We start from the raw sequence: 141,927 nt of genomic DNA, 5'->3' as shown, positions 1-141,927 counted from the left end.
TGTTTTTACAAACCCAAAAAATTCTTCTGAGTTCCAGAGCGCCGAATTAAAGGATTCACCTTAAACAGGTCAGATACATCCCCCTCAGTTCCCTGATCCTAAAAATTTTTTTCCTTAATTTAGCTTTGTCCTCTGTTCTGCCAATACCTTAACCAGGTATAAGAGACACCAGACATTTCCATGCCACAAACACCAGACAGGAGCAAAGAGACCAGCTATGCCAGGATGTGGCCAGTACGCAGCCTTCTCAGGTTTCCCCCAAAGACAATGCCCACAAATAAGCAGTAAGAAGTCTTAAGAATCCTCCGCCCGAATTCCTCTGACCTGTGGTGCCTAACTGCCCACTTTTTTATTATAAAAAAGAGATGGGAATGTAATGGTTGTTCTGTCTCTTTAAGAGACAAGCCATGCCCACTCCCTCCCCCATCCGCTGAGGCAGGCTGATCTTCAGCTTCCGGCCTGAGTTCACTCTCTTTTCCATCTTCCTCTTGGAGAGGCAGCTTTGTTTCTGCCTCTTTCGCCACTTCTCCACTTCCCCCCTTCTCTGTCTCTTTCTCCTCTTCTCTCTCTCTCTCTCTCTCTCTCTCTCTCTCTCTGCCCCCCTCTCCCTTCCCCCTCCATAATCCCCAGAATAAATATTCAACCTCACTCTGCATGTCCTGTCTATCCATGTCTCTGTCTCCTGCCCATCTGCCATGTGTCTCCCTGCCTGGGAACAGCCACAACTCTGGGACTGGCAGCCGTCTCTGCCTGGGACTGGCTACTCCCAGGGCCCACTGTCTGCCACCACATGGCCCATTTGGGACCTACAGCATTTCTGCTGCCTACTGCCACCGGGGATCTTGCAGCATTTTTAAAAAAAATTTTAAAACTCCTAAATCCATTTTAACCAGAAGACAAGAATATTTTTGTAATGGATAAGATTCCAAATGCAATGCTGCTTTCAGGCATCTGTCCCAGTCTCTGAACTTCAGAAAAAAACCCTTAGGCTACCCTCCTTTTATCTGAAGAGGGCTTTTAGTTCATTTTTTCCCTGAGGGGAAAACTGAAATCTCAGTTCTCGGGCTCTCTTAACATTTCAACTGCAGACTGAATACCTCATTGGCTATCTGAGTTCTGTGTTTCTAGTCTGGCTCCAAAGTGAACAGGATTCAGACTGTAGCAAGTTGGAATTATCGTGGCTGTTGCAGCAGGGTCTCAGTGGCTATGTGGATCCCAAGTGTCTGGAAGCACCCGTGTCTTGCAGTGCAGAATGGCATCTGCTGTGTAGAATGGGGGCAGCAGGTCCCGTCACTCTGGCAATCCTCTCTGTGGGGTCAGAAAATCAGGATCACGAGCTTTCATTCTGACTCTTCCATGGGGCTTTAGCAGCTGTGATGTCTTTGGGTCTGGTGGTCTTCTGCTGCACATATCGGACCAGGTGTGCTGGGAGCCATCTCGCTTGATCCTCATCCTACGAAAAAACACAGGCATATCCTCGACCCCAAATTAATACAGGGTTGGGTCCTTTCTGTCTTCCAGTGCAAGGGTCTCTTCACCTTGCTTTAGCAAAGGTTGCTTTTGTGCCATTAAGTCATAATCTGTCTGCCACTGATCTTTCATTGACATCCATAATCAAGAAGTTTAGGGTAAACAGTGCATGGTTTAAGGCATTATGTGGCATTTGAGGATATAAGTCTCCTGTTTTTATCTTTTAAAGTTGTGTTTTCAAGGAGCTTTGAGCACACTCCACAATACCTTGCCCTTGAGGATTATAAGGAATACCAGTCTTATGTTCAATATTCCATTGAGCACAAAATTGTTGAAATGCTTTATTAACATATCTAGATATATTATCTGTCTTTATTATTTTTGGGGTACCCATACATGAGAAGCACTTTAAGCAATGAGTTACTACATGCTTGGCAGCTTCCCCAGTTTGTGCAGAGGCCATCAAGAATCCTGAATACGAATCAACTGTCACATGCACATATCTCAGTTTTCCAAACACTGAGACATGAGGTACATCCATCTGCCATATGTGATTAGGAAGCAGTCCTCGGAGATTTACCCCCAAATGAGGCACAGGTAAATATTGTGGGCACATCTCACATTGCTTAACAATTTGGGGAGAAGCTTTACTAAAAGCAAACCTTTGGCAACCTTGTGGTGCCAAAGGGATAGTATAAAAACAATCTTTTAAGTCTAGAATAATTTTATGGGTGCCTTTGGGTATAGTTGTAGAAGAAGTCAGCCCTGGTTGGAATGCTCCCATTGACTGTTCCTCTATTTCCCTGATTTCTTTTTAATCCAAACTGTAAGTCTGCCTAGTTGACAGGCTTAATTTGCTTATTTACATTTTCACAGACCCCTGTCTGGGTCTGGAACTGCAGTTCCCTGAGACTGCTTTTTTTGCGGCTTGGCTGTCTGCCTTGAATCCTGGTATCTGTACTTGGAGCCGGGTCATGCGGTGGGGCACAAGCCATGCTCCCCTCTACCACTTGTTCATCCTGCCTGGGTACTTTGGACCAGATGGTCAGTCCCTCATTTCTTGCTTCTGCCTCGGCCGGTTGCAAGCAACGTTCGGTGGTCCCATTGTAGACCATGACTGATTGGCACATTTAGCTCAGGTTTTTAGGTTTCCACCATAATCACAAAATTAGGAGAATTCCTAAATCCTCTTCTCTGTTAAAGCCATTTAGGCTCAGTGGCTCATAGGTCAATTAGACTCTATGTATTTCCATTTACCAACTCTGGACGCTGACTATGGGAGGTGCAGATAACCCTTTAAACTTTGTCTCCTGCTTTTCCTGGCTCTACTGCTCAGCTGGCCACAGTGCATGTGTGATAACCTAAGTCATTGTGAAAGACCTCTAGAGCAGGGAGACTCTCACTCAAGTCTTGGGATAACACGGCCCCCTAGGAACTCACGAGAAACCATCCTTGCTGCAATCGCACAAGGTTTATTGACAGGACAGGGGCCAGTGCACTGGGGCCGAAACTCATTTCCCACGCAGGGGTAGAGAGCTCAACCCCGAGTAGCTGGGAGAAGGGGTATTTAAGGAAAAAACCCTAAAATTCCAAAAATACCTGTGATCATTGAAAAATTATGAAAATACCAGTGATAACCACAAGGGGTAACTCCCTATTTCTCAAAATTATTCTCAAGATTATAATCTAACTTTATCTTCAGCTAGTTCTTGAAACAGTCACTGAACTGGCTAATCTAGATTTTTTTTATTCTCTCCCTGCTTAGATTTTTTGCTGTATTTTTTTCTGCTAGAGGGTTCTGGATTTATCCAGGTCTTTCATCTCCCCACTTCTTCTAGTACCTAGTTCTAATTGTAGAACTAGATTTCAGTATTTTCTTGACCTTGTAAAGTGCTATATTGGTGGCGTAACATCAAAATCTGAACAGCATTTATTCTTTCTCTAATGAAGGTAATTAGTTTTAATTCATTAAAGTACTGAGGGGCCTGTATTAGGGCAGCGGTACCTGTCCCAACACTGGCAGCTACCCCAGCGCCCAGTATTACTGATAGTGTCAGAGAAATAGGTTCTTATCGAAAGTGAGTTGGGTGCTTGTGAAACTCATCTTCAAGCGTGTTAGCTAGATGATAAAAGACACTAGCTAGATGATAAAAGACCAGTTGTACAAGTACACAGTAATGTTTGGTATCATTAAAAGCCGATGTTGACATGCAAGCCCACCATTTATCTAAACCAGGAACCAAGTACCTGGTGTCAGGAGTCTTAGGGCTCTTAAGAGTCTCATTATATAACCTCAGTAAGAGTCAACCTAAGATTAGTCCCCCAAACACAAGCCTCCTGACTGGTGGTGGTGTTAAAAGTCCCAGATACTGCAATTTGGGTAGTTCAGGAGCTATCTTCACGTAGGAGATGTGGATCCAGGCAGAGATGCATACTTCTTTCAGTTGTTTCCAGATCTGACATCTCACCACTTCAAGGGCCTTTTGGCAGGCAAATAAAGGTCTAGAAAGAATAGCATCAGGATCATACATTCCACCCGACCCAGTGAGCAGTGGTGGTACCCCACATAGGATCTCATAAGAGGTGAGTTTAAATCACCCTGGGGTGTTCTGAACCTGGAACAGGGCAAAGGGAAGGAGGACTGTCCAGTAATTCCCACCAGTCTCTAGGGCCAATTTTGTCAGAGTCCCTTTTAAAGTTCTATTCATCCTTTCTACCTGATCTGAGCTCTGGAGTCAGTAAGCACAATGTAATTTCCAATTGATTCCCAGTTGGGTGGTCAGTCCCTGACTTACTAGGGCAACAAAGGCTGGTCCATTATCAGACCCGATTACCTTGGGTATCCCAAACCTGGGGAAGATTTCTTTTATGATCTTCTTAGCCACCACATTGGCTGTCTCAGTCCTGGTAGGAAAAGCTTCTACCCAGCCTGAAAAAGTATTTATAAAAACTAATAAGTACTTGTTACCATATCTGGCTGGCATAATTTCTGTAAAATCTACCTCCCAGTAGGCCCCAAGCCAGTCACCCCTGAGCCTCTTCCCAGGAGTATATATGGAGTGTCCTGCATTAGTTATAGCACAGGCCTTGCAACTTTTGACTACTTCTTCTGCCAAGTCAGAGAGTCCCATAACATAATAGTCGGAGAACCTAACCACATCTTTTAGTTTCTTGGCCCCTAAGTGGGTCAGGTGATGTAAGTTGGTAACATATTTGTGTCCTTCTTTTAGTGGGAAGACTAGTTTTCCTCCTTCTGTCTCTACTGCCCCATATGTTTTGTTTTGTTTTGTTTTGTTTTGTTTTGTTTTGTTTTACCAGTCCTAATTTGTCCATAACTTGATAGCCCTCGGGGGTGTATCTAAAGTTGGTTTCACTGTCATCATGATAATCCTTAGGCTCTTTGACCGCCAGGATCATTGCTTCTTGGTCAGCCTGTTTAGCAGTTAGGTCTGCCATCTGATTTCCTTTAGCCACAGCATCTCAAGTTTTTTGGTGTCCTAAACAGTGTGTAATGGTTACCTTCCTTGGCAAATGTATGGCCTCGAGGAGACTCAAAATTTCTTCTTTACTTTCTATGTCTTTTCCTGCAGATGTCAACAGTCCTCTTTGTCTGTATATTGCTCCGTGAATATGGGTAGTGGCAAAAGCATACCTGCTGTCAGTGTAGATGTTGATAGACTTTCCCTCTGCCATCTATAGAGCTTGTATCAAAGCCACAAGTTCTGCTTTCTGGGCCAACGTCCCTTAAGGGAGGCTATGCCCAGATTACTTGTTTCCCGTCCACCACTGCTGCCCCTGCCTTCCGCTTACCTTCAACCATGAAACTACTGCAGTCCATATACCAGCTCAGACTCCCAGGCCAAGGCTGATCCTTCAGATCATTTCAGGTACCAGCTTCTTCTGCCAGAATGTCAGCGCAGTGATGGGTAGGTGAGGAGTCATTAGTTGGGCAGTAGGGTAGTGGGATTGAGGACAGCAGGGGGAGTGAAGGTCACTGGTTCAGCCAACAAAAGGTTTTGATCACCTCCGGCCCTGTTCAAGTAGACCTGATCTGGGCCTTCACTATGTTAACAAGTCTCTTTCTAATAAAGGCATAGGACACTCAGGGATAACCAGGAAGGAATGAGTCACTTGTCCTCTCCCCAAATCTACAGTTCGTAAGGTGGTTCACAGATATTGTTTCTGTACAGTTGTTCCAATTACTATAGTCTTTTTATTCTTTAGCTTCCCCAAAGGTTGTTTCAGCACAGAGTGCTCAACCCCTGTGTCCACTAGAAAATCCACAGGGGTCTCTTCCACAGTCAGGGTTACCCTAGGCACGGGGGAGGGGGTCCAAGCCCTGTCTCCTCTAATCATCTTCTTCTCGGGCCAGTACCTTAGAGGCCCTTCCTTTCTTCTTTGGGCATTCTCTTGCCCAATGTCCTTTTTCTTTGCAATAAGCACATTGGTCTTTGTCCAAAGGGTGCCTCTGTACGTTTTCACTCATCTTTGGTATTCTGTTGCTTAGATTTTATCTGTCTAGGTCCTGTCTTTCCCTTCTCTCCTACCACTGCGGCCAAAATTCTAGTCAAATTTCTCTCTTGTCTATGATTCCTCTGGTCCTCTCTTTCTTCTGCCTCCCGCTTCCCCTCTCTTTCTCCCTCTCACTTCTCTTCCTCAGTCTCGAGTTTGTGAAACACTTTCTCTGCCTCCTTAACCAAATCCTGCAAGGTATAATCCTGCAACCCTTTTAACCGCTGTAACTTTTCTTAATATCTGATATTGACTGTCCTATGAGGGCCATAGCTACCGCTGCTTGCTGACCCTCAGAGGTTGGATCAAAGGGAGTATAACGCCTTTAAGCCTCTTTTAAATGTTCAAGAAACACAGATGGTAGTTCAACCAGCCCTTGGAGAACCTCTCTTACCTTGGCCAAATTAGTGGGGCATCTTGTGACCCCTCGGAGACCTGCCATGAGAACCCTGCAGTGATAGACTGTCAGCCATTCCCTACCTGCTTTAAGTTTGACCTTGAAAACATACATAGGGAACTAGATAAGGCCCATTTCTGTTTACACATTTTTTTTTACAAAAATCTCTCTTGCTTTTTAGACAACATACTAAAAATTTCTCTTGCTTTTTAGACAACATACCAAAAATTTCTCTTGCTTTTTAGACAACCTACCAAAAATTTCTCTTGATTTTTAGACAACATGCCAAAAATCTCTCTTGCTTTTTAGACAACATAAAAAACCCTTACCAAAGTCTTTTTTGTAGTTTTTCTCAGTGGGGATATATGGCTACATTTTAAACAAGAACAGCACATAAAATCCTGTACCAGTGTGAAACATTTGAGACTAACAATAGGTTTTTATTTTTAACATTAACCAACAATAATTTGTAACCATCCCCTATAAATGATGACAGATACTTATAACCCATGGGATCTGAAAGAGTTCTTCACCTGCAGAGCCAACCTTGGTCAGCTTTGACCAGAGGTTTAAGGCGTGCAGCTCCCAGGGCAGACGGAGGGAACTCATCCATCAGCATAGGGGTGGGGACAGGGTGGTATGTTGCACTGGGAAAAAAAGATTGTTAACCTCTTTAGGCCATAGTGGATACCCTCAGATTTTTTGTTTAGTGTTTGAAATCCTATTGGGGTACATCTGCCTTCTACAACTGTGTCTGGCAGCCTCAATACCTTGTAACAACCATCCATACAGACATGCGGCCCTGCAGCCATGTGCTTGGGACCGAGGCTGACTCTTTTTTTTTTATGAAATATACCCCTTATGGCCCTATTTCTAAAGACTTGTAAGTGGTTACAATATCAAAGTCAAAAAAGTCATGATTTGAGTATGTCAGCATCAGTCTAAGTCAGGACAAAAGCACAACACACATTACATAGACATACAGTGAGACCACTATCCACACAAGTCTCTACAGAGGACTGACCACACTACTCACGTGTCACACCACAGAATTGAGAAATGCCACCTGCGTATCTCACAAGAGAACTGAACATGCTACCTATGTGTAAGACAAAATAGAGACCAAAAATACACAGACAAAGGCTAACAAAACTTAGAAAGACAAAAGCACTGATCCAGAGTCAATGTCACAATCTGTCCCAACCATCAAAGTCACAAGTAAGACAAAACAAAAGACTGAAAACACACAAGACACGCAACAAATGTCCGTCTCCACCGAGACAGACAAAACCATTCCAGAAATACAGACAGCCAAGAGGGCGTATAGTTCCTCCAATCCAGGAGAACTTCCGTATCCTCACCAGCACCCAGACAGGAATCTCCCAGGCATCCCTGGGTCCTTTTTCACCTCCCGGAATATCTCCCAGGGTGGTAGTCGGTGATCTTCTAGCACGTCTTGTTAAGTGTGATGCAGTGCTAGGCAACTTCACTTCAGTCTCACAGTTACAACTATCATGGAGGTATTTCTAATCAGTTAAGAGAAAGGGCAACTAATTAATTAATTTGTTCTGATTATGTAAATCATTTGCAACGGAGGGGCTATATTCAACTCATTTAGTTATTATACCAAGTGATTAATTGATTGACTCAATCTTTAGTGATATTTTTGTTTTTGCATTGAAGCATGCAACAGTAGCACTCTGGAGGACGTTTCAAGTGCACACGAGAGCTGCACTGCTTCTGCATGGTATCTACTTGCTGTATTTGTTGCGAGCTAAACTTCATGTAATGAATTAGCTGTTTTATCTTACTTGGAATTCTGTTACCTATGAATTTCCTTTTCCTGTGAAACTAAGGCAGTGTGATTTTGTTGTTGTCAGAACACTAAGCTAACCCACAGGTGAGTCCAAGAGAAAGTACTCAGAGCAAAGGGTCTTTAGCTTAGTTACATTAACTTAGCTTTGGACCATGCTGTACTCTCTTGCAGGGTTAAATTCTGTAATGCTTAGCAAGCCAGATGGTTCAGAGCACTCATATCCAGAGGACACAAGTTTAGTTCCCAGGATCCCCATCATGTGGCTCATAACTGCCTATAGCTCTAGGTCCTAGGAGACCCAATGCCTCAGGCCTCTAGCCACCTAGGCATTCGAAAATACATGCACACACACAAAGACTGACACACACACATACACATAATTAAGAAATAATAAAAGGGGGCTGGAGAAATGGCTCAGAGGTTAAGAGCACTGACTGCTCTTCCAGAGGACCCGGGTTCAATTCCCAGCACCCACATGGCAGCTCACAACTGTCTGAAAATCCAGTTCCAGGGGATCTGACACCTTCACACCAATGCACATAAAAAAAATAAAAAGATAAATAAATCATAAAAAAAATTAAAAAAAAGAAATAATAAAAGTATATAATTAAATTCTGAAATGCAGAGGCTGGAGTGATGGGCTCAGTAATTAAGAGTGCTTATTGCTCTTGCAGAGGACTGAGAGAGACTGAGCTAGTGTGGGATTTCTTTTAAGTGTTCATTCACTGCTTCATTTGGCGGGTTCCCACAACACTCGTGGCGGGTTCTCCGTGACACTTGGTGCCCACGTGGGTTTAAACTCCACGCCCACAGGGTGGATGGCTTGGTCCTTCCATGGTGCAGACAGGCTTGATTTTGTCTAAGCAGTATCAAACATGGATACTTTAGAAAGACTGTTTGAAGAAGTAAAGAAAGTTTTACCAAAATGGGAATTGCAAATTGCTCCTGAAAAAATACAGAGAAGAGATTCTGTCAATTACATAGGTTATAAAATAGGTTTTCAGAAAATTAGGACACAAAAGGCACAAATTAGGAGAGACAGGTTATGGACTCATAATGACTTTCAAAGATTGTTAGAAGACATTTCCAGTATACAACTGGTTGTTGAGATAACACCTGATCTAATAATTCATTTAAACAAAACCTTAGATGGTGGTAAAGATTTGATTAGTCCCAGAGAATTGACAGCTGAAGCAGAAAGGGAATTGACAATGGTTGAGGAAAAATTACAGGAGGCAAATGTGGATAGGGTGAATCCAAACCTTAGTTGTATTCTAGTCATATTGCCTTCCAGAATTTCTCCTATGGAATTTTAGTGCAGAGGGATGATATTATTTTAGAGTGGATCTTTTTACCACATAGACCAAGTAAAAAAATTAAAAACTTATGTGGAAAAAGTCTCTGAATTAATATAAGGTAAATGTTTGTCAACTAGCAGGTATAGACCTAGCAGAGATTATAGTGCCTTTCACTACTGATGAAATAAAAAAGTTATGGGAAGACGATGAACCATGGCAAAGAGCTTGTGCTAATTTTGAGGGAGAAATTAATAGCAACTATTCCCAAAGAGATAGACTTAACCTGATAAAGAGAACTTCTTGGATTCTTCCTAGAATTGTACGTGATGCTCCAATAACTGGAGCCCATACATTTTATACTGATGCAAATAAATAAGGGAAGGCAGACAAATTAAGTAAGGTGGAACAAGACCTTATAATTCTGTCCAGAAGGCAGAATTATATGGTATTCTCATGGTGCTAAGGGGTTTTAAAGAACCTCTTAATATAGTTTCTGATTCACAATATGCAGAAAGAGTTATCTTGCATATTGAAACTGCTGAATTTATACAAGATGACACAGAGTTGACTTCATTGTTTATCCAGGTACAGGACATAATTAGTAATAGGCTTTGTTCTATGTACATAACACACATCCAATTCTGTATGGATCTGCCAGATCCTCTAGCACAAGGTAATGCAGAAATTGATCAATTATTGATTGGTAGCATGTTACAGGCCTCAGAATTTCATAAAAAACATCACGTCAATAGCAAAAGCTTGAAGAAAGAGTTTTCTATTACGCGACAACAAGCTAAAGAGATTATAAAGAAATGCCCTACTTGCTCTTTGTATAACCAAGCACCACTACCTGCAGAGACTAACCCAAAGGGTACCCAAAGAAATGAAATCTGGCAGATGGATGTGTTCCACTTTGCAGAATTTGGAAAATTAAAATATGTACACCACACCATTGAGACTTATTCAGACTTTCAGTGGGCAACTGCTTTAAGCTCAGAAAAGGCTTACTCAGTAATCACACATCTATTAGAAGTTATGGCCATCATGGGTATACCTGCACAAATAAAAGCAGATAATGGTCCAGCATATGTCTCTAGGAAAATGAAACGGTTGTTTTGCTTATTATAATATTAAGCATGTTACAGGTATACCACACAATCCTACAGGTCAAGCAGTTATAGAAAGATCAAATCGAACTATAAAGGATATGTTAAATAAACAAAAAGTGGTGGGAAATTCCCCCAAAATAGATTACATAATGCTTTATTAACCTTGAATTTTCTTAATGCTAATGAAAAGGGAAAGACAGCAGCAGAAAGACATTGGATAATGGAAAAGTCTGCTGAATTAAATCAACCAGTTTATTTCAAGGATGTGCTGATCTCTCAATGGAAGCCAGGAGATGTGCTGCGTTGGGGAAGGGGTTTTGCTCTTGTTTCCACAGGAGAAAAAAAAATTATGGATACCATCAAAATTAATAAAGATTCAGTTTGAAGAGGAGAAACCTCTTGGAAAGGAGAAATGACAGCTCATCTACAATGGTGATAACCATACAGGTGGTGAGGAAAGCATACAGGATGGGGGCAGGAAAACACTCATACTCAAAAATTCAAGAGATCCTGGCTGTTTGAATGATGACAGATGGAAAAGTAACTACTCAATAAGGATCATCAAGAAGATCAAATATGGTTCATAAGTACAAATGATAGAGTGTATACATTTATATATATATACATACATATGTTTGTATGTATGTGTGTATGCATGTATGTGTATATATGTATGAATATATAGAGCTGGTTTTGGAGTTGGACAATGGCTCTGTCCTTTAAATCCAAGCATGTTTTTAAAAGAAAAATCTGGAGTTTCTATCTCATGTCAGGAACCATGATATGGGACAGAAAGAAAAAAGAATTTAGAAAAAATTTTACTTTTCTTCATATCTATTTTTGTCTTTATCTTACCTTTCGTTGAATATATATGTCTGTCTATGTCTATATAAATAATGCTTAAGTTTTCTGCAATGAACTATGAATTTTCCTGCAGTAATCTTTGAAGTTTCCAGGAAGAAGATGGGGCCCCACAACAACAACTCTACCTGGTTGATATGACGTCATGATGTTGATACAAGATGGTTCCAACTTGGTTAAGTGAAATGGTGCACATTTTTACAACATTCTGGCCAGACCTCTTCAAAATACTCAGAGAGTATTTGCAATCATACCAGACATTAATTTTGAAACTTAACCATCATTTTACTTTCAAAGGATCCCATAGAAAGAACATCGCCCCCATGACAGCTGGAAGTAATTCTAGAAGACTACGCCCCACCCAACAAAGTTTGTCCTCAGGGTTAGGGACATCATTTAGGGTTTGATTATAATTGGTGTAGGGTTGGGGGCTTGGGGGAAAATTTTATAAGCTCATGGATCTCTCAAAAAAAGGAATATTGGATGGGATAATTGATTGGTATGAGCTTACTCATACTAATAATAATAGTGAGTAATAGAGTGAATACTAGTGAGTTATTATTTATAGACAATTATGCAGGTATAGATTCTAGTATATTGATACAAAGTTAAATTACATTGAATATTGTATCATGCATGCTTCTACCTCTGTTTAAAACACACACACACACACACACACACACACATATATATATATATATATGTTTATATGTACTATTACAAGCTTATGGAGGCCAGGGAGTGGAATGTGGTAGTTTGAATGTAATTGGTCCCCATAAAGTCATAGGGAGTGGTGCTATTAGGAAGTGTGGCTCTGTTGGAATGGGTATGGCCTGGTTGGAGGAAGTATGTCACTGTGGGGGCGGGCTTTGAGGTTTCCTGTGCACAGGATGCCTCTGAGAGTGACAGTTGACTCTCTGTTGCCTGTAAGAAGTAGGATTTCTAGCTATTTCTCCAGTACCAAGTCTGCCTACCTGCCACCATACTCCTAGCCATGACAATAATGGGTTGAACCTCTGAAACTACAAGCTACCAACCCAAGTAAATATTTTTCTTACAAAAGTTACTGTGGTCACTGGGCGGTGGTGGTGCACACGCCTTTAATCCCATCACTCAGGAGGCAGAGGCAGGCAGATCTCTGTGAGTTCGAGGTCAGCTGGGCTACAAGAGGTAGTTCCAGGACAGGTTCCAAAGCTTTACCCAAACTAAAAGCTAAACAAATACAAGCACCCAGAAAGTTGCTGGCTTGCATTGCTTTCAATTTTACTCTACAGATTTCTCTTTTGTGACGATAGAGGTTGTTTAAAACAAAAACGAGAGGTTTATATAACCCTGGATAGCCTAGTATTCACTATTGTAATCCGGGCTGGTCTTAAACTTTCAAACATGCGACAACCATCCCATCTCTGCCTTCTGGGTGTTGGAATTTGCCAATTTTCACTCTTCACTTCAGAATCACCTACAGCAGACAAGCACTTAATAACTATCCTTATCTCTTCTTGGTATGTCCTTTTTATTAGAGAGGAAGAAAGATTACAATTTTAGAACCTTGCAGGCTACAGTTCTCTTACACTCTGGACGTGACAGCTTCTCAAATGAGATAATAAAGTAGAAACCCTCCTTTCCCCTCTCTTTCCCTTTTTCTGGGTTTCAGCTTTAAAAACGGGCAAAGAAACCAGGCGTGGTGGCTCACACCTATAATCCCAATCCGCAGGAGCCAGACAGGAGGACCACCAACAGTTCAAGGACAGCCTGGACTACCTAGTGAATTCCAGGTCAGACTGAACTATAGTGTGAAACCCTATTCCAAAAAAATCAAAAGGCAAACAAGAAAAATCATTAATAAGCTAGAAGGTGGTCACAGGAGCTTTGTGTAGCAGGAGCTTTGTAGAGCAGCCCTTGGCACTTGTTCTTCAGCCAAGAGGCGAGGCAGACGGTGACAGCTGTGGATGGCTTGGAAGCTGACGGCAGTAGAGGCAAGTCTCTGCTCATGGTGGCTCCCTGACAGAAGCAGGGGTAGATGACCAAGGCTGACAACTGTTGTGCAGCCCAATGCAGCAAATGGCCTCCTGAAATAGAACGTGCGGCAGCTTCTCTGGTGTCCTGATCCTACAGCACAGCTCTCAAGTACACTTTTGAATACTCAGCCTGGAATCTGTGTCTTTGGTTCCCCAAGCTACCATAGCTTTTCTGCTCAAGCCAGTTTGAATCGATTCATTTTCTCTGGATGGAAATATCATTGTGAAGTTAAAGACAGAATTCCAAGACCGCAAACATTCTTTCTAGTGCTCCCAGCAATAGGAGAGTTGGGAGTCCCATTTCTGGGAGAAGAAATGAACTAACTAGATGCAGACCTAGGTAAGGGTCCCAAGACTTCTTTCCCAGTAGGCCTAGAACTTGAACTCAGCCCAAGTGAATACAAATCTGGTAAACTATGCCAACTTGGTCTCCCAGACCTCAGGCTGGCTATGGAGGTAGTACCACACTGCTTAAAACACATAACGGATTTTAATCCTTAGGTGGAAGTCATAAACCCCACTGAGAATCTGATAAGACTACAGATCTTTTTTTTTAAGATTTATTTATTAGTGATATTAGTGATGTATACAGTGTCCTGTCTGCATGTATCCCTGCCCGCAAGAAGAGGGCACCAGATCTCATTACAGATGGTTGTGAGCCATCATGTGGTTGCTGGGAATTGAACTCAGAACCTCTGGAAGAGCAGCCAGTGCTCTTAACCTCTGAGCCATCTCTCCAGCCCAAGACTACAGATCTTTTCCCCAGAAAAAGTTGACACTCTTGCCAGACTCAGTGGTACACACCTATAAACCACACACTCAGGCCACTGAGGCAAGGGCTAGTGAATTCCAAGCCAGCCTCGGGTACACAGTGAACTTGGAATAGTCTAAGCTAGACCATAAAGTAAAGCTCTGTATCTAAAAGCCAATCAAATAGAAAAGAAAAATTCCACCCTCTGTTTTAGAAAATTGATGTAATCAAGTTAAGAGCATATTTGGTGAAACACAGGCTGGAGATCAGGGGTACCTCACTGCGTGTCCGAGACCCTCAGTTCAGTCCCAAGAAGACAGGGACATATTTAAAAAGCACTATTATTCTTCATGTCACTGAATCCTAAGGCTCTAGAGGTCTGCATGATCAAAAAGTAACTATCAAGGTTTTGTTTTTCCAAAGAATGGAGTCCCATGACTACCCTAATGGACTTTTCTTCTCAGAGCCCCTTTTTCCTGAGTACTCCAGCTCCCAAGGTGTCAAGAAACACTTTTTTCTCTGTGCCAGTCTCCCTTTCAAGACCCTCAGCCTCGTGCTTTTTTTTTAAAAAAAAAAATGGGGAAATTACCTTCCCTGTCTAGTTCATAAATATACATTAATCCAGAGGGCCATATAGTAGTGAATGCGGGTGTTAATTATAGACACAGCAAAATGCATAGTATTAGGGCCACATTAGCCTAGAAGCTAAAGACCATCAAGGCAGGTATAACCTAAAAAGAATGACCTAAAAGGTTTCATTCTCATTCCTTATATGGGAAATACAACCATTCCCTCAATTCCAATAATATTGACTATCTTTGGTCAGAGACTCCAACATATCCATACAGCAAATTTCTATTTGCTTAACAGCAGTTATACCTAGTACTAGAGCTTTGGAAGTCAGTGCAAGAGACAGCCTGAAACCCTTTCTGGTTTTTCTCTGTAAGATGCCCTGTCCACTCCCCACTCTAACAACATCCAAGGGGGAAAGCATGCCTCTGGATACAAGTAAACATACTGACAAACAAGGGTGGTAGAGTAACCTCTACATTCCAAGAGCTCCTAAGCACCATCAGGACACAATCCACAAGTCTTCACTATTGCCACCGGCAAAAAGGCACTGTGCAGGAGACAGAAAAAGGAAGACACAGAATCTCGGTACAGAATTTCAACACCACGTCTTCATTTTGCTAAACTGTGCTGCAGAGTAAACAGTCGGCTGTTTTTCAGAGATATTATTAATGAGACCAACTGCGTGGTGAAAAGCCTGATGCGGTGTGCAGGCACGGACTGTTGAAATTGGCTGCGACACAGGAAACGCAGAGATTAGGTGTCTTGGTTTAGGTGTGTTTGAAAAGCAGCCCCTAGGGAACAGCGTGAGCCGGTAGGTAGCAGGAGAGGCAAAGGCGTTGCCAGGAAACCAAAGCAAGGAGGTGGGTGAAGTAGGAAGCAGGGAAGAGAAGTTCAGAAACGACGACGTGCTGGTGAGGGAAGGACTGCTGGGAGGGAAGATGGCTGCGGCTCAGTCCTGCTGGGAGCCATCTGATAAGCAACTAGAACCCGCTTCGGAATATCCCACTGGGAGACTGGGAGGCTAGGGTGTCCAGCTGCCTGTTTGTGATCGTGGGTTGATAAGTGGCTCCGGACTTTAAGCCCCTGTGAAAGCACTGAAGCCGGAGGCAAGGGTGGTCATTGTACCTGGTAACCAGCCACAAAGTAGCAGGTGACTAAGAAGGGGAGGCTGTTTTGTGGGAGAGAGACCCCCGGGGGAGGTTAAGCAATACTGGTTCTAGGACACCACTGCCAGGCTCAAAATATTCGTTCATATCTGCCATGTATCAGCTCCTTACATCTTTGGAAGACATCAGCAAAACAATGTGAGAAAAGTGCCTGGACGGAGAACGGAGGAGCCAGGAGTCAAGGGGTCACAAGACACTGACGCCTCATGGCTGACTCTGCAGACTCTCCTTATCTCACAGAGGTTACCTTTGTGTAGCTGCAGCCCCTTCTCCTCCTCAGTGTGGCCAGGAAGCCAGCAGAAAGAAGGAGCTAAATAACACATACATCATGTGTCCCCCAGCATCTCGCCCACACTCATCAGATAATTTCCGTCTCACGGCCTTCAGCCTGTGAGCTACAACTCGGAAGAACTGCTTTAAAATGGCTCCTCTTCAGCACACAGACACTTGTGTGTCTTTATATATTGCTGCTCTGTTTGCAACAAGAAGGAATCAGTCGAGACATCCATCAATAGACAAATAGATAATAAAGACGTGGTACATATGCACAATGCAATTTTATTCAGCCATAAAGAAAAATGAAACTATGAAATATACAAGAAAATGTATGGAGTTGGAAAATGTTAATTAAGTGGGGTAACACTGGCTCAGAAAGATAAATGCCACACGTCCTTTCTCATATGAGAATCTTAGCTTCTAATTATTATATATGTGCATTTATGTGGGAGGAAGAGTGGGTAAAGGTCAGAAAGCTAACATGGGCCCCAGGAGAGGGGGAAAGGCTTTAATTGAGCGGGGGAGGGGGCAATAGCATAAAGGCAATATGAACATAGAAAGGGGACTATGGGGGCAGAAAGGAACAAGGGGCAGGGAAACGGGAAACAGACCCAAACTAAATATTATAAAAATAGTATTATAAAAAAATGCCAATAGGGGGATGCCGAAGAGATGGCTCAGCAGTGAAGAGCATTTGCTGCTCTTGCAAAGACCTGGATTCAACTCCCAGCTCCCACACAATGGCTCACAGCCACTGCTAACTCCAGTTCCAGGGCAGCTGATGCTTTCTTCTGACCTCTGTCACCAGGCAAGCATACTTTTAACAAGCAGGCAAAACATCCATATATAGAAAACAAAATAGCCAAAAGGAATCGTATTGTTCTGCTTGTCAATTTTAAGAGTGATTGGTAAACATATTTTAATAGAACCAGGCCACCACGGTGGTGCATACCTTTAGTCCTAGCACTTGGGAGGCGGAGGCAGGAAGATCTCTGTGAGTTTGAGATCAGTTTGGTCTACAGATCTAGTTCCTAGACAGCCAGGGCTACACACAATAAAGAAATAATAGGAATGGGGATGTAGTTCAATTAATTGGTAGAGTGCTTGGCTAGCATTCACAAAGCCCTGAGTTTATCCCTACGCTGAATTCCCTGCAGTGAATAAATCAGGCAGGAAGGTATACTCCTATAATCTCCGCCAGCACATAAAGCATATACAGGAAGATCTGAAGCTCAGGGCCATCTCTGGCTACAAAGTAAACTTGAGGCCAGCCTAAGTAACATGAGCCATGTAGGACTCAGCCATGACAAACTGAGTCTAAGAAGTTTACCCCAACGCAATACCTGGTTCCAAGAAAGACCACAAACTGAGCCCACCCATGCTCCACCTAGGAACAGACCACCCAAAGTAAATTCCTGACATTCCATCCATTGTCGATAGGATCCCCTGCCAGCACACAGCCACAGCTTTCCACCAGGACACCTAGACAAATGTCAGCCAATCAGGGATCCTGAACCTTAGAAATCCCTCACTCCCACCTTTGCTACTATAAAAATCCAACCCTAATTGAACTCAGGGCTCTCCGACCACTCCCATACCTTGGACACACAAAGACTCTGAGTTAAGAATAAAGACTCTTTGCTTTTACATTCAGTAGTTGGTCTCCTATTTGGTTTTGGGGGTACTCCATGATCTGGGCATAACAAGACTCTGTCTAAAATATATGTTTACAAAATAATAAAAATAATGAAATTCGGAAGAAAAAAATAATTTATTTCCCACAGGTCCAACTACGTGTCACACACCAGCCTTCCAGATAACACTCAACAATCTTGAATCCCAGCTTGGACCAAACTCAGACCATCAGGCAAGGATTCCTGCTAGAACCTAGTGGAAGGATGGGCAGTTAATTTTTGTCTCAGTGAGATATACCACAACCTCAGCAGCACAGGGGCCAGAAAGCTTCTGATTTTTTCCATCCCCAGGAATGTAGCTATAAGACAAAGCTGGTTCTAAGAAGCATTAGCCAGTTTAGGCCCTGGACGAATTAATTACATTCCTGCACAGTAGGATTCCTCGAGGGAGCACGGAGAGCTGCTGAGGGAAGCTGGGGTGCCAAACACTCCAAGTTTCAGCCAGAGAAAAAAGTTCCAGATGCTGCCTGAAGATGGGGAAGGAGTTCTTAAATTTGATGAGAGCTCCCAGGCATGACTTGGGTCAAAGCTGCCAGCCAGCCAGCCAGTCTCCGCCACTGCAGCCCGAGTGTTCAGAAGTTCCGCCCTGCAAGCACTTACCTGGCTCCCTTCCCGCTCTGACTGGAGGGCTCGCTGTGACTGCAGAGGAAGAAGAAGGTGTTATCATGATGCCAAAGGGATCTGTTTGTAACTTGTTCCTGAGAAAATGGAAGTGAAAACTGCAGAAACCAATGGAGAACCCAACATTTGTCCTTGCTCCTGCCCCACAAATCTGTGGGTCACAGCGGGAGTCACTCTGGGCCGTGAGCTTTACTTTGTGACGGGAAAGGAGATGCTCCCACTAATATCTTTCTGAGTGAAGGCTACTTGAAGAATCTACTATTTTCTTCCTGTATTAAAGTGATCCCTAAATCAGATAGGCTAAACTCTGTTGCAGAAAGAGAGACTATGGTGTATTTCAATGAAGTTTGAATTTTCTTTTAAAGAGAGGGGTGGGGTAGAGGCATCTCTTTTCCCTCTCTATAGGATTGCTTTCCATTAAAAAACAAAAGTCTAAGTTTTCTCAACCCTTCCACTTACTTCTAAATTTTTATTTACTTAATAATTTTGTGGGTATATGGGTTTGTGTAGGGGTACACACATGCCACAGAGTGGGTATAGAGGGCGACTTGTGGGAGTTCGTTCTCTCTTTCTGTGATGTGGGTCCTGGGGACTGAACCCAGGGTGTCAGCCTTGGCAGCAGGCATCTTTACCCACTAAGCCGTCTTGCCTGGACTGCCCTCCAGTTACTATTAGGATTACTCTTCAGCCTTTGAAAGTTCTTATTGTTCTCCTAGTGTCCTCCATCCCCTTTGGCTAAGCAAGGTGCATTTGGGCTCACAGAGACAGAAGTCGCAATTACAGGGCCTACATGGGTCTTGTAATATTGAGTTGGAAGTATCACTTTCAGCCTGCCCAGCATTTGGACTCCAACTCCTAGCCTGCCCAGCGCTGACCCCACAGGGTATTTAAGCTCAGGCCAGAAAGAGGAATGTGTGGTTTGGGTTTGTGTGTGTGCTCCCTCTGTCTTCCCCTCCCCATGCTCTCCTGGCCTCCAGGGAGTGTGCCACCTTTTAAACAGGGGCATTTAATCTGGTTTGATCTGGTCTGATTGAAGTTCTTTTGTGTTGGCAGAGTGGCTTGTTTTAAGATTTTTCCTAACAGATGGGGATGGAGGTTTCCACCGAAAGGGTCTGTGTGTCGTCCTGTGTGTGTGTGTGTGTGTGTGTGTGTGTGTGTGTGTGTGTGTGTGTCCTGCCCCCTGCCCCTTGCAGGCCCTGGACCCAGGGTATTGCTAGAAAATGCTCTGGGTGAGTTTCTCTTTTAAAGTGCATGCCTGGTAGGGTTTGGGGTGACCCATTCACTTTTCAGGTTCTCTGATGAAGCGGTGGGCCTGTGCTGGGAACCTGACCTACACGGTGAAAATCAGACACTTTTGCTGAGGTGAATTTTGATTAATCCAGGATGCCGGACATTCAATTTTCACAGCCTTGTCTTCAGTCAAGAATTGTCTCAGCGGATGCACTGTGACACACTTGAGTCACTCAGGCATGTGCTACAATGGGTTTCTTAGGATTCCAAGCCGATTTCAAATTGCCCTTAGGCACCCTTTTACAAAAAGTGCTTTTAAATTGGGGCTATCTAACTTAAAGCAAACAGCATGCCAAAAGCCCACGGTTTTTAGATGGGTGCTCCCACCATGCTCCCCTTCCCCATCCCCTGCATTTCTAAGCTGTCTGCTGTGTTTTTCTGGCCTTTGTCCCTACCTCCTCTTAGAGTGTTTGCTCTAAAAGTGCTTTATTCGTCTGTCTGTTAAAATGATGTGGCCACAATATATAGGTGTGAGTATGTGGATTTATGTTTCTGTGTACATGTGTGCTTCCAGATTGAAGCAGCTCTGGAAAAATGCAGATACCTTGGTAACTGCCATTTTGACTTTATTGCCATCTTTGGGGAGGGCAACCACGTGCGCTAACTGCCATTTTAACCTCACCGCCATCTTTAGCGAGGGCAACCACATATTCTAGTCACCATTTTGACCTCACCGCCATCTTTAGTGAGGGCAATCACTAAATCACGTGTGCTAGCTGCCATTTTGGTAAGGGTAACCATTTGTGCTAGTATTCTACTAGCATTGGTAAACTGTAACTAATTAAATAAAATATACATCTAAATTTAGCTTATAGGCCCAGTTTAAAATAATAGGTAGTGGTACCTGGTTCTCAAGTGCCTTGACAGATCTGAGATTATGGCATTTTTAACACAGACATGAAGCTTCCGCAGCACCCTTCGGCTCTTGCAAGAAAACAGAAGACCTTCCTTTTGCTTCCACGCCTTGCCTCTGGGTTTGGCAAAACAACCCACAAAACAAAAAAAAAATGGCTTTTCACCTCTTCAGCTTCCTGGATGCCACCTGGGGAATTGATCTTTTCATCCTGCCAAGACTGGTAGACTAAAATCTTCCCCCACAGGAAAAATCTTTGGGCCTCTTGTACTCAACAGCTAATGGCAAGCATTGCTTCTAAGACTGGTGTTCTCCAAGGACTAGGAGAGGATTTGGGATTGCCCGCATGGCTAAAAAGCTGTCTCATTTTTGCTCATTTATCCCTCCCAGATCTGTCTAATGGCGTTTGACAAATTAAAGTGCAGGCTCCTGGAAAGGTTCTACTGCTGTAATACAGACGGGTTGCCTATCCTAAAAATACAGGGTTCCCGGGGCTGGAGAGATGGCTCAGCGGTTAAGAGCATTGCCTGCTCTTCCAAAGGTCCTGAGTTCAATTCCCCAGCAACCACATGGTGGCTCAGAACCATCTGTGGTGATGCCTGGTGCCCTCTTCAGGCATGCACGTAGACAGAATGTTGTATACATAATGAATAAATAAATATTTTTAAAAAAGATTGCAAGCTCTTTCTAAAATATATATACAGGATTCCCAATCCCAGCACTTAGGAGGCAGAGGCAGGCAGATCTCTGTGAGTTGAGGCCAGCCTGGTCTACAAGAACTAGTTCCGGGACCACTAGGACTGTTAAACAGAGAAACTCTGTCTCAAAAACAAACAAACAAACAAACAAACAAAAAGCCTAAAAGGGGGAGAGAGAGAGAGAGAGAGAGAGAGAGAGAGAGAGAGAGAGCCTTTTAGACATAAAGCAAAGAAAACCATCCTACAATTCACAATTCCCAGAGAACCTAGACAACAAAGAGGACCCTAAGAAAGACATACATGGATCTAATCTACATGGGAAGTAGAAAAAGACAAGATCTCCTGAGTAAATTGGAAGCGTGGAAACCATGGGAGAGAGTAGAAGGGGAGGGGGGAAAAAGGGAGGGAATCAGAAAAAAATATATAGCTCGATAAAAACAATTAAAAAAAAAAAGACTCGTTGGAAACTGAGAAGGACTCACCTGAGTGGCGACCTGTTTTACCCTTTCTAGTTAACTTCTGAGTTAGTAATAAATCACCCGCCTTTTGTGCTCTCTGTGCTGCCTCCTCCATTCCTGGACAGGGCAAGGCAAGAGCCCAGCTGGTGATGGCAGACGGTCCCTGTGATCCCCTCACCAAGTCACAGCCCATCCACTGACCCATGGCCCCAGGGAACAAAGTCGGCTCAAGCTTTATGCCCCGGAGCTTCTGCTTCCTGGAAGCCGCAAGTAAAGGGACAGACCAGATGGGGGCAAAGGTGACATTTTAAAACTCTACCCCACAGCGTTGGTGGAGCGTCCATTTGACTGGGTCAGAGTGTGAGCAGTTTACACAGCAGATGGCTGCTGAGACAGCAATGCAGTCATCTCCGTGGCTCTTGGTGTGGTCAGGGGAAGACAACAGACAGAGACTTGCCAGTGTCCCTCCAAAGGGAACCCTGGGCATGGCCACGGCAGCCGCCAAGACTAAAGAGAGGTGCAGAGAGAGTTGTGGGGGTGACAAAGTAACATCACCAGGATTAATACTCCCCAGTATCAGTAAACAAATTCAGCTGTGGAACTGAGGGTCAAGGGTCAGTAGCAGAGATGCTACAGTGTGTTGTCTAAAATGTCCAGTTTTAAAACCAAAAAATAAGTATGAAGAAATGAAAAATGGTGGCAACAAAGAGAACGTCCTAAGACTTAGTACTCTAGGCTAGTACTTAGAATTTAACAGAGAAGATGTTGTCCTATAAAACTAAACAAAAACAAAACGAGAAAAACAACTAACGAAACCACAAAGGTGTCAGGAAGGAATGACGGTGTCACACCTATAAGGAATGTCAGTGAAGACTCAGGAAGTCGTTCTTGAAGCAAATAGAGATCTGAGAGTGTCGGTCAGTGACAGACCCTAGCTTCCATCATAATACTTGGACCAAACAGGAGGAAATTATGAAACTGAAAGATGCAAGCGACAGGCTGGAGAGATGGTTCAGTGATTAAGGGCACCTTCTGCTCTTCTGGAGGACCAGGGTTTGTTCCCAGCACTCGCACTGGGCAGCTCCAGGGTGTCTGACGCCCTCTTCTGGCCTCTGTGGGTACCTGCACACATGTGCCATCAACATCTACACATAAGTAAACTTTAAGAAAGAAAAACAAGCAAAATGAGTGCTAGAGAAGGTCCACAGTAAGTTTCAAAGAGGCTGAAGAAGGAATTAGCAAACCTGAAGGTGACTGCAGATTCTTTTACAGTGTATAAAGACAGCGTGAAGGAAAGAATCAAAGCGCCCCAGCATCTGCACGGTGGAAAGGCCAGTGACAGGAGAGAGAAGCAAAGGAAAGCTTTTGCTGCATTTACAACAGAAAACTTCCTCGTGTTCTGACAGTTCACTCCCAACTGCATAGACATGATGACCCATGCAGCAGACATGGCAGGGCCAAACGCCAAAGTCAAAAGCAATGATGAAGTCTTGAAGGCGGCAGGAAAAAGTGAGCTTGCTTTGGTGGGAGAAGACGCCACACTGCGACTCGGGGGGGGCGGGCAGGGTGATGGGGACACAGAGCAACTATGGGTGGCCCTGGGACGGCACCTTAAGTGTGGTGAGAGACAAGCTAAAGACATTTCCACACGTGCAAACCCTGGGATGACCTGTGGGTAGCAGACCATCTCAGGAGAAATACAGACGGAAGGGCTTGAGACCTGCCAGACACAGAGAGTTCAGACAGTGAGCAAACGCACAAAACAAAAGCCAGAGAACCAATAGAGTAACAATGGCGTTTTAGTGGGAGTAGAATTATACTTGATGTAATTAAGAGTGAAATGGGGTAAATACATGTGCACATTCCTGAGCAACTGTGGATAACAGTATCACAATATATAATGTACTGTTGGGTTTATACTGTATTCAAATGTTACATTTATAATAATACTGTATTCCTGAGCAACTGTGGACAACAGTTTGTACAATATACAATGTACTGTTGGGTTTATACTGTATTCAAATGTTACATTTAATACAAAGGAAAACAGAAGAAAAGACAGGAGACACAGAAAATAAGCAACGAAGTGTCAGATATAAATCTGACCACATCACAAAAAGCTTTAAGGGTGAGTGGGACAATTCAGTCAGAGACTGTCCAGTCAAGGGGAACCTTACTGGTGGCACGTTGGCCTGCTATGTGTAGGGACATGAGCTCAGTACCCTGTATGGAGATGCGGCAATACCAGAGAGTGCCACACAAGGAAACAAGCCCAACTCCACATGGTATACGGAGGGTCGCTTTAGAGTCAGATCATGGAAACAGATGCGTCAAGCAGACAGCTGTCACTAGACGTCTGCATGGGCTGTACACGAGGCAAAGATTGCAGGGCACTGGGGATACAGCTCAATAGTAGAATACTTTCCTAGTATAACAATAAATAAATAAACAAATAAAAAATCCAGGGTTCCCAATTACTTTAACTGTCTTAACCAAAACAATCGCCTTTTGCTCACAAAGTGCTCTCCAGATATGCCAAGCACCAGCACCAGATCATGCGTCTTCACCATTGGTACCAATTTTCCTAGATGAAGGGCACTTACCGACTAAAATCTGGTTGTGTCTGATACACTGGAGCCTCACCTGTCCAACCAGGGCACTTCCCTGCTCCATTCTTTCTAGCAGTTAATACATAGGACCAGTAATAACAATATTTTTTCTAGCCACCTGCCTTCTCATCTCTCTCAAAAGCAGCTGCCTGAGGACTCAAAAATGACAGCAAATCAGATTCAGCTTCAGCCACACCTCTCACTAAGAATGAGCCCAACTCCCAGCTTCCCCACATCTTCCACGTCTCCCCATGTCTGCAAGAAGTAGCCAGACTTGAGCCAATGCCCCTGTATCCAAGCCTAAGTGAGACCCCAGTCCTCTAACAGCCCTATATCCAAAGAGGCTGGAATGTAATATTGAGTTGAAATGTCACTCCAGGCCTGCCAAGCATTTGAACTCCAACACCCAGCCTGCCAAGTGCTGACCCCATAGGGTATTTAACCTCGCGCCACGTGGTTTTAGGATTGTGTGTGTGTTCCTTCTGTCTTCCTCTCGCCACGCTCTCCCGGCCACTCCCGTCTGTTAAACACGGGCATTTGATTTGGTTTGATCTGGTCTGATTGGAGTTTTTTTGTTTCGGCAGAGCAGCTCGGTCTTAAGATTTTCCCTAACAGGTCTGCACCAGGTCCTCTGCATATATATTGTAGCTATTGGCTTAGGATTTTTAATGGGATGTCGGACTGTGAAAACCAATGGGTCTCTGACTCTCATTCCTGCTCTTGGGACTCTTCCCCTCCTGTTGGGTTGTCATCACAGTTTTTGCTCTGTCTTTTATTTTGTCACCTTTGGTTATCATCTCTTAGCAGCCTGTTCTTTCCTAATGAGGGACAGAATAGGATCTGGAAGGGAGGGAAAGTGAGGAGAAACAGGGAGGAGTAGAGGGAGGAAAAACTGTAAGCAGGGTATAGTGTATAAGAAAAAAAATTGTTTTGTTTTGTTTTTGTTTTGTTCTGTGTAACAATTCTGACTATCCTGGAACTCTCTGTAGACCAGGCTGGCCTCAAACTCAAAGATCCAGCTGCCTCTGCCTCCTGAGTGCTGGGATTAAAGGCGTGCGCCACCACACCCAGCTATTTTATTTTTTAATAATCTCATGCTCATACCACAGATGTGTTAGAGAATCAGTCTTCCTGCGGTGGTTCCACATTTTAGATATGGCTGGTTGCTTTCTCACAATGTGGTATAGCTTCTCCTCCAACCCCTGCATCCCACAGAAAATGTCAGACTTACGTTACAGAAAAAATAGTTTGAAACTGATGCTGTGCACTTCTGAGTCCAGGACATCAAGAAATACAAAACTAGGAATACTAAGACACGTGAGTGGGCAGCAACCTGACGGCCTGCGAAGTTCCCCTAAACTTCACTGTAGCCGCTCAACATCCACAAGACACACTGCCCTCCTGACTCCCTCAGCCCTCAGGGTCGCACATACTCGCTCTCTAATTTTATGACTTCCAGAATTATTAGGCAGATTTTTTATGTAAAGCAATTATTTGGCCATCTTATAACATGGGGTGTACATAAACTCCAAGAAAAGAAATTACTTAATTCTTTATTTTCTGAGTAATGAGAGTAAAAGAGTAATGATGTCCTAAGAACCTCTAAATGGTGACCAGTGAGTCCTTAACTACCACCATGAAACCAGAGATTTTTTAATATACTCATGAGTACAGTCATTATTTGTTTTGATTCCTGACCAGAATGCCTCTTCTAAGACTAGAGAGGGACTTTTCAGGGCATCAGGGTGGTTTCTCTCCCATTTCCCCACCCCCTTTTCCCTTCTTTCTTATTTTTGTTGTTATTGTTTTTTGGGATATTTGTTTGTTGTGTGCTTGTGTTTGAGACAGGATCATAATATCTACCCTTGGCTAGCCAGGAACTCAACACACAGGTCAGGCTGAGCTGGGGTTCCCTCCTGCATTGGCTTCTTAAAGTCAGGGATACAGTCCTAAGCCTCCACAGCGGGCGTGACCTGGGGTCTGGACAACATGGATACTCTCAACACTGCTGGTCCTTGGTTGCTCTCCAGTGCCTTGCACAGCTAAACTGGAAGATACATTTTTAAAAGAGAAAAGTAATTCTGAGCTCATTTTGTTTTTCCAATTCAAATTTAAGATTACAATATATTGACTTAACTTCCTTGATTTTTATACATTATCTTTTTGCTCTTACATGGAATATAATATCTTCATTCACATTCATACTGATAGGAACTTAGATTTCATTTTAGTTTTCAATAGAGTTATAATAAGTTTCAGAATAAGAATGCTGATACTTCTGCTAACAGTAACCATGGCTGCAGTTTTACGTTTCTTCACAATTCTTTAGTCCCATAGGATATGTAGGCAAAATACTGCATTTTAAAGTCTCTTCAAGTAATTGTTTTTTCTCCGTATGGGAAGGCTACCAACATGGCATACTGTTAGGTTCATCAACTTCAATTTGTTTTCAGTTTTTAAAGGTTGTTCTTTTTGCTTGATTCAATTCTGCTCTTTTGGTAGTGGAAAACAACTATGAGAACAAAACCAGAAATTATACACACTAAGGTCCATTTAGAAAAGTCGGCCTCTTCCCTCTCTTTTTCTTTTCTAGCCTGTATTCTTTCGTTATCTACACACAGAATTTTTGAAACAGGGTCTTATATCTCCCAGGATATCCTTCAACTTCCGTTATAGCTGAGGATGGTTTTGAACCCCTCCCACATCCAACTGCTCTAATTGTATGCTCGCATACGTGTGTGTTGCCGGCACATGCATATGTCCGCAGTAGAGGTCAGAGGACAGCCTTGGGTGTCATCCTCGGAAATATCAGCCACATCCCCTGAGACAGGTTTCTCACTGAACTGGAACTCCTCAGTCAGTCTAAACTGGCGGCTGGTGAGCCCTAGGGATCCCCACCTCCACCTTCCTTCTCTGAGAGCAGAAGTGCACACTGTCGCATCCAGCTCTCCCCACCTCCAAATACCGAGGGATGGGGATCAAACTGAAGCAAACACTTCACCAATTAAGCCATCCCTCTTAATTCATTTTTTTTTAATTTTTTTTAAAGTTTATTAATTTATAAAAGTTTCCATTTCCGCCCCTCCTCCCAACACCCTCCCACTCCCCCCACTCCCTCTCCTCCTCCCTCTCCATCCCTAAGAGCAGGTCAGGGTTTCCTGCCCTGTGGGAAGTTCAAGTTCCTCCACCCTCCCTCCAGGTCCAGGAAGGTGAGCATCCAAACAGACTGGATCCCAAACATCCAGTATATGCAGAGGAAACAAGTCCCAGTGTTATTGTCAATGGTTTTTCAGAAAGACTCCGTGCCAGCCACATTCAGAGAATCCGGCCACATTCAGAGAATCTGGTTGGATCATGTGCTCGTTCAGTCCCAGTCCAACTGGCCTTGGTGAACTCTCATTAGATCAGTCCCCTTGTATCAGTGGGTGAACGCACTCCTCACGGTCTTGCCTTTCTTGATCATGTTCTCCCTCCTTCTGCTCCTCATTTAGACCTTGGGGGCTCAGTTCAGTGCTCCAATGTGGGTCTCTGTCTCAATCTCCATCCATCAACAGGTGAAGGTTCCCTCTGGTCTTGCCTTCTTTGCTCACGTTCTCTTTCCTTCTGCTTCTCGTTTGGACCTAGGGAGTTAAGTCCAGTGTTCCAATGTGGGTCTCTGTCTCAATCTCCATTCATCGCCAGATGAAGGTTCTATGGTGATATGCAAAATAGTCATCAGTATGGTTATGGGCCAAGGCCGGTTGAGGCACCCTCTCCTCTGTTCAGAGAACAATCTGGGGATCTCTCCTTGGACCTGGGATCCCCTTTATAATCAAGTCTCTTGTAAACCCTAAAATGACTCCCTTAGTTGAGATATATACTTCCCTGATCCCATATCCATCCTTCCTCCCTCCCCCCAATCCCAATCCCCCAAGCTTTCCCCATTCCTCCCCTAGTCCCTTCTCTCTAACCCTCTCCCCTTTCAACAACCCCCCCCTTAATTCATGTTTATGTACGTATACACATAAAGAGAATCATCTTTGTTTGCGGACAGGATTTCACTTTGTATTTCTGACTGGCATAGAACTCATTTTGTAGCCAATACTGGTCTTGAACTCATGAAAACTTTTTTGCTTCTGCCTCCAGAGTTCTGGTCCTCTGGCGCCTCCATAGTGCCTTTCATTGTTGTCATTGTTTGTTTGTTTGTTGATTTGAGAGAAGACAAGTCTCTCTAATCTGGTCTGGCTTTGAATTCAAGGAAATTCTCCCACCTTAACCTCCCAACTATTGGCATTGTGTGTGAGCAACTACATTGTGTGTTTTGTTTTCTAAACTCCCTCACGTGGGGGAGCATCGATGGTTTTGTTTTTCCCAGTGCTAGTGGTCAAATTCAGAGCTTCTGGCATGTTAGCGAAGCATCTACCAGGAAAGCTAGATTCCCAGCCTGATACAAAAACTAGCATAAAGCCTGGTGGTGGCACACGCCTTTAATCCTAGCACTCGGGAGGTAGAGGTAAGTGGATCTCTGTGAGTTCGAGGCCAGCCTGGTCTACAGAGGGAGTTCTAGGACAGGCTCCAAAGCTACACAGAGAAACCCTGTCTTGAAAAACAAAACAAAAAACTAGCATAACACAGTTCTGAATCCACTTTTTTTCTAAAATACATCTCAGCAAGTCCTACATATCAGTGTATAGAGATATTCTTTATTCCTTTGTCATCTGCAAAGGCTCTACTGTACAGAAGCCTCCGAACCTCCTAATGTAGGTGGATCTCTTACACACAGAACAGAATCAAATTACCATGTTTTATTTTTCTTTTTTGACTATCACACACAAAGAAGAATAACACTTTTAGAATATACTCGCCAATAAGGTACGACAAGTCCATGATATACCTAGAACTAGCTGTTGTTCCAGGTAAGTTAGAGCAAGGAAAATCTGGAAAGAAGGAAGCACTCTTCTGTGTGTGTTTTACACATCAGTGAGATCGCTGAGACTATGCATCAAGATACAGTGACAGCAGAACTCTCAGAGCTCCGCCGGTGATGTCTAGAGGGCCGTCTCCTCAGGCTAAAGAGAAGAAACTCAAAATGAGACAACTCTGCACTGCTAGAGAAGTCTCTCCCCTTGTGATGTTCTTTAAGAACTTGACTAAAAGTATTATGATGATAAGACAGTAGGTTAATAAAAAAAACTCTCATTAGTTGCATAGTGGTCCTATGTCCACCTAAAAGTTTCAGTGACCTATCATTTCCTGGTTAAGGGAAAGTCCCTGCAGAAGTTCCCACCATTCCAAAACCTTCACACAGAGCTGCTAAGTTCATGCCTACTCTTGTGATGCACTGGCTGTACCCGCTCCCACGCCTCCCAGTAGATGGGGAACCAAGCTCTGAGCAGCAGACATGAGTGTATTTTACTGATTGGCCATTGTACCTGAGCAAGCCCTGGATGGGGCAGAAAGTAGTTCAGGGGAGTACAGAACACAAGAGTATGGCTGTTTTCAGTTCCAGAAATAGAATCAAGAGGTCATAAATTATTACCTGTCACTCTACTTAAGTGGAAGGCCATTTTTGAGCTTCTAGCTTTGTGACATCCACTGGCTTTCCTTTAGGCCTGGGATTCTCCATCACTCTCAAGTTGACACCCTCCTGAGTAACAGGTTCATCAAACAATGCATTTTGATGAACTATGAAAGTGAGTGGCCCTGCTTTCTAGTCCAAGAACAAGCAATGTTTTCTGCACCATGCTTCCCTTTGGGATTGCCTTGTACTATCAGAGGCTATGAACTAAGCCATCACATCGCTGATGTGCCAGGCCTAGATTAGGCAAACCAATGTATGTGCTTTCCTTTTGCCCCCTCCATACAGCAACTCTGTAGGGCAGAATTTTCAGACAGGCTTTTATTTGTTTGTTCTTTCAAAAAGAAAAATAAAAAAAACAAGCCCAAGTTATCTCACCCAACGAGACTGTTGCCATGACATCTTGAATGATGAACTGTTAGCTATTTTCAAAGAACTTAAAGAAGTGCAGTGTATCAAGTTTCCCTTTGGTTTGACAACAGAGAACAACAAACTCAAAATAAGAGTGACCTAACCACAGGCGAGCTATAGCTCTCAACAGACAAGGAGCTCCCAGGGTGGAAGTTGCTGGCACTGCACTCTATTGCCTCAAGGCTCAGGAACTTAGGTATGATGATGTATGGCTACAAATCTCAGTGCTTGGAAGGCTGAGCAGGGCAGCAGTGAGTTCAAGGTCATCCTTTGCTAGGGAGCGAGACCCTGTCTCAACAACAAAGAAGGGTGGGAACTTAGGGTTCTGTATTGTTTAAAATAATGTATCATCGACCTCTCTTGTCCTTTTTATATTCTGGAGGCTACAGTTTTCTTATCCATCTGTTAAGGTGTATCTTCAAAGCAGAGCCAACTTTTCTGGAAGCCTCAGTTACTGTTTTCTACTTAGTGACCATTTTGAGCTTCCTCGGAAGATAGGAAGTGTAATGTATTCTCTAGGTTCATTTCCGCACTCAGAAAATCGGGAGACTTAATCGTAAGGAAGGTGAAATAGATTTTTGTAGTGGAAAATACAGTCCCTGCCACAAGAGGACTAGGTGTCACAGCACCTTGTCAATAAGAAGAATAAGGAGGCGTAGAGTGGAAGAAATAACTGTAGCATGGACACTGACTGGACCCTTATTCTATGCATGCTTTAGATATGCAGAGAAACCTCACACCACCACTATAATGTCACTAATACACCATCACCATTCTCCAGACAAAACAAACAAACAAATGAAACAAGGCTTACAATCAGGCAGACAATTCATACCTGACAGCCTTGCTACGGGAGCTCAAAGATACTTGAACCCCACAACAACAACAATAACAACAACAAAAATCAGAACCAGAGTTGAATTTCAGAAATATGGTTCCAGCCACTCAACCACTGCACAAATAAGAAACCCAGATTAGAACCCAGGCCTCTGAAAGCCCAGGTGTGCAGTCAATCCAAGAGGCTTCCAGGGGGCTCTGATCACTATCGCCCAGCAGAAAGTTGAGCGTCTCTTCTGGAAAGGAGAGGCCTCTCCTGGAATGTGGCTGGCGCCTTCTCCAAGGCTGTTCCCTTTATCACAGTGCCGCGTGACAAGAAATCTGACTCTGCTTTCTCTCTCAGGGAGGAGCTTTTTTTTTCCTTTCCATTTCTGGCCAAGTGTGCTCTACCCTTTACATCTGTCATCTTTACACACACTAGCACCATAATTAGGGTCCCCACCCCCAGGTAAATTTCTAATGGTGGTATATAATTCAACTTCTAACCTTTAAAATTTGAAATTTGAATTGTGTTTACTTATTATTTGGGAGGAGAAATTCTAAAAGCTCACAAACAATTAACTCTATCCTCCTCCAAATCCTGTCTATATGAATAATCACTAACAATCTTCTCTTTTTAATAGCTTTTAAACCAAGACACAAAAATGCACATATTTATAAGATACTGTATATCATTTAAATACATATATACACTGGATAAAACTTAACTTGAGTTATAAATATGTCTATATCCTCAAACATTTATCATTTTCTTCTGACAAGAACTTTCAAAATCCTTTTTTCTAACTTTTTCAAAGTTATGTACCTATCATCATTCTGTATAGTCCTGGCTTTAACAACAGCCAGTCAGGACTTATTCTTACTCCACCTGTAAAATAGTGCCAACTGACTAGCCTTTCCCCATGGCTCTCTCCTTGAAGCACTCCCAAAGTCCTGCAGCCACCATCCTACGCTCGATTTCTACAATTTCCACCTTTTTAGTTTCCACATAGGCCTGAGAGGACTCAGGGCTTGAGCCTCTGTGTCTGGTTTATCTCACGTAGCATATCCACCTGTGGGTCCATCTGTATTATGGACAAGATTTCATCTTTTCTTAAGGCTGAAGGGTATCAATTAAGTGCACATACCACAGTTTATCAACTTATCAATGGCTGCACACATCAGTTGTTTCTATCGCTTCTCTAGGGAACGCTGTTGCAACAGAAAAAATGTAAATATCTCTTTGGCATACGTATTTCTTTTCTTTTGGATGTGTAGCCAGTTTGGGATTGTTGGAGTGTATAATAATTTCATTTTAAATTTTTTTATGATTTATTTATCTTTTATTTTATGTGCATTGATGTGAAAGTGTCAGATCCCCTGGAACTGGATTTTCAGACAGTTGTGAGCTGCCATATGGGTGCTGGGAATTGAACCCAGGTCCTCTGGAAGAGCAGTCAGTGCTCTTAACCACTGAGCCATCTCTCCAGCCCCCTTCATTTTTAATTTTTAAAAAAACCTCTACATAGTTTTCAATGACTGTACTAACTTCACATTCCTACCAATAGTATGTAAGAATTCCTTCCCTTTCACCATGTTCTACTAGCCTCTGTCTTTTTGGAAGGTGTGTGTGTGTGTGTGTGTGTGTGTGTGTGTGTGTGTGTGTGTGTGCGCGCGCATGTGTGTGTGCATGTGTGTGCACGCACGTGTGTGTTTGTGTTGAGACAGGGACTTGACATATACACCGAAGCACTCCTTCCATTAAGTGAGACTAGAGGTCTCTTCTACTGGTTCATTCATTCTGAAGCAAGATAACATCCCGTTCTGGTTTTGATTAGTATTTTCCTGATGAGTGTTACTGCAACTTTCTGATAGAATGGCAAGAAAGGAAATAAAACATCAAGTCTGCTCTTTTATGACACTCTAAATGTTACAGATTCGCGTGCATCGTTGAGGGCTCTCGGACTACACCTGAAGCTATCAACTTGCAATTCTGCTGCTGACCTTTCAAGAATTCAAAGAAAGTTTTCATCTTCCCATTTCCATGCACTGTATAAGTCAACAAAATTTCTTCTCAGTGTGCTTTCTGGATCTCATAAAACTTAAATGGAGAGCATTAACTAGCTCAACGGCAGGGTAACACCAAATCACACTTTAAAAAATATAGTCTTATTGTATTAAATGTCTTGTTACTGTAATTACAGTGCTGCAAGCACACTGAGTAACGCACCATATCATTATTTAATTTTACAGAAAAGCTTTCTAAAGTTGTTTGTTTACAGATAATACCAGATACTGTTTCCATTTTGCCTAAATTGTAGCCTGTGCTAGGATTTTGTATTTTACTGTAATATGTCTTAAAATGTGCTTATCTTTTAGGATTCAGCTTGATAGTACATGATTTCTGTGGAAGATGGACCAATAATTGCTCGAAAAGCGGTTTGACAGCGTGAAACTTGCGTGTTACAAGGCGGCAATGCAGTCGCCGTTCCTCAAACTGCCTTGCAGAGCGCCGGCAGAGCACAGTCTCGGGCAATCATTCAAAAGCCCGTGTTTTCACTAACACACAATTCCCAGGGAAAAGCATATTTCTGAATACTATGCAACGACACTAAAAAATGTCCAAGGTGTAATGGGGAGCTGTACTCATTTTAAAAAAATATAACAATAGACAAGAATGTCAAGACTGGGTTATTAAAAGATGGAATGAGAGTTAAGGATGATTTTAATATTTATTTTATGCTTTTTAAAATCTTCTACTCATTCTATGATAAGCATCCAACTGTTTTGTAGATTTATTTTTATTTTTATTTTTAATTATATATGTGTGTGTATGTGTGCGGGGGCATGTACATATGCATGCAGATGCCCACAGAAAACGGAGGTACCAGATCCCCTGAAGCTTTGAGCAGCTCAGTGTTGGTGGTACTTGGGGCCTCTGCAAGGGCAGGACATGCTCTTAACCACAGTGCTGCTTCTCTGGCCGCAGCATAAAGCTTTAAAACTGAGTCCGGAGGCTAAGGCAAAAAAATGCTCATCTTGAGATCCAGCCTGGCCTATCAGAAAGACTGTGTCCCACAGAAGTAAAAAGTCAATAAAACAGGCACAGCAGCCCTTGTTTCTAATCCCAGTATCTAGAAGCTTGAGGTAGGCTAACTGCCTGAGTTCCAGACTAACCTGGACTAAGAAACCAAGGAAAGCACCTGACATCAACCTTGGCATACACATGCATTCAGTCACATACATGTGCACCCCTACATGCAAACATGCATACACACAGGCACACACAGCACACACATATGCAGAATAATTAAATAAAATTAATGGCAGCTGGAAACAGCAGCACACACTTGTTAGCACATAGGGGCTAGAGCAGAAGGACAACAAAAACTCAAAGCCAGCTGACCTACAAAGGTCACTCTGGCAAAACCTTGTCTCAAAACAAACAAACAAACAAATATGATTAAAGCTTCTAGTAATCACATCAATTGAAGGGCAGTGTGGGTCTAGTTACAGCATTTAGTTAAGTGCATTTCTTGCGTCTGCACGGACTGCTTCCTACCTTCCTCTTTGACACATGATTGTTCTATAGTTAAGCTCCTTAGAGTTGACTTGTTAATTTCAGCATCCTTTCCTGTGCACTTGGGTTTTACTAGGGTAACATGGCGATATGCTTTTCTAATGTTGTATAAGCCAAGATGGGCCTCCAACTCTCAATCAGCTTGCCTCAGAAACTGAAGTTAGTCGTCTTTGTGTTAAATTCAGTTCAGTTTCCTAATACTGAAGACATTCAACAGGAAGAGAATTCTGGAAGGTAGAGATTATAAACTGCTGTTCAGACTGAGAAGATAGGAGTGAACCATGCGGGACCCTGAAGTCATATCCACCTCCTGCATCCTCGTGGGGACTCTGTCCCAGGGTACCCGGACAATCTGATTCATTTCATGAGGTATCAATAATCTAAGTGGCTATTTAAGCTGACTTGATTTTTAAATGTTGGAAGTAAATTCAAATTGTAAAAACCGTACAGTGTAAACAAAAGGAACCCACAGCTGTGGTATGGCCCCAGGCTGCCGATTTTCCCAAGGAGAAATGTTAAAGCAGCTGAACCAGAGACAGAAAATGTGCTTCGCTGAAATGTGCTGTTTCGAAAAAATCCAAATACACTGACATCATATTTATAATTACGAGAGTTTAATGAGAAAAGCAGCATCATTGAGTAGGTAGTTGGGAGGGGACTGACCCTTTGAATCAAGGCCAAGGATACTGTCACCTAACTGGAGTACAACAGATTTATTTAGCCACAGGCAGACCACATTGTCTTTCCCCGGGCAGTTAAGTCAGACTCTGCCTCCCTGGCTTATAAAGGGAGGAAACACTTCCTCCACTCAGGACAGTTGCAGTCAGTTCTCCCAGACAAACCATTAAACCTGAAGGATTTTGAGCCCAGAAGACAGGGCTGCCCGCTTCCAGCCTCCCGGCCAGCCCAGAACTCCAGCACCCGCACCTTTCAGAGGTAAGCCTTTGTTTGCGTACCCCCCACCCCTGCCACCCTCACGCCAAAGCTTCACCCTCCCTCCCTACCACTCCCAGGCATGTGAGTCAGACAGACAGTAGGTAAGAAAATCAATTTAAATCCTTTTATCTAGATCTCATTTGAATTGGCATTTGGCTTATTGTGAAGGCTTATTCAAATTAGAGGGAAAATAGAAGCCGCTCCCCACATTTCCACGGGGAATTAAAGCCTTGTGTATTTTAGAGAAAAAGATGTAGAGGCTCCCTTCTAGCACCCCCTATCCCGTCCTCCAGGCCCAGCTCCTCTAGGAAATAATAAAAAATTAAAGCAAGAATTTAGACAAGGCTTTGTCCTAGGTGGCCTTTAAGAATTCTTGGTTTAAGTGGAATAAAAATGCCCCTGTGAAGCAGGGCTGCTAGGCTTCTAGAAGCAAACCCCTAGGGCCACTGAATCTGTGCCTGTGAATCCATTTCCAGCCCTGGAAAGCTCTGCCAGCGGCCAGTCTCACCGTGCAATCAGATAAAGACCCCAGACCTCATCCCCGTCTCTGCTACCTAGAATCAGCAGGCCCAAGATGGGTCCTTACTCATGAGGCAGTTAGCACCCTAGATAACAGGCCAGAATTGAAATTGAAATGTGAGTTGCTCATTCACAATCAACTTCTTCCTGAGGAAGAGTCCCTTCATATATCTCTTTTCAGTGCTTATCCTGGACTTTCTTTTCTTTTCTTTTCTTTTTTTTCGTTTTAGTTTGTTTTGTTGTTGATGTTTTTTCAAGCAACAACAGCAAAATTAGGTTTGAGCAATAACAAAAATTAACTTACTTTCTACAAAAAGTCTATTTCTGAAACTATTATCAGAATACTTAAGTGTTTAGAACAAGTATGCCATTTTAACATCAGGTAAGAAAAGGAAGAGTAATGATATCCTTGATTACAAAAGAAAAAAGATGGCAAACCAAGCTATTAACTCCAATGAGGGGGGTGACCCCTTAAGATCCCTGAATTTGATTACTACAGAGACACATTTTTAAAAATATAATATATTCTAATTATCTAAACGTATAATCTAATTATCTAAAAGTAAACTTTCAAACATCAATGGAAGAAAGTTATTTTATGGTGTGGGAGGTTCTCATGACCAAAATAAATGAGGTAGAGGCACTATGTTGTCCCTGGCTCCAGTTGTCCCTAAAGGAAAGCAGGGATGCACATGCTCCCTCAAGACGTTCCTCTAACATAGCTCCATTAGAAGTTTGAAAAGTTGTGAAACTATCCTGAAGCCCATCTCTCTGGTAGGAGTTATTACCCCTTCTTCCCACTTTATCAAGTCTTTTCAAGAATGGTTTGAAACCTGGGGGTTTGAGAACGATCCCCAAGCCCCACCTCTGTCAAAGCGGCTTCCTTTCCATGACAAACATCTATTCATTTGTTGGGTGTGTCTCGAGGAGGTTGTGTGGCGTCAGAGTGCAGCTCCACGGGAGGCAGTTCTGTCCTTCCACCACCTGGTTCAGAGGCTCAAACTCAGGCCTTTAGCTTGAGGGCAAGGCCCTTAGCCCCTTGTTGAGCTGTCATCTCAGGGGCATCAGACAGCCTCTCCTCACAGATTCCCAGGATACTGACTTACCAATCTAACCAATGTCCCGAGAGCGTGCAGGATGTGCACGGAGAGATTACTACTCAAGGGTGAAAGGTCTCCAGGACGTTTAAGCAGGTCCAGATTCATCAACTGCAATTCAGGTCTTCTTAGATGGTGGGGGAAGGAGGCTGCTCAAAGCAGGACATAATGGCACATCTTGTACTCCCACCTACTTGAGAGGCCAATGCAGGACAACCACATGAGGCCAGCCCAGAGAACACATGAGACATATAACATATGCCAAACATATAACAAACTATAGAGCTTACTAAAGATAGATTATTTTTGTTATTTTTTTATCATGGTAGTTTAATTTCACTGCATCTCAGACTAATTTAAAGGCTCAACAAGCACATCTCAACCCTTTTGTTTTAGCTGGTACCTAATACATAAAGAAAGATAAGACACATATTCCTGGGTTTCGCTGTACGCTGTGTTTAAATTATGCTTGACACACAGTATAACCCTTAATCAGTGTCTTTTTCTCTTGTCAAAATCTCCTGTCTTTGCTACTGGGTGCTTCCTGCTCTATCACAAAACAAAATCTATGTTAAGTAACTGAAACTTCCTGAAGTTCTCCTCAAGAGTGCCTTTTATGGATGAAAATTGAGCTTTCGTGTGACTGCAGGACACAGGCGAGGGAAGGCACACTGAGTAGCCTGCGGCACTAACAGTTATCTCCTCAGCAACCACACGAATCCTTCAAGACTGAAGAGAAGTGCGTAATGCGTGCGTGCTTATCAGCGCATACTCATCGTTGGACGATCAGGAGACTAGCTGAGGGAAGGCAGAGAGGACAGGGCCTCTAGGCCCCAGATGGCTCTAGGATCTAGGATAAAGGGACACAAAGGCTCTGTAAGGAGCCTCTACTCACCACCTAACTCCCACCATGAAACTGACATCCTGTGCTTTTTCTAGGTTTGGTTCTAAAGAACAAATACAAAACCAAGACTTCTAACTTTTTGTGTCTTTGGTTTTTGCTTTGTGTTGAGCTATGATCTCACTACGTAGCCATGGATGGCCTGTAGACCAGGTTCGCCTTGAATTCATATATATCTGCCTGTCTCTGCCTGACTGCCATGTCCTGCGCTATGACCAGTTTTTGGTTTTTCAAGACAGGGTTTCTCTGTGTAGCTCTGACTGTCCTGGAACTCACTTGCTCTGTAGACCAAGCAGGCCTCGAACTCACAGACCTCTGCCTGACTCTTGTCTCCCTGAGTGCTAGAATTAAAGGCGTGACTCATCACCTCCTGGCTCTCTGTGACCATTTTCACAGCTGACTTTTCATCAAATATCATATAGTCATGCTCATGGAGCATACAAACGCCAAGGCGGCTCTTCAGAGGCAAGCAAACAGCGTCCAAGCTTGCTTACTTCCCATCTCCCTGCTGCTCATCCCTTGAGCTTCCAAACCAAGGCCTGCCTCACACACAAATACGTCCATCTGACCAGGGCCACCGACAGCCAGTGATGAGAGCTTAAAACCAACTTTTTCGTTTCCTAGGAGGGAATGTTCTCTCACCTCAGCTGTAAAAGAAAGTGTAAAATACACCAATAGGATTCCATCTCTTCACTAGCAGAACACACTGACACCCAGTCCCGTGAGATGCCTGGCAGCCTGAGCTCAACCCCCAGAGTCCGCATGGCAGGAAGAGAACTGCCTTCTGTAAACGGTCCCCTGACCTAGACACACACACCAAGTAAATGTCATTTTTAAACACATCTCTCCTAACCAAGCGTATAGGCTCCTGTGTATTGAACGACCACCCCCCCCCACTTTGGCATTCTCTGACTTTCATTCCGTAGCTGTCACTACAGTCTGACCTTTCAAAAGCAAAAACCGTACCCAGGTGAAGGAGAGGGACCTTCAGGTCACCACGATCCGTGCCAGCAGCAGGGCAGCAGTTAACAACAAAGGGAAACCAGACAATATGCTACAAAAAAAATTAGTTGGGAAAAATTAAATCCACATCGTGTGTTAGTTGTTTGCTTTCTTTCTGGAATATACAAGGGAGGAATGTTTTCCATTGTACTAGGTTTCTAGCTCCTCTCAGATAGGCCGCCCTCCTATCCCCCAGCGCTCCCTTCCAGTTGTCTCTCCAACCACCCTCTCCTGAGTCTTTCTTTTAGAACGAAAAAAGGAAAAGAAACACACACGCACACACTTGGGGCTGGCGCGATGGCTGGACGTTTTCCAGAGGACCGGGCTTTGATTCCCAGCATTCACATGGGGTTCACAACTATCTGTAACAGGTTCTAGTGGATCCACCCCTCTCTTCTAGTCTCTGCCAAGCACTGCATGAATTTAGTATACAGATATACATGCAGACAAATGGCCATGCTCATAAAATAAAAATAAATGAATCTTAGACGGCAGCTTCCAGGCAGCTGGCTAGGGAGGGACACCCCTAGTTCATATTTCTGGTCTTGGTAAGTGTTTTGAGACAATGTTTCTGAACACGGCACATCACGCCACATTCACGCAGCCTATGCGAAGGTCGTGTTGGCCCCATTAGAAGGCTGAGCACCACAAGGCAACCCTCCCAGAGATCCTGTCCCTCGGCAGAGGCTACATGCAAGGCCCATATTAAATGGTGGACAATTGGATTAACACCTCAGGCTAACCTCAGCCATCCCACTCCCACTACCGGAAGCAGACTGCTGCTGTTGACACGGGCTCCTGGACACAGAAGGCTTAGCCGTGCGCAGGATGCAGGGGGCCTCCACTGTGACCCCGGATCTAGAGACATAAAACAAGGTAGAATCCAATCTTAATGAAATCCATTTCTCCTTTTTTCCCCCTCATTCTTCCACCAAGACTGGTTTTTTTGCTTTTTGTTTTTTTGTTTTGTTTTTTTTTTTTGATCCCTGAAATACACGGTAGAAAGGAAAGTTGTCTGATTTCCACACAACAAGCCAGGCATATGTACATGCGCACGTGAACACATGCATTCAGGGTCGGTTATGGGGTTTTTCACTTAGACCAACCTCTGTAGTTGGTTTCATGATGGTTGCACGTTACTGGATGCACCCTCTGTATGGCATGTTGTTTGGTTTCTTTTAGGGGGCCTTTAAGGTTTTCCACTTTTCAGTGTTCAATTAAAGACACCACCAAGAGCAAAAGGGGGGCTAAAGATCTGAGGGTAAAGATTAGAGGGATAAAAGACAAAACTGGAATCTTCCATTTATATTTCTTTTTTATTGTTTTTATTAAGCTCTAAATAGAGAGTATTTTTCTCTACTCACCTTCCTTCCTCTCCCCTCCCCTTCTGCCCTTTCCCATGGTCCCCATGCTCCCAGTTTACTCAGAAGATCTTGTCTTTTTCTACTTCCCATGTAGATTAGATCCTTGTATGTCTCTCTTATGGTCCTCTTTGTCATCTAGGTTCTCTGGGATTGTGAATTGTGGGCTAGTTTTCCTTTGCTTTATGTCTAAAAGCCACTTATGAGTGAGTACATGTGATATTTGCTTTCTGGGTCTGGGTTACCTCACTCAATATGATGTTTTCTAGTTCCATCTATTTGCCCACAAATTTCAAGATGTCATTGTTTTTTTCTGCTATGTGGTACTCCATTGTGTAAATGAACCACATTTTCCTTATCCAGTCTTCGGTCTAGGGCATTTAGGTTGTTGGGATGAACCTGGAACAGCGTTCTTGGTCACCATGGGTCAGCATTATTCCAGCCTCTGAGTGGCCATTGACCTAGATACAGAAAGATTAGAGACCTCCATTTTCCATTTAAAGGAATCCCTAACTTCCCTGGCTGAAGTAGTTATTAGAATTGGAGAGGTTTAGACCTCATTTTCCTACAGCAAGAAAGATGATGTGCAGCTCTTGGAGAGGAGTGCTGGGGCATTCTGGAATTAGCAGAAATGAGTGGGTAAGTCACTCAGCCTGTTTCCAGGTCCACCACCCTTTGAGTGTTCGGCTCCCCGCCCCTAAATGCTGTTCATGTCTCATTGGCTTAATAGTTTAGTCATCTTATGGGGACACAGTTAACCCAGTGCCTCTACTCTTTGCAGTATGCACATTGATTCTTTCCCTGTCGGGCCTCTCCTTTTACCTCTTAATTCGACATTTTCCTGTCTAGCAGTCAGACATTGTCGTACGTGTCTCCTGCGCTAGCAACATTTCAGCTAGCACCGGTCCTTTCTGATTTCTCTTCCCTCTACACTCTCCTTTCTGTTATATACTCTCTCTGTCACCATCACTAAAGCTCTCATACTCCTTTCTGCAAGGCGTCCTAGTTCCAGCAGCTTCTTTCTAATATCTGGGACTGACTGGTTAACGTAAGCCAGCATCACGGCCCTTTAGCACTGGGATTCGGGATCATAGGGCATAATATCTTCAGAAGACTCTGACCTGCGCCTTGCTTGTATCATATGCCTTACTCATGTTGGAGGCTGTCTCACGGCTGCCTTGAGACCTGCCAGAAGAGAGCGTACTCCTTTACTCTCAGGCATGTTTTGGGACCAGCCTTAGCAGACAAGTGGTTCTCAAATCTGGGTTGTGTGGAAGGCGAAATGAGTACACTGAACACCGGATTATTCCTCCTTCTTCCTCCTTCTGTTCCAGCTCCTCCTCCCATCCCCACTCCTGCTCCTATTACCCAAGGCCACACCCAACCAGGTCCAGCTTCTCAAAGACCATTGGCTGAAGGAGTTTCCCCAGCATAAGTATATGTATGTGCACCATATCCCTGCATGGTGCCCAGGGATATTAGAAGAGGGTATCAGATTCTCTGGAACTGGAGTTAATGATGGTTGTGAACTACCATGTGAGTGCTGGGAACCAAACTGGTTCCTCTCAAGAGCAGCCAGGGTGTTTAACCCCATTGCCATCTCTCCAGTCCCCGTACTCTTTTCTAAATGGATATTCCAGTGACATTCTAGTCTTAAAGTTAGAGGCAAAATTAGGATCTTCAAATGTCAATGAGCCTTTAATTCACAATTCAGTGTTACTGTCACATACCGACATGCTCAGATTTTCATAACAGAATAAGTTAACCGAAGTTTGTTAGGAAAACTGGACACCTATGACCAAAGCTGTGATAAAACACATGAACTTAAGAGGAGAGAGAGTGAACAAGATCAGTTTTCTCCAGAAAACAACTTACCAAAGCCAGATAAGGGTATGATTAATTTAAAATGTTCAATACATTTCAATTGCAGGATTTTGATTTCAAATTGACATTCATTATGGTTTTGTTTTACAAATTCTTTGAAAATAAATACATATCTATCATCATGCACAAAACTCAAGTCCAAATGATCAAAGATATCAACATAAAGCCAGCCACACTGAACTTCATACAAGAGAAAGTGGGAAGTACACTTGAAAGCATTGGCACAGGAGACCACTTCCTAAATAGAACCCCAGCAGCACAGACACTGAGAGAAACAATTAATAAATGGGACCTCCTGAAACTGAAAAGCTTTTTTAAAGCAAAGGACATGGTCAACAAGACAAAACGGCAGCCTACAGAATGGGAAAAGATCTTCACTAACCCCACAACAGACAGAGGACTGATCTCCAAAATATACAAAGAACTCAGGAAATTGGTCATCAAAAGAACAAATAATACAATAAAAAAATGGAGTACAAACCTAAGCAGAGAATTCTCAAAGGAATCTAAAATGTCTAAAAGACACTTAAGGAAATGTTCAACATCCTTAGACATCAGAGAAATACAAATCAAAACAACTCTGAGATTCCATCTTATACCTGTCAGAATGACCAAGATCAAAAACATTGATGACAACTTATGCTGTAGGGGTTGTGGGGAAAAGGGAACACTCCTGCATTGCTGGTGGAAAGGAAGCTGGATATCAGTGTGGCGATTTCTCAGAAAATTAGGAAACGACCTTCCTCAAAACCCAATAATACCACTTTTGGGTATATATCCAAAGGATGCTCAATCATGCCTCAAGGACATGTGCTCAACTACGTTCATAACAGCATTATTTGTCATAGCCAGAACCTGGAAACAACCTAAATGCCCCTCGACCAAAGAATGGATAAGGAAAATGTGGCACATTTACACAGCACAAAAGAGTAACGACATCTTGAATTTTGCAGGCAAATGGATGGAGCTAGAAAACATCACATTTAGTGAGGTAACCTAGATTCAGAAAGAAAATTATCACATGTACTCACTCATAAGTGGTTTTTAAACATAAAACAAAGAAAACCAGCCTACAAATCACAATCCCAGAGAACTTAAACAACAATGAAGACCCTAAGAGAGACATACATGGATCTAATCAACATGGGAAGTAGAAAATAGAAAAAGACAAGATCTCCTGAGTAAATTGGGAGCATGGGGACCTTGGGAGAAGGTTGAAGGGGAGGAGAAAGACGGAGGGGAGCAGAGAAAAATGTAGAGCTCAATAAAAATCAATAAAATTTTTTTAAAAATGCATATTCTTATAATTTGGTTTTGAGGTTTCCTACCCAACATCTTTTCTGTTTCTGTTTTGGTTTTCCTGTTTTAGACTTTTCTTCAACAGGAGCCTCAATCTTAGGAACAGTCTTCTTCAGTCAGGATGAGGGACTGTGGAATGGGACAGACCTGAAGTCCAGACCAGGGCTCTTGGCCAGCCCCCAACTATAAGATGATGAGTCTTTCCCCTGTGTAGGTGTGGTGCTGGGGATCAGTAATGGGCTTTGTGAACAATTAGCTAGTGCTAGTGGTTACCACAAATCTCCATCCCGGCACACCCCCGCCCCACCCCAGAGTCTAGGTTTCTGTGTAGCCCCGGCTCTCCTGGAATCCCCTTTTATTTTCCCCTCAAGAAAAGACTTTGGAATGGCTAATTTCTAGGCATCTCAAGTAGATTCCCCTCTCTTTGGACATTTGCCAAGCTCCTGATACTGTCCAGCAGTCCATGCTGTGAGTCCCAGTCTCCAGTCTGCATTCTGACTTTCCTTGCTCCCAACCAATTGCTTCCTGCTCTGAGGTCTCCTCATTAGGGTCAAAGGGACAAAGAGAAGGAAGGCCCCAAATAAGTTCCACAATCGTCATACTCAGTGTCCCGTGGTGATGTCACTGGGTCCCAGTTGTGAGCTTATTCCCACGGAGAGCATAGGCTAGGGCTGGCCCTGCAGTTAATATCCACTTGGTGGGTACAGGGACCTGGTTCTGCGTTCTTTCCTATGGGAATTAATTTGCTGTAAACCTGGACACCTCAGTCCTTGACCTGGCAATCAGCTCCCATCTGGCTGGCTCTCTCTTGGAAAGAGGGGAGGTCCTTTGCTCTCTGCGATCTATCTGTCTGTCCACGTAAGATCAGAGATTCCATTTTCCTCCTTTTGGAAGCATTTATGGTGCTACTGGCAATAGAATACTTTGGGGTAGAAGAGGAGGTGACCGGGGAGCTACGTTGTGCAGCATGCAGGACAGCTGCAGACCTTCAGTGGCAGAGCTGTGTGTTTCCCAGTGGGGTTCCTGGGACTGGGTGTAGAAGAGCTACCTGGAGGATCCAGGGCAGCCTCGGGTGCTTTTGACAACTGCGTTCACAAGCACACACTTTTTTCACCGTGCCCCCGTGTTTTCCTCTGATTTCGTTGTGGCAGGAAGAGAGGCTTAGCTTTGAGCTGACAAGATTCCAGGGAGCTGGTCTTGGATGTTCCAGTGTGTTTTTCTCTGGATACTGCAGTGGCTAATAATGCTTCAGTGTCAGGCTGGTGATCAGGTGTTCCTCACAGGGGGAACTCACTTTTGCAGATGAGCCTTGATTCATAATGAGGTGACACCTTGATAAACGCATTGTAAGATGAACACATCTTAAATTGAAAACAGATTGAATATGCCTAAGCTACTGCACATTGTTTCTTAGCAACACACCGCACAGCAGAGTACCATTTTTTTCCTCGCGGTGATTATGTGGCTGACTGGGGGCTGTGGCTCGGATGCTCTGCCCGATGTCTGAAGTGTTTGTTCTATTGCTAATCCAGGAAAAGATGAAAATTTAAAATACGAAGCACAGTTCCTGATGTATACATATCGCTTTCTCTCCCAACTTAAAATCCCAGTTCTGAAGCCTATCACCTACATCTGTGTGTGTCTGGACTACCAGCAGCACATTGGCCTTGTCTAGTTTTTCTCCAGCTTATTTCTAGGGAGATAGTTACTGTCTAAAACAGCCCTAGTGGTAAGAGAGCCAGGTCCAAGTGCGGGTCAGGTGGGAAAGGGGCAGGCAGGACAACAAAGCCCAGGAGACAACAGAATCACTGAACAGGGGGCCTGCAGAGCCAGTGGGAACAGAGGAGCAGACAGTGGGAGGGGGCTAGAAGGAGAGGAGGACAGGGTCAGGGATGGTGGGGGAACCTCTAAGTGGAAGAGCACAGGCTGATACCCCAGCAGGATTCCCGTGGTGGAGTCCTAGTTGGGGGCTTAGAGCGGGCAGCATGTGTTCCAGTGAGGCTCTGTGGCAGAGCTGGCCAGAGTAGGGTGTCTGAACTCTCTATAAAAACATCCCCACACACCCCTAACAAACTTTAGGAATATTTCTTAGATGAGCCTCTCCACTGAAGCAAATAATTCCAATCAGGCCAAATAAAAGACGCCCATGTTTAATGCAGTTCTCCCAGGTGGCACTGGGAAAGCTTGGCAAGGGGAAAAGAGAGAAAAGGGGAGAGCACAAGAAACCCGGAGATCACATGTTCATTCTCTGGGTGGCAGTTTAAGTAACCCGTGGGAGTGATTCTGACCCTTCCTACGGAGGGGTCACCACTTGGTGAGCTTTCTTGAAGGTTGAGTTTGGACTAAGGCAACTGCCAGGGGAGGGGAATTGAAATGTAGTTTCTGTCCAGTATTCCAAAGATGGCTGCCAGAGTCTAGGATGAGGCCCCAACTATAATATTCTAGACTCTTTGTATAAAGGGATGTTAGGAAGATAGGGTGATGTTTTAGACCAAAAACTACCTTTTGTATTTAATTTTTTCCTTAACTACTGCCCACGGAGAACAGGGTAATACTTTACATTACATTTACACCACTGACATTTTGTTGGTTAATGTTGAGGCGCACCCGAGTGCGTGGCTGCCTGAGCTTACTGGTTTGAGACCATTTACAATGGTTGAGAGAGAAGAAATACAGGCCCTAAGGCTTATGCCCTGGTTTGAGATTTACAGCAGTTTCAGTCAGAGCTGAGACTGAGAAATTGGGTCTGAGCTAGTGATTTTTCCAGTTTTGTTGGTGATAGATGATTTACTCAGGACTGTTTTTTCTGTCCATAATTTTGACTACATACATAATCAGTTTTGTTGGACTAGATCTGATGGTGCTGCGCAGGGTTTTCTATTTCTCCATTTTACCACAGGCACTGGGAAGAATTCTTGATCCCAAAGGTCCTTAAAAATGGCAATGCATTTGACATTTTTGATCCAAATGGAAGATTTCTAGGACTTTTCAATAGCTAGATGCATTTGCTATGGGTAAAAGAATTATGGAAAGCTTGCCCACCAAATAATTCCATTAAATCATTTGGTAAATTTTCATTTAGTCTTGGGGGATTGGGAGCAATACTTGGGTGGTGTGAATGTAATAGCAATACAAAGGTTTAAATGGTAGGATGGCAGCAGTGTGTGCCTATGATATTTAATAGAGTTTGGAGTTGCTGCAGGGCTTACAAGGAGGAAAATGTTTTTTTAAAGTCAGAGTTTTAAAGCATTAATAATTTAAATGATATCCCAATTATTTAGTCACTCTCCCCGTTTCCCCATACCAGATGAGACAAGCAGTTCGTCCTGTATAAGATGTTTTGCTTGCTGCTCTGTCTCTACATAGGTGGATTATTGGAGGACAACTTAGGAGCCCCAGAAGGGTTATTGCAATTCAAGTTTTGTAATTCAACTAACAACTAATGTTAGTATAGTACTGGTAAAGATCGCAGAAGCAAAGATTTGGCCCCAAAGACTGAATTGAAGTGACATTCCCCTGAGAGCAACTGGGCAACACAGAGAGGTCAGAAAGTCCTTCTAGGGAATCAGGAAAAATCATCTAGATTTAGTGGACTCAAAAAATTGAGTCCATGGAGCCCCGAGGAAGAAATTTAGTTTAGAGGTGTCTTTCAAGAGACACCCAGAATAATGCGGGTCGGCTCTCCATAGGACTGTGTTTCTGATTCAAATCTGTTGTAGCAGCTTAAAGCGGTAGCAACCTGGCCAGTGGAGTGACTCAGCTATAAAGGCACTTGTGGCCAAGCCTGACAACCTGAGTTTGATGCCCAGAATTCACCGTGGGGGGAGAGAGAACAGACTCTCTGCCCCCTGTAGTGCGCCATAACGGGAGTGAGTGCACCCCCGCCCCGCCAACACATACACAAATGTCAAAAAATAAAGTGGTAAGCCCTGATTTTGTTCAATACTTATTGACAGGAGCGGAAACAGCCAAGCTCTGCTCTGATTTGGTCGTGCTAAGGGAACGCTGGGAGAGTAACTGCGAAGAGAATTTCAGGAGCCTGGACAGCAGTGAATCCCACAGCAGCTCCAAAGCAGTAGGGTAAGGAGGTGTCTAGGCAGCAGCTACCAGCGAGGGACTGGGGTCCCTTGACCCGCGATGGCTTCATCTGCTCTTAGGTGTCTCAACTGTTTCCTTCATAAGAATCTGGAAAAGTTCATGGTTTCTTTATTCTTTGCTTTATTAAGACCCATCCCAAACAAACAAACACACCCAATGTAGCAATTCTAAAAACCAAGTAAACAAGTTAAAGCCAAAAAACAAAATAAAACAAAGAACCCAAAACAACAGCCAAAAAAACAAAAAACCCCACGAGACATAAACATAAAACATACATAAAAACATAAAACAAACATAACATACATAAAAACAACAACATAAAAACAAACAAATTTTCAACAGCTTTCCCAAGTTTACATTTGACCTTTCATATTTGCAGTTGACTTTTCATAATGATTGTTAAATGTTCTTGGGGTTTTTTTAGGTAAAAAAAAATGTCTTTAATCATAAAGGGTCTATTTTTCCTCACAAATACATTAAAAGTAAATTAAAATACACATAAACATGGTATTTACACAAATTGGAAATCAGAGGACAGTTGTAAAGCCTGAGCCAGGGGCTAAGGACCAGGGGCACTGGCAGGATGGTTGGTCAGCTGTGGCTCTAGGGGTCCTTAGTCACCTCCGTGTGGCAGGTAGAGCAGAGGGACAGAGGCTGCAGCTCCAGTCTGATGGCAGCGGTACTGGCAAACTGTGGCAGCAAGGCCTCTCTCCAGGTGGTTTCTTCAGGTCATGGGGGCTGATGGGACAGCGCAGCTGATGGGATCAGAGTGCCTAGGGCAGAGTGAGTGAAGTGCTGTCCTCTCTTCTGGAGGACAAGGGTGACACCAATGCTGGCAGCAGTGCCTTGGGAACTGTGGCCTTGGGTACTGGGAGGGGGGGCTTCAAATTGGAGAGCTATGAATCCAGGTGATTCAGATGCCAAGGCTGTTTTGGTTTCGACACTGAATGTCCTAGTTGTGTGTGGCCTATCTTCTCCATGAGGCGCTGGAGAAGGAAGCACCTGAGTCTCTGTGATAACTGGGAAAGTGCTTGTTTGTTGGATGCTTGGTACCTCCTAAGGATGACATCTGGGCAGCTGTATGAGGAAACCAGGTCTTTAACATCCCTTCCACTTGCAGCAAAGTTCCTAGACAACGTTCTCCCATCTGAAGCTTTCATCAAACACCCACTCTAAGCTGGATCTGGTCCATGGCCGCACTCTGCTAGAAGTTGCTCAATCCTCTGTCGAAGTGGCCCATTTTTAGTCCATTCAGTAGATCTGTGAGGGGCCATATGGACCCTTGGAGTTCTTTACACTTTTGAGCAAGAAGCAGGTCTCCCTCTGTGATACATCCCTGGGTGTGTAGACAAGTCTCCAGTTCACTGTCTCTTGATCTTTTGATCTTAAATCCTCACCGTACCAGATGAGATGCTATATGTTTGTTGGTTACCAGAAACCCTGGGTCGCTGTCTGCAGCCCACAGAACCTGGGCTGGGCTGAGCCCCTCCCCTTTGCCCGACAGAGTCTGGCCTGAGCTCGTGGGCTCTCTTGCCTTCCCTCTCATTATCAGAGCGGAAGCTAAAGTCACTGTTCACAGTGCATGTGGAAAAGAGGAGGAGGAGTAAGGAGAATGCTAGATGGAGAATCCATGGGTCCAGGAGCAGAGGCTGAAGTAGGACCTCAACAGAGAAGGGGCTCACGTAGTCGCAAAGATCAGAACCCCCAACTGAAAGCCAAGAGGGAGTCTGCAATGAGAGTCAAAGGATTGGAAAACACTGGGGCATTCTCAACAGGGTAACACTCCTTTCCCTCACCCTCCGCCTCCGCCCCCCCCCCCCGCGCGTGCCCCGTTCTCAACAGGAACAAGAAAAATCTTGCTTTCCCACCCCCATTCAAAATCCAGACCGCCGACCCACACGGAGCTCCTGACCCCACACAGCATTTCTCCCCTTGGGTTCAGAGTGAATGCCCGACTTTACACCTTCCCCTCCGTCTGCTGTTCAAGGCTGTTTCATTCCAGACCTCATAGTGACACTACAGACCTGAAAAGCCACCCATATGGCTCATCTGTGCACCAAAACCCACCTAAGGTCCCTATCTGTTTAAGTGTTTTCTAGCAAGGAAAGGCGCACACGATCTCCATGTAAAATAAATTAGTACAGTTTGTAGATTTAGAAGCTTGGACACGGTTTTGGGTGCACAGATTTTGGAGGGGTCTATAAAACAAATGTCCTTTATGGGTTTTCTCGGAGCATTCACAACCAGTTTATTTCTACAAGTGTGTTAGAACAAAGGCAGAATTGGAGGGCTGCGCGATTATTCTAAGAAGCCTAGACCTGTTAGAAACCCAGTGACTTAATGCCGGTCTGATAGCGTCCGTGCTGACACTGTATCTGTAACTTCAAATACTTGGATCTGATCGGATATACCTAGCAAGCAATTGTGTAATTTCTTGGTTATGTTTTTCACAGTGATTCTGTTTATTCGTCATATACACACCTGCTTGAAACACTTGAAAATCAGGTTTACAAATGCTTGGTTCAGTGTGGGAGATTTTGTCAAGTTGCTGTAATTAACATTTGTTTGATTGTTTTTCTCCATGTGTTCTGTGTTCGTGTGTATGTGTGTGCGTGTGGTACAGTGTTTGTGTGGAAGTCATAAGACAACTGTGGGACTTGGTTTTCTTCCCCTGCTTGTGATTTCAGTAACTGAACTCAGCAAGGAAGTTCCTTATCTCCTGAGTCCAGTATTTGGGGTTTTGTTTTATTTGTTTGTTTTTTGTGCTGGAAATTGGGACCAAGCTCTCTCCGAGCTAGGCAAGACAGCTGAACTACACAGAATTTGTATTTGATATGTGTACCGCACTGGGGCTCCGGATCGAGAGACAGAATACAGAAGTTCAAGGGCAATACGGTTTAAAAGCCCTTTTTGTTATCGGAACACGCTGCAAATGGGAAGTATTAATGCTGTCCTTGAACGGGTACATCAAAACTGCATATGCTCTTCTATAGTCGCCGTGAATCATTTGGAAGCCATACAAAATTTTACAGGGAAGGAAACTGTCTTTCAGGCCACTGAGTGAGTAAAGGCTGCTACAGACAAAACACTAAAGCCTTTTAGGAAAATTCAGAGAGACAGTCAGCTGCGGCACAGCTACTGAAAGACGAGTGAGCAGTTTCTCAGGACTCAAAAACACTTGCAACTTAGGGCTACAAAGAAACAAAGCTAAGGGATCTCCCTGGTGTGTGTGGAAATCTGATTCTGAGTGAAACGCTCTGTAAACAATGCATTTTATTAGTCAGTGCCAAAAAACACTGACAAATTAAGATAGAACATTGGCGTTATTAGACAGAGTAATACAATTGTGACTCTTGTATTGTGTTCATTTTATTTCTAAGGATATTGAGAAAAATGCTTGTTTTCGTTTAGTTCTTGTTAAATCAAATGATCTTTGGTGGTTTTAGGTATTATATAGGAACCAAATAAGAACATGCTGTTTATAGTTTAAATATATATACACGTATACAGTTATATGTGTTATGTTTCTATATTAAGTGACTTTTACTTTGGAGAGGGGGCTGAGGAGAACAATCCTTACCCTTAAGGTCAACCGCTCCCTACCAAGGTAGAGTTACCAGCAGTGTCATTGATCTTCCTGAGCACGGACCTTCTATTCTTGCAAGAGTTGCATGTTTATCGTTTCCAGCCCATTTTAGAAAATGTTGCTCAAGGAGGCATCAGGGGTTATCATCAGGTGTGTTGGCTCGAACGAATAGGAAACATCCCTGGTGACAAGCGGCTTTTTCAGGTAGGCCCTTTGGGGAGGGGAGCATCCTAGCGACATTCTCGGTCTTCTCCAGGATAGCCTCCTGGCTCCAGTGTTCTTCTTCGGAACCCTTTGCAGTGAGATTTAGCCCGGTCTCCTGGGCAGTCTTGCAGGCTCAGGCTGTCACACTTCCCAGTCTTATCTGTAAATTTCAGTGGCACTTGCGGGTGCCACTCCTGTTGGTAATTCAGGAGACGTGTGTCAGGACTGTCCAGTGCATAGGGGCATCCGGCTTCACTCTCCAAAGCACTCTAACTGCAGCGCTTGGAGCTCTTGGCTCCCTTGACGGTCTTTTTTATCGGGCCTGTGGAAATAAAGGGTTTTAACCAAAGGAGAAAGTGTGCTCCACGGTCCTCTCAAGTGACTAAGGAATCTGATCCACATGTCCAGGTTCACCAAAAATCAGGTCTTTTGTTTTAGAAATGATATACAGGTCAAAGGTTCCCTCTATAGGCCACTAGGTTTCAGATGCCGGCTTTCCAGATTACCATCTTGGAAAAGATGGTAAGTGTGCCCTTTTAGTTTGCAGTTTTTCCCTCTTTGCCCTGTTTCTAAAGTTCTGAACGTGGTGCAGAATCAAAGTTAGGGGAACAGGAGTACTCTTAGCCTGCCCCATATTGTCAGCGTCAGTCTAACTCAGGACAAAAAGGCAACAGCACACAGGACAATGAACAGACAAACAGTCCTCCTGGCACCCGGAGGCAGAACTGAGACTGAGATGCGCGGAGCAACCTGCACATCTGTCTGCAGAAACCAGAGAGATCCACTCTCACACAGAACCGTCGCACTGGGAACGTCTCCCCTGGTGCCCACTCTGTGATCTTTCCGCGTGTCTGTGTAGACCATCTACAAGCACTTACAGTTTCTGGTACAGATTACAGATTCTATGACAGAAGGATATCCAAACAGAAAGACATGAGACACCGAACAAAACACAGAAAACTTACCGCCGGCTTAGGCTGAAGGTTCTCGGGTGGTAGTCCTGGTGGGCTTGGGTTATCTGGGACAAGCCCCAAAATGTTATATCCAGGTTTGCATAGTCCCCCAAAACCAACAAGGAAACCAAGTCCCATATGTAAAAGCAAAGAGCATTTATTCTTTCTTTATTCTGACACAAGTTCACGGACTGGGATTCTCCATGTTCCTAATGTATTGGTACACTATTGGAGAGCCCCGAGCTTAGTTGGAGTTGGGTTTTTATAGTAGCAAAGGTGGGGGTGAGGGATTTCTATGGTTCAAGACCCCTGATTGGCTGACATTTGTCTGGGATGTCCTCGTGAAAATCGATGGCTGTGTGCTGGCAGGGGACCCTATCAACAATGATTGGAATGGTAGCAATTTCCTTCGAATGGTCTGTTTTTGGGTAGAGTATGAAGTGGTCTCAGTTTGTGGTCTTTCTTGGAAACAGGTATTGTCTTAGGGTAAACTGAGACTCAGGTCTACCTTTCTGCGGGTCTATATGGCCTATCTTAGCAGGTGTGCACCAAGCTGCCATGCGTCCTACATAGAACAGGCTGGCCTCACACTGTCTGTACCACCTCCACCCAGCCACAATTCTTAACATACTGAATTGAGTTTCTTGTTTAATTTAATTAATTTAATCTTTTTAAAAAATCTTCATTTATTTACAAACTTTTTTTTGAGGGAGGTTTTCACTGTGTAGCCCTGGCAAGCCTCACTAAAATTCACCTGCCTCTGCCTCCTGAGTGTGGGGATTAAAGGCGTGGGGATTAAAGGCGTGGGGATTAAAGGTGTGCACAGTGTGAACTAAATGTAAACCATGTAGTTATGATTCTTCTTAAAACAACAGTAACTTTCCTGTGTAAAAGTTGAAGAAAGATATTTTTTAGGAAGATATCCAGTATTAGTACTTTCAAATGTCAGTAAGCTGTCAATTTACCATTTAATGTCATCTCCACGGCATGCTGAATTTTTGTTTGTTCATGGTACATTACCATAAGCCTAATAGGAATATTGGACGCCCACAACCTAAAATGTGGCAGAGCACAGGAATTGTGACAGCGGGAGTCGAGAGCAAGGAAGTAGTTCTCCTGAGAAACAGCGCTGAAGCACAATTTAAAGTGTTCAAAACATTTTAATTGCAGGACTGTGATTCGAAATTGCCATTTAAGAATGCCATTCTTTTGTAAATATAAATTCCTTCCAACTTGATTTTGAAGGACATTTGACATCCGTACACACTATACACACACACACACACACACACACACACTTTATAGACTTTGTTTTTATTTAGATTTAGATTTTGATTTTGAATCCACCTGAAGCCACAATTCTTAGATTCACTCTCTAGCCTGTAACAAGAAATGGGAAATGGCAACAGAGCTAAATCACCCTAACACACACACACATGCACACAAGCACACACACACACACACACACACACACACACACCAGGCAGTGGCCGCACACACCTTTAATCCCAGCACTCAGAAGACAGAGAGGGAGGTGGGTGGATCTCTGTGAGTTTGAACCCAGCCTGATCTACAAAAGGTTCCAAAACTATAGAGAAATCCTGTCTTGAAAAACCAAACACAGATACACACACACACACAGAGACACACACACACAGACACACACAACATAGACACACACCGACGCACATACATAGACACACACAGACACATAGACACACAGAGACATACACACACAGAGACACACACGCAGCCATACATACACACACAGACATACACATAGCACCTTACTTTGTTCTGTTGATGTTCAAATTCAGAGGTATGACCATGACATCTCGGTCCCACCCTTTTGTTTTATTTTATTTTGGACTCTGAGTAAAATCTTTAGAATGGTTTGTCTTTCTAGGTGGTTGATGTTTCCTACCCTCTCTTTGAATGCCATACTTTAAGTGATAGCACAAAATGTCTGTTGTCAGCAGCGGCCTCCATTTTGAGTTCCTATTGTCCCTGTTCTCAGCCAGCTGCCTCCCTCTGTAAGGTGACCTCATTAGTGTCAGGGATGCAAAGAGCAACAGATGCTACGAAAGCAGCTTCAGCCCTGTTTCTTCTATGGTGATTGCTTGGTTTCCTATTGTGGGTTATTCTCATGCTGGCTAAGGGTAGAGTCCTAGGGTAGAATGCAGGTAGCATGTCTAGTGTGCATGAGGTCTGAGTTCAATTCCCACCACTGAAAAGAAGGAGGGGGAAATGAGTATCCGTTTGAGGAGCATAGAAGATCAAACCTATATTCCAGGTACTCAGGAGCGGAGAAAAGGAGATGACAGAGGCTGAGACTAGCCTGGGCTACATGGTAAGATCCTGTCCAGTCCCAATATTCCTCCCTGTTCTGTAGCCACAGAAGACAAAGTCTCCTTGTGTCCCTATAATGAGAATTCATTTTCTGCATACCCTCAACCCTCAACTTCACTGTGGATGGAATTAAAACTTGGAAATCTAATATAGGTCCACTGGCTTTCCGTGCATAAGATGTAAAACCCCTGTTTCTTTCTTTTGTAAGTCTAGGGCCTCTCTGGGGTCCAGTGGAGGGTTTGCCTTGCATCCTTTGGGAGGATTTACTTTGATAATGGCGACAAAAACACTTGGAGGGGGACAGGGCAGGCAAGCAGCAGCTGAGGCACTAGGAAGCCTATAAAGGGAGAATGACAGAACCCCAGCATAAGAGCTGCCTCCCCCACTGCAGGGCAGAGGAGGTCAAGGGTGGGGGAGGGTTGCTCGCTCATGGTCATGCCCTGCTTGTTGTGTGTCTTCCTCGGATTCAGTTGTTTCAGGGAGAGGTCCCAGCTCTGCACTGGCAGACCTCCTAGGGAGGTAGTATGGATATTTCAGTGTGCTTTTCTCTGGACACGGCTGTACCTTGGCCTAAATGGTAAACTGTTCAACCTGTAACTGCATGTCCTTCACAGGGGGAACTTATTTATGCACATAATCCTTGATTTATGATGGGATTACGCCTCAATAAACACATTGTAAACTGAAAATATCTTAATTGAAAACAAATTGAATACACCTCACTTACTGAACATGGTTGCTTAGCAACACTGTGTGCGCTGAGTACCGCTTTTTTTTCCCCTCATGATTGCGTGACTGACTAAGGACTGCTGCTTGTGCTGCCCAGGATCTGAAGTGTTTGTGTTATATTGCTAGCTTAGAAAAAGACCAGAATTTAAAACAAGAGATACAGTTTCTACTAGATGCATATGGCTCTTCCCCCACAAGTTAAGGCCTAAAGTTGACCACCTATATCTGGTTATGTTTGTTTTTCGTTCAGTTTATTTCTAAGGAGAAAGAAAAGAGCCAGGTCCAAGTGCGGGTCAGGTGGGAAAGGGACAGGGAGGACAACAAAACCCAGGGGACAACAGAATCACTGAACAGGGTGCCTGCAGAGCCAGTGGGAACAGAGGAGCAGACAGTGGGGGGGGGGGGCGGAAGGAGAGCAGGACAGGATCAGGGATGGTGGGGGAACCTCTAAGTGGAAGAGCACAGGCTGATACCCCAGCAGGATTCCCGTGGGGGAGTTGGGGGTTAGAGCAGGCAGGATGTGTTCCAGTGAGGCTCTGTGGCAGAGCTGGCCAGAGTAGGGTCGACTGGGTAAACCAAAGAGATTGTATCCAGCTGTTCCCTAGGGAGTAGACACCAGGATGAGGCCATATAAGGCAGTGGACTATATCTATCACCTAGGGAGGCTGGGACAACTGTGTGAAGGTCCATCTGAGACTGAGAGTGGATGCTGAGACAGGGTAAGTGACCGTGACCGTCCAGTACAGCTTTGTATTATGCATTATCAAATCCACCACCAGTTCCACTCACCCAGCACAGAGAACGGTAGAGCAAGTCTCCCACCACACGGTCAAAGCCCCTGTAATTTGACATGCCAGTGTCATATGGTAGTACACAATATAAAACCAAGGGGCCAGATGAGACGACTCAGTGGAGAAAGGTGGCTCCCAAAAAGCCTGATGACCTCTGTTTGGTTCTTTTCTCCAAATGGTGGAAGGAAAGAACCATGGCGTGCACCATACACACATACATATGGAATCATGGCTACACACACAAAATAAACAAATAGGTAGTTAGATAAAATGTAACAATAAAATCCAAACCCCTAAAAAAGCAAAAGGTAAAACCAAGAAATTATTTTGCCTTTAAAATAAAAACTTTTAGCAAAGCATGGTGGTGCACACTTTTAATCCCAGCTCTTAGGAGACAGAGGCAAACATAGGTCAGTGATTTGGAGGATAAACCGGTCTACATGACTCCAGGCCAGCCAGGGCTTCATGATGAGGGGCTGTCTTAAACGCCACCCAACACACACTCTCTCTCAGTCTGTCTCTCTCTGTCTCTCTCTCTCTGTCTCTCTCTGTCTGTCTCTCTCTGTCTCTCTCTGTCTCTCTCTCTGTCTCTCTCTGTCTCTCTCTGTCTGTCTCTCTGTCTCTCTCTGTCTGTCTCTCTGTCTCTCTCTGTCTCTCTCAGTCTGTCTCTCTCTGTCTCTCTCTGTCTCTCTCAGTCTGTCTCTCTCTGTCTCTCTCTGTCTCTCTCTGTCTGTCTCTCTCTGTCTCTCTCTCTGTCTCTCTCTCTCTCACACACACACACACACACCAAATAAATAAGTAAAGCAAAAGCTTTTACATTTCAAAAATGATAAAGTGAAATTTCCTCCATATCAAACATGTTTCCAAAGTACTTGTACCCTTACACAGTCAAGGATAAAAAATCTTTTTGGTTCCATCAGAAGTGAGAAGGGACCTCAGATGAGGACCTCAGGATATACAGTATCAATCAGACTTTTTGTCTTATTCTCCTGCCTCAGCAGAAGCAGCTTCTTGTTTTTTGTATCTCCATTTGCTGTAAATAAATCTCCGCTGCTTGGTGGGAAACCCCACTCTGTATCCCTGTCTCCATCCCCCTTCTGCTTCTTCTCCTTGCTTGATAATTTAGCCTTTCCTATAGACTGCTTTGCTTTCTGACCCAGTTTTGTGGGAGCTGAAGCCCTCACTCATTTCTTCAGTGATCTTCCAGTGTACTGGTAGCAGGGGGGAGTAGACCGAGGGCCTGTGGACAGCACTGTGTTTAAGAGACAGACGTGGGCATCCAGACTTTAATATCCACAGGGGTCAGATACCAACTCCTTGGAAAGATAGGGATATGTTTTATTTATTATTTTTTAGAAAATTCTTCTAAGATGTGATATATTTATTGAGCTAACACACAGGGTGATGTGCTGACCAAGAGACATATAACAGCCAATCCTAAGTTAGTCAAGTACAAAAAAATTCAGGTTCACAAATATACATATACATAAGACTTTAGGTTTCTCACTGTTGCTATTTCCTTCCTTCCTTTCTTCCTTGCTTTTTTTTCTTTAACTTTTGTTCATTGATTTTTATGTGTTTGGGTGTTGTGCATGTCTGTCTGTGTACCACATGCTTCTCTGGTGCTTCTGGAGTCCAGAAGAGTGGGATGGATCCTCTCAAACTGGAATTACAGATGATGGTGTGAGCTGCCCGTTAGGCATTGGGAATCAAACACAGTTCTCTTATTTGCAGAGCCATCTCTCCAGCCCCTTTTTTTGCTGTCTGAGGCCAAGCCCTCATGCAATTCAAGATGGCCTCCAACAAGCTCTTTGGTGAATGCTGAAGCTCTGAAGAAGTTCTTCAAACTTCTGATTTTCCTGTCTCCACCTTCCATGTGCTGACATTATAGGCATGTGCCCTACACCTGGTCACAATGCTATTTTTTTAAACATTTATTTTTAATTAGGTGCCTTGAGGGAGGGTGTGCACCTGTATGTGGCACCATTGGGGCAACCAACTTTGGCTAAGGCCTAGAGTAACTGACAGACCATTTTCAGAGGCAGGAAAATTTTCAAAACCATCTTACCCTGTCTTGGCAAGGTTTGACAGTCTTTTTTCTTGTATCCTACTTGTCCTGGACACCGTGCGTTTTGTCAGTGGTTGAGGCATGGGCAGTTCCCCGCCAAAAGGCCAGTTTTGTCACAAAGCAAACAAGCTCCAGGTGGAGTGTCTTCAGTGCTCAACATTCTCTCGGGAATAGATCGGTGCTGCCAGGAGCAATCGTGTCTCATGTCAACAGAACCCTAAGTTATTTAAATGCCATATTTTACAGTTCTTTAAAGTGGTTGAAGACTACCTATCTTTGTGGAATACAATCTCTATGCATCTAAAGAACCTGATTAGTCTAACTATAAATATGACAAACATGGGTGACTATTGACCTATAATTCTTAATACCTATATAGCTTAAAATGTAAGGCCTCATATTAGAATATTAAACAATCTTTAAACAGCTGTGCAACTAATGAGGACAATGACCTCAAAATGTAAATAATGTACAAGTATCTTGATCAGAGGTGGAAATGTATAGTGCAATATGATAAGTATATTCTAAAATTATATCAATATACAAAATGACTTAAGCAGAGGTAGATACATGTATGCATACAATATGACAAAATAACTTTTCATAGATGTACAAGTATTATAAGTAGAAATAGAAGCATATTCACCATAACAAATATAATTTGAATTTGTATCAATACACAAGAATCTATACCAATGGAAATGGTCAGAAGTATTCACTCTATTACTATTATTATTAGTGTGACTAAGCTCACACTAACCTACCTATTATCCCACCCACTCCCTTCCCCCTTTTTTAAAAGAAGATCCCTGAGCCTACATAATTTCCACCCCAACCACCATCTCTATACCAGTTATAATCAATCCCTAAAGGGGCCAATTTGGAAGCCAAGATTCTGGAGTAATAATAGTCACATTAGCAACTGTGTTCAGTAATCACTTAATTATAATGTTATTTATAATCACTCTTAGCTTTGGCCTTTGATCATTTATAGAAGTCTGCCAAAATATATGTTTCCTATTTCCTACTGGAATTTTTGATTTTTCTTCCATGTTTATTCCATCATCCAGTATAGTATGAATTTTTACAACAGTCCCTGGACTTTTTAATTTTTCTGGTGAGTCATATCCTCCACAGTGACTGGAAATGACTGGACTACATTTGAAAGGCCCCACAAGGAGTTTCCTGGTGGTATTGAGTTGCCTTGCTTGTCTTTTGTTGATCTACATTCATTGGTCCAGTGTTGGCCTTTGCCACATCTTCTACATCATGCAGAAGTTTGAGACCTTCTATTTTTGTCTTTCCAAAAGGAGACAATATTTTTAGAAATTCCTTGTCTACAATCCTTTCTCAGATGTCCTATTCTATCACAATTAAAATATTTGGCATTTTGATGTCTCCTCCTACCTTTGGAAATTTCTTCCCCTACCCAACACTCAGTGTTATAGCCAAACTTCTCAATGTTCATTGTATGCAGCATACATTCATCCATTGGTGCTGATCTAAACTTTAAAGGCCCAAGTATCTGTTTTGCATTTTAAATTGGCATTTTCAAAAGCCAGAGATTCAATAAATACTCATCTAGCTTCTGAATCTGTTATTTCTATTTGTACATCCTTAGTTCATCTTTGTAAAAAGTCACTAAAGGATTTCCTTTGGTCTTGTTTAACCCTCATATATGATTCAATTATTTTTCCTGGTTCTTGAATTCTGTACCAAGCATTTAAGGCTGCTGTGTGGCATAGGGACAAGATGTGTTTATCATAAAGAACTTGATCCTATGGGTCAGCATGAATGCCCTCACCAGGAATTTGATTTGGGTCAATCAAATTGACCCAAATCCTTTTTTTTCAAAAAAAAAGAATTTGATCAAATCCTTTTGCTTTTCTCTGTTGTTCTAAAAGTTTGCCTCTTCTCACTAGTACCATTTCCCCAAAGTAGTTGTAGTCCATCTTCCAGGACCTCTAAAACTAATTGGAGCCAGTTGTGTGGAGTATTCTTATGCTAGAAGCCCTTGTCTTTATCATCTCCCGAACAAATAGTGAATGGAAGCCATAAGACACTACTGTGCTAACTTTCTCTTAGATCATTCATACCTATAGCTTTCCATCTACCTTCTTTGGATCCTTTTAGATATTTAGTACTTAGGGGTTTGTCAGAGGTGATTATGGAGTAAGCAGCTCAAACTCTTGGTAAGTCATCTGTGACTCTGACAGATACTGGCAATACTAAATTCCTTTCTTGTACCTTCTCTCCTTGCTCATCAGTCCTGATAATTTCCTCAATTGTGTCAAATCATTTTATCACTGTTTTTTGTAAAGCCTGAATCTCTTGACCTATAAATATTTCTTTTTTCCATGATAGTTATTGAACTCTACATTTTTCTCTGCTCCCTCCCTCCCTCTTCCTTTCCTCCTTCAACCCTCCACCAAGGTCCCCATGCTCCCAATTTGCTCAGGATATCTTGTCTTTTTCTACTTTCTACTTCCCATGTATATTAGATCTTGTAAGTCTCTCTTAGTGTCCTCATTGTTGTCTAAGTTCTCTGAGATTGTGGTTTGTAGGCTGGCCTTCTTTGCTTTATGTTTAAAAACCACCTATGAGTGAGGATATGTGATAATTGTCTTTCTGTATCTGGGTTACCTCACTCAAAATAATGTTTTCTAGCTCCATCCATTTTCCTGCAAAATTCAAGCTGTCATTATTTTTTTCTGCTGTGTAGTACTCCATTATGTAAATGTACCACAGTTTCCTTATCCATTCTTCAGTCAAGGCGAATTTAGGTTGTTTCCAGGTTCTGGCTATGACAAACAAAGCTGCTATGAACATAGTTAAGCACATGTCCTTGTGGCATTATTGGGCATCCTTTGGACATATACCCAAAAGTGGTATTGCTGGGTCATGAGGAAAGTTGTTTCCTAATTTTCTGAGAAATTGTCACACTGACATCCAAAGTGGTTGTACCAGCTTGCATTCCCACCAGCAATGCAGAAGTGTTCCTTTTTCCCCACAACCTCTCCAGCATAAGTTGTCACCAGTGTTTTTGATCTTGGCCATTCTTACAGGTGTAAGATGGAATCTCAGAGTTGTTTTCATTTGCATTTCTCTGATAAGGATGTTGAACATTTCCTTAAGTGTCTTTCAGCCATTTTAGATTCCTCTGTTGAGAGTTCTCTGTTTAGGTCTGTATCCATTTTTTTTATTGGATTATGTGATCTTTTGGTGCCCAATTTCTTGAGTTCTTTGTATATTTTGGAAATCAGATCTTTGTCTGATGTGGGGTTAGTGAAGATCTTTTCCCATTTTGTAGGCGGCCATTTTGTCCTTTTGACCATGTCCTTTGCTTTACAGAAGCTTTTCAGTTTTAGGAGGTCCCATTTATCAATTGTTTCTCTCAGTGTCTGTGCTGCTGGGGCTATATTTAGGAAGTGGTTCCCTGTGCCAATGTGTTCAAGTGTACTTCTCACTTTCTCTTCTATAAGGTTCAGTGTGGCTGGCTTTATGTTGAGGTCTTTGATCCATTTGGACTTGAGTTTTGTGCATGGTGATGGATATGGGTCTATTTTCATTCTTCTACATGTTGATATCCAGTTATGCCAGCACCACTTGTTAAATATGCTTTCTTATTTCCATTTGATATTTTTTGCCTCTTTATCAAAATTCAGGTGTTTGAAGATGTGTGGATTGATATCCGGGTCTTCTCTTCGGTTCCATTGGTTCTCCTGTCTGTTTTTATGCCAGTACCAGGCTGTTTTCAGTACTGTAGCTCTGTAGTAGAGTTTGAAGTCAGGGATTGTGATGCCTCCTGAAGTTCCTTTATTGTTCAGGATTGTTTTGGTTATCCTGGGTTTTTTTGTTTTTCTATATGAAACTGAGCATTGTTTTTTTTTTTTGAGGTCTTTGAAAAATTTCCCTGGGGTTTTGATGGGCATCTATAAATATTTCTAATGATTTCATTGACTCACTTAATCTCTGGTCCTTATTCTGTACATATGATTCCAAAGTTTGAAATTTTTCCATTAGGGATAGTTTATCATCCTTGGATATTATTTGGACGGTGTGCAGATTGCTTTCCTGGAGAGATATTCTATCTGCTAACCTATCATAACTTTTTAACAGATTTTGATTGTCAAGTTCAAGAGTATGAATTCTTTCAGATAATTTCTCAAAACCCTTTTAGATGGATTGAATTTTGTCTGTCAAATTAATGTTATCTTTTTCAATGATATTAATTTTTTCAGCTAACTTTTTGATTTCCAATGGTATTTATTCTGTCAGACAGTTGTTCATTATTAGTCTGTAAAGACTGTATCATTTTTAAAAGTACCTCATTCTTGGCTCTGTTATCAAACCATTTTCTTAAGATTATATGACATATATGATGATATACAATATAATATGAAAAACAAAGCAAAGTCCCAATATCAAATAAATAGATGTATTAGAAAAATAGTATAATTCTTGCAGAATATCATCCATAGAATAAGCAAAAATGTTATTAAATTCCTGGATTGTGGTATTTTCTGCTATTATATAACTTTCAAATTTACTGATTTATTTATGTAAATGAACACACCTTGTTATGGGTCTTTGGTAAATTGTTGCAGGTGTAATAATCTTTATTAGCCAGCAGATGTTGCAGTGGTGGGTGTGCATGACTGGCAGTGGCAAGGCAAATTCCAGTACCTGAATTACCTGGGACTTAATTAATTAATTAAGAGTAGCACATTCGTATACAGAGGATTGAATTGGCCAGAATATTAAAGAACCCAAAGCTTGCCATGAATGGGCCCTGAATGTAGCCATTGGACATGACACCATGGGAATCATGGTGGGAGAAAAGTGTGTAGGGGTGGACAAGTCACCTGGTCTGTGTGCCAGTTGGAGAGACGGCAGTGGCATCCTGTGGGCAAAAAGTGTGCCCAGGATGGCAGGCCAGGGAGTGTGGCAGGGTGGAGGGGAGAGTGTGTGGACCTTTTGGGTTGGTCCTGGTAGGAATGGAGTTGGGATTCACATGGGCACCATATGTAGATGGATGCTATAAAGTAGTACCACACCAGTTCAGACTTTAGTATAACAAAGAGTTCTTTATTTAGGGGTAGACTCACAGATCACAGACCTCTCTGCATAAGCCGAGAACAGGAACTAAATCCAACAACTGAGAGAGAGAGAGAGAGAGAGAGAGAGAGAGAGAGAGAGCACGTTTTTAGTACCCAAGGCCATGCCCAACCTGGTCCAGCATCTCAAAGGCCATTGACTGAAGGAATTTCCCCAGCAAAGAACTGACATGGTTCATATTTACTAGGTGTCAAAAAGAGTGGTGTGAAAAACAGCCTGTATCTGTCCTAATGTAATAAAAGTTTCTTATGCCTCAACATAAAACATGGATTAATTGCTTTAAGAATTATAGACTAGTTTGTCATAGACAGAACATGAAAACAACCTAAATGCCCCTCGATTAAAGAACAGCTGGGAAAAAAATATGGTACATTTATACAATGGAGTACTACACAGCAGAAAAAATAACAACAGCTTGAATTTTGCAGGAAAATGGATGGAGCTAGAAAACATTATTTTGAGTGAGGTAACCCAGACACAGAAAGACAACTATAATATCTGTAATGGTTTTCTGTCTCTTTAAGAGACAAGCCACGCCCACTCCCTCCCCCATCCGCTGAGGCAGGCTGATCTTCAGCTTCCAGCTTGAGCTCAATCTTTTTTCTGTCTTCCTCTCGGAAAGGCAACTTTGCTTCTGCCTCTCTCCCCACTTCTCCACTCTCCCCCCACCTGGTCTCTTTCTCCTCCTCGCTCTCTCTCTCTCTCTCTTCTCCCTTCCCCCTCCATAACCCCCTGAATAAATATTCAACTTCACTCTGCATGTCCTGTCTATCCATGTCTCTGTCTTCTGCCCACCCGCCATGTGTCTCCCTGTCTGAGACCAGCCATTGCTCTGGGACTGGCTGCTCCTAGAGCCTGCTGTCTGCTACCACATGACCCACTACCAGCATTTGGGACCTACAGCATTTCTGCTGCCTACTACCGCTGGGGATCTTGCAGTATTTTTAAAAAAACATAAAAACATCTACTCACGCATAGGTGGTTTTTAAACATAAAGCAAAGAAAGCCAGCCTACAAATTGTAATCCCAGAGACCTTAGATGACAATGAGGACACTAAGAGAGACTTACATAGATCTAATCTAGATGGGAAGTAGAAAGTAGAAAAAGACAACATCTCCTGAGTAAATTGGGAGCATGGGGACCTTGGAAGAAGATTGAAGGGAGAAGGGGAAAGACAGGGAGGGGAGCAGAGATAAACATAGAGTTCAATAAATATCAATAAAATAAAAAATAATTATATATATATATTATAGGCTGTATTTATATGAAATAATTTGTTTCAAACATTTGCTTTATTTCTCTGTAGGTTATAGTCAAATACATTTAACAATATAACCATGGTCTGATATGGCACCTCATTTCTATAATCCCAGCTTTTGGGAGACTAAGGTGGAAGGATTGCTGTGAATTCAAGGCAAACTGAACAAATTCCAGGACATCCAGGCTGTCTAGTGAGGCCCTGTTGGTCCACACCTATCATCTCACTGCTTGATATGGTGGATAAGGATCAGGAGTTAGCAACTTAGAGGCCACTGTGGGCTATATTTTTCCCTGTCCTAAAAGCAACAAAAAGCAACCAACAACAACAATAAAATATCCTGAACACAGGGAATTTGATACGTTTTTGTCATTTGAGGCAGGGTCTCCCTATTTGCTAGACCTTGTGCTCCTGAAGTAGGGTTTCTACCTAAAAACCTAAGGGTCCAACTAAGTCCCAGTTCCCTTTATGGAGATAACTTGGGATTCCACCCAGGGAGTTTTACCTCGGGCATGAGTCTAAGGAATGAGCGATGAAAGTGGCCTGTGACTTTTAGTTTGTATGTTAATGCAGTCTTTTGTTTTACTCCTACCTTTTGAGGTGGGGGGGGGGTATATTAACCAGTTGAAAATTAAACATGGTGAATTTTCACTACTCACCAAAAATTCCCTCCCGATACTATCCTATATGTTTCTGCACTTATTATTTTTGTTTGCATCTTCATATTCTTTACTATATTTCTAAATCCCCATGCCTCCACTCTGGAGAAAGGTATTTTTGTCGAGGCTGGCCACCGACACTTAGGCAAGTAGATTGTGTCATTGACTTATGTATGATGTTGTGTTTATAAAACTTATTTGTTTTACTCAATTGTATTTCAGCATTTCAGATTGTTATCGTGTTTCATAAGGTTTTGTATTTGTTCCAGGCCTGAGGATTGAATCTAGGGACTTACGTTTGTAAGATGAATGCTAGCTTTGACCTCAGTGTGAAGCTCAGGCTGGCTTGTGATTCTCCTTACTCTGCTAAGATTACAGGTCCCCTTAACCAGTCTAGTCCCCAAGTGATTTTCATTTCATCAGTTGTATTGGAAATGAAAAGAATTGCTCTTTGGAGTGATACTCCTTATTGCCCCCACTCACACACAAATCTACATTTGTAGTTTTTTAATTCACTTAGCCAAGAATCTGGGATGATTTTTCATCATGAAAAGACCGTATGTAGATCTTGGGGCTAGTAAAATTGTGCAGGCCTGGCAACCCGAGTTTGATCCATGGAACCTGCCTAAAGTTGCTAAGATGTCCCCTGACTTCTGTACATGTTCAAATACACACATGGAAGCACACACACACTGTAATGATCTGTCCTGTTCCTTTAAGAGAGAAGCCACCCACAGTCCCTCCCCTATCTGCTGAGTTCCAGCTTGAGTCTTCTCTCTCTCTCTCTCTCTCTCTCTTTCTCTCTCTCTTTCTCTCTCTCTTTCTCTCTCTCTCTTTCTCTCTCCTCTTCCCCCTTCTCCCCTTTCCTTCCATAACCCACTAAATATATATCCAACTTCACTCTGCAGACATGCCTCTCCATCTCAGTCTCTCACCCACCATGTGGCTTCCTGCTTGGGACCCGGCCACCTTCATGGCCTGCCCTGGTCTTGGGACCTACTGACCGCTGCCTGCCCTGACTCAGGGACCTGCAGCATTTCTGCCGCTGCATCCCTTGGGGAACCTGCAGCATTTTACTTAAAATACTACATACACAATTTAAATTTAAGAAAAAAATGAAGACCAGAGATCGCAGTTCTTTGCTCCTTGTGGAGAGGGACAAGGCTCTATGGCAGCAATTTTCAGTCTGCGGCTGTTCCCTTTCTGACCGCTGGAAAACACATATTTCTGAAGGTCGTAGAACTGAACATACTTCTCTGTCCATCTCCAGAATTGGGGTCATCACAGCATGAGGAACTGTATTAAAGGGGTGCACCATCAGTGCAGCTGAGAACCACTGCTCTGGTAGTGCCTGTCACTTACAAATCTGCCGTTCTTGCTCCCCTGCCTTTGTTCTGCAGAGCTAACGACAGAAGAGAGAATTTCAAGGAAAACTTAAAATTGTTTTATGCCACATAAAGGTAGTGTTCAGACAAATATGGAGGTGCATACCTGCAAAACTAATACTTGGGAGGTAGAGACTAAAAGATCATGGCTTTAAATGCCGGTCTTGGTTAAAGAATGGGCTCCAGGCCAGTCTGGACTTGAGCAAGAAGGTAAAATGCAACAAAAGTAATATTTTTTAGATTTTTCTCATAAATTAATATATTTCAAAACAGGATGGAAGAAAATAATCATGTGTGTAGGCCATTTCAAGCTTTTGTTAGAATATATAGAAGAATATTCATTTGCTTCGCGCTTTCAAAAAAGCTTAATTTAAAAAAAATTGTTTCTACCTATTCTCAGTAGAATTTGCTCAAATGGGCAGTAATTTTCTACAGAATAGCCCTTTTTCCCTTTTACATTTTTTTCTCAGACAATCAGTATATAATATATTCATCAAACTTAAGAGAGTGCCTGGACGTCATTTTTCTCTGGGAGCAGATAATTTTTCAGTCTTCAAGCCAGGTGGTTTCTATCTCATCAACGGGGCCATACAAAGAAACTCAGGTCTGTTGTACTGATATTCATCACAAGAAATGAACACATCTATTGAATTGTCTGACACAAAACAAACAGAGCATTATCTGTCAGAGGATCAGAAAGCCCTCTTTTTACAAAAAAATAAAAAAAAAAACTGAACACAATGTGACCATGCTGGAATAGCAGGGATACCATTATCTTGTTCTTTACAATGGCTGCTTCCAGCTGATGTTTTTATGGTATAGACTAAGTCTGAAGCACAGAATAATAACACATAATCATATCCTCAAATAAGCTCTCTGATCTGAGCTATTAATCATTAAATTAGCTCCAAATTCAAAAACATGCTCCATTTCTGTACTTGTATTTAAATTGTGAGAATTATTATAAACCCTAATAAAGGGGCTGATTATTAGGGTCATAAGAACACTCACATTTACGGAGTTCTATGAGCCAGACCCTTAATATCTAAATAGCCTATCTTATGAAATTCCTACAGCAAACCCTGAATACTAAGTATGGTGGCAACATATTTGTAACCCCAGGACTTAATAGACTGAGACCTAAGGCCCGAGGCAGAGGAACTTGAGACCAGGGTTTGTTACACAGTGAGACCTTTTCTCAAGAAACCAAGAGATGGGTTTGGACAGACGGCTCAGCTGGCTATAAGCACTGGAAAAGGACCTTATCTTATTCTTCACACCTAAAAGTCAGCTCACAGAAATCTGTAAATCCAGTTTCAGGGTATTGGACATCTCTGGAGGACACTAAGCACAAATGGGGTATATGATGTTTTTTATTGGAGGTTTTACATGTACTCCATAACCTAAAACAAACAATAAAAGCCAAGTGCTAAGCACTGAGAATTTAGCTCAGTAGTAGAACAGTACTGGCTTGTCCCAGGCCCTGATTTTATACCAACCAAGATGCAGAAACTGAAAACAGTTAGTAAATTAAAGGAGAAGAAAATAGAAAATTACAGTAATAAATTACTCTGAGTAGCTTCTGGCACCAGGTTTGGTAGTCACATGTATTCTGACTTTGTGCACCCAGAGATAGTACAGACTTCACAAATTTAGGGTTCAGTGCCCTAAAGCATATGCTTTGTTTTTTGGGTTTTTTTTTTTTTTGAGTTATAAGAATATTCTATCTTGGTAAGTATTAAGTCTTATACCTTATTTACTTTCTATTATAACTTATTTTCTGCATCAGGTAAACAAGAAAAACTATAACTTTATAATCTTCAATTTACTCAAAGAGAAAAAAATATTAACAGAGTAAGCAGGAAGTATGAGCAAGCGACTTCCAAAAAATGTGAATATTGATAGAAACAACTGGCTGCCTGGACAGCCACCCAAAGTTCCTCTGCAACATTAGGACATCCATCTTCAGGCTACAGACCTAGCATATTTGATAGACTTTTCAATGAAGCAGGATATTTTGTGTCCTGCTTGTTTAATTAGGGCAGCATACTGTCAGCAGTCAAGGCAGGGGCATTTTCTTGCCCAGTGGCTTACTTTTGCCACAAAGAAAGCAAACTCCATGTGAAGTTTTTTTTTATATATATTTTTTTATGATTTATTTATCTTTATTTTATGTTCATTGGTGTGAAGGTGTCAGATCCCCCGGAACTGGATTTTTAGACAGTTGTGAGCTGCCATGTGGGTGCTGGGAATTGAATCCGGGTCTTCTGGAAGAGCAGTCAGTGCTCTTAACCGCTAAGCCATTTCTCCAGCCCCCGTGTGAAGTTTTTTTGATGCCCATTATCTTCTCTGAAGTAGATTGGTGTTGCCAGGAGCAGGCATGTCTCATTGTCATAGAAAAGAAGAACCTACATTATTAAAAACATCTTAAATACCACATTCTGTATCTCTCTGAAGTGTTTGAAGATGGCCTCTCTATCTAAAATATGTCTTTGTTTGACGTTAAAAACATACCTAATATGATGACAAGTTTGATTATATTTGGTGATTAACTACTAACCTGTATTTCCGTATTATCCTGAACAAGGAGTAGAGATTTGCTTTACATTGTTAAATGAACCATATAGGTACAAAGCCTTGAACAAGATTAGAAAAGTATGTATAGTAGGTTTAACAAAATTAATCTCAAATTTGCATAAATACACAAAATTTGTATCCAATATACAAAAGTCCAACCCAATGTAAAACATTTAAAAGTAATAGTTGCTTTTTATCTTTTTATCTTATCATATTTATATCCTCACCTTTTTTTTCAGAGTAGATTCAATAATATAACCTTTTATCCTATCATATCTATAATATCCATAATATATTGAATAATAAAAAACCACCCACCCCACTTCTTGTGATGTGGGAGTCCCCTCTGTGTGCTGTGATTACCACTAATGAGTAAAAAAACTGCTTTGGACCTATAGCAGGGCAGAACTTAGGTAGGCAGGAAAAGCTAGGCTGAATGCTAGGAGAAAGAAGGGCAGAGTCAGAGAGACTCCATGGAGCTGCCACCAGAGTCAGACATGTCAAAACTCTGCCAGTAAGCCACTGCCATGTGACGATACACAGATTAATAGAAATGGATTAAATCAATATGTAAGAGTTAACCAATAAGAAGCTAGAGCTAATGGACCAAGCAGTGATTTAATTAATACAGTTTCTGTGTGATTATTTTGTTTCTGCACTAGCTGGGTGGCTGGGAACCAACAAGCAGCTCTCTTCCTCCAACAGATTGTTGAGTCAACGTGGATAACTACATCCACATAAAAGTATGAGAAAGCTTAAAAATTAATTCTAGATACAAAAGAACAGAGTTAAGCATGGTTTGCTAGTGGCATTTTGGCTGGGCTCTGTTTGCTAGAAGTAGGCAGAGGCATGGATTCTTTGACGGACGTTTTCCTGATTCAGTGGTAGCAGCCATGCAACGTCAAAATGGCAGCTTCTAGCACAAACTCTTGATTATTTTGGGAAAACGAGCATTTGGATGGGGTTTGTGAGCAGACTGCTGCAGCTTGCTTAATGGCAACGTGGACTGGCTGTGTGCCTGAGAATGGGGCTGTGTGCATGGTTCTCAGAGGCAGCAAACAGCTCCACCATGCTGGACCATGCAGAACAAGCAGGAAGAACCATATATATCGTAATAATGGCACAGCTTAAAATTTAAGAAGCACTTAGCATTTTAAAAAGCATTTAAAAAAGAATTAGAGATATACAATAAAGAAAAATCCAGATGAGTCATAGTGTTGGATAAATGTGTGTAGGGTTGGAAGAGAGAAGAAAAAGTGTATAGAAAGTCATAAAATAAAGTTAATTCTTTTTTTTAAAAAAAAGGTAAAGTCTTTAAAGAGATAGAGTACAGATAGTCAAAGATGAAAAGGAGTAAAGAAAAGTAAGCCAAGTAAAAATGGAAAATTCACAATAAGTCTGGATTATGTATATTATTGTGATATCTTTAAATTTTTTGACTGTGAATGAGCTTAAGTACAGAGAGACATTTCATTGTATTGGCTGCTAAGTGAAACCAGCATGTATATTATAAAGGTATCATGACTTCCAAATTTGGGTCTAAGGATATGTTGCTTTGGAAAAGAGGTTCTTTTCCCACAGAGGATGAGAACCTGTGGATTGCTTCCAGACTGGTATGGTTTGATGGAACAAGACCCCCCCCAAAGGTCCCTGTGAAGCCCCCCAAAATTACTTATGTTCAACAAACAGCAGGAAGCAGTTTGGAAAAACTAAGCCCATGTTCCCAAATATTGCTCATAAATGTTACTTTACATTTAAAGGGGGATATGCTATAGAGATTTGCGATGGTATGGATCTTGGTTTATTGATACAAATTTAAGGTCAATTTTGTTATACTGTGTATATGTATTTCTGATCTTGACTAAGATATTATGTTTGTCAAACTCATTTAAAATTGTAATGTATAATTAAGAAATATACGTTACTTGATAATCATCTATAATCGTCAAACTTGTAATCATGTTACGTTTTCTAGATGTACAGAGATGTATTTCAGATCGATAGGTAGTCTTCAAATCTTTCAGAGATCTTCAGAATATGGCATTTTAAATGTTTAAAAACTTAAGACTTTTCATGACAATGAGACACATCTGCTCCTGGCAGCAACAAGCTACTTCAAGAGAATGATGAGCATTGAAGAAGCTCCTTATAGAGTTGGTTGGCCTTTTGGCAAGAAATTGCTCTTGCCTAGACTGCTTGACAAACTGCCAATATAGGTGGAACTGTCTTTGAAATTTCCTGCTTCATGAAAAGTCTGCTGGATACAATCAGCCAGTAGGATGAAGATGGATGCTCCAACAGTAAAGAAGAACTTTGGGTGACTGTCCAGGCAGAGAGATGTCTCTGTCAATACTAGAGTTTTGGAAGTTGCTTACAATGTACTTCCTGTTTATTTAGGTAATATTATATCCTTCTGGACTCGTTGATAGAGTTGAAGAATTTATAGTTATAGTTTTCCTTAGTTAGGATAAAAGATAAAGTAGATATAAATGCTGTAACTGTAATTCTTGTTTGATACCTGTTTTGTTATATGTAATTTTGCTATGTTAAAGTTAAAATCTCCCTTTTCACTTTAACAGAAAAGGGGAGGTGATGTGGAAGTCCCCTCTGTGTGCTGTGATTACCATTAATGAGTAAAGAAACTGCTTTGGACCTATAGCAAGGCAGAACATAGGTAGGCAGTGAAAGCTAGGCTGAATGCTACGAGAAAGGAGGACAGAGTCAGAGAGAGATGCCAAGAAGCTGTCACCAGAGTCAGATATGCCAAAACTTTGATGGTAAACTACTGTCATGTGGCAATAAACAGATTAATAGAAATGGATTAAATTAATATGTAAGAGTTAGACAATAAGAAGCTAGAACTAATGGGCCAAGCAGTGATTTAACTAATATAGTTTCTGCGTGATTTTTCAGGTCTAAGCTAGCCGGGCAGCCGGGAACTAACATATGACTCTCTCCCTCCAGCACTCTTGGGAATGTGGACATCATAATCTTAAATTTACTTCTGGATGAGTGGGGCAATGATATCTTTAGCAGGTTAATTGTTACATCCTGGGAGAGGTAGCTGAATCATTCAGTCCATGCATCATGGGAAAGTGCAGAGCTTCTCTCACGCCCTGGTTAGAGTTATCTGTGAGACTGGGTCATCTCAACTAGCCATCTTGAAGTTGTTCTGGATGTAAAATTTATAGGAAACTGCAACAGAGGTGCTCTAAAAATGTTGGATCACCTAGGCTATCTGCTCCTATCAGAGATTTTTCAGGAGGATCTTCCATGATCAAACCTTATTTTTCTTAACCAAGAATGAATCCACAGACTCTCATTTTCTGTAGAAACAAAAGCAAAACCTCTCTCCAAATAACATATATTTTGATCCAAATTTTGAAGGCAAGGCATTTTCAAAATATATAGGTTGGAGCTGGGTGGTGATTGTGCATGTCTTTAATCCCAGAACTTGGAAGGCAGAGGCAGGTGAATCTCGTGAGTTCAAGGCCAGCCTAGTCTACAAGAGCTAATTCCAGGACAAGCTCCAAAGCTACAGAGAAACTTGTCTCAAAAAAAACATATATATATATATATATATATATATATATATATATATATATATATTCCAACAGCACTTCTTTTAGAAACTGTTGCTCCTAAGACAACAAAAGGAGCTCAAAGGGATGCAAATCTGAAAAGAAGTCAAACTATTTGCTGATGATATGATAATTACATAAATGATCCCAAAAATTCTACCAAAGAACTTCTACAGTTCATAAACACCTTCACTAATGTAGCAGTATACAAGATTAATGCCCCCCCAAAAAAAAACAGTAGCCCTCCTTTACACAGGTGATAAAAGGGCTAAGAAAGAAATCAGAGAAACATCATCCTTCACAATAGCCACTAATAGCATAAAATACCTTGAAGTAACTCTAATCAAACAAGTGGAAGACCTGTATGAAATGAACTTCAAATCTTTGAAGAAATAAATTGAAGGAGATACTAGAAAATGGAAAGATCTTCCATGCTCTTGAATAGGTAAAATTAACATAGTAAAAATGGCAATCTTACCAAAGGCAATCTACAGGTTTAATGCAATGTCCATCAAAATCCCAGGAAAATTTTTCAAAGTCCTCAAAAGAGCAATACTTAATTTCATATGAAAAAGCAAAAAACCCAGGATAGCCAAAACAATCCTGTACAATAAAGGAACTTCTGGAGGCATCACAACCCCTGACTTGAAACTCTACTTCAGAGCTACAGTACTGAAAACTGCCTGGTATTGGCATAAAAACAGACAGGAAGATCAATGGAACTGAATTGAAGACCCAGATACCAATCCACATACCTACAAACACCTGATTTTTGACAACAAAGCAAAAATTATAAAATGGAAAAAAGAAAGTATATCCAGCAAATGATGCTGACATAGCTGGATATCAACATGTAGAAGAATGAAAAACTCAAGTCCAAATGTATCAAAGACCTCAACATAAAGTCAGCCACACTGAACCTCATAGAAGAGAAATTGGGAATTACACTAGAACATATTGGCACAGGAGATCACTTCCTAAATAGAACCCCAGTAGCACAGACACTGAAAGAAACAATTAATAAATGGGACCTCCTGAAACTGAAAATCTTCTGTAAAGCAAAGGACACAGTCAACAAGACAAAATGGCAGCCTACAGAATGGGAAAAGATCTTCACCAACCCCACATCAGACAGAGAATTGATTTCCAAAATATACGGAGAACTCAAGAAATTGGTCATCAAAAGAACAAATAATCCAACAAAAATGGGTACAGACCTAAACAGAGAACTCTCAACAGAGGAATCTAAAATGGCTAAAAGGCACTCAAGGAAAGGCTCAACATCCTTAGTCATCAGAGAAATGCCAATCAAAACAACTTGGTTATTTCATCTTATATCTGCAAGAATGGCTAAGATCAAAAATATTGATGACTACTTATACTGGAAAGGATGTGGGATAAAGGGAACACTCCTCCATGGCTGGTGGGAGTGCAAACTGGTATGGTCCCTTTGTATATCAGTATTTCTCAGAAAATTAGGAAACAACCTACCTCAAGACTCAGCAATACCACTTTTGGATGTATTCCCAAAGGATGCTCAATCATACCACAAGGACATTTGCTCAACTATGTTCATAGCAGGTTTGTTTGTCATAGCCAGAACCTGGGAACAACCTAAATGTCTCTCGACCAAAGAATGGATAAGGAAAATGTGGTACATTTATACAATGGAGTACTATACCGCAGAAAAAAAAATGACATCTTGAATTTTGCAGGAAAATGGATAGAGCTAGAAAATATTTTGAGTGAGGTAACTCAGACACAGAAAGACAATTATCACATAGGTGATTGGTGGTTTTTAAACCTAAAAGAAAGAAAGCAAGCCTATAAACCACAGTGTCAGAGAATTTACATAGGAAGTAGAAAGTAGAAAAAGACAAGATCTTCTGAATAAATTGGGAGCATGTGGACCTTGGGGGAGGGTTGAAGAGGGAGGGAAGAGGCAGGTAATGGAGTAGATAAAAAATGTAGAGCTCAATAAATATCAATAAAAAATAAAATAAAAAAAGACAGGCATTTACACAGTGGTGTGTAGGATAGACTAGACAAAAACAAAGAGGGCTTGGAGCAAAGAAAAGAGAAATAGGGAATGGGGAATCTCCATTTCCCTGATTGCTTACAATATCAGTAAAGGTCCCAAATAATATTAGATTCTAGGATGCCATTAGGCTGCCCTTGGATTGATTATCTAAGGGGTATTGAAGCCAAATCCGATTGCAAAAGTAAATAAGTTTAGGGCCCTTCAGGTCAAGCATCAGGTGGAGAGACTGGAGGTTTTCTAAGAGGTGTACCAAGGGGCAATGAGAGAGTATGGAAGACTCATTGCCATGGATGAGAGAGAAGAAAAATGTCAATGCAGCCTACAGTGGGCATCCTCAAGACTCAGAGAGGACTGAAGGAGGACCAGGTCATTCAGTGGGTCGCCACAACAGTCAAAGCCTGGCTAAGCCAGAGACTCGGTGCCTGGGAACAGGGTGTTTTGTAGGGGTGAGAAGGTGAGGATGAAAACCAAGCTCTAGGAGGAGCTGGAAAATGGAGCCACCAAAGCAAAGCCTTGAGGGCCTAGAGGAGCTGCGGGATGTGTTACAGCTCTGTTCCCCAGCAAAGTGGTACTGCCCTGCAGGAGTGTTTCCCTGCTCTGGGAAAGGGTTCCCTAGGCAAGTGTATCAGCTCTGCCATAGCGGGGTGAGGGGTGGTGGGGTGGGGGTGAGGACTGGGGGAGTGGGGGATGGGGGTGGGGAGTGGGGGATGAAAGGGGTGGGGAGTGGGGGTGGAGGAGTAGGGGGTGGGGGAGTGGGAGGTGGAGGGTGGGGGGAGTGGGAGGGGTGGGAGTGGGGAGTTGGGGGGATGGAGGGTGTTACCCAGGGAAAGTGTAACAGTTCTGCTCTGCTCTGCTCTAGTATGGGCAACTCTGAAGTGAGAAGAGGGCAGAAGGGGCACACTAACCTGGCTGGACCTGACAAACAGCAGGATTACAGCTCCAAGGTTGGAGGGAACAGGGCCGACTGTAGCCTTAAAGACTATAATTGGGGGTTATCTCCACCTCCAAGAGTACCAGAGGGTGCGGGTGCTCAAGAGTCACTTCTTCCAACTCAGGGAAACACACTGAGCAAAGAGGAAACTGATCTGATTGCTCCTGGTGAATGGAGCGCTGAGCAATTGGGGAGCCAGAAGGTGAGTCTAGAGATGGACTAGAGACGAAGACTAGGGTCCCAACGCAGCTTAGGCCCTGAGGAGAAACCCATGCACTAGGAGGGCCATTCCCAGGTTTTACACCAAATGTAAGCATTGCAGCTCAGATGGAAAGGTATCCTGGTGGTTGGGAGCCAAGGAATACTGCACAACAAACTTCACACAAGAGATGTTTGGGGGCGGGGCCAGGAGGGTGGTTGTCTCTGCTTGGGAGAGAAACAGCAGGACATTGAACAAGATACAGGGCTTATATAGAGTTTCTTGGGCAGTGGGGTGGAACTTCGGGGTAAAGCTTCCCAGGGTAGACATTGGTGGGATTTCACATCCAGAGATTGTAGGGTTCTGTAGGGTGGGGGAAGTGTCTAGTAGTTAGGGCAGTTAGATTGTTCTATGGGTGGAACCTGGTAGTTGGAGGTCCTTGGGGAAAGGGCCTGCCCCCTCCCGTGTGTGTGTGTGTGTGTGTGTGTGTGTGTGTGTGTGTGTGTGTGTGTGAGAGAGAGAGAGAGAGAGAGAGAGAGAGAGAGAGAGAGAGAGAAACTGTGTGGAGGGACTTACACACTTACACATGGCCAAGATGGGGGCAGGTTGGGATATTATCCAGGCTGAGTGCCTTCAAACCTCAGTGACTTTGTTAGTGAGCCAGGGGTCCTCACACCCAAATGAGCAGATACCACACACGGGTGATGCAGCAAGCCCCTATGAGGTCCTGGGTGGATTTTTAAAGAGTCATACTACAGTAGTGCGTGCAAGCTAGAAAAGCATCCTATCAGCCAAGCTATAGCATCACCAGGCCTCCCTTTCATGACAAAAAAGAGAAAGGAAAATGTATGTGGGCCGTATGCACAAATACACGCTCATCTTCTACAATCAGAACTCTCAAGAGCTAGCTGCAAGTGGAGATTGTGTTTCCTCCACAGCTCCAGCTGCTTGGGCACTGTCCTGTTTATACCACTCTCTCACAGATGTTACATTTTATGAAATGTGACTCATTCGGGTGGTACTGCATATCTTCAACTCCGAAGAAATCCCAGAGGATGAAATGGTTACACAAGCTGAAATATTTGAACAAAATATTTTTGGAGGCCAAAAAAAGGCAACCTGATTTTTCTATGCTTAAATGAAACAGAAAGACCAGCAGTTTCATATTCATTTTTTTTAAAAAAAAATGTTACGTTTTAATTTCGTATGCAGTTAAATGTGATTGTGTGGAGCTTGGAGAGCAACTAACTAGCAGTGGCTCCTTCTCTCCTTCCACCATTGGAATCCCAGGGATCAGGATTCTTGGCAGGATCCTCACTGAGCCACCTTGCTGACCTGATTTCAGATTTTTTATTATAGTTGAGATAAAGGTATGAGGGTGTTTTTATTTGGCAAGATCTTGTTTGACTTCTGTGAATCTCTTGTTTTGTATCTAGTTTCTATCCCTTCGTTGTATTTCTACAGAAAAACAGACAAACCATGCAGGGCAGTGGTTGCACAGGCTTTTAATTCAAGCACTCTGGAAAACAACGGCAGAGGTAAATAAATCTCTTGAGTTTGAGGCCATCCTACTCTGCAAAGTGAGTTCCAGGACAGCCAGGGCTAACAAGAGAAACTCTGTCTTGAAAAACAAACAAAAAACAAAAAATTAGTTGGAGACATTTTTTCAGAGTATTTTTACCCCATGTTTATTATCAGTGGTTCATTATGGAAGCTAAATAACCCAAAAAACAAAGCAAAACAAAAAACAAATACTAGTGTTTTCTAGTAAATAAGAATTTATTCCAGCAGTGGTGGTGCACTCTTTTAATCCCAGCAGAGGCAGCTGGATCTTTGTGAGTTCAAGGCCAGTTGTCTCTGGGCTACAAGAGCTAGTTCCAGGACAGGCCTCAAAGCTACAGAGAAACACTGTGTCGAAAAACAAAACAAAAATAAACAAACAAAAAAGAATTTGCTCCTGACCAAAGGACCAAGTAGAACTCAATTTTAGGAGATAATCACACCATCAGCATAATTTATTAAGATGAAAAGCAAATACCAACTATGCACACTATTTTATCACAATTGGGCAAAACTTTTCAACTTCCAGAAACTTTTCCCTGTTTAAAAAGACAAATTGAAAACTTCATAACTACAAAATTCAGTTCAGAAAAACAGGGAATTGTTATTCAAATTTTGGTTTTAAAAATGTTTTAATATGTTAAAAAATACAATGGTGTATTGAGACAGGTGAGAAAGAAGGGCTGACAATGGGTGAGTTTAACATTGTGAGAATACTGTTATGCAAAGGCAAAAAAAAAAGCATCAAGAGAAAGAAAAGATTGTAAATCAGAGCCTTTCTGGCTCTGGATGCGGTGTTCATGTCCCAGCAGTAGGGAGACGAAGCTGGGAAAAGAGTTGGAAGCCAGTCTGGGCTGTACAGAGCAGGCCCCTCTGTACAAGATTCTTTCTATAAGATAGACAGATGTGCAGTTCTAAAGTATTTATAACACCAAAGAGGTCTTTTTGAAGATTGCTTGTTTATGGAAACATCTGTAAAACAGAATTACTAACTCTTCATGATTCACCTTTTACTAAAGCAATATCAAAAGAGACAACGCACGGCTCTTCAAGCTCACCTGTCGTTGTTTCTCAGTTAGCTGGAAAGGAAGCTCATGAGCAGAATCCTAGGAGTGCCAGGGAAATAATGCAGTTGGCAGAGTGCTTGCCCTAGGTCGGAGTCACGGTAATAATGGACGTACTGAGTGTGTGGCAAACACTTGTAAACCCAGATGCCTAGAGGGTAAGAGAAAGGCAGTCTTCAATTTGGATGCCAAGTGTGGCCATGGCAACTTACCAGCTCTCTTGTTTCCTGCAAATCCTTTAATTTTCCAGTCTTCAGTTTTCTACTCTGTAAATAGGAGGAAAGCTCATAACTGGCATTTCTTATTGCAGATTCTTGCCTTGAAAAAAGAAATAGTCAGAGCTCCTTTCGTGCATATATTAGTGCCTTGTGCTATGTGCCAGGTCAGTAGCTCTGAGCTGTCTGATCTTGTGGGGAGTTCTGTCAATGCAGTGTCTTTTTTGTTTGTTTGTTTGGCTGGTTGGTTGGTTTTTCAAGACAGGATTTCTCTGTAGCTTTGGAGCCTGTCCTGGAACTCACTCTGTACCAGACTGGCCTCCAACTCACAGATATCTGTCTGTCTCTGCCTTCCCAGTGCTGAGATTAAAGGTGTGAACCACCACTGCCGAGCAATGTCGAGCCTTCTTTTTGGTTTGTTGGTTAGTAGGCTCTTAACAGTTTCAATTTTGAACAGACTTCTTGCCCCTAAAAACTCAAATCATCCTAGTTTGCCAATTTAAAAAGTAATTTTATTGTTTATTAATTGACGTAGGTAGATGTGTGTGTGTGTGTGTGTGTGTGTGTGTGTGTGTGTATGTGTGTGTGTATACTAATGCTACAGCTTACTTACAACAGTTAGTTCTCCTACCATGTCAGTCGTGGGGATTGAAATCAGGCTGTCAGATGTGGTAACAAGAGCCTTTACTTACTGAGCCATCATTCCCCCAAGATTCTTTAAAACCCTTTTGAAGCCTGTCAGGGGTGGCACAGGCCTTTAATCCCTGCACTCTGAGAGGCAGAGCAGGTGGATCTCTGAGTTTGAGGCCAGCCTGGTCTACAGGATGAGTTCCAGGATAGCCAGGGCTCCACAGAGAAACACTATCTCGAAAAACAAGCAAACAAAATAATAATAAAATAAACATTTTTTAAAAAATATTTCTCTGTGTGTGAGAGAAAACGAGCTACAGAGCCGTCACATGTGTCTGTGAGGACAGAGGTCAGAGGGCAGTTCTCAGGAGTCGCTTTCTTCTTCTGCATGGGTTCCATAGCTCCAATTCAGCTTGCAGCACTGGCAGCAAGCACCTTTACTCAGTGAGCCATCTTGCCAACTCTATACTAAGAATTTTGTTCTAATTTCAAGACCAGAATTATTTAAAATAAACATCTGTTTTCTCTTCTTCAAACGTTGGAAATTGCCTTCAAATTTCTTAATCCTCCTTTCTGCTGCAGCCGTTCCGCGCAGTCGGAATTTCAGCACATTCCTGCAGTTCTTCTTTCTGCCCCGCTTCAGTTTTCCAATGAAATGTTTGAAGTCTCAAGAAGCCAACTAAGTTCTCGTAATACAGATCAGCCATAATAGGAATGCCCCTCCTGGGTGTGGTGCCAACACTTGGGATGCTAAGACAGAAGGATTATTGGAAGTCTAAGATCAGCCTGGGCTACGTAATGACTACTAAGACTACGTAGCATAGTGGTTCTCAACCTTCCTAACGCTGCAACCCTTCGTACGTTTCTTCATGTTGTGGTAACCACAGCCATACAATTATTTTTACTGCTACTTCATAAGTGTAACTTGCTACTGTTGTGAATCAGAATGCAAATATCTGATGGGCAGCTCCTGTGAATGGATCGGTCAGCTCCCCAAGGGTCACAACCCACAGGCTGAGAATGGCTTAGTAAAACCTGCCCTTTTTTGCTGTTGCTGTTTTGTCTTTTTTTTTTTCCATAGCTGAGGACCAAATCCAGTGCAAGTGCTCTACCAATGAACTAAATCCTAACTCCAAGATCTGTCTTCAAACAAAGAATCTCAGTGGCTAACTTTCTTTTGACTATCATGGAATAATATTAATACTTACTAAAGATGTTTAATGATGGTGTATCTCTACACCACTACAGGATGACTGTGAGCAACAGAGTGCTTCAGTTTGTGCTTTATCCTGTATGCCCCTATTTAGTAGGAGAAAAAAAGCAAAAATATGTCCAGATGTAATCTTGTATGAATAAGAGGAAGAGTCCAAATTGCTGCCATTCGTCCTCCCCCACCTTCTGCCGCCGTGAGGAACAGAATTGCCACGGCTACCAAAACATGCTTTTTTCCTTAGGCTTCATCAAGTTCACTCTTGCCCACCCTGCGTGATGAACAGTATTGTTCTGCTAAGTGACTTCAGTCTCAATCTATTCTGCAGATTCCCTCGCTATTGTTCCTCCTCCTTTAAGAGAACACCCTCGTCTTTTCTTTAAGACAGGAAATGTCTTGATGTAAATTAAAATAAGAATATAGGGGCTGCCAATTCCGCTTCTGCCTGAAATCTGGCGTTTCCTCTGGGCCACTACAGCTATCACTGACAGTGTGTGTCTGATAATCAAAACATGCCAAGGAATGGTGAAATAAAAAGCAGGGCTACCGTAGCGCAGACGCACTCCCATTGTGTGCCCCAGCTTCTTGAAAGACTGTCTTGATCTGTAGATTTCAAGTCATGGTTTAAGACTGTAGACCAAGACAAATTAGTTCTGTTTAGCATTTTTCTTTTAAGTTTTAATTTCCCTTTTTTGTCCTTTTCCTCCACCTTCTTCTTTGGGTTGGGACCCTTGCACACCCCATTTATACAAATAAAACAAAACAAATCTGGAAAAAAATCATTTTAAAAAGAAAGAAGATACTATCTAGTGGTTTATTTTCTTACCATTATTTGTGAAATTCGAGACTAAATTCTACATTTTGGGCCTAGACACAAAAATCTCCAACTCAAATGGAAGAAAGATAACACTTGTGAATTCCATACCAAGTCAAATTTTTTTTTAAAATATGTTTTAAAATTTTTTTTAAAAACCTAAAAATTAGGTTTTTCAAGACAGGGTTTCTCTGTGTGGCCCTTATCTGTTCTGGAACTCAGTATGTGGACCAGGCTAGCCTCGAACCTAGAGATCCATCTGCCTCTGCCTCATGAGTGCTGAGATTAAAGGCTGTGCACTACCACTGCTTGGCTCAAGTCAGTATTTTCAAACTATGAAACCAGAAAGATTGCTGCAAGTTGAAGACCCATGTGGACTTCAGAGTAAGTGCCAGGCCAAATGGCCTGCTTCTCTGACTTCTTCCTGCCCCCTCATTAGAAAAATAAAGAGCAGGAAAAAAAATATGATCAAATAAATTTCCACGGTAACTGGCTTTGGTGGTACACATTTTTAATTCCAGCGCTGAGAAGACAGAGGCAGGTGGATTTCTGTGAGGTCGAGGCCAGTCTGGTCTACATAAGGTGTTCTAGGCCAGGCTCAGGTATGTAGTGAGACCCTGTCTACACTTTGTGCTTTCCTCTAGCTCCTGCTGCTCTGTTCTAATCATGGAAGGATGGGTATGAGTCGAGCGCTGAGCTAACCGCCTTTTGAGGATTTCTTCACATGATCATCACAAGGACTTCTATAAGAGTCTGTGTTACTTTGTTTCTGTGTTTGTACACACATGTGTGTGGGGGAGGGTGATTGTTGCCCATAATGGCCAGAAAGAAATGCTGGGTTTCGTAGAGGTAGGCATTTGCCAGCTGCCTGATGTTGGTGCTCAGACTGGAACACTGGTCCTCTGGTTATTACAGGAAGTGCTTTAAACCACTCAGTCATCTCTTTAGCCCCATTACAACATATTGTTTTATTTATTTTTGGGTTTTCGCGATAGGATTCTCTGTATTACGGTCCTGGCTGTCCTAGAACTAGCCCTTGTATCTTTATGCTTCAGGATAAGAAGAATAAAAAGAATCTTCGAAGGAGCAGGTGGTTGTACAGCATCTCACAGGCAGGAAGGAGTGGAACTGACTGAGGTTTGAAAGTGAGTCGTCAGTCCAGAGCCTAGTGTACTGCCTGGTGTTTAACGTATACCTCTGTGCTGATCACCTTAACACTTGCAAAGAAGGTAAGCCTGAAAAATACTCCTGACCCAACCCTGAACAAAGTCATAAGACTATGCAAGCGAGGGGACTCATTTCTGGGTGAGGCGATGAAACAGCTGGTCCAGAAGTAGGTGGTGACATTCCTGACTGTGTGTTGCCTTCTCTTTCCTGAACTGTCCAAGTAAGGCCTGGGCGACAGACAGGAAGATCAGTTTGCAAGGCCTTTTACGAGCAGAACCTGATCTCAGCACAGAGGGAACAGAGAGCACATCACTGCATTGCCGTTTGATTTAGGTTTTTTGTTTTTGTTTTTGTTTTTTTGTTGTTTTATTTTAAAGGCAAAAGATAACCTTTTCCTTCCTTCCTTCCTTCTTTCCTTCCTTCCTTCCTTCCTTCTTTCTTTCTTTCTTTCTTTCTTTCTTTCTTTCTTTCTTTCTTCTTTCTTTCTTTCTTTCTTTCTCCAACCCCACAGCCTTGAAAGCTGATTAACACATTTAAATGTCTCAAATTAGCTAGCACTTCTGTCCAAGACAGATTTTTCAGTGCCAACTCAACAGGAGTGTTATTGTGAAGGTCATACTCTGCTTGGCTCAGCTCGGCTCAGCTTCCTGGTTCTATTTGCTTTTTGAATTAATGTCTTTCAAGCTGTCCCCCCCCCCCCCCCGTTCTAACTCTCGCTAGGTCCTCTTCCACTTTCAGATTTCAAGTATGAGAACTGTCTCTCTAGTTTCATTCAAATATTTTTTTCTAACTCATCTCCCAAACTGCTACCAGATGATTTCCACAAAAACAAGGATTTGGTATGTCATTCTAAAAACATTTTCACTTTCACTGATGGGGAGAGCACGACACTGAAAGACCTTCCTCAGAACGCTCCTTCATGGTTCCTGCTGTTTCCAGCCAGACCAAAGCAAGTCCACTCCTAGTAAGGCATGGTGACTACAAAGAAAGCAAGACACTTCTCTAGCAAAGGACAGAGTTAGCCGGGAAGATACAGTCTCATGATTTCAGTTCTGCTACCTACAGCAAACAGAGGCTGCCAGTATAATACCCAACTTCCACCTGCCATTCCTTTTTTATTCATCCTTTCTTCCTCTTTCTCCCTTCCCCTTCTTTCCTTCCCTTCCTCCTCCCTCCTTCCCTCTTTCCCTTGCTCCCTTTTTTCTCTTCTATCCCTCTTCTTCCCTCCCTCCCTTCCCCTCTCTCTCCCTTCTTCCTCCCTCCCTTCCCCTCTCTCTCCCTCCTTCCTCCCTTCCTCTTTCTTTTCCTCCCTTCCTCCCTTTCTTCCTTTCTTCTTTTGGCAAGATCTAACAGTTTATTAACCCTACCTGGCCTGGAACTAACTGTATACCCAGGCTTGCCTTGAACTCACAATAATCCCCCTTTGCCTCTGTAGTGTCAGAATTATAGTGCCAAGCCTTCAGCATGACAGAGGCCCTAGTTTCTATCCTAAACCCTGGTAACAACAACAAAAAAATGTTCTTTGCTCCCCTTGGGTAAATAAACAGGGTATTTCATAAAACTTGGCTGTGCCTTGACACCTTCCAAGGGACTGTTTATCCAAAGGGCAGGAGGATACTCTACTGGTGCCAAACATCTTGAGTACATTCTAGGGTGTGGTATATCCACGTCTGATAATTAGTGGAGAACACTGAGAAATGACCTAAGTCATCCCCACCCTGCCCCATGCATACACATGTGGGCATATGTGTGCAATAGAGCACATGCACACATGTTCACTTTCCCAAAAATCTTTATTCAACTGAGAAGAAATCCATTTAAAATAGTTTTGTTTTCTGAGTATGGTAGCTCATGATTTTAGTCCCAGTTCTCAGAGGGTAGAGAAGGATCAGGAAATCAGGAGTTCGAGCCCAGTCACAGTTACATGATATCCTGCCTTATCTCAACAGCAATCAAAGTTTGCTGACCATTGACTAAGTATGACCCCAGTCAGTGACCTGTGACTTCGAAGTTTCTCTTATGTTAGTAAGTTCTTTCTTTCTTCCTTCCTTCCTTTCCTTTTTTTTTTTTTTTTGAGGGGGGGTGTTTTGTTTCATTTTGCTTTGTTTTTCTCTGTGTAACAATCCTGGCTGCCCTGGAACTTGCTTTGTAGACCAAATTGACTTCGAACTCACAGAGATCTGCCTGCCTCAAACTCACGAGTGATGGGATTAAAGGTGTGCGCCACTACCAGCCCCACAATAGATCATTTGTTATTTTTCTTTCTGTTTGTTCTTGTTATCCAATCGTAGACAAAACATGTTCTTTCTAAGGCCCAGGGTTTTATTTTCCTTTTTTTTTTTTTTTAGACAATCTCATTATGGTACCTAGGCTGGGCTAGAACTTTGTATCTACATAGACCAGGCTGGCCTTCATCTAACTCACAAAGACCCACTTGGCCCTGCCTTCTGAGTGCTGGGATTAAATGCATACCTTATCATGGCCACCAAAGGTCCATGGTTTTAACAGGATAAATAGTCTCTTGTTGAGCGTCTTCTTCACAGACAAAAGTCAACAGCATCAGATCTTCCTCTGTCAAAGTAGGTTAAAGTCCAAACCCCCTTCAGACTCTGCTAAGTATATATCTCCTCAATGGCTCAGAAAAACCATCCACCTCAGTGTTACAGAGTTTAAGTCCAACTTCTCCACTTTCTCCACTTCTGCACATTCTGTAGCAGGAATCATTGCTGTTAACACAAGGTCTCCTCTCAAACTCCCGAAGCCCTTTCACCTCCTGTGCACTGAGATGGTGATCACCAACCCCAAGGTTTCCCTCTGCAGCTACACTTTGTCTAATGCCGTATTTAAAAGTTTGCTGACACACGCTCTCACCAGATGGCCTCTCCCCAAAGTCATCTGCTTCGCAGGCTATTTGTCGCTGAGGCTTTCTGACGAAAGTTTTATAGTAAAATTTATTTGTTCAGAAAAGCGTTTCAAACTTTACCATCTATTAAATCCTGAGCTGATCAGAAGCCAGCTTGCTTAATTCTGTAAATTCCTGTCGACTCCAGAACTGGACAGATGCTTAAGTGTGTGGATAGATGTCACCCAGGAATGTGATAGCTTGGGCCCCGTACAGCAACTGATTCCCTGAATATGCCCCTTCACATTCTCAGGACACCAGACCATGGACGTCAAGGGCGATCTCTTCAGCTTGGCTCTGTCCCAAGCATGTTCCACACGTTTCTAGCAGATTCTGGTGGCTCTCTCCATGTCTGCACTGCAGCTTGGCAGTTATTTTAGTGGCGACTCAAATGTTTTATGATTATAAATATCTTTATTAGTCTTTATTGCAGTCATAATTATTTACTGACCCTCCAGCACCACAAATGGTTCTGGACTAAAACCGTAGCTATTTCCTATTTTCAGTTGGGTCTAAAAGCCTCATTTTGGCATTATTATGCATTTCCAAATTGAGAAAACCTACATCTCAGTGCAAAGTCACTGTAGCTAAGACCTGTCTGCTTAATAAATGACATTTTCTTTAAATGTGAGTTTGAAGACCTAATATCTACTTAGTAGCTGCCTTCTTTTTTGTTTCTGCCCAACATAACTCTTTCCTATGCCCAGATCACCTCTGAGACTCAGCCATGCCTCCCATCAGCTCTCAAAAACACACACATGCATGCGTGTGTATATTTGTCTTGATATACTTGACTTAGTTAGAATAAAGGGAAATTTTCTGTTTTCTTTCATATGTCTTCTCTTTTTTCTTTTACTCACTAAAATGAGTAGATAAATATAAAAGTATGATGGACTATGCAACATAAAGTTTTTGTTTGAAATGGCTCAGCAGTAAAGAACACTGCCTTCCCTTCCAGAAGACGTAGGTTTGATTCCTAACACCCCACACAGTGGCTCCCAGCTGTATGTGAATCCAGTCTCAGGGGATCCAATGCTCACTTTCGCCCTCTACAGGCATTTTCATGGTACACATGCAGGCAAAATATCCGGATATATAATTTTTATAATTAAAATAATCCTCCTGTCTACATAATCTGCGGTCATGCACACAGCCTCATTGAGCTTCATTCTTTCATCTTTCTTTAAAAATATTTATATTTTTATTTGTATGTTTATTGTGAGGTGGGTACAACATGACATATATGAAGAAATCAGAGGACAACTTTCAAAAACAGGTTCTCCTCTCTCTTTCGCAGGGACTGAACGCAGGTATTCAGGCCTGGCACCAAACACTTTTCCCCACTGATCCCTCTTTAAAAGATGTATTTATATATGAGAGCTCTGTTTGCATACATGCCTGCATGGCAGGAGAGGGCATCAGATCCCACTGTAAATGGTGGTGAGCCACCGTGTGGCTGCTAGCAATTGGACACTGAACCTCTGGAAGAACAGCCAGTGCTTTAAACCATTGAGCCATCTCTTCAGTCCCACTGATCCATTTAAGAAAATTTTTAATATATTTTGTGTATTGTTTTACTTGGATGTATGTCTTGAGTATCACATGCAGTAGCTGCAAAGGCCGGAAGAGGGCAGCAGATATCCCGAGGCTGGAGTTAAACAAGGTTGTGCTTCAGATATATATAGGTACTAGGAAAGGAATTGGGAATCCTTTGGAAGAGAAGCTAGTGCTCTTAGCCACTGGGCCATTTCTACACACACACACACACACACACACACACACACACACACTGATGCATCTTTCTAACTCCCTTCCCTCTGTTCTTATTGCCCAGTTTTTTCATCATTATCTTTAAAATTAAATTATATCTATCTTTCTCCATCCATCCATCCATCCTGTGCTTGTGTGAGAGCATGTACCACAGAACACTGGTGGATAAAGGACAACTTTTAGAAGACACTTCTCTTCTTTTTCACCATGTGGGTCCTAGGTTTCAAACTCATCATCAGGCTTGGCAGGAAGCCCCTTCACCTGCTGAGCCATCTTGCCTGCCCACTTACAGCTTGTTCTTCCTTTGTTTTGTTTTGTTTTGTTTTGTTTTTTGGTTTTGTTTTGTTTTTTTGAGACAGGGTTTCTCTGTGAAGTCTTGACTGTCCTGGAACTCATTCTGTAGACCAGGTTGGCCTTAAACTCAGAGTTCTTCCTGCCTCTGCCTACCAACCAAGTGCTGGGATTGAAGGCGTGCATCACCACTGCCTGGCTAATTTTTTTGTTATAATTACAGAAAATAATCCACATTAATTCAAAGCAAATGAATTTCAATGAAATAAAAATTTAATTGCATTATACAAGAAATTGACATGAAAATTATATGGTCATAATGAAGTTTACTCTTAAAGATACCTTTTATTTGGGGTGATGGCTTATACCAATCTCCTAGCATTTGGAAGGCTGAGGCAGAAGTATTGCTGTGAGGTCTAAGCTAGCCTAGACTTTACAGTGAGATGCAAGCCATCTATAAGGCCTACAGAGTGCTAGCCTGTCTCACAAACCAAAACACGGGAAAAAAAGAAAACAAAAACAAAAACAAAAAATACCCAAAGCCAAAATACAACAGAAGTAAAGATATCTTCCAGCTGAAAAGCCATCCCTATTGAGATAACTGATTAGGAGCATTCCCGTCATCTTTAGGGCTGGGGCCGAACCTCGCTGTAAAGTGTCTGCTTGGCATGCTCATGGCTTCTAATTTAAATACTAACACCAGCTAAAAACAAAATTCTGGGTCAAAATCTTCACTTCTTACTAATGTCATGGAAGTAGAAGCATCCAGAAAGCTGTTGTTCTTGGGCTAGAAGTCAGGGCTGCAATCACAAACCTGGAACTTTCCACTGTGTAAGTACCAATCTGGTTTCCTCTGCATCTGATGGAAAATAGCGCATACCGGGAGCCTAACAAATGCTTGCTGAATGTCAAGATTCTCTTAATGCACTGTAATGCACTGTAAGTATTAGGGACAGGGGACTTGACCTATGGAGTGGATCATTTTAACTTAACAATTACTGAATCACAAATGAACTCTCAAAAGCTTTGAGAGCAGAATCGGTAAAACTGGGACATGGCCATCTTTGGTACAAACACAAGCCTGAAAAATAAGCCATGGCACAGTCAGAAAATGAAGTGCTTTTGTGTTTATGTTCTGTATTCATCAGACTTAATTCTTCTTTATGCTTTTTTTCCATTAAAATTTGCTTTTACAGCTTACTTTACTCTCCATCTACAAGGCCATCATGGAAGTCTCAAAGGAAACATTATTTGAAGAATTTGAGAACTATTCCTATACTTTAGAATATTACCCGCACGAGTCTGCTTCAGAGGAGAAGACACACCTGGGAATTGTTCACTGGGTCTCCCTGTTGTTGTGTGTCCTAGCATTTGTTCTGGGAATTCCAGGAAATGCCACTGTCATTTGGCTCATGGGATTTAAGTGGAAGAAGACAGTCACTACTCTCTGGTTCCTCAATCTGGCCATTGCAGATTTTATTTTTGTTCTCTTCCTGCCCCTGTATGTCTCCTATCTGGCCTTGAGTTTCCACTGGCCTTTTGGCCTGTGGCTTTGCAAGGCTAATTCTTTCATTGCCCAGCTGAACATGTTTTCTAGTGTTTTCTTCCTGACAGTGATCAGCCTGGACCACTATTTCCACTTGATCCATCCTGTCTCATCTCAGCGGCACCGAACGCTAAAGAACTCACTGGTCATTGTTCTATCTGTCTGGCTTTTGGCTTCTCTGCTTGGAGGTCCTAGCCTGTACTTCCGGGACACTGTGGAAGTCAATAACCACATTATTTGTTATAACAATTTCCAGGAACATGACCATGACCTCACCTTTATGAGACACCATGTTCTGACCTGGGTGAAGTTCCTTTTTGGCTACCTTTTCCCTTTGCTGACAATGAGCTTCTGCTATTTGTGTCTCATCTTCAAGGTGAAGAAGCGAAGCATCCCCATGTCCCGTAAGCATTTCTGGACAGTTCTCTCTGTAGTCATTGCCTTTGTGGTCTGCTGGACTCCGTATCACCTGTTTAGCCTTTGGGAACTCACCTTTCACCACAACAGCTCTTTCCAGCATGTGCTGCAGGGTGGAGTCCCTCTCTCTATTGGCTTGGCATTCCTCAATAGTTGCTTGAATCCCATCCTTTACGTTCTAATTAGCAAGAAGTTCCAAACTCACTTCCGGGCCTCTGTTGCTGAGGTACTAAAGCATTCGTTGTGGGAAGTCAACTGCCCTGGCACAGTCAGTGAACAGCTCAAGAGCACTGAAACCAAGAGCCTGTCTTTCCTAGACACAGACCGTGTTCCCAGTAATCAGCATGGATTCTTCACGTGAACCTCATAAAAATCCCTTTCAGATGAAGCTTCGTTCTGATCTAAACTGACCATATTTTTGTCGTTTTTGCTCAGTGTATTGGCCTTATATTTTTGCGTGGGTATAAAATGTAGAATTTTTTCTTCCTTGCAATTTATATGATGCATCTTTCTGGCTGCCCTCTGGTGGCGATTGTGATATTGACAACCTAAATCTTTTTTCCCCACTGTTTTAGCCTGTCTATTGATGTACTGAAATATATCTATCAGATTAAATAAATCATTTTAATAATGCATACATTATATTAATGATAGTAATTTTCATCTTAAAAAGGTATCAGCCTCGTTTTTGGTTTCCTTTTGGGTCATTTTGTGTGTGCACAAAATGTGTGTGCAGATGCATGTGTGCAAACCTTGATTGTTGCTCCCCACTTGCCTAGAGCTCACCAAGCAGCCTACGATGGTTAGCCAGCAAGTCCCAGAGATCTGCCTGTCTCCACCTCCACAACACCACACTGAATGCCTGCCACACCAGGCTTTTTCTAATGTGTGCTTATCTAATGTCTTCCTTGAATGCACCTGACCAACTAGGGTATCTCCCCTGCTCCCTGATCTTCACCTTTTCAGTTACTAAAAGAGAAAATTGACAGAAAAATTTTTTCTGAGATAGTTTCACTATGTAGTCTGGGTTGGCCTCAAGCTCCAATAAACAAATTGAATACAAATATATTTTAATAGTATAATACATAATATTCAACTTTTTAATAATTTACAAACTGTGAAGTATTAGTTGGTTTATATTGGCTTAAAACTTTCATTTCTGTCAACTATTTATTTGCTAAGTTGACCCAAAATCTAATTACCTAAGTAACTTATTGTTAGCATAGTTCAATTTTGAGGTTCTGGAACAAGCAAGAGGGTGGTTTGATTCTGCTTCCTATGCCTGGAGCCTCAGATGGATAATGATGTAAATGGTCTAGCTTGGAGTAGCTGGGACTAGTTCATCAACTGTCCTTTTTCTCACATCTGTCCCTTGACCCTGTCCAGAGCGGCCATACTTCTCAGTTCCAAAAGGTGCAAGTGGCAAGTGCTCCACCAAGCTGCATCCTCAGGCCTATTTACAAATGCCACTCATACAGCATTGTTTCAAAGCAAGACTAGGCCAGCTTGAAATCAAAGGGAGGGGGACAGACCTCTTGCTTCTTGATGAAACATGTTTACAATTTTCTGTTCATTTTTAGTTCTTTAGAACATCACAAAATTTGAAAATTCTGGTTGTGTACAAGTGTGTAGATTAGTTACTATAGAATCACATTTCCAGTTGGGCTGGCCCAAACTCAGAACTACAAGGTGCAGGCATTGTTCTTTTGTTTACGTGGAGACCAAGTATAAGCTAAATAAGATACACCTTTATGCCTGTGTTCTTCAGCATTCTCAAGCACTATGGATCTCCAGAAGAGCAAGTGCTGCCCTCTGCTGGCTCTCGTAGTTCTGGAATAAACCTCTCCTGGCTCCCATGGCTGACACTGCCCTCTGCTGGCCCTTATGATCCTAACAAACTTGAAAACATTTTCCCACTATTTCAGGCTGCATCTGAATTTTCCTCAGTGCGTATTTCATTAAATAAATGTATCTGGTTAAATAAATTTTTACAATATGAAGCTTCCCTCACTAAATCAAGAGCAAAAGTAGGGTCAGGCTATGCGACAAAGCTCTAGATTAATTTTTCTGGATCCTCATCTACAAAATCCAGAAAGCTTTAAAGATACATCTGGTATTTAACATGAAGCCAAAAGAGCAGAAATGTTCAATGGTATACTTTCAGGGCAGCACAATCACTGGCAGTAGCTTTTTAGCATACTGCCTATCTCAGCCAGCGCTTTCTTACAGAGAAAACACCCTACACTCAACAACCTTATAAACCTACACAGGACTATGGGAGTGTGGGAGGCCTGGGAACTAGTTAACCTACATAGTATGATAATACCAGATTATACTTGTTTTTTTCTTTTTTTTTGAGACAGGGTTAATCTTGTGTAGCCATAGCTGTCCTGGAACTCACTCTGTAGACCAGGCTGGCCTCAAACTTAGACTTGCCTGTGTCTGAAATTTTACACCACCCAGTCAGATCACATTTCTAACAAAAGGTTCAACCTCCATAGCTCAACACATTAATTCCTAACATTTGTAAACGTCCATAATTGTATGACTTACCTCCTCTGATAAAGCAGCAATACAAAACTTGTGGGGTAGCTGGAGAGATTGCTCAAGTTAGGAATACTTGAGGGCCTGGGCACTAACACCCACATAGTAGTTAACAACCATCTTGAACTCTGGTTCTAGGGAACCCAACACCCTTTTCTGAATTCCCCAAGCATTATGCATTCGAGTGGTGCACATACACATATACTGCTGATGAAGAAAACATTTTCTGTATGAGTGCATGTATGTATGTGAATGGCAGAGGACCACTTTCTACCCCCCACCTAGACTCTAGCGACTGAAAACCCAGGTGGTAAACACCTTACTCAATTCTCTGAAAAAACTAATCTTGACGTCTGGCCAAAATAGACCACATCCATCAGTACCATGTATTACTGTCAGTAACAGAATTGCATTACCAATGGCTACAAAATTATAACTGCTAAACAATTAGTAACACTACATGTTTTCACTACATGTTTTTTTTTAAAGAAAACTGTTGTATATAGTCATGTAGTACATGAAACACACATGTTGGGAATCAGTCTTCTTTCACCATGTGGGTCAGGCGGGTCATCAAGCTTGACCTGCTGCTGAGATACCTATCTTTCCGGCCCCCAAGTTTTTATTCCTTATGGATTCCATGTCCACTGAAGCCTTCCCTTTAATGAAGGCATATATCATTTCTCATAATAGAATCAAGAGCCCAGGGTTCTTTCTAGCTTTTATTCAAGTGCACTGACTTGAGGATGATTCTAGATTTTGTTAAAAGCAGCCACATCCATGGATTGTACGTAGTCCTCAAAAGCAGTAATCTGCTCTTCCAGCATATCTGTTCCAACCTTATCGTCCTCAACTACACACTGTATTTGAAGCTTTTTAATTCCATATCCCACTGGAACCAATTTGGCTACAAAAGAACATAAAGGGAAGAGTTAGGAAACTGTTATTGATGGAAAAATAATGAAAATGTACATAAATTCCAACTTCAAAACACCACCATTAAACTTACAAGAGCCCCACACCAAGCCGTCCGCTTGAATGCTCCTAACACACTCCTCTAACTTGGCCATGTCGGTCTCATCATCCCAGGGCTTCACGTCCAGTAGGATGGAAGACTTGGCAACAACCGCGGGCTCTGCAAACATCAGGAAATGCATTGCACCTACTTGACCAAACACCTTTGCTCTAGCTCAGATCTCAATTTGTTTCGAAACAGACCATCTCCTTACGAAAAAACATACAAAACTCACTTGTGTCTGTCACGCATATTTCCTCTTTCTGTTTGGCTGAGAAAGAGGCATGAAATTGTGTAACAGTTTCTATCCCACAGAGGAATGCTACAACTGCCACCGTAAGAACAGCTGCAGACCAGTAGCTGTGGACCTTTTATACGCAAAGATGTTTACTGAAGACTACAAATCAAATATTCACCCAAAGAAATTGGGAAAAAACCATGTTAGGGTCAAGCTTTGGAATAAACCACTCACATTATTATTTAACAATGAAGATACACGACTTCAAAATTACCTACTTTTAGCTTTCTTGGATTCATACTGTGCAAGGCGCTCTTCTCGGAGCCTCTTTGCTTCTTCACTTTCCTGTACGGGGGAAAAAAATTCACGAAGTTGGCTATCTTCTGCATATACAATGTAATGATAGGGTCATTACAGAAATGACCAGATTCATCAGTGAAAAGCAAATCCATCAGGAGTTCAGCCGAAAGATGGTGATTTGATTTTATTCATCATGTACCCAGTGAGGGTTCGAATCCAGGCCCTGATACAGTATCTACAATTATGCTTGAAGATATACTGCCTCATCATTATATTCAGACAGAGATGTCAGCCATACCTCCTCGTCATCTGACCCAAAGAGATCAATGTCGTCGTCGTCTTTAGCATCCGCAGCTGCACTTCCTGTGGTGTCTTCCACACTGGCAGGACCGTACTTGCCCAAAGACTTCTTCACTCCTGGAAGGCTTGAAAAGAAACACCCTACCATTGTTAGGTCGGCGCCACACCCCTTCCTTTACTGGACAAAACACAAAATCTTTCTTTCCCAGTAACAATCTTTTCGGTTATTGACCCTTTAGCACAATCTCAGGTAAAAGTATTATGTGTGCCCGACTCTTCAGCCAACAAACACTAGGACTACGGGAGACATCGTACTCAATACTCACTGTGGTTTAACTCTTTCAGAACGAACATCTCTGAGCTTTCATTACGGTTTCTTAGTTAACTGGAGTCTACTCCCCAAACTCTCCATCCGTGCTGGTAGTGTCAGAAGGCCAGGGACAGAGTGAATGAGCTACCCCCTCACCCTAGCGATGCCCCCCCCAGGTCGAAGTACATTGGCAGGGAGGTGTGGGGTAAAGTTTGACTGCTGCTGTCCATGTTCTACCTGTCCTGTGAGGAAATGGAGGACTTCAGTCTCTTGGCCTTCTAAGGTCACCAAGAAATTCAGCTTATACCAGCCAACAACGCTAAAGTAAGTAGAACCTGGGTCCTACTTTGTCATGGGAAAGTCCGGGTGGTGCAAAGCTATTTTTACCTGGCTTTCTCTTTCTCATAAGACTTGATGTGATTATACCAGCGCAGAGCATGGAACAGGTCAGCGGGCGGTGGGCCAGAGACGGCTTCAAAGACTGCCACATCTGCTTGTGATGGCACATACCTGCCGGTGACACAAAAACACGTGCACACACCTTTCAAAGAAAGACATAATATACGACAATGTATGACAAACTCTGCATACGTCCAACCGACTAGTGGGAACTATCACGGGGCTAACAAGCTGTTCCAGTTGCTTTTAATTTTAAGTGTACCAAACATCTGTTTGAGCCAGTGCAAGCTAAGAGTAGCAGCCACGGAGGAGAGAATCAAAGGCTGCCATCTTCCCGTCAGGCTGCCATCTTCCCGTCAGGCTAGCCACAGCTTTAAATCTGTTAAGTCGCCCAAACCGCGGAACAACCCGGTTGAACGCAGCCCCTCCCGGGCGCCCCGCTTCCCTCCCGCCGAGCCCGCGCCACGTGGCCCCGGCCTCCCGGCTCACCCCTCGATGTAGCTCTTGTCCGCCAGGTAGTCGTTGAGCACCTGGAGGCCGGCGGGGGTTTTGAGGTCTCCGAAACCCATGGCGTCGGCTGTATCCCGGAGGCCCGCAACAGCGGAGGGAGAGAGCGCCAGAAGCCCGCGGCTGGCGCTGAGGGAGAAAAGGGCCCGGGCCGGCCGGAAAAGTCCTTATATAGAGACGGAGGCGTTTCCCTCCGCCGCACCGGCTAGAGGTTAAAGGTCAAAGTGCGTTACTAGTCGCGGTCCTCCACGTAAACCTGGGACTTGCAAATTAAACGGCCCACAGGTTGTCCGCGGGCCTTCCCTTGCGTTTGGAAAGAAATTAATAAAAGAGGCATTTTTAAATGCCTACCTCCAAGGATTCCGAAAGTAAGGGAAACGCCCCCTGCAGAGACGGAGTTGAACGAAAGTGCTCGGCCTCGAGGCCTCGGCTACTTCCGGCGGAACTGCAGGTCCAAGACGACCTCTCCGCTTCCTCTCGGCTCTCGTTCAGGCCGACGGAAATTGCCGAACAGGGCCAGAGAGGGAAAATTGTCGAATCTGGGATTTTCGTCCCTGCTGGCTTTCCGTCCATCAGCTCCTGTGACGGAGTTAGCCGGGACCGCCATATTGACTTAGCGGCCGGGTTTTAAGGGGTCGGAGAAATCCGGACAAGCCAGCGGAGCATCCTCGTGGGCTCCGGAGGAAAGGTGAGGACATATTTAAGTGGCAGGGCTGAAGTACTGCGAGCAGGTTTTTTTTTTCTTGGCAGGAGTGTATCCTTTAGGTCAGACAAGTCATTCTCCTCTTGTCCTTGACTGGGTACCGCCTCCCGCCCCGCCACCTCGGAAACCCGGGAGAACCGGCAGGTGAGGCTGACTGGCCTGAGTTTCTGGTCTGATGGGAGGTAGATCGGAAGACCCTCGGGAGCTCGGGCTTGCGAGCTTCTTTCGCTGTGCTGGGAAAGCAGGAGATAGCCTTGACAGGAGGCCGGCTCTGCCAGGGTCCCGAGTGACTTCACCTTGGGCACCGCTGTTTAGTTGCTGTCCTGCAGATGTCCACACTACTGTTTGTTTTATCTGGTTCATTGATCACACTGGGTAGCATTTTATTCATTCTACGGGCGGAGAAAACTGACAAAAATGTGTAAAAAGTTAGCCGGCGCTGGTTAGCTCAGCGGTTAAGAGTACCTTGCAGAGAGTATCCGAATTCGGTTCTCTAAGTCAGGAGACTGCCAACTGCCTGTCACTGTGCTCCAGGGGATTCGCCACCCTCTTCTGGACTGGGAGCACCTGCACTCACATGACCCACACACAGACACGCACAGGCACACATAAATATAGAGAAAATGAATCTAAAAAAGTTAGCTCGGAGCCCAGCTGCCAATCAGGAAGCTGCAGTGTCTTTAAGTCCCCGAGATTCAATGTAAAATCAAACTGAATTGTAAACTTTAGATTTCTTTTTTTCCTGGGAATCTTTTCTTTTTCTTTTCCCACTGAGTTTTACATTACTAAATGGAGTGTTCTAAGCCAGAGAAAAGTTTTAGAAAGTTGTTCCTCTAAGTCACAGCCAAGATACTAGAGATGTGCCAGGTGTAGTGTAGCTCGTCTATAATTCCAGCACTGGGCAAGCTGAGACAGGAGGATTCTAACTGAGCTACAGCCCCATCTTGAATAATTATTTCTGTTCGTATCTGATAGATAATATGTCTGAAACGTATATCAGGGCTGGCGGGGTGTCTTGGTAATGATGCGTGCTGCCGTGCCTGACAACCTGAGTTTGATCCCCAGGACCCCCATGAACAGACTCCCAAAAGTTTGCTTTGGCGGTCACGTGCACACACCGCAGCATCGTGCATGTGTATTTGCTAGCACATACAAAGTAAATAAATGAATGTGAAAAACAAGCCCAGCACCAGCAACAGACATGCAGCAATCTGGACATGGCGGGGTATGTTTATAATCCTGGCACTCGCTCAGGAAGTGGAGGCCTGAGTTGATCCTTTCCTTCACAGCAAGCTTGACCTCAGGCTGAACTACGTGAGATTTGTATAAAATACACAACAAAACAAACTGTATACTGTAGAAGGCAGGTTATCCTTAAACTCTATGTAGTGCATGTTTTATATCATTGTGTAGCTTAGGCTGGCCTCAAATGCATGGTTCTCATGCTTCAGGGGCCCCAGTGCTGGGATTATAATGGGAATTGGGCCACCATGCTTGACCTCTTCAATACTTTTTGTCTGATGGAGTATGTACTACTCATTCTGGAATTTGGTGACTTGTTTTTGTAAGGGTACTGTTCCCTTCAGAAAAGGGAAATAGTCAGATTTCTTGTCAAGGAATTTGTGGTCTAGTAGGTACCAAAGTCGATAATTCACATGCAACTTAGCATTGGAGACTTTGTTATCTGTGCTTGCGATACAGCCCAGTGCAGGCTAAGGAAGTGGTCCTCCACTAAAGCTTAGCCCAAGTTTAGTAAGTAGGATAGTAAAATAAATACATGGTTGAAAGAAATCCCACACTAGTTCAGAATTGAATATAATAGGGGGTTATTTATTTAGGGGTAGACTCACAGATCACAATGCTCTGCTCAAACTGGGAACAGCAACCAAATGCTGCAGCTGGAAGAGAAAGTGGACGCACACTTTATATCAGCGTATATAGTATATGAGGCCCCGCCCAAGTGGGCAGGTGACTTAAAGGCTGCTGGCTGTAGAAATTCCTACAGCACATGGTATGTGCTGTTAATAAAGAAAATGACCACAAAGAACCCTTCACGACTGATTGTCAGCAACCATTACTGATTAAGTTGAAGTCAGCTTTTATTGCAATTTTTTCTTTGTTCTTAGTATTGGCAATTTTTGACCTAGTAATAACACCCTAGCAAGTATTGTAGATCTTCTTTATAGATTAAGAACCAATAACTGATTTATACCAGAAATTATTAGTAGACAACAGACTGTAAACAGACTGCAGCTGTCTGCAGATTCAGTATCGAAAGTTATAGATTACTGTTATTAAGGAATTAATTAATAAAATTAATTATGAATTAATGAAAGTTTTAATTATAGGTCTTGCATGATAACTACAGACTTTAGTACTTAGAATTTTATTTTATCTGGAATGGTAGCAGAGGCAGAGGCCTGTGGATGGATCTCTGAGTTTCAGGGCAACCTGGTCTCTTGATAGCTAAAAGGCAGTTTTGGTAGCATGTGCCAGAAGGGTATGTTGAAGAGGTAGAGGCAAGAGAATCATGAATTCAAGACCAGCCTGGGCTATACCTTTGGGACTGGAGAGGTGGCTCAGTGGTTAAGACCCCTGACCATTCTTCTAGAGGACCCAGGTTTGATTCCAAAAAATTATATGACAACTTGGCACCTGTTTGTGACTCCAGTTCCAGGGGATCTGACACCCTCTCCTAGCCTCTCTGGGAATCAAGCATGTACCCACTGAACAGACATATGTGCAGCAAAACACACATAACTTTTTTAATTAAAAAGGAAAAAAATTCTGATTTTGCATGATTTTCTATTAATGCTACTGCTATTGTAACTTTTTTACTAATATTTTAATGTTGATACATTCTAATCACATAATTTTTTTCTCACTATCTTTAAAAGGTAAAAACAGCTACACGAAAGACTAGTCATTTTGCATATCCCTGTAATCCCAGCAGTTTGGTGATAAAGGCAGGAAAACCAAGAGTATAAGGCTAGCCTGAGCTACATGAGACCAAAACTAAATAAAACCAACCAACTAAAAAAACTTTAAAAAATTTCAAAGGAAAAATTATGATTTTAGAGGCTATGTTGCACAGTTTTATGGTCAATTTAACACAAGCTAAAGTCATTCAAGAGGAGGGAACCTCAACCAAGGAAATGTTTAAACACTGGGCAGTGGTGGCACATACTTTAAATTCCAGCACTCAGGAAAAATTGTTTTCTTTTCTATCTGTGAATGTTTTGCCTGCTTGTATGCATGTGCACTGTGTGCTGGTACATGCAGAGATCAGAGAAAGACATGAGTAACTGCAGTTCTGGATGGATCACCATGTGGGCGCTGGGGACTGAACCCAGGTTCTCTGCAAGAGCAGCACATGCTTTAAACTTGTGAGCCTCTCCAGTCCCCTTTCTGTTTTCGAGACAGGTTTCACCATGTTATCCAGGCTCACCTTGAACTCACTCAAGGTCTAGGCAGGCCTGGAGCACATGATCCTGCTGCCTTGGTATCTCAAGTAACTGAGATCACAGTTCTGCAGCACTAGGTTGGTGGAGGACAGTTGTTTTAAAGCTTATCCATGAGTTTTGATAGATTCAGGATGGAAGTATAGTAGCGAGCAAATTGCAGGCCTGCGAGATAAACATACTACTCAGCACAGAATGATGGTCCTCAAGGTGCGACAAAGGCTTTTGACTTCTGAACTACCTCAGAAATATTTTAGGATCATATATAATTCATGTATCATCCGAGAGTGCATACTGGAGCCTGTTGTGGTAGCACCCAGGAAGCAGAGGCAGGAGGATTACTTCAAGACTAGCCAAGATTAATAGCAAGACCCTGTTTCAACAAAACCAAAACCCCAACATACTGGTAGGAAATGAGGACAGAAAGGTTTTTTTTTTAATTTGTTGTAAATAGCTATTAATGATAAGAGTTATTTTGCAGTTTATTTTACTTTATTCTAATTTCTTCTTTCTTTCTTCTTCTTCTTCTTCTTCTTCTTCCTCTTCCTCCTCCTCCTTTTCCTCCTCCTCCTCCTCCTCCTTCTTCTTCTTCTTCGACAGTGTTTTCTATATCTCTGCCTGACTTCAAACTTGTAGTAAAAAATGACCTTAAACTTTTGATCCTCCTACCTCCACTTCACAGGTTCTGGGATTACAGACATGTATTCCATTTTATGCTGTGCTGGGGTTAGAATTTAGAACTTTCTGGATGCTAGGCAAGCTCCCTTGTGTATTGTACACCAACTGAACTGTGTTCCAAGCCCTTCCCACTTCTTTCTAGTTATAACAAAACTGCTCTTTGCATTACAAAGCCCAGATTTACGGCTGGAGATATAACTCAGTTGTACCACTTACATGCGGACCCAGAGTCTGCTAACTGCTTCCTAGCTGTGTGACGTTGTATATGTTAACGTCTCTGGACTGAATGTTGTATGTTCAAGTGAGAGAAAACATCAGTACCTCTGAATATTCTAATTTATAAATAGGTGGGTTTTTTACCTCTACAACAATTCATCTTTGTTTTATTTTTTAGGCATCATGCTAAGGATACCAGTAAAAAGGGCCTTGATAGGCCTTTCTAAGTCTCTTAAAGGATATGGTAAGTTTTGGGTTTGTTTTTTTTCTTTTTTAATATTCGTGAGTATTAGACTTACCTGTGTCGGTTCCATTGTCTACTAGGTATTTCTTCAGAAAATTTGAGCCCATAATTTACATTAAATGAAGAGTAGAAACAATTGATCCAAGTTGACAGAAGAATTTTAAAAATAAAACTTTTTCTTCTTTAGTTTACAAAAAACACATAATAGAACATATTAGGAATTACATTTTGTATCAAAATAAAAAATAATGGTCATTTGGTTTTTGAAAAGCAATGTTAAAAACTCATCTTAAACTACTGGTGAAAGCAGACAATAAGGCCACTTGGTGGCGGCACATACCTTTAATTCCAGCACTCAAGAGACAGAGGCGTGCATCTTTAAGTTTGAGACTACCTGGTCTACATAATGAGTTCCAGACCAGCCAGGACTACCTAGTGATACCTGTAAAAAGAGCCTTGATAGGTCTTTCTAAGTCTAAAAATGTGGTAAGTTTTGTTTTTGTTGTATGTTCATAAGTATTTTTGAGTGTCCCTCTCTCGAGCAAACAAAACAAAACAAAAAAAACCACAAAACCAACTCTGACAACCATATATATGTTGGATAGAGTTGAATTGAAAAAGCTTTTGTGCTATGTTACTTTAGTACTTTTTACTTTACTTTCGATTTAGTTCTTAAAGAAATTTGCATCTAGAGAAAGAGGACTAGTAAAAAATAAAAATTTCCTAGCTTCTGCTGTCATGAGTTAAGCTCTGTTAATTTGTTTTTCACCTTATTGTTTTTATGATCAGTTCGAACAACTGGTACAGCAGCAAGTAACTTGATTGAAGTATTTGTTGACGGCCAGTCTGTCATGGTGGAACCAGGAACCACTGTCTTGCAGGTATGCATATGTTGTAATTAATTTTGTGATTGTATTCTCTAATTTTTGTTTAAAAAATTATTTGCTTCATATTGCTTAGTTTAAAAATGAAACAAAACATTAGCTAGCGGGCAGTAGTGGTGGCACATGCCTTTAATTCCAGGAGGATTTCTAGGAGTTCGAGGCCAGCCTGGTCTACAGAGCGAGTTCCAGGACAGCCAGGGCTACACAGAGAAACTCTGTCTCAAAGAACAAAAACAAAAAAGCAAAAAAGAAAGTCCAGGTATGAAGCACTGGGACAATCTGACAGGGACCTGGTGGACAGTGGTTCAGAGCAGATAATGGAGAGAAAGACTGCAGCGCAGAGTGTGGCTGTTTTATCTGCTTTCTCACCTCCAGGGTTCTCCATCCTGTGAAGCAGCATCAGAGGGTTTGGGATCAAAGCAAAGAGTGAAATCTCTGTAACAGTGGGAGCAGATAGAGCTGTTTGGGGATATTAGTAATAAGGGATCCCCGTCTGCCTTCTATTTCAGTGAGGACAAGAACCAAGTGAAGATCTTCTAATGCAAAGTTTTGTCTTCTAGGCTTGCGAGAAGGTCGGCATGCAGATCCCTCGGTTCTGTTACCATGAACGCTTGTCTGTCGCTGGGAACTGCAGGATGTGCCTGGTGGAGATTGAGAAGGCTCCAAAGGTAAGTGATGCCTGGAGTCCATATCATGTGGGGAAGGGAGAAGACTTCCAGTCTTGCACAAACTTTCTGGAAAATCAACACAACTATATTTTTTGTATGTAGATAATTCATTTTGAAATGAACTACACTGATGGAAGTGTTATATAAAGTAAATGCTGTATAACAAATCTAGGAATTGAAGGTGGGTTTTTTTGTGGTTTTTTTTTTTTTCTTTTTTTACTTAGACAGGGTTTCTCTGTGTAACCCCAGCTGACCTAGAACTTACTCTGTAGGCCATGCTGGCCTTGAACTCAAAGAGATCGCCTGCCTCCCAAGTGCCACAGCCGGGCCTCAAGGTATCAGTGTCTTAAGACTCATGGCGAGTGTGGAGCATATAGCATATGCCATTTCACTCAACAGAAATCTGTAGAGAAGTTCCCTTTAGGTTATGAAATTGCATTTTGATGTATACAGCAATGCCTACAAATGAGAACAAGGTCTGTGTGTGTGTGTCCTTCCAAAGGGCAGCTTCAAGTATCATTCCTCAGGTTCTCAGAGACAGGTCTCTCTGGTTAGGTTAAGCTAGGCACGCTCCAGGGATGCCCTTGTCTCTGTCTCCCCAGTGCTGAGGTTACAAGCATACACCACTATGCCTGACTTTTTATATTGGTTAGGTCAGTGTGCTTCTCAGGCTTACACAACAAGCACTTTACTGACTAAGCTATCTCCTTAAATCTAGGATTTACTAGTGCTCTTTTCCTGGTTTTTTGTTTTATTTATTTTTATTTTTAATTTAAAAGGCATGTATTCATTGATTTAGTAGGAAATGAGGTCTGGGGCATGTGCCATGATGCACGTGTGGAGGTCAGAGGACAATTTACAGTGGTATGGATCTTCTTTCTACCATGTGGGGCCTGGGAATTGAACTCTCAGGTCACTAGATTTGACAAGTGCCGTTACTCACTGAGCCATCTCACTGGCCCCTGGTTTCATTTTTTTTTTTTTGAGACAAAGTCTCTCTACCTAGTCTGGGCTGACCTCAAATTTACTGTATAGCACAGGCTAGTGTTAAATTCTTTAAACTTGTTAAATTTTATTTAGTGTATATATTTGTGTGCTTGTTTTCATGCATGCCTAAGCTTATATGCACACTGGTGCACACTTGTGCATATATGTATATACTACTGTTTGTGTGGAGGCCAGACGAGTGAGTTTTCTTCTTCCACCAAGTTGGTCCTGGAGGTCTATCAAGCTTGGCAGCAAGTGCCTTTACCCACGAGCCTCCTGCTTGCTAATATAGATAGGTATTCGGCACCATACCTGTACTTTTCCAATTTTATTTTAATTCTATCATGTATGTGCATGTGCTATGAAATGTGGTAATCAGAGGAGAACTTTGTGAGATCTTTCTTCTCTTTTATGTAGGTGCCCGGGTTGACTTAGTAGGAACCTTTACACATTGAGCCATCTTATCTGCCCATTTCTGGTTTTTGAAGCACAAAAATAGTGATGAGGTTGGGTGTGGTGTTATGCACCTTTAATATCAACACTCAGGGCAGAGGCTCCTCTGTGAGTTGGAGCCTGCCTGGTCTACATAGTGAGTTCCAGGTCAGCACTACTACATAAGACATGACCCTGTCTTTAAAAAAAAATTTTAAGTAAGAATAAATTTAAAACAGACCAGAAAAAAAAAATTAAAAAGTAAATCCAGACATAGTGATGTACACCTTTAATCCCAGCACTTAGGACACGAAGGTAGGTGGATCTCTGAGTTTGAGGCCAGCCTGGTCTATGTAGAGAGGCCCAGAACAGCCAAGTAGAGAAACCCTGTCTCCAAAAGAAAAAGGAAAAGTATTGTTTTGACTAGTAGAATATCCTTAAGGACTATTAGTGTATCTTAGCTTTTTTGGAGGTTTAATTAGCTCATAGTTTTAGAGTTTGAAAGGCCAAAATCAAGCAACTCCATTCGGTAGACATCTAATTGTTATATAATATGACATCAGGAAAAGCAAGAGACTAGGTAAGGGCAATAACCCACTTGTTATGGGAACTGCTCTGCTCCGAGACCTGATCACTGGGGTACCAGTGTTATTCTCATGTATTCCAGTTGCCTCACTTGGCGTTGTGTCTCACACATCTTTGTAGATTGCAGACCAGTCTTCCAGTACATGGCCTTTTGGGAATAAACCACTGCCATGCTTTATTTGTTTTTAAGATTAACATGAAGGGTCAGAGTATCTTATGGTTATAAAAAAAAATCTAGAAAAAATGTTATTTTGCTTTACTTTTAGAAAAGGTCTCACTGTGGCTAGACTAGGCTTGCCTCAGACTTGCAGCCTATGCCTCCTGAGTGCTGAAGTTACAGGGATGAACCACTATACCTAGCTGAGAACAAAAATCTGTTTTGAAAGATAATTTGTGCCTTTTTTTTTAATCTTTGAGGTAGATCTGTCATTGTGTATCCAGGGCTTTATTTTTTAATGTTTTATTAATATTTTGTAATAATCTTTAGTTATGACTAAAAGTAAACACAAATGTGGATTTCTCCATTGAAATTCTAGGTTGTCGCTGCTTGTGCTATGCCCGTTATGAAGGGCTGGAATATCCTGACAAACTCGGAAAAATCCAAGAAAGCCAGGTACTTTGTTCTTACTGCTGTAGATTTGTCAGGAGGAATTTATGCCTCCCCTAGATGAGGGATTTAGTATCAACCTGTGGAGAACAGCAGATATGAGTAGCGGAAATCAGCTCAGATAGTCGAGGTGTTACATGGAATAGTATCAGCATTAACCCTGTGATGAGTAGAACCCAGGTCTTCCTGAGCTGAGCTGAGTTCATGATGCATTAGTGTTTGCTCTGGGCTCAGTGTGTGTGTGTGTGAAGCTTGGATAAAACTAGTACAGATGAGCGCTGTGCCGTAGTGGTGTAAGTCCAGCCTATCTTCATTCTAAATTAATGGAGATATTTTCTGAGAATATCTTTCAGCAATTTTTAAAATGTTTATTTTGGCGATGATCTCATGTGGCCCAGGCTGGTCTCACATATGGAACTGATGATGACCTTGAGAGTCTGGTCTCCCTTCCTTAGCACTAGGATTCCAGGCATAATGCCAGCATATGTGAGGGATGCAGTAATGGAGATTGAACCAAGACTTCGTGCATACTGGATAGTCATTCTACCAATTAAGCTACATCCTACCCCTAGCAATGTTTGAGAATTCTGTATTGTTAAAATATCATAATTTAAAAAAACGATTTATTTATTTTTATTTTCTGTGCATTGGTATCTTTCCTTCAATGCATGTCTTTTAGAGGGTGCCAGATCCCCTGGAACTGGAGTTAAAGACAGTTTTGAGCTGCCATATAGATGCTGGGAATTGAACCCTGATCCTTTGGGAGGGCAGCCAGTGCTCTTAACCACTGTACCATTTCTCCAGCCCAAAAGTCATAATTTTAAAAAGATGAGCATGGTAGCACATGCCTGTAATTTCCTCAGTTGGTAGGTTGAAGGTACATGGACTACATAGCAAGACCCTGTCTTTGAAAAAATAAAAAATGTTGCTGATGGTGGCATATGCCTCTGTTTCTATCATTTGGAAGGTATAGGCAGGAAAATCAGAATGCAGGGATGTCCTTGACCATATTATGAGTTGGAGGTCAGCTGAGGTTCATGAGACCCTGCCTCAAAATAAATAAGTGAATAAACAAAGCCCTGAAAGTCAGTTTCCTAGGATCAGGATTTCAGTTGAAACTCTTATGAGCATGTTCAAACTGTATTCAGTACTAGTTGAATACTATATGATGGCATGTCTGGAAGTAAATGTAAAATTTATGCTAACTGTAAAAAAAATACTTCTGAAGGTTATTGAGCTAGCCTATAGATCACCATTTTTTAGGGGTACCTGCTTTTGTCACTTTATATATTTGATTTTTCGTACAGAGAAGGTGTGATGGAGTTCTTATTAGCAAATCACCCATTGGACTGTCCTATTTGTGACCAGGGAGGTGAATGTGATCTGCAGGTATCTAGAATAATTCTGTAAATCTTTTTGATGGATTCATTTTAATTTCATTATAACATTAGATTGACTGTTTCATAATCTACTTAAGGACCAGTCCATGATGTTTGGGAGTGATAGGAGCCGATTTCTAGATGGGAAACGTGCTGTGGAGGACAAGAACTTGGGACCCCTGGTAAAGACGATCATGACCAGATGTATCCAGTGTACCCGATGCATCAGGTAATGTTTCTCTTCAGGAATATCACAGAGCACTAGCTTATTTCCATATAGTTTCATTGAGTAACAACACTTGAAACTATAGCCATTATTTAGTGGGGAAAAAGTTAGATTTTGTTTAGTTTGGTTTTTTTTTTTTTTTTTTTTCATATATTCCGGTACAAGGACTATAGTAATGAAGAGCGGACTGCGTTCCCGCTGCCCGGCTAGCTTAACCCCGAAATAATCACAGAAACTGTATTCATTTAAACACTGCCTGACCCATTAGCTCTAGCCTCTTATTGACTAACTCACATATTAGTTTAACCCATCTCCATTAATGTGTATCGCCACTTGACTGTGCCTTACCTGCGTGAGTCTAACCAGCGTCCATCTTGGAGAGGAGAGCCATGGTGTCTGCCACACTGCCTTCTTCCTCCCAGAATTCTGTTTTGTCTACTCCACCCTTCTAAGCTTCTGCCCTATCAAAAGACCAAGGCAGTTTTCTTTATTTAACCAATGAAAGCAACACATAGAAAGAAGACCCTTCTACACCAAAGGACTATGCTAATTTGCTTTCAAACAGTGCCAAATTCAGTTCATTTTAAAACTATGTCTGTATTCTGTGATAACGTACCAAACTGTGTACAAACGATCTGTACAGTTTTCCGTTTGTGTGTCCACTTTAGTTACAGAAAAACAATAATTTTTATTTGCTGACTATGCTTATCATTGGAAATATACTAATGCCTTTTTAATGTTTTGAAAGTCGTTGCCTTTGTGACTATGAGCCAGAAAGGAAATGCTGTTTTCTGGACTCAGCCATTTGATAAATTTCTATTTTTTAGATTTGCAAGTGAGATTGCAGGAGTAGATGATTTGGGCACAACAGGCAGAGGAAATGACATGCAAGTTGGCACATACATCGAAAAAATGTTCATGTCTGAATTGTCTGGGAATATCATTGATATCTGCCCTGTAGGTGCCCTGACCTCTAAGCCTTATGCCTTTACTGCCCGGCCTTGGGAAACAAGGTATTTATCTTTGCATTTTCGACAAATTTGTTTTTACAAGATTTTATTGTGTGTGGGGGGTGGGGCAAATGTGGTGCAGGTGCTCATGAACATGTATGCAGGTGTGTTTGGAGGCCAGAAGGCAACATTTGGTGTCATCTTCAGAAACATTGTCTACTTTCTCTGAGACAGGGTCTCTTGTTGTCCTATAAGACTGGCTGGCTGGAGCCCTTCTCCCTGCTTCCCCAGCACTAGGATTCCAAGCATGCACCAGCATACCAGCATTTTACATAGGTTTTTGAGAGTAGAACTCAGGTCTTTGTACTTACTAGGCAATGGCTTTGCAGATTAAACCATACTCCTAGCCCTGATTATTTGTTTTTATTTTTTATTTAGTGTGTGTGATTGTGCTTGTGTTCTTGCACAGATGGGTGGGTGCATGCTATTGTGAACATGAGGACAACTTTTGGAAATTGGTTTTACCTTGTTAAAGAAGGTCTCTTATTGCTTCCATTATGCTGCATATGTCAGACCTGCCAGCCTACAAACTCACTGTAGGAGTGCTGGGATTAGAGATGTTTACCACTCCATCTGGATCTTGGTGTGGGTTCTAGGGATCAACTCAGCAAGAGCCTTTACTCTCTGAGCTACCTTCCTGGCCTTGTTTTTAAATTTTAGTTCACTACTTTTTATAAAATGTTCTGTGTCGTTTTCTTCCCAAATTTTAATTAATTTTGATCTACACTTTTGTTTGCTTTAAGTATATAAAAAAAAAATCTGTGTTACCAGGAGGTGGTGGTGCACACTTTAGTCCCAGCACTCGGGAGGAAGAGGCAGATGGATCTTTGTAAATTTGAGGCCAGTCTGGTCTACAGAGTGAGTTCCAGGACAGCCAGGGCTGTTACACAGAGAAACTCTGTCTGGAAAAACAAAACAAAACAACAACAACTACAAAAAAGACACCAAAAAAGATTTGTTTGTATGTGTGTACGTGTTTATATGTGGTGGGTGTGTGTGTGTGTGTCTGATGTGGATGTGAGGTGGCCTCTTTTTATGTGAGTTTGAGACATTGCACCTCAGGTCTTTATGCATGTGCAGCCTATACCCACAGAAGAATGGTTTGTTGAAAGGTAGCTAGTTAAATTGAAAGGTAGGATAAACCTCTACAAAATTATTTATAGTTTCTATCTTTCTAAGATTAAAAAAACTTAACGTGTGTATGTGCCATGCATGGTCCTAGCCTTTAATGAGAAGGGAGACAGGAACAGCATCAAGCCAGACCATTAAAGATTTATTTGTTTTTGTTTGAGACAGGGTCTTTCTATGTAGCCTTGACTGTCCTGGAATTGGTTATTGTAGACCAGAGTGACCTTGAATTCACAGAAATCTACCTGCCTCTGCATTCCAAGTGCTGGGATTACATTGTGTGCCACTCACACCTAGCTATTACAGATTTTTAGCTTGTCAGGTAAACTTGTGCATGTATGTATACATGTGTGGAGACCAGATGTTGACAGGTGTCTTCCTGACTCTCCCTTCACCCCATTTACTGAGGCAGCATTTCTTGCTTAGCCTGCAGCTGCCTATCAATTGCTGTCTCTACTTTGACTAGTCAGTTTTCCTGGTCCACCCACCTAGCTCTCCATCCTACATAGTACTATCTATGCTGACAAGCCCTCCTGGCTGTTATGTGACTGCTAGGAATCTGAATTCCTATCTTATGCTTGCATAACTAGTACTGTATCTACTAAACCGCATTTCCAGTTCCACAAACGTTGTTTTTAGACTTATTTTTTATTTTATGTGTATGTCTGTGGGTCTGAGTTATGTATGAATACTGTATGTATGCAGGTGCCTGAAGAAGTCAGAAGAGAGCATTGAATCCTTTGAAATTGGAGTTGGATAGTGGTGAGCCGCCATCTGGGTGCTGGGAACCAAGCTTAGGTTCTTCGAAATCAACAAGTGCTCTTAACCACTGCAGCCCCTCTCCAGCCCCACAGAGTAGATTTTATACGTCTAAAGTAGCTTACATTTTGGTGTGTAAGTGATAAAAAAAAAATATTTGTTTAGTGGGATTTTTATTTTATTTCTTTGTGTATTCTTGTTGAACTCCTTTCTGCTCTCGGGAATGGTTGGTCTGTAGTTGTCTTTGATGACCAGCAGCGCAGGATGAATTAGCTGGACTCCTGTCCAGCTGGCTGTCAGTATGTCTCACATCTGGAGGTGCTTGTGTTTATCGCTATCTTCTAAGTTCCGCCATGTTTAGATGTAGACAGGGGTGGGTCTGGAAGTGTGTGTCTGCAGTCCTAGCACTCGGGAGTCACCCAGACTGCCTCAAACGGCCAAAATAAGAAACCAAAACAAAACAAAACTGATTGGGATATGACTAAGTAACAGAAGCTCTTGTTGCTCTTAGAATCGGCGTACTAAATGTATGTTTATTTTCTCAGAAAGACAGAGTCCATTGACGTAATGGATGCAGTGGGGAGTAACATTGTGGTTAGTACAAGGACTGGAGAGGTGATGAGGATTTTGCCACGAATGCATGAAGATATTAATGAAGAATGGATCTCTGATAAAACCAGGTACTGTCTTTATGTTTTTACAGTTGCTATAAAAATTTATGGTTTCCCTTTAGATTTATTTTATATATGAGTGTTTTGCTCCTATGGATCTTTGATTATTACAGTGTTATGGACAGTGTGAGCCACCATGTGGGTGCTGGGCACTGAACTCAGTTCCTCTGTGAGGATAAGAGCTCCTAACCACACAGTCATCTCTCTAGCTCTTATTGTCATTTCTAATGGAAATGTCTATGTTGCAGAATGATAGAGACTATTGAAAAACCTGAATTTTTAAAGAGAATGGGAAAAAAAGCAACATTAACAGTTAGAAATGATGGACATAGTGACATAAGCTTGTGGTTGAAGCTACTTGGAGGCGGAAACAGGAGAATCTGAAATTCATAGCCAACCTGGGAGACTTAGACCTTGTTTCAAAATAAAAATACAAAGGGGCTGGAGATGTAGCTTAGCTGTAGAACACTTGCCTAATATAGTCGAGGCCCTGCTTCCCATTTCCAGTGCTCGGGGAAATAAAGGAGTAAAGGGAGAGCTTTTTTTTCTCTCAAGACAACATCTTTCAGTGTAGCCTGGCTGTTCTGGAACTCTCTCTGGAGACCAGGCTGGCCTCGAACTCACAGATCCATCTGTCTCTGCCTCTGCTTCCCTACTGGGATTAAAGGTATGTGCCGCTGTGCCCAGCTAAGGGAGATCTATCTCTTGCCACCATGCCTGCCTTAGGTATTTATTATTCTGTTTGACATTTTAGTTAATCTTCTATTTAAATAAGATTTTTTTTTTAGTTTTTAAACATAGAAATTATAGTTGCTCCTTATCAAAATTCTGTATATTGTGTGATTTCTTTTGTCTAGATTTGCCTATGATGGACTAAAACGTCAAAGACTTACTGAGCCAATGATCAGAAATGAAAAGGGGCTTTTAACTTACACCTGCTGGGAAGATGCACTGTCTCGTGTAGCTGGAATGGTAAAAAATTGAAATATAGGATAAATAGTGTGCAGTTTCTGAGAAACAACTTTGTCATGAGAAAGGGCATATCTTTCTCTTTCATCCTCTTTCTTCCTTTATTATTTCTTCCTTTATTTTTTTAAACAGGGCTTTCATTGTGTAGCTCCAGCTGACCAGGCTGGTCTTAAACATACAGGATCTGCTTGCCTCTGCCTTCTAAGTACTAAGATTAAAGACATGCACCATCACAACCATCCTTCTTCTCCTTCTCCTTCTCCTTCTCCTTCTCTCTCTCTCTCTCTCTCTCTCTCTCTCTTTCTCTCTTTTTTGGCAAGATTTGATATTTTTGAGATCTGTATCTCAGATATTATACTAATACATTCTAGACTAACCACACATAATCTCTACCTTCTACCTTGTTATGCTAGAGAAAGAGGCATAATTGTTCTACTATGACACTAATGAGAAATGGGGTGCATGGTGCCTAACCAGAACTATGGTATCAAATGCCTTCGTAAAGGAAGTGATTCTGAAACAAAGCCTAAGGTTGAATGTGAGCTTGCTGGAACAAAGGTGAAGGAGTCAGGGTGTAACTCACTTGTACTAAGTGTACTTAGCATGTGCAAAGCCCTGGGTTTAGCTTACAGCAGCCGATAGAAGAGAAAGAAAGACTGGATGAGAGGCAGCGTAGACAAAGAGCAGAAGTCTAGAGGGAATGGCAGATGCTTTAGGAGAGCTTGCGTTCAGCTACGGTTTTCATTCTCCAGAGCTCATATTGAATGAAGTTCCTTTGTTCCTAAGGTAGCATGCACAGCATCCTGTCAAGCTAGGGTTACTTGCCCTGGTCCCACACACCACGGCTGCTTCTCATTTTTAGACTAAGTGAGCAGTGGGACACTTTTTAGCCATATGTGGATTGCTGTTTTTTTGCTTTGCAAATAGATTAGTATGTTTTACTGATGCATTTGGCAAAGAAAATGTGTGAGTTTTTTTGTTTTGTTTTTATTTTTCGAGACAGGGCTTTTCTGTTTAATAGTCCTGACTGTCCTGAAACTCGCTCTGTAGACCAGGCTAGCCTCAAACTCACAGAAATCTGTCTTCTTCTGTCTCCTGAGTGCTGGGAATAAAGACGTGCACCACTATCGCCTGGCTGAAAATGTGTAATTCTTAAAATGTAGGAAAAATTTAGAATATGTATAGTTTGACTTTAATATCATATAAAAAGACCTATAAAAGCTTATAGTCTATTTGAGTGACAAGAACTGTTGGGAATGTGTTTGTTAGAAATAGATACAATTAAGTGAATCATTGCACTCAAACCCTAAGTTACTTCAACAATCATATGCTAATTAATTTGATCCAGCAGCAAAAGAAAGGGTTAAAACTCTGTTATTTGCTAATAGTTTTGACAACATTGTTCTTTTAAATTTATGTTTTATATTTGCTCCTTTTTTATTTCTTTTTTAAAATTTTTATGATTTATTTATCTTTTATTTTATGTGCATTGGTGTGAAAGTGTCAGATCCCCTGGAACTGGATTTTCAGACAGTTGTGAGCTGCCATGTGGGTGCTGGGATTTGAACCTGGGTCCTCTGGAAGAGCAGTCAGTGCTCTTAACCGCTGAGCCATTTCTCCAGCCCCCCTTTTTTATTTCTTAAATGTTGTTAATTGAAATAGAATTGCATTGCTTCCCTATTTTCTCCCCCCAGGCCCTCCCTGTTACTCTTGAAGTCCTTCCCATTCCCCTTCTACTTTCTAGTTGAAAGCCATTTTCTTTTTTTGTTGAAAATAATTTTCATACAATATATTTTAATCTTACATTGGGTGTGGTGGTGAACACCTTCCCAGCACTTGGGAAGGCAAAGGCAGGTCAACTTCTGAGTTCAAGACCAGCCTGGTCTGCAGAACAAGTTCCAGGACAGTCAGGACTACACAGAGAAACCCTGTCTTAAAAAAAAAACAAAAAGAATCGGTCTTTTCTATGGTGTTCTCTGAGCTGTAGATGCAGGAGCCATGATGTAGATGTAACTGTTGTGCCTGGGGTCGCCTTGATCTGCTGTGTTTCTGTCCAGTTGCTGTAAAGAGAAACTCCTCTGATGTGGGGTGGTGGCTACACCTAGCCAGGAAGGATGACTTATGTGTCCCAATGTTTAGTTCTCTTTTGATACTTGAACATGACTTGTTTTGTTTTCTGAACAATTATGGTCTTTGCTGACTGTAGGTTCATTAGTGATACCCTTTTTGTCTGTTTATAGTTACAGAGCTTCCAAGGCAAAGATGTGGCAGCAATTGCAGGTGGCTTGGTGGATGCTGAAGCCTTAGTAGCTCTGAAGGATTTGCTTAATAAAGTAGACTCTGACAACTTATGCACTGAAGAGATCTTCCCCACCGAAGGAGCTGGGTGAGAGACCATAAGCTGTGCTCCAGGCTGCTGCTTTCGGTTTTATTTGGTTTTTTGGGTCTCATGTATCCCAGGCTGATCTTGAACAGATGAACTTTCTGTTCTTTACCTCCTAAGTGCTTGGATTAAAGATGAGTGCTTCTGTATTCAACCATCATTTAGTTACATAGAGCAGCCACGTCTGTAACATCAGTGTTCAGTTTCTGACACAGTACAGTTTTCTAACCTACCAGTGTACTTTGACATATAAAGTAGAAAGGGGGTGTTTGAGACGAGGAAGGTGGCAGGAGTAAGGAGAACTTGGAAGGGTACTGAGTGGTGAATGTGCTCAGATTCCATTTTACACATATATGAAAACAGGATTCTAAACCCATTCAGTGTAGTTAATACATGGTAATAAAAGACTTCAATAAATTAACCAAACGCCAGAATTGTAGAATATAGTCACTAGTAAATATTGTAAGTTTGATTTCATTTAGACACACCTGCCTGTCATAGTGGCTGATGTGCTTGGAAGGTTGAGAGAAGGACTACTCAATTTCAAGGCCAGCTTGGGCTGTAAAGTGAGACCATGTTTCCTAAAATCTTTGTGCAGAGTGCCCCGAGATTTATGATAGTAGACAATGGATTCCTAGCATGTGTTAACTTTATGTATGCATTTTAGCATGTATTAAGTTTTCTTTCAGAGTTTTACATTGTCATTGTTTCTTATCTTCTTAAGCTTGAGCCATGTATTGTACTTTTAGCACAGATTTACGTTCCAATTATCTTCTCAATACCACAATTGCTGGTGTGGAAGAGGCAGATGTTGTTCTTCTAATTGGCACAAATCCACGTTTTGAGGCACCGTTATTTAATGCTAGAATTAGAAAGAGGTAAGTAATTTAATCCTCGTGTAATAAGAATTTTGAAAATATGTGATTGTTTTTGCATATATAAATATATTTTAGGTGATTCCGACTAAGAGTTAACTGTGTGGTTCTAGAGGAAAATTCCTAACAGAGTCACTCTACCCTCCCTCCTTGTCTTTCAGTTTATTTTGTTAGTGTTTTCTTTTCTTTTGAGTTGGTCTGGCCTGGAACTCACTCACAGAGCTCAGTCTGCCTCTGCCTCTTGAATGCTGGGATTAAAGACATGTACCAACCCATCTGGCTTCCTTGTTACAGAGACCAGGTCTCATGTGGCCCAGGCTAGCCACAAGCTTACTGTAATTCAGTAAGTACTGCCTTTACCTCAAGTGCTGGGATTATAGGCAGGTGCTACCACACCTGGTCCTTTTTTTTTTTTTTTTAATTTTTTTTTATTTATTTTTGTTTTTCAAAACAGGGCTTCTCTGTGTAGCCCTGGCTGTTCTGGAACTCACTCTGTAGACCAGATTTGACTAAAACTCAGAGATCCGCCTGCCTCTGCCTCCTGAGTGCTGGGATTAAAGGTGTGCACCACCACTGCCTGGCTACTTTATTTTATTAAAAACAAGGTTTCATTACGTAATCAAGACTAGCCTTGCACTTTCAGTGACCTTGAACTCCTGATCCTTTAGCCTCCACCTCTCTCTCCATGAGTTACAGGCCTGTGTGTTTGAATTTTATTTTGTGTGTGTATGTATATGGACATGAGCATGCTATGGTGTAGTGTGCCTGAGATAATAGGAGGACGGCTTCCAGGAGTTAGTTTCCTCCTTCTACCAAAGGAATCCCAGGAATTGAATTGAGTGGCAAGTGCCTTAACCTGCAGAGCTGTCTAGCCAACCCCACCCCCTATTTTCTTTTGTCTTCTTGTTGGTAGGGCTTACATTCAAGGCTTTTCCTTGTAGACTAGGTAAGTACCCGCTAGCTGAGCTGTGTGCCATGCCCCATCTCTTAGAGCACTTTCTTCCTCCTTGTCCGGCGGCCTAGAGTCACACATTGAATTAAAGCCGAACATTTCTCCCCCTTTTACTTCCTCTGCGTCGCACAGGCAAGTTCTTTTGTAGACTACCTTCCCCTACCGTCCTTTTCACTTGTGCTGTAGACACTTTCCACAGGGCGAACATAGAGTCGTTGTCTCATCTGGGAATGGTGAGAGTGAAAGGGAATTCCTACTTCAGGAAAACAGCTAAATGAGCATTGCTTCACCCAAGCCTTATCGATGGTAACTGCACTCAAATAGCGCCATAGGACTCCGCTGTAGAGTAAATAAATGACAGTTTATTTTCATGACTATTTGAGAAATAAATGGTTCTGCCATAAAAATACTGTGAAATGTAACTTACAGGTCAGTTTTTCTAAAATAGTCTTTGTTTACATTGAACTTGTACTTAGGATTCCTATACAACAAATCTGTTCACTGAATTGTTTCTGCATTTTTACAATACTCTTATTTTGAAAGGTGCACATGAAATTATATCTGTTAAGATTAAGTATTCTGTGAGTTCTTTTGTGCTTTTGACATTTTGTGACTCAGAATTGTGAGACCAAGGACTGTTCTTATTTGGCTCCAAAAATTGTTTTTGTTTCAGTTGGCTTCATAATGACTTAAAAGTGGCCCTCATAGGTAGTCCAGTGGACCTCACTTACAGATACGACCATCTTGGAGACTCTCCGAAAATCCTGCAAGACATTGCTTCAGGGAGCCATCCATTCAGCCAGGTGCTTTAAGTTATACATGTCTACTATTGTTGGGGTTTGATGATTATTTCTGCTTATTTATTTTTATGTGCATTGGTTTGAGTTTTATGTTGTTGGTGGTGGTGGTGCTGTTTTGAAACAGGGTTTCTCTGTGTAGCTTTGGAGCCTGTTCTGGAACTCGCTCTGTAGACCAGGCTGGCCTTGAACTCACAGACCTCCAGCTGTGCATTGGTATTTTGCCTCCACAAGTGTCTGTGAAACTGGAGCTACAGTGGTGAGCCACCATGTGGATACTGGGCATTGAACCCAGGTCCTCCGGGAGACTGCTGAGCCATCTCTCCAGCCCTGCTTCTTAAGTGTTGTTATTCTTTCTTTTAGTTTTATTTATTTTTGTTTTATATGTATGAATATTTTGCGTGCCTACATGTTTATCTACTGCTTGCCAGTCTGGTGTCCAGAGAGGTCGGAAGAGGTCTGGAACTGGAGTTACAGATGGTTGTGAGCTGCCATGTGACTGCTAGGAGCAGAGTTCCCGTCCCTCTCCACGTTCCGAACCATCTCTCTACCTCCTTTAATTTATTGTATTTTGTTAACAGCGGCCCTGACTGTCCTGGAATTTGCTTTGTAGACCAGGCTGGCTTCGATCTTACAGAGATCCCCCTGCGTCTGCCTCTCCTGGGACTAAAGGTGTGCTCCACCACCAGCAGCTGTTTTATTGTACTGTTCTTCAGTTTTACTTAACTTTTAACTTCCCACCAAGCGTGTAGTTTGCTATCCTCTGGAAACTCACCTCCTTATTATGTGGGTAAAGCAATCTTTGCTGCTTTAGGAAGGTTGTGTTGCTTTCCCTGCTTTCTCTTCTGTCTGGGTCTTAGTGACTACAGGAAGGAGTAAGTGGTGACACTTGAGCATCATTTCTTCTTTTGTGTTTTAACATTGTTATTCTTTTTGTTTGTTTGGAATGGGGTCTTCCTTTGTAGCCCTGGCTAGCCTCAAACCTAATCCTTTTACTTCTGCTTCCCAAGTGCTGAGATGACAGGCAGGTGTCACCACACCTGGGTCTTCAGTACCATTTGAGTATCTGTAGGATCACTCTCCAGGTTGTAGCAACTTACCCATATTCATTTCAGCCAAAGGATACTTGACTAGGATTTTCATTCCCAATGCTTACTTGTGTAATATACTGAGCTTTTTCACAGTGTATTGGCAAGATGTTTTTATTTTTATTAACTTAGATATTATTAGGTAAATTAATGATTCTTCATGTTAGATTCCCAAACTTGGAAGAACACTAAATGCAATTATGGTTAGATTGTTTAGCTTATACTTGGAATATTTTAAGGTCATGGCTCTTTTTTTGTTTGTTTGGTTTTTTAATAGGTCTTAAAGGAAGCTAAGAAACCCATGGTGGTTTTAGGCAGCTCCGCACTCCAGAGAAATGATGGAGCAGCAATTCTTGCAGCTGTTTCCAGCATTGCACAAACGGTTCGGGTGACGAGCGGTGTTTCTGGAGACTGGAAAGTTATGAATATTCTACATAGGTCGGTCGATTGCTTTACATACTAGAAAATTCCCAAGGGGTGTGTGTGTGTGTTCATTCCTGACAGACTTGTCATGATTGTTTGGACAGGCAGCCTTTAGAAAAATTATTCCCATTGCAAATATGAGATATAAAATGTTTTCTTTAAAAAGAGTACAAGTTAGCCAGGTGGTGGTGGCATGTACTTTTAATCCCAGCACTCGGGAGGCAGAGGCAGGCGGATCTCTGTGAGTTTGAGGCCAACCTGGTCTAAGAATGAGTTCCAGGATAGCCAGTGCTACACAGAGAAACTCTGTCTCAAAAAACAGAAAAATTACAGTGAGTCCTCTGACTTTGATTAAATAAAAAAAATATAATCTAATATGAGAATTTAGCTAAGGAGATTTTTTGTAAACTCCAGTGTGCTAATTTATTTTAAGAAAGCTGAAAAAGACAAAGTGTGAAAATGAAATTATTTCACGATTTGAAAATGCTTGCTATTGCTATTTTAGTTCCTTTCCTTCTAGTCGTTTTTCCCTGTGTGATTGTTTTTAGTTATATATTTGAAATCATACTTTGTCTATAAATTTTGTGTCCTGATTTAATTTATTTTTATTACCAAATAAGAATTTTCACCACAATTGGAAATTCTTTTTTTTAAAGATTTATTTATTTAGTTTACAGTATTCTGTCTGCATGTATGTTTGCAGGCCAGAAGAAGGCACCAGATTTCTTTACAGATGATTGTGAGCCACCATGTGGTTGCTGGGAATTGAACTCAGGACCTCTGGAAGAGCACTCAGTGCTCTTAACCTCTGAGCCATCTGTCCAGCCCTAGTTGGAAATTCTTTAGGAACTCTTTTATTTAAAAACTTTTTTTCAGCTGGGCATGGTGGCACACGCCTTTAATCCCAGGGTTAGCGTTCGGGCTAGGGTGAGGAGGCAATCAATCTCTGTGACAGCCTGGTCTGCAAAGCAACTTCCTGGAGAGCCAGGGCTGTTACACAGAGAAACCGCATCTTGAAAAACAAAACAAAAACCCCAAAGCCCAAAAGAATATTATACCATATATTTTGATCATATTCTTTCCTCTCCCCAACTCCTACCAGGTCCTCCCCACTTCCCTGCTCACTCTGCTTCTTATTCCCCCCCCCAAAAGAAACCAGTGACAAAAAAAAAGCCAGAATAAAACAAAAAATGTTAATAGTTATTCACTATAATAATATATAACACTCTTATCTTTTCCTTATAGCATGCAGTAAGATTTTTTTTTTTTTACTTGCACGCACAAGATTCATCTGCCTCTGCCTCCCAAGTCCTGGGAATAAAGGCGTGCACCACCACTGTTCTGTAAATTTCTAGTGACTTTTCATTCTGTGAATGACGGGGTGTAGTTTAGTGGGGTAAAGTGCAAGCTTGTGGTTTCCATTCTTAACTCAAAATTAAACAAATTAAGCAGCGATAGCATAGGTAACTGAGCTTAAATTACCTCCTTAGGTTATAAGACAGGTCTCACTGGACTAGTCGGAGCTGTTTTGTATGTTTCTACTAGCTTTAGAAGGGTCGTTGCTTTGAGCCTCTTTCTTAGGAGATATTTTCACTGAAACAAAATAGTTGTAGGAAACAATTCTATAAAGGCAGATTCCAGCTTGTGTATCTCTGTAGTAATGACTGTTTCACACCCCCACCTCCCACCCCTGTGTTTTGTGTGTGTGTGTGTTTCATTTGTTTTTCCGAAAGGGAATCACTATGTAGCTCTGTCTGGCCTGGAACTTGCTGTGTAGATCGTACTAATCTAGAACTAGGAGATCCAACAGCCTCTGGTTCCTAAATGCTGGTATTAAAGGCATGCACTACCATGCTTGCCCCCCCCCCCCCCTTTTTTTTCTTTTTGAGACAGGTTCTTACTGTATTTCTGGATAGCCCTGAACTTGCTATGTTGCCCCCACCAGATTGGCCTCAAACTTGCAGAGTTCTTCATATCTCTGACCCTTGTAACTGGAATTACCAGCATCATCCCTATTTGAATTGTTGTTTTATCAATAGTTTTAATTTCTCCCTTTTTCTTTTTTTTCTTCCTTTGAGATAAGATCTTGCTCTGCAATCTAGACTGACCTTGAACTCACTGTGTAACTCAGGCTGAATATCTTCCTAATGATCCTCCTGCTTTAGCTGGGACTATGGTGATATGCCCCCACACCTAGCTCCCTTTTGATTTTTGAAAGCCTGTGACTTTGTTCTGATGACAATGTTTGATTTACTGTTGTTTTATGTCTCACTATGTTGAATGTAACCATTTATAGTTGGCTTAAAGTTTCCATAATTACACCATTGTGCATCTTATATTTAAGTAGGTAAGAATTGTATATAAAAGAAACGACAAATTATTCCTGTGTAATTACCCAAATTGAATTACTTATACTGAAAATGCTGCATGTATTTGAAATTCCACAATTGTTTTATAGGATTGCGAGCCAGGTAGCTGCTTTGGACCTTGGCTATAAACCTGGGGTAGATGCAATTAGGAAGAACCCTCCCAAAGTACTGTTTCTTCTGGGAGCAGATGGAGGTTGTATTACACGACAGGATTTGCCAAAGGATTGTTTCATTATTTACCAAGGCAAGTAGCACCATGGCACCACAAACAAAAGTGAGTCATACACGGCGTATATTAAAAGCTATTTGATGCACACAATTTCTGTTTTGAATGGCTATTCTAACTGTGTAGAAGTTCGTTGAAATGTATAGACTTTGGATCTGATTAATTTGAGTATGTGACTTTTTTTATTTGCAAGTATTTTATAGTAAACCTTATTTTAGAAATCAAAACAAACAAAATCTGTTTGTTATATAGAGGGGTGACGTATGCCTTTTTCCAGCCCAGCGAGGGTGAGACACGAAGAAAGAGTTGGAGGTGGTCTTCCCATCACAGGTTTTACTGTATCTGACACTGCTAAGAAAACTGCCTGCCGGGCTGGAGATAGGGATCCGCAGTCACGGGCACTGACAGCTCCTCAGATAGCCTAGATGATTTCAGACACCAGCATGGCAGCTCACAACTGTCTTGTTACTCCAGTCCAGCGGCTCCAACACCCTCTTCTGACGTCAGAGGTCATTAGGCACACATACAGACAAAATACCTATACACAAAATAAATTTTAAAAAATTTAAAAAAGATTTCTTGCCTGAAATTACTTAATAAGTAAGGAGTAGTGGTAACTGGAATGCTCAGTATTAGGAATGGCTGAAGTTGGCTCACTCATGACGAGGGTGTTAGAATCAAGAGTGGTAGTCCTGTCTTCAGGAAGCTGAGGTAGGAGGAATGCAAGTTTGAGGTCACTTAGGACAACATAAGACGCTATCAGAATATTTAGCATTATTACTTAGTAATAACAGCAATAATAAACTATTATTGGTATCTATAAGGGAAAAGAACTTTAATAGCGCAAAATATTTTTTATAATTTTGTCTTTGAAACAAGGTCTCATATAGCTCAGGTTGGCTTCTAACTCAATACATAGCTGAGGATAACCTTGAACTCCTGATCCTTTTGCCTCCGCCTTCCAAGTACTGGGATAACAGGCATGTACCACCATGCCTGACTAAACTGTAAAGTTTAACTAATCCCTTGGATTATCACAGGACACATAGTAGGTCATGGTTTTGTTGTCACTTGTGTGGAGTGCTCACACAGAGTTTGTCCATGCGTTCTCATGCTTGCCAAATGCTCTTCACTAAGATGTAGCTCCACACCCTGGCTGTTGAGGAATATACCCAGCCAGTCCTTAACTCATGAGCCTCATGTTCTGCCTCCAGGCCCTGGGAATTACGGGTGTGTACCATATCTGACTTATGTAAATTAAGTTACAGCCGACTTTAGCAAGAGGCTAAGGAATACATAAGTAGACAGTTAATGTGGCATGCTGGCTTTCTGTATTTGACGCGTTCTTTTGAACTCCCACTTGTAAATGTAATTATGTTTCCCTAGACTAAGTAGTGCATTGTATATTCCTGGATAATTTAGCAGCAGAGGCTTTTACTTTATTGTGTACATGGACATAATTTATAGTAGATATTTTATTTTTTTTACCATAAAAATTATACAGGAGCTGGAGAGATGGCTCAGCAGTTAAGAGCCATCTTAACACTTGAATCTCAGTGTCCACATGGTAGCTCTCAATTTTCTGTAATTCCAGGTCTAGGGTATCTAACAACTTCTCTGTCCTCTGCAGGCATCAGCATACATGTGGTGCACAGACATATATGTAGGCAAACATACATACACATACAAAAAAGTCTTATTTTTAAAAATTATTATATAAGATTTTTTGCCAGTAGTGGCACATGCTTTTACCCCCAACACTTCGGAGGCTAAGGCAGGTGAATCTCCTGAGTTTGAGGCCAGCCTGATCTATGGAAAGAGTTCCAGGACAGCCACTGCTAAGCAGAGAAACTCTGTCTCAAAACAACCAAAAGAAAAAAAAATATTATGTCTTTAGTTAATATAATTAGTTGGTACTAAACAAAATGACTGAACTAAAATTTTGTTTTAGTGCTTTCTAGGTGTAGTCAATTTGATATGCACCTTTTCTCTTTTTTCTTTTCTCTTGAGGTAGACTCTCTTGTAGCCTAGTTTGACCTCAAACTTGCCAAGGATGACCTTGAACTTCTGGTTGATTCTCTGCCTCCTGATGAGATTGTAGGCATGCAGCACCACATCCGGTTAGCATAATATGCATTGTCTTGCTGGACAGTGGTGGCGCACACCTTTAATCCCAGCACGTGGGAGGCAGAGGCAGGTGGATCTCTGTGAGTTCGAGGCAGGCCTGGGGTCCACAGGACTAGCTCCATAGCCACTGGGAAACCCTGTCTTGAAACGCCTCTCAAAAATGTATTGTCCTTAAGGACTCTTAAGAGAGACATACAAGAATCTAATCTACTTGGGAAGTAGAAAAAGACAAGATCTCCTGAGTAAATTGGGAGCCTGGGCCCTTGGGAAAAGGTTGAGGGGTGGGGGTAGAGGCAGGGAAGAGAGCAGAGAAAAATAAAGATCAATAAAAAATTTTAAAAAGTATTGTCTTAATAAGTTTTTGGATTTGGGGGAAGGAGTTTGTTGTTTTGGGGGTTTGGTTTGTTTCGGTTGGTTTTTCAAGACAGGATTTTTATCTGTGTAACCTGATGGTCCTGGAATAAACTCTTGGAAACCAAGCTGACATTGAAGTTGGAGATCTGCCTGCCTCTGCCTCCTGAGTGCTAGGACTAAAGGCATGTGCCACCACCGCCCAGCTTGAACTACCCTCTCATTCTCATTTTAAACCTTTGAAAGTGCCTGAACATGGTGGTGCATCCCTTTGATCCCAGCACTCAGGAGGCAGAGGCAGGCTGGTTTCCAAGTTCAAGACCAATCTGGTCTCTAGAGCGAGTTCCAGGACAGCCAGGCCTACACAGAGAGAAATCCTGTCTCGGAAATAAAAAAAAAGGTAAAGTTCAGTGGTAAATAGTTTGCATGAGGTGATTTGGTGTCCAGAGCTACAAAAATAGTAATGAGAATTACAAAGGAGGTATGTATGCGGTCTTCACATATAGTAGTGACCAGTATATATTGGGTTGGTTTGTTGACAGCCATAGGTTCTAAGACCTGGTCTTAGCTGTAATTCACACTGACCTCAAGATTCTCCTGCCTTGGCCCCAGGTTCTGGGTTACAGTTTTGTACTACTACTTTGTATTTATTAATACAGTTTTTATTGAAATGTGGTTCACCATTTTTCTCCTTACAGGACATCATGGTGATGTTGGTGCTCCCATAGCTGATGTTATTCTCCCAGGGGCTGCGTACACAGAAAAGTCTGCTACTTATGTCAATACTGAGGGTAGAGCCCAACAAACCAAAGTAGCCGTTACACCTCCTGGCTTGGCGAGAGAAGACTGGAAAATCATAAGAGCTCTCTCGGAGGTATTATTTTTTGAGGCATTTCTTTGAAGTAATTGTATTCATTAAGCAGATGGGGACGTAGCTTGATTGGTATTGTGCTTGCATGCAGTCCTAGGTTCAATAAATTCTTGTACATAATTTATAGTGCTGGAGATAGACCCAGGGCTTCAGCAGATACCAGGCAGGAGTTTTGCCACTGAGCTACATGTTCGTTCTCTAAGGCATGTCATAGTGATGCTGCTTAAGGGATGCTAAACATGTTAGCTTGTTAAGATGATTTTCAAAGTCGCGGAAAGTTTTCCTCTAGAATGAGGGAGGGTTGCATAACCTGGTAGTATAGGAGAAAAGGCCTTCAGAAAATTAAGTATTAAAACAGGAATAGGTATTTAGCCTAGCATCATCTCTGTAATCCTTGACTTCAGAACCATGCACTTGCTAAGAACTCTCTACTATGGAGCAGCATTCTGCAGGTAAATATGGTGACATCTTATGAATTAGAGTTTTTGACATCTGTATTCCACACCTGATGCTTCCCTGAAAAATCTTTCTGGATTGGACAGATGGCTCAGTCAATGGTTAAGAGCATTGGCTGTTCTTCCAGAGGACCCGGGTTTAATTCCCAGCATTTACATGATGACTCACAATGATCTGTAACTCATTTTAGGAGATTTATCACGCTTTTCTGGCCTCCTTAGAGATCAGGTATGCACATGGTACACAGATACGTACACAGGCAAAACACATACACAAAAAAGTAATAATGAATAAATATTTTTTTAAGAAGAAAGGAAAAATTTGTCTGCTAAAAGATACTAATAGAGGGTGGGGGTTTTTTTTTCCCCTTTAGTAATACCTCATTATTTCACCATAGTTGCAATTATAAATTATTTTTGTCCCTGTTTTCAGTTCTAGAGATTGAGTCCAGTCTGATGTACATACTAGGTTCCAACCCAGACATTTTTTACCCCCTCTCAAGATAGAGTTTCTCTCTGTGTGCTCTGGAATGTGATCTGTAGACCAGGCTGGCCTCAAACTCTGAAATCCCCCTGCCTCTGCTTTCCAAACGCAAGTGTTACCTTGCTACGCTAAGTGACATTTATTTATTGTATTGGGTCATGGGCTGTGCATGCTGCAGCATGTATTTGGAGGTTTAAAGGGCATCCTGAGGGTGTCTATTCTCTCCCTGGACCTAGTGGGTCCTAAGGATTGACTCCAAACTACAGGCTTGACACCAGGTAGCTTGAGTCATTTTGGCTGCCCCAACTCCGGCATATTGTAGTAGTAAAGTTGTGTGTCCTGATGAATCTGATCTATGTAGATTGCAGGTATCACTCTTCCATATGATACTCTGGATCAAGTGAGGAACCGTCTAGAAGAGGTCTCTCCTAATCTTGTTCGATATGATGATGTTGAAGGAGCTAATTACTTTCAGCAAGCAAGTGAACTTGCCCAGGTAAAAGCTTGCCTGGACAATTTTCCTAATGGTGTATTTCTTGGCACAATAGTACTGATTTTCTGTCTTATTTTTTCAGCTGGTGAACCAGGAACTTCTTGCTGACCCACTTGTTCCACCTCAGCTTACTATAAAAGACTTCTATATGACAGGTAAGTAGCTCTCAGTTCAACTACAGACCACCCAGAGAAAATCAGAGGACCTGCTTTATCTTTATAGCTATTTGTGCTTGGCACTGTTTGCTACTAATCTGAGGATTTTGTGCTTGTACATTTATTTGTGTGTGAGCAAGCATACACTCACCATGAAGGGTGTGGAGCTTGGGACAGTCTGTGGGAATCCAACTCAAATCATCAAGCTTGGTGACAAGCACCTTGGGTTCACCAAGCCTCTTCACTGGCCTCTAATTTGAATTGTCAAACATTAAAACTAATGGAATTTAAGAGACAGGACTGGGGCTGGAAGCTCATTGTACATTAAGCATGGGCACTATACCCCTAATCTAACTTTTTCAGTGCTTGTGACATGTAAGCAAAGTTTAACATTAGCAGATTTTTAAATGTAAAATTTTACTATTATAAGAAAAATTACTGAACAGAAATTTAGGGAGAATTTTCCAAAGTACTAAAAATACTGTCAAGGTTCATCTGAAAATTATAGATGAAATATTTAAATATGAAGTATATTAAACAGGGCTTCTGAGGTAAATTGTTGGAATTTTTGTTTGTTGTTTTTTAAGACAGGATTTCTCTGTGAAACAGTCCAAGCTATCCTGGAACTTGCTCTATAGACCAGGCTGGCCAGGAACTCACAGAAATCCACCTGCATCTGCCTCCCAAGTATTGGGGTTAAAGGTGCGCACCACCACCACCACTCAGAAGAAATTTTTTAAGAACTATAGAGCTGTAGCAGGCTTTCTTTTGGGCCAACCAGCTCCCAAACCATGGCCCGATGATTTACGATTAGGTATGGATGCTCGGCCTTACCTTATGTTTGTCTCACCAGCTCTTACAACTTAACCTGTTTCACCTACATTTTGCATTGGAACTCTTTACCTTTTTTTCACTCTGTGTGTCCTTCTCCATGTCTGCCTGGCTACTGGCTGCCTGGCTCTAAGCATTTCCCTCTTCCTTTTCCCTTCCTCTCTTCTCCCCTTGAGTCTAGATTCCTCCTCCTATTTATTCTCTGTGCCTGCCAGCCCTGCCTAGCTATTTACTGCCTAACTATTGTCTGTTCAGCTTTTCATTAGACCAATCAGGTGCCTTAGGCAGGCAAAGCAATACATCTTTACATCGTTAAACAAATGCAGCATCAACAAATGTAACACATCTTTGCCTAGGTAAATAGTTCACAACAGACCATCTGAAATGCATTTTCTATAGATTTGACAGCAGTTGGTAAATGTATGAGATAGTTGATATATAAATAATTTCATATGTAAAAGCATATAGCATAAATGTATTTGTTTATTTTAAAGTTTGGGTGTCATGTAACCCAAGGTGACTTAGACTAGCTGTGTTATAGCAGAGGATGACCTTGAATTTGTAATTTTCCCTGCTTACACCATGACACTGGGAGTCCACTCAGGGCTTCCTGCACACTAGTTAAGCCTTTTACCAACTGAACTACATCTCTAGCCCTAAAGTTATGTTTCATAGTTTTTTTTTCTGTTTTCTTTTTTTTTAAATTTTTTCTTTTGTTTTATGCCGTTTTAAAAATGTATACAGTAGCAGTTTGGCGGTGTTAGTGCGTGCCTTTATCCCAGCACTCAGGAGGTAGAGACAGGTGAATCTCTGTGAGTTTAAGGACAGCCTGGTCTACAGAGTAAACTCCAGGACAGCCAGGGCTACACTGAGGAACCTGTCTCAAAAAACAAGAACAAAAAAAGGTGTACAGTGTTTTGCTGCATACATGTCTGTGTATACCACATGTATGTAAATGCCTGAGGAGATGAGAAGAGCATGTTGGATCCCCTGAAACTAGAGCTGTGTACAGTTGTGAGCCATCAAGTAGATGCTGGGAATGGAATCCCAGTCCTCTCCAGGAGCAGCAAATGATCTTAACTCCTGAGCTGTCTCTTCAGCCCCTTTCGTATATTTTTAATTAGCATATATTAGTAGGTTACTTCCTATTAATAGATTATTTCAGTGAGGCTAGGAAAAAGGTTAGGATCAGGGCCAGCAGCACGGCTTATTGTGTAAAGGAGCTTGCCATGTAACCCTGACCCCACAACAGGAGAGAACCAACCTCTAAAAGTTGTCTTCTGACCTCCACACAGACACTCTGACATGTGCATTCCCCACACCAATAACAAATTTCTAAACAAGAGTTTTCAAAATAAATGCAAGTTGGGATCATTGTAGAATACAACAGAAACCAGACACAACCATAATGAAGCATCACTGTGACCTCTAGCTCTTGAGGGGCAGAGGCAGGAAAATTTCTGTGTATTCAGAGATTGGCAGTGTTTGATGAGCATGGTGGCTTACACCTATAGTCTCAGCACTTGGATGACAGGAGGAGTTCAAGGTTAAACTCTGGGACATAGTAAGACCTTATGTTGATCAAATTCAACGCAATGCCCATCAAAATCCCAGCAAAATTCTTCAAAGACCTCGAAAGAACGGTACTCAACTTCATTTGGAAAAACAAAAAACCCAGAATAGCCAAAATAATCCTGCAATAAAAGCAATAAAAGAACTTCTAAAGGCATCACAATCCCTGAATTCAAACTCTACTACAGAGCTACAGTACTGAAAACAGCCTGGTATTGGCATAAGAACAGACAGGAGGACCAATGGAACCGAATAAAAGCCCTGATCTTTGACAAAGAAGCAAAAAATATCAAATGGAAAAAGGAAAGCATAGTTAGCAAGTGGTGCTGGCATAACTGGATGTCAACATGTAGAAGAATGAAAATAGACCCATATCGGGCTAGAGAGATGGCTCAGAGGTTAAGAGCACTGACTGCTCTTCCAGAGGTCCTGAGTTTGATTCCCAGCAACCACATGGTGGCTCATAGTCATCTGTAATGAGATCTGGTGCCCTCTTCTGGCCAGGAAGCATACATACAGACAGAACACTGTAAATAATAAAATCTTTAAAAAATAAAAAAAAGAGAAAAAGAAAAAAAAGAAAATAGACCCATATCTATCACCATGCACAAAACTCAAGTCCAAATGGATCAAAGACCTCAACATAAAGCCAGCCACACTGAACCTTATAGAAGAGAAAGTAGGAAGTACACTTGAACTCATTGGCACAAGGAACCACTTCCTAAATATAACCCCAGCAGCATAGATACTGAGAGAAACAATTAATAAATGGGACCTCCTGAAACTGAAAATCTTCTGTAAAGCAAAGGACACGGTCAACAAGACAAAATGACAGCTTATAAAATGGGAAAAGATCTTCACTAACCCCACATCAGACTGAGGTCTGACCTCCAAAAGATACAAAGAACTCAAGAAATTGGACACCAAAAGATCGCATAATCTAATAAAAAAGTGGAGTACAGACCTAAACAGAGAACTCTCAGCAGAGGAATCTAAAATGGCTGAAAGACACTTAAGGAAATGCTCAACATCCTTAGTCATTAGACAAATGCAAATCAAAACAACCCCTGAGATTCCCTCTTAACACCTGTAAGAATAGCCAAGATCAAAACCACTGGTGACAACTTATGCTGGAGAGGTTGTGGGGAAAAGTTCTGCATTGCTGGTGGGCATGCAAGCTGGTACAACCCCCTTGGATGTCAGTGTGGCGATTTCTCAGAAAATTAGGAAACGACCTTCCTCATGACCCAGCAATACCACTTTTGGGTATATATCCAAAGGAAGCTCAATCGTGCCACAAAGACACATGCTCAGCTATGTTCATAGCAGGTTTGTTTGTCATAGCCTGAACCTGGAAACAACCTAAATGGCCTTCGACCGAAGAATGGATAAGGAAAATGTGGTACATTTACATAATGAAGTACTACACAGCAGAAAAAAATAATGACATCTTGAATTTTGCAGGAAAATGGATGGAGCTAGAAAACATTATTTTGAGTGAGGTAACCCAGACACAGAAAAACAATTATCACATGTGCTCACTCATAGGTGGTTTATAAACATAAAGCAAAGAAAGGCAGCCTACAAACCGCAATCCCAGAGAACTTAGACAACAATGAGGACACTAAGAGAGACTTAAAATAGATCTAATGTACATGAGAAGTAGAAAGTAGAAAAAGACAAGATCTCCTGAGTAAATTGGGAGCATGGGGCCCTTGGGGGAAGGATTGAAAGGGGGAGAGGAGAGGCAGGGAGGGAGCAGAGAAAAATGTAGAGCTCAATAAATATCAACAAAAAATGTATAAAAAAAGACCCTAGGTTGAATAAGCAGTACACACAAACAAAAATATTTGGTCTCCCCCACTTCCGTTTTGTTTGGTTGGTTTTTTTGTTTTGTTTTGTTTTGTTTTTTGGCTTTTTTGATACAGGGTTTCTCTGTAACAGCCCTGGCTGTCCTAGAACTCACTCTGTAGACCAAGCTGGTCTCAAACTCACCTACCTCTACCTCTTGAATTGCTGGGATTAAGGGTGTGTGCCACCCCCACCCCTTTTAAGTTTTCTGTATTTTGGATTATTGAGACACAGTTTCTCTGTGTAGGTTTGGAACATATCCTAGAAGTCGCTCTGTAGACCAGGCTGGCCTTAAACTCAGAGATCCGCCTGCCTCTGCCTCCCAAGTGCTGAGATTAAAGGTTAAACTGTGCACACGTCATCCGGGTTACTTTTTTTTTTTTCTTTGCGAGGGGTGTTTCAAGCCAGGGTTTCTCTGTTGCTCTGGGGCCTGTCTTGGAAGTTGCTCTGTAGACCAGCTGGCCTCACAAAGATCCACCTGCCTCTGCCTCTTCGAGTTCTGAGATTAAAGGTGTGTACCACCACTGCCCAGCCAGTTTATGCTTTTTTTAAAATTACTTTTAATTTATCATAATCAAAGAAAGCCAGCGACTATGTGTGTGTCTGCGCTCATGTGCGCGCAGGCCTGTGCATGCCACCACCATACTTTAGAGGCCAGAGGACAGCTTTCCGAAGCAAGCGCTCTTTCCATCATGTTGATGCTGAGGTTCTCTTGCTGTCTCTGCCGTGCGCTTTACCCCAGGCTAGCTGGCCCGAGTTACCAGGTGATTGTTTTAGTCTAAGTGCTTATTCTGTCATTGTGGTGTTAGGATTACTGATGTGTGTCTGTACTACGTGAAGCTTTTACATTGGGTTTCAGAGTTCAAACTCAGTTTGTCTGGCCTTTGTCAGCACCTGGGTGGTTTGTTTTGTTTTGTAAATTCTGTTTTGGCCAGGTAGACCTGAAACTCACAGCAATCCTTCTGTCTCAGCCTACCACATAAACAGTTGTGTCTTTTTTTTTTGTTTTAGATTTTTTTTTTTTAAAGAATTTCCTATCATTTAATTTTTTCATACTGGTATGTTATCTAGCTCTTATGTGATTATTTAATTATTGCTAAATATTAAAAACAGTTAACCAGAAAGCTGTGGTGGTAAATAAGAAGTAAAGGCAAGAAGGTCATAGTTCAAAGAGGTCATCCTTGGCTTCATAAACAGCCCAAGATAACAAGACCCAAGCTAAAAAAATACTTGGCCAGTAAAGAACTTATGTGCAAAATGTATTGCTTATTTATAATTGCATTACAGCCTCACCATCTTTTGTTCTTGAATATGTGCAACATTAAATTTTCGGTGCATGTTCTAAAGTCACATTAACAAAATCCTGGCCTGGTGGCTGTTCCCTGTAATCTCAGCACATAGGAATCTGAGGTAGGAGGAGCACCTCAAGTTTGAGGCTAATTTGGTATACTATTGAGTTCCTGTCTGGTCTGAAATCTGAGACACTGTTTCCAAAGCTACAAAGGAAGTTCTGTTAACAAAATGCATGTTCTTAATGTCTTTCAGATTCAATTAGCAGAGCCTCACAGACAATGGCCAAGTGTGTCAAAGCTGTCACAGAGGGCGCTCAGGCGGTAGAGGAACCATCCATATGCTGAGACATCTACCAGGGACCCAGTTTTGCTAGAGACAGTAAATGGACATTGGTGTAATCCCTTACAAGCTAATGTTTTCCAATGTGATTCTGAATGATGTGATATTTAAAGTTATGCTATGCTTATTTGAAAATGGTATTGCCCTTAACCAAAATCTTGGCAGTCTAAAGTTTATGTATTATGTACATGCATTAAATAGTTTAATAAAGCTATCATTTGTTCTTTCATGGTAAAAACACTGAGCCTTAAAATTGAATTTTTTTCCATAGATCATTATTGTTTTAAAATGGATGAAAGGAAAGGCCTTTTAGGACTAGAGACATAGCTCATTGGTACAGTAGTGTAAGGCTAAAGATTCAACCCTTGAGGCTTAAGAAAACAACAAAGATCTTCCATTCAGTCTCACATTTTGTGCATAAGACCTGCAAAATGACACAGAATAGGTAAAGGTACTTGTGCCAGCTCTAACTAGAAGTTGAGCCCTGGAACTTACATGGTGGAAGGAGGAAACTGACTCTTACAAGTTGTACACACACACTCTAGTAGCCTGGGCTACAGATTTAAGAGTCTGCCTCAACAGGACATGGTGGCACATGCCTTTAATCTCAGCACTCAGGAGGCAGAGGCAGGTGAATATCTGTGAGTTTGAGGCTAGGCTGGTCTATAGAGTGAGTTTTAGGATAACCAGGACTACACAGGGAAACCCTGTCTCAGAAAAAAAAAGGTGAAAAAAATTAAGTTTTCTGTTAAAATTAATTAATAGAAATGCAGGACTGGAGAGATGGCTCGGCTATTAAGAGTACTGGCTACTCTTCCACCGAGGACCCAGGTTCGGTTTCCTGCACCCACATTTCTATGGGAACTGGTTAAGCCACAGGGCACATGGCAATATATATCAAATTATTAAAATGGGTTAATTTAAGTTATAACAGCTAGTTAATAATAACCTGAGCTAATAGGCCAAATCAGCTTCTTTATTAACCAATGGTAATAGGACATATTCACAGCATACAGAGGGGAATCCCACATCATCTTCCTCTTCTGGCTTCCGTGGGCACCAGGCTTGCAAGTGGTGCATAACATGCATGCAGGCAGAACACCCATATACATAAAATAAAACAATAATTAGCTGAACAGTGGTGGTGTGTACTTTTAATCCCAGCATTCAAGAGGCAGAGGCAGGCAAATCTCTGAGTTCGAGGTCAGCCTGGTCTGCAAAGTGAGTTCCAGGACAGCCAATGCTGTTTACACAAAGAAACTCTCTCAGGGGGAGGGGGTGAATTAATTAAAGAAAAAAGTAAACATTTTATAATTAACTTAGGAGATGATCCAAAAGTAGGTAAAGGGGTTTTTTGTTGTTTTGTTTTATCTGCACTTGGAGGATTGAACCAGGGCCTAAGCAGACTGAGCAAGTGTTCTGCCATTGCAATACAGCATCAGTACTGTTTTTGTTTTGTTTATTTTTTTCAAAATTCTTTTCTTTTGTAATCCTAATTCCTTTCTCCTTTCACTAAAACTCCCAAGTATAGGATACCATTTTCCTGGCTTAGGCAACAATATGGTTCTAGAGTAGAGGAGTGTGCCATCAATAATTTAGAAACTGTAGAGGGCTGAGGAATGGACAGTACACTTGGGGTGTGTGAAGCCCTAAGTTTACTTCCCCTCACACAAAATAACTATAGAGTTTGCCAACTTTTTTCAGAATTCCTTGTTTTTGGTGCTGTCTTGAAGTTGTGTACTTTAAAGTACTTAGCTTGGAGTTAAGCTAATAGAGCATCTATGTGGATGGACGTAGGTTTTGACCCCAACATACACAAAAGTACTTTGCCTAAAACTCCTAGTTGCCTGAAAGTATAAATTCTTTGTTCTAAGTGTTTGAATCCAATACAGATTTCCTCTGCCTCCCAGTATTCTTCACCACTCAACTCTGCAGGCCTCAAGGGGACATAACTCCACCTTTGAGTTTCACACAGTGCTCTGCAGTGAACTGGATACTGCAGTGAGAAGGAGCTGGATACAGCTAAGTGGGTCCAGTATCCTTGGCCACCCTCAGGGTACCCAGAATACACTTAGATACTAGCGGCACGAGTGGGTTCTTTGAGTACAGGGTCTTGCCATGCTGCCCAAGTTTAGTCAGATTTACTGAAGTTTGCTTCTAAGAGTGAAATAAAACTTCTATCAGAAGACAATTTCTTGGTAGTGATAGGATTCTGAGAACGGTCGAAGCTACTGATGTATATATGTGGGAACAGGTGGGTTCTTTCTTTTTTTGTTTTCTCTTCCGTTTTTCAAGACAAGGTTTCTCTGTAGCTTTGGAGCCTGTCTTGAAACTAGCTCTTGTAGACCAGGCTGACCTCGAACTCAGAGATCTGCCTGCCTCTGCCTCACGAGGGCTGGGATTAAAGGCGTGTGCCATGACAAATGACTTCTTTTGGGAAATATAAACATAAATTTGAGCTCATGTGATTCTGCTTCAGCCGTCTGTGCAGCTCAGATCAGGTGACAGTGCTGCCACCATGATTGTTGCTAACTTACTAAAGCATTTCTTGCCAGCTCAAACCAATCTTGTTTAACTTTGGAAGAGTTGGACGTACAACACACACACACACACACACACACACACACACACACACTCACACTGTGCATGTGCATTGTGACAGAGTTATTTTTTCACTCAGAATGAGGAACATCATAAGTTCCAAACTCATCTGAGTGACATAGTTTTAAAAATAACTGTGAACTAGTAAATGGTAAAGGCACTTGCCACCAACCCTGGGTTTGACCCCTGGGACTCCTCATGGTGGAAGGAGAGAACTCTCCAAAGTTGTCCTGAGACCATGACACTTGCACGCACATGAATAAATGTATTTTATTTTGTTTTGGATTTGGGTGTTTGAAACAGGCCTCTGTATGTGGCTGGCCCTAATTAAGTAGATCAGGCTGGCCTTGAAATCAGAGATCTTCCTGTCTTTGTTCCCCCAGTGCTGGGATTAAAGGTGTGTACCACCATGCCCAACTTGTAATAGATTTTTTTAAGCCTTTTTTTTTCTTTGAATGCGGGGAGAAAATTTGCTCATCTGCGGTGTGTGGTCGAATTGATAAAGCTCAATAACAGAGCTACTCTCTTTCTGCAGCTTCCCAGGCCACAGTGTCCAGAAAGCAGAACGTGGACACTTTGTGTTTGCTCAGCAAGAATTACACAGCCACATCTCTTCATGGGGTAGGGTTTGCTTTGCATCTACAAACCTTAGGAAATGGTCAGTTGGGGATAAACATCCCTGTACAGCACTGTTCTCTTGGGAATTGGGTTTATTTCTCAGTAACTAGTGGGTGTCCTCTATGATCTACACCCTTCATTATTAGCCTAGTATGTGTCCTTAATGTGTTTGCTCCGTCTCTTTTCAGGCCTTTGTTCCCTGTGGAAGGGAAAGGCATTTTACCCTCTCAGCAACTGTGTCTCTGGTGGCCTCTCTCTAACGTGCTTACCTCATGTTTTCCACTAAGGCCAGGATTGATGGCACACACTCTAATCACAACACTTGAGAGACGGAGTGTTCAGTGCCAGCCAGTGCCTGCATGAGCCCCTGAAAGAGGCAGGGTTTCAAGACAGGGTTTCTCTGTGAAACAGCTCTGGCTGTCCTGGAACTCACTTTGAACTGGCTTTGAACTCAAGGAGATTCGCCTGCCTCTGCCTCCCCTGCCTCTGCCTCAGGCAAGCTGGGATTAAAGGCGTATACTCGTACTACCTGGCTGCCTTATGTGCTTTATTTAGATTTGACTTACAAAATATATTACTCTTTGGCAAAAATGAAATGATTCCTGTTGCAAAATGGAATAGTAGGACAAATAGTATGATTTTTAGAAAAATCTGATGTCTTGTGTAAAATCCATTTCCTATGTAAAAAACAAAAAGAAATCTCCAATCTTTTTTTCCTAGATTTTATTTGTGTGAGTTTTCTGCCTGCATGTATGTATATATGTGTGCCATGTACATACAATGCCCAAGGAGATAGGAAGATCACCTTGTACTGGAGTTAAAGGTGCTTGTGAACCCCATGTGGACGTTGAGAATTGAATTCCAGTTCTCTGGGCGAGCACTGAGCCATCTCTGGAGCTCTAATCCCTAAGATCTTTGGTGCCAGGTATAGGGGTACACTCCTGTAATGCCAACACTCAGGAGGGTAAGACAGGAGGGAGGGTATAGGAGTTGGAAGCCCGCAACAACTACATAATGAGTTCAAGTCCAGCCTGGGATGTAGAGCAAAACTCTCAGAAACAGCAAAAGCCTTCACACAGGTAAGAACCTTATCTTACCCATTGTAAACTTTCTACCTGGAGTTGGTTCTTCCAATCATATTTCTGATTTAACCCTGTAAGTACATGTACAAAAGAAGCAGTTCTAAGAGTGTAGAAGGAGCGGCGGCAGGCTATGTCCCGCCACCTGGCTCCCGGCTAGCTTTATCCGAAATAATTACACGGAAACTGTATTCTTTTAAATACTGTTTGGCCCATTATCTGTTGCCTCTTATTAGCTCACTCTTACATATTGATCTAACCCATTTCTAATAATCTGTGTAGCACCACAAGGTGGTGGCTTACCAGGAGGATTCTAACCTGCGGCTGTCTCGGAGAAGAGAGTCATGGCGACTGCCTGCCTCTGCTTTCTTTCTCCCACAATTCTGTTCTGTCTACTCCACCCACCTAAGGGCTGGCCTATCAAAAAGGCCAAGGCAGTTTCTTTATTAACCAATGAAAGTAACACAGACAGTTAACCCTCTTCCATCATAAGAGAAAATGAAACACAACATGCAATAGGGTAGAAAGAGATCCCTAGGGGCTTTTACTGCTTCTAATACAACAACCTGCTGTTACCAATAGCTTAAACTAAGGCCACTAGTAAGGACTGTGCTGACTTATGTTATATTATGGGAAGCATCCAGTGTGCTCTTAAATGTAAACACTGTTGTTTATCTTCATGCCTGGTGCTAGTGTTGAGTAGAACAATCCGAATGCTTACTCCTGAAATAAGGTCATTTTGCCTAGGCATTAAAATGTAAGGGACAGGCCAAGACAATTATTAAATAAGTTCTTCTGTCCTGGAAGAGACCATTCCTCTCTCAATTGAGACCACTTCCTTCAGGCTTTCTGATTCAGTATGGTCAGACAGAGTTAAGTTGTTCCTGTTAGTTTCTATTGCAGGATAGTGTATGTACACATTGCAGGCCAAAAGGATGCCATACATCCATTCCCTTCCATTCATTGTCTAAGGCCATAGATAGTCCTTTGTCTTCTCCGGATTCCTCATCAAACTAACACATCAAAGTCATTGGTCACTCTCTTCTTCCCAAATGATAAGTTCATTATCATTAGACTTCTTGGTTGCTAAGTAGGTTTGACTAAATCAGTTACATCTTAAATTTAGTTAACTATGTTGTGCCTTATACTTTTTCTTAGTAAGCACTTGCTTCAAGGCTCTGGTTTCAATTCCTAGCTCCAGAAAAGCAAAACAAAACAGGTAAGTTTTTCTTTTGTAATGGGTACTATAATCAGTAACTTTCTCCATCTATTTATTCCGCTGATTTCTTTTAGCTTGTTAGCCACTATGATTCTCATATGGTTTATTTTGTTGTCCAGGTATTAACTAGTCAGCCGTTTATTATCTAGTACAATTTATTGGTTTACTGGAATGCTATCTTTGATTTCTTTAATTTTATAGGTAGCCAAAATTGATTTAAAAAGAAAATTACTTGTAAGCATTAGCAACCCTGAGTATATTATGCATAGTTAGTTATGCATATGTTCATAGTATGATGTAAACCAGGCATGGTGGGATAGATGTGACCATAATCCCAGCACTCCTCAGGTGACTTTGACTCAGCTGCAAACAAGTGAAAAACCCTACAGCCTGGAGCAAGAACCCAGTGGGTGAGGACACTTACTGTAAGCTTGAGAACCTGATTTGGATTTCCAACAGCCACATAAAGAGTCACACACACCTATAACCCAGTGTGTGTGTGTGTGTGTGTGCCGGAGGCAGGAAGATTTGCAGGGTCTTACTGACCATCAGTTTAGGTCCAGGCTCAGTGGAAGGTCCTGCTTCACAGTTGTACGACAGGAGTGATAGAGGACATGCAGCATTGCCCTCTAGCCTTAAGTGTACGTGGATGTGTATCCCCTCCCCATAGACCACATACATACACACAACCTTTTAATAGGTTTTTAGTTTGTGTATATTTTGTTTGACTTCTAAGTCATATTTTGTGTAGTCCTATTTTATAACTTTAAATTATCTTTAATAATATTCCTTCGTAGTGACTACATCCACATTTCAAAGACTTCTACAAGTATGAATTAAAAACAAATAATTTTTCCTTACTACATGATGTGGGTTTTTGTTGTTGTTATTTTTGTATGTATGTATGCATGCATGTATGTATGTATGTTTGACACAGGGTCTGACTTTGTATTCCTGGATGGCCTGGAACTCACTATGTAGACCAGTCTGGCATCAAACTCACAAGAGACTTGCTTACCTTTGCCTGGAGTGCTGGGATTAAAGACATGCAGTAACCTCACCTGGCCTATTTTTCTGAGAAGGGGGTCTCATGTAGCCCAGACTGGCCTTGAACTTGCTATGTAGCCAAAGACAATCTTGAACTCCCGATTCTGTTGCCTCTATCTTGAAGTGCTGCTACAGGTATGTCAACAATACCACACCTGGCTTAGGTTTCTTTCCCTTCCTTTCTTTCCTTTTTTTTTTTCAAGACAGGGTTTCTCTGTAGCTTTGGAGCCTGTCCTGGAACTAGCTCTTGTAGCCCAGGCCGGTCTCGAACTCACAGAGATCCGCCTGCCTCTGCCTCCCAAGTGCTGGGATTAAAGGCGTGCGCCACCACCACCTGGCGTTGTTGTTTTTTTTTCTTTCTGCTCTTTTCACTTATTTTATTTTGAAGAAGGCTCAAATTATGTAGCCCTGTTACAGGACTCATCTCCATCAAGCTGGCCCTGAGTTCCTAGCAGTTCTCTTGCCTCAGCCACTGCATACTCAGATTACAAACAATTACCTCCACACCTGCTTAATATAGCTTTTATAATGTAGGATTGGGCCAGGAGATGACTAAGTGATTAAGACTTCCACAAAAAGATGAGTTCAGATCCCCAGAATCTGTATAAGTGCTGAGTGGGGGTGGAGCCACCTATAATTCCAGTCTTGGAAGGTTAGAGACAAGGTCCCCAGGGCAAACTGACTAGCCCAGTCAGCCAGCTCTGGGTTTCAGTGAGAAACCCTGATATCAACTGCAGGCCTTCACATGCATGCTCACACACACACGCACACACCCCCACGCCTACAAACATGGGAACACACACATGCATTAAACATGAGAAGAAAAAGAAAAACTACCTGTAGGACTGGAAAACTTGCTTTAAGAACATTAAAACAAGGTGTGGTGGCTCAAGCACCTCCGGGGTAGAGGGATCTCTTGAGTCTGAGGCCACAAAGCAAGTTCCAGGATATCCCGGGCTCCATAGAGATACCCTGTCTCAAGGGGGAAAAAAAGAATGAAAGAAGCGAAAAGCATGAAAACGTTATCCTCTTGCGGTTCTGAAGCAGGAAAACACATTTAACTTCTGTAGGGTTAGGAAGGCAGAGTGCTGGCCTAGCATGTGTGAAGCCAGGGCACTGCATAAACCTGGCCAGCCTCAGGAGATGAGTCAGGATCAAAGTTAACATCTTCCTCAGCTACATAGCACCTAGGACAGGAGACCCTATCTCAGAATAACCCTTCTATATAAGCAGAATTTTGATGTAAATCTAAGTCTCTACAGCATTTAGCTTATTTCTGAGATTTTCACCTTGTATATTTTCTGTTGAAATTAGTTTTTCAAAGTTGGGAAAACTCAGGTGGGATACAGGCTTCTCTGGGTGTCTCTGTTCAGCATTATTGCCTTGCCATTCTTGTGCTTGTGTGGCTGCTGACCAGTCAGGGACCTCCATGGAGCACACAGTCTGTGATTTACACTAAATAACTGTTTTTAATTGAGCATATCTTTCAGTACTTAATGCTAAAATCAGGTTCAAGCCAGCCACGGGGCTATAACTGTGCCGTTACACCTACTGGCAGGTAACAGTTATTGCACCTACTCCAACTCCAACTCAACCACAGGTAAGATTTATAATTTAAAATGTAAATTATAAAATTTTAATTTAAAAGGGCAAAATGATAGATAATTTAACAATACAGGAGTTCAATGCCTCTTTTACTTATATCATGTATGATATGCGAGGTTTATCTCCTGCATCCCTCCATTTGATTGTGGGGATTAGCTTTGTCCTTCGTATTTTCTTCTTAAAAACATGGTTTGATAATAGGGCCAAGAATGAGGCACTTTTAGAAATGATACAGTCTTTACAGACTGATAATGACCAACTAAAAGGGAAATTCAGCACTCTGCAGAAGGATACAACCAATTTGACAAACAATGACAGAGGGGTCTGAGAGAATTTGTACTGTTGAATATATTAATCAAAGCCAGGTGGTGGTGGCGCATGCCTTTAATCCCAACACTCAGGAGGCAGAGGCAGGCAGATCCCTGTGAGTTCGAGACCAGCCTGGTCTACAAGAGCTAGTTCCAGGACAGGCACCAAAAACTACGGAGAAACCCTGTCTGGAAAATCAAAAAAAAGAATGTATTACTCGAACTCTAGTTATGATAGATTGACTGATAGACTGTCTCTCCAAGGTAATATGCATGGTATAAAAATTATGTCCAAGGGGGCTGGAAACATGGCTCAGCCATTAAGAGCACTGACAGTTCTTCCAGAGGTCCTGAGTTCAATTCCCAGCAACTACATGGAGGCTCACAACCATCTGTAATGAGATCTGGTGCCCTCTTCTGGCCTGCAGGGATACATATGGGCAGAACACTGTACATATAATAAATAAATCTAAAAATAAAGTTAAATAATTATTTCTTAAAAAAATATGTCCAAGAATGAGACATTATCTTTACTGGACAGACTTCGCACCTTGGAATCCTCAATGACGGCATTAGAACAAAACACCAGACAGGAGATCCAGACTTTTCAAAAGACAGTGGTAAAAAGATTTAAAAAGATTGAGGAATTTATAGAATTTGATGACCAGGGACAAAAGGTACAAAGGCAAAATGTAGCCTCATCAGTGTGTTCCAAACTCTGGGATGACACCTGCTTTTCTGGTGATGTTATCGAAAAGAGCATCTGGCACCAAATACCCTAAGGTAATCAAAGAATATACATGGGAGCCCATATGTATGACTGATCTGAAGAAAATTAAACAAGCAATAGTTTCTTATGGAATACTTTCATCCTTTGTTAGGAAAATGATCAAAATATGGGGCTTCAAGCAACAAAGCAATGTCACAAGATTAGATTCAGTTAATCTCAGCAGTCCTAGAAAATGGACCGCAGTTTGTTTGGAGGTGTTTTTAGATTGGAGAAGTGAAAATTTTAGAGCAACAGGGAAAAGCAAAAGGACTTGAGATTTCCCAAGATCAAAATCTGGGTGAGAGACTTTACTCTGATCCTCAGGATTAGGCTCTTTACGATGAACTCACCTTGTCCCTATGTAGCTGTTGGTACCTGGGCCTTTTCCCCTTTCTTCGAGGCGCTATGCAGGGCTGTTTTCTCCTACCAGCCTAGCTTCCTGCCCTTCTCTGCTCACTGCACTGGCTTGGAGAATTAGCTTAGAGAGAGCTTTGTCCTCTTTTAATATGGTAATTCCACCCACAAGCAAAGGTTCCCACCGAGGCGCGCCTAAAGCGTCTGACACCGCAGCTGCTGCATCCCTCCCCTCAGTTCTCAAGCCACTGGCGCCACACGGCCAATACCATGTTCTCACTCCCAGGTGGGAGGGAGCTCTCGTCCTTCTGCCCCCAAGTATATATACCCGACATGTGCTTAATAAAGTTGACATTTACCCTTTGGGCAAATGATCCTGGTCTCTCTGTATGTGTCTATTTAACTCCTAGAATATTGATCCAGGCTTGCGGTTCGGTACGGGAAGCGCGCCCCATATCAGAAAGTGGGGTTTCCGCAGATAGGGCGGAGCATGTAGCACAGCAGCTTTAAATGTTTGGGATAGGACTCAGAGACTAGGAGAGAGAGTTAAATCATATATTACAGTTATACAGGGTCAGAAAGAATCTTTAAATGTTTGGGACAGGACTCAGGAACTAGGAGAGAGAGTTAAATCATATATTACAGTTATACAGGGTCAGAAAGAATCTTTAAATGTTTGGGACAGGACTCAGGAACTAGGAGAGAGAATTAAATCATATATTATAGTTATACATGGTCAGAAAGAATCTTTTAATGACGTTTTACAAAGATTAACCAAGGCTGTACAAATAGGAGTAACAGACCCAGAAGCTAGATGTTTACTAATTGAATCTTTGGGTTTTGAGAATACCTACTTAGAATGCAAAAAGATCCTTGGGCCTTTTAAAGGTCAGATCATCACCAGTGGATGAATAGATCTTGTATACAATGAATGTTAAGATGCTTAATTATAGTACTGAGGCTTGGTAGGAGAAGCAATTTCCAATGGTATGAGGAGACATCTGTTGTAAAAGGAGCGGTGGACTGCTTCCCGCCGCCCGGCTAGCTTTACCTGAAATAATTACTCAGAAACTGTATTCATTTAAACACTGCCTGGCCCATTATGTATAGCCTCTTCCTGGCTAAGTCTTACATATTTTTTTAACCCATTTCTAATAATTTGTGTAACACCACGGGGTCATGGCTTACCAGAAAGATTCTAACCCACATCCATCTCGGGCCGGAG

General features: G+C 42.1%; 3 protein-coding genes, 2 non-coding genes and 1 pseudogene across 6 annotated transcripts; 2 read left to right on the top strand and 4 right to left on the bottom strand.

The window, feature by feature from the left end:
* Positions 1–35,573: 35,573 nt before the first annotated feature.
* Cmklr2 (chemerin chemokine-like receptor 2) lies at positions 35,574–90,565 on the top strand. The gene is made up of 4 exons (XM_048459365.3): positions 35,574–35,770; positions 47,790–47,913; positions 82,910–83,083; positions 89,181–90,565. Exon 4 carries the CDS (start codon positions 89,211–89,213, stop codon positions 90,306–90,308), a length of 1,098 nt encoding a protein of 365 aa, XP_048315322.1. The 5' UTR covers positions 35,574–35,770; positions 47,790–47,913; positions 82,910–83,083; positions 89,181–89,210; the 3' UTR covers positions 90,309–90,565.
* On the bottom strand, positions 48,491–49,581 carry LOC148123242 (circadian-associated transcriptional repressor pseudogene; annotated as a pseudogene).
* A 2,635-nt stretch (positions 90,566–93,200) lies between the features above and the next one.
* On the bottom strand, positions 93,201–95,689 carry Eef1b2 (eukaryotic translation elongation factor 1 beta 2). The gene is made up of 6 exons (XM_048459366.2): positions 95,543–95,689; positions 95,042–95,164; positions 94,343–94,469; positions 94,023–94,089; positions 93,501–93,626; positions 93,201–93,398 (listed from the first exon to the last, which is right to left on the bottom strand). Exons 1-6 carry the CDS (start codon positions 95,620–95,622, stop codon positions 93,244–93,246), a joined length of 678 nt encoding a protein of 225 aa, XP_048315323.1. The 5' UTR covers positions 95,623–95,689; the 3' UTR covers positions 93,201–93,243.
* Positions 93,742–93,874, bottom strand: LOC125416501 (small nucleolar RNA SNORA41). Its single transcript, XR_007236914.1, has one exon. It is a non-coding gene; the product is annotated as a small nucleolar RNA SNORA41 (small nucleolar RNA).
* Positions 94,169–94,247, bottom strand: LOC125416499 (small nucleolar RNA SNORD51). Its single transcript, XR_007236912.1, has one exon. It is a non-coding gene; the product is annotated as a small nucleolar RNA SNORD51 (small nucleolar RNA).
* Positions 95,690–96,054: 365 nt separating the features above from the next.
* Ndufs1 (NADH:ubiquinone oxidoreductase core subunit S1) lies at positions 96,055–131,342 on the top strand. Of its 2 annotated transcripts, none has more exons than XM_048459363.3 (19): positions 96,055–96,248; positions 100,797–100,862; positions 101,652–101,743; positions 102,307–102,414; positions 104,955–105,031; positions 106,333–106,414; positions 106,503–106,633; positions 107,458–107,643; positions 110,073–110,207; positions 111,056–111,170; positions 113,408–113,553; positions 114,300–114,428; positions 116,051–116,180; positions 117,540–117,700; positions 120,144–120,298; positions 123,457–123,632; positions 124,930–125,064; positions 125,144–125,216; positions 131,016–131,342. In XM_048459363.3, the coding sequence occupies exons 2-19, from the start codon at positions 100,802–100,804 to the stop codon at positions 131,105–131,107; spliced, it is 2,184 nt and encodes a 727-aa protein (XP_048315320.2). In that variant the 5' UTR covers positions 96,055–96,248; positions 100,797–100,801; the 3' UTR covers positions 131,108–131,342. The 2 variants fall into 2 exon arrangements, with proteins under 2 accessions (XP_048315320.2, XP_048315321.2); XM_048459364.3 differs by lacking the exon at positions 96,055–96,248 and adding an exon at positions 96,260–96,407.
* Positions 131,343–141,927: the final 10,585 nt, after the last annotated feature.

The sequence above is a fragment of the Myodes glareolus genome, chromosome 1, assembly GCF_982192425.1.
Source record: "Myodes glareolus chromosome 1, mMyoGla1.1, whole genome shotgun sequence".
In the NCBI taxonomy this organism is placed as follows: Eukaryota; Metazoa; Chordata; class Mammalia; order Rodentia; family Cricetidae; genus Myodes; species Myodes glareolus.
The sequence above is the reverse complement of the archived record's forward strand: the minus strand, read 5'-3'. Positions and strand labels throughout refer to the sequence as shown.

Excerpts from the sequence above, each read along its gene's own strand:
- Eef1b2 (XM_048459366.2), bottom strand. The coding sequence starts at position 95,622 with ATGGGTTTCGGAGACCTCAAAACCCCCGCCGGCCTCCAGGTGCTCAAC. Across the intron at positions 93,627-94,022 it reads TGAATCCAAGAAAGCTAAAA|AGCCCGCGGTTGTTGCCAAG; the intron begins GTAGGTAATTTT and ends TGATGTTTGCAG. Across the intron at positions 93,399-93,500 it reads CGGCTTGGTGTGGGGCTCTT|CCAAATTGGTTCCAGTGGGA; the intron begins GTAAGTTTAATG and ends GTTCTTTTGTAG.
- Ndufs1 (XM_048459363.3), top strand. The coding sequence starts at position 100,802 with ATGCTAAGGATACCAGTAAAAAGGGCCTTGATAGGCCTTTCTAAGTCT. Across the intron at positions 105,032-106,332 it reads GAAAAATCCAAGAAAGCCAG|AGAAGGTGTGATGGAGTTCT; the intron begins GTACTTTGTTCT and ends TTTTTCGTACAG. Across the intron at positions 106,415-106,502 it reads GAGGTGAATGTGATCTGCAG|GACCAGTCCATGATGTTTGG; the intron begins GTATCTAGAATA and ends AATCTACTTAAG.
- Cmklr2 (XM_048459365.3), top strand. The coding sequence starts at position 89,211 with ATGGAAGTCTCAAAGGAAACATTATTTGAAGAATTTGAGAACTATTCC.